At 38.7% G+C, this 113,180-nt stretch overlaps 1 protein-coding gene across 4 annotated transcripts; it reads right to left on the bottom strand.

Moving 5' to 3' along the window:
- Positions 1-15,319: 15,319 nt before the first annotated feature.
- Positions 15,320-109,211, bottom strand: MUSK (muscle associated receptor tyrosine kinase). 4 transcript variants are annotated; one of them, XM_070795269.1, is made up of 15 exons: positions 109,001-109,211; positions 95,842-95,968; positions 91,270-91,421; positions 85,963-86,090; positions 84,441-84,582; positions 54,230-54,354; positions 47,825-47,984; positions 37,700-37,706; positions 30,734-30,997; positions 25,464-25,639; positions 24,766-24,789; positions 20,087-20,288; positions 19,402-19,593; positions 17,897-18,045; positions 15,320-16,633 (listed from the first exon to the last, which is right to left on the bottom strand). In XM_070795269.1, the coding sequence occupies exons 1-15, from the start codon at positions 109,077-109,079 to the stop codon at positions 15,951-15,953; spliced, it is 2,610 nt and encodes an 869-aa protein (XP_070651370.1). In that variant the 5' UTR covers positions 109,080-109,211; the 3' UTR covers positions 15,320-15,950. The 4 variants fall into 4 exon arrangements, with proteins under 4 accessions (XP_070651370.1, XP_070651372.1, XP_070651371.1 ...); XM_070795271.1 differs by lacking the exons at positions 24,766-24,789; positions 30,734-30,997 and adding an exon at positions 64,339-64,368; XM_070795270.1 differs by lacking the exons at positions 24,766-24,789; positions 30,734-30,997.
- Positions 109,212-113,180: the final 3,969 nt, after the last annotated feature.

The raw sequence follows: 113,180 nt of genomic DNA, 5'->3' as shown, positions 1-113,180 counted from the left end.
TTAAAACTTAGAAATTATAGTTTCTTAGGCATTTCCTGGTCTTTTTTTTAGCATCTTAGACATTGAACTTACCTGTGGATCTTTGCTTACTCAACGTCACCCCTCTGCAGACCTTTCTTCTTCAGTTATTTTATCCCCCTTGCCTGTCATTGCTGAGAGTGTGGGGGATAGACTGAAAGCACAGTGATTCTTACTTCAGGTTGCCGTAAGCAGTGACCTGAGCAGAGTAGTGTGGACAGTGATCCTGAGATCTTTCTTCTCTCCTGAGAAAGGTGACTTCAATGAGTGAAGACACTCCACAGACTGTCTTTAGTCAGTCAGTTCAGTTGCTCAGTCGTGTCCAGCTCTTTGCGACTCATGGACAAAAGCACGCCAGGCCTCCCTGTCCATCACCAACTCCTGGAGCTTGCTCAAACTCATGTCCATTGAGTCAGTGATACCATCCAACCATCTCATCCTCTGTTGTCCCTTCTCCTGCCTTCAATCTTTCCCAGCATCAGGGCCTTTCCAATGAGTCAGTTCTTCACATCAGGTGGCCAAAGTATTGGAGTTTCAGCTTCAATATCAGTCCTTCCAATGAATATTAAGGACTGATTTCCTTTAGAATGGACTAGTTGGGTCTCCTTGCAGTCCAAGGGACTCTCAAGAGTCTTCTCCAACCCCACAGTTCAAAAGCATCAATTCTTCAGCTCTCAGCTTTCATTATGGTCCAACTCTCACATCCATACATGGCTACTGGAAAAACCATAGCTTTGACTAAATGAACCTTTGTCAGCAAAGTTATGTCTCTGCTTTTTAATATGCTAAGTTTGTCATAGCTTTTCTTCCTTAAAGCTAGACTTCCTTTTTAGTCTTTAAGCTAGACTTCTTTAAGATCCTTAAATATTGGATTGGCCCAAAAGTTCATTCATTTTTTCCATAAGATGTTATGGAAAAACCTGAATGAACTTTTGGGCAAACCCAGTATAATACATACCACTAATTTAAAAAACCAAAATAGAAAAAGCAGAGTTGGCTCTAAATCATATGTCTGGTTCATCCTTGAGTAAAAAAGCATCAAATGAAATAATAACCAGCATCATACAAACCACTTTGGCGCTAACACGGCTAAAAAAGAAATGCAGAAAGCAGCGTCATGCCTACACTTCTAATTTTAATCGCAGCTCCAAATAGTTAAGAGCACACCCAGAAAATACCAGTGTGTGTCTCAGTCTGGAGTGCTCTGTGGTTAGATCTCTCTGACATAACTTTAGGTAGTGCAGGTGACTCCTCTTAAGGGCACCGCTCGAAACGTGGAATATACTTTCCAGAGCCTGTGGTTTGAAAGGGGAGGAGTGGCAGCTACTTGCATAATTACAGGGATGAGGATGAAGTTTGTAAGAAGAAGTACCTCTTTCGGATCTCTTAGAAGTTTTAATTAAGAAGGACCCCATAAGGAAGACATGTGAAGGTTGAGAAGTCATCATTATTTCTCTCTACTTTAATTTTGTTTTATATTCAGATAACATAATCTTTTAGAAGGCAAGGCAAACATCTAGACACACATACATCTTTGTAAGAAATGCACTGGCAAAGACTTTAAAAATGTAAAAATTTGTCAACTTTATTATTTTTAAATTATTTTTTATTGACGTATAGTTGACTTACAATGTTGTGTTAGTTTCAGGTGTACAGCCAAGTGATCCAGTTACACACGCACATCTATTCTTTTTCAGATCGTTGTCCCTTATATGTTATTACAAAATATTAGGTATAGATCCCTGTGCTCTACAGTAGGTCCTTGTGGTTATCTGTTTTACATGTGTATATGTTAACCTCAGGAGAAAGCAATGGCACCCCACTCCAGTAGTCTTGCCTGGAAAATCCCATGGATGGAGCCTGGTAGGCTGCAGTCCATGGGGTTACTAAGAATCGGGCACGACTGAGCAACTTCACTTTCACTTTTCACTTTCATGCATTGGAGAAGGAAACGGCAACCCACTCCAGTGTTCTTGCCTGGAGAATCCCAGGGACGGGGGTGCCTGGTGGGCTGCCGTCTCTGGGGTCACACAGAGTCAGACACGACTGAAGCGACTTAGCAGCAGCAGCAACATGTTAACCTCAAACTACTAGTTTATCCTTCCCTACCTTTCGCCTTCAGTAACCGTAAGTTTGTTTTGTGTCTGTGTGTCTATTTCTGTTTTGTAAATAAGTTCATATATATCATTCTTTTTAGATGCCACATAAAAGTGATATCATATATTTGTCTTTCTCTGATGTACTTCACTTGATATCATAAGCTCTAGGTCCATCTGTGTTGGTGCAAATGGCATTCATTCTTTTTTTTTTTTTTATGGCTGAATGGCAAAGACTTCATTAAAAAGCAGACCCTCTTAGCCTATGAGTCTTTCCTGCTGATGTAGATTCCAACCACATCTCAGTGCTGTGATGACTCACGTGACTGAAAGTCACTGAGTGAGTGGCACCATTGTTTCTATGCCGATCAGGACCCAAGTAAAAGTTTATGTGTGCATATATCTTGATATCTGTGCCACTTAAACTTGGTGTCTGTGCTATTTAAACAGATCTAAAACAAGTAAAAGAGTGATGACCTGAAATACATTTGCTGTGAAGATTTGAATCTACAAGAAAGGGCAAATTGTCCCCGCAATAAGGAAGATTTTGCTTAAAGTGGTGAAATGAGCACAGCATCAAGTTCTCCCCTCCCCAGTTCTCCTAGTGTGACAAATAGACCATGTTTTAAAAAAAATGCAAACATGCACATCAGCACTGCAAATCAGGATTGAGAAACAGCTCACTGCAAAAAAAAGAAAAACTGGTTAAATTTCTGAAGCTGCAGTAGAAATGGGAGAGGGTATTGGCAGATATTGAAATGCTTCCTTGAGAAAAAGTACCAAGTCGGCTGCAGTGCCTGGACACGAAGTGTGCTCTCATTTAGGAGAGGCTCTGAGACTCCTTGATATGAGAGGCAACACCAAGCTGTGAAGCACTTTTCACCTTTGATCGTAGATCACGCACAGAAACAGGCCAGAGAGCCAGGCTCTGGGGGTGGGGGGGTCGGGTGTGGTGAATTTGAAGCTCTCATCTATAATAGTTTGTTAGAGGTATGAGTATGAAATTGGGGAGAGGAGTTTGAGCTAACGCTAAAAAATTTGGCTCATAGGTGATATTTATAGCCATGAATGAGATGACTGGATGTGATCATTAAGGGAAACAATACATAAAAGAGAGATCCACCCCAGGGAGAGAACTATGTATGGCATGGCCCAGTCTTAAGAGGCTGACAGAAGGAGGGAACACAGAATCAATGAAGAAGATTGAGAAGGAGTGAGCAGGTAATTCCTAAACTGCAACTCTTCCAGAGAGGCTTCTTGATCAAAATGGCAGGCTGACTGAATTCCCTCTTTTCCTTTCCTTTCACTGATGTGACAATAAATGCGTGTGCATGAGAATAAATCTGTAAATATGCCCAAACCAATCTACATCCCATCATGTTGACAAATATGTGGACAGCAGAGGGTATCTAATGTTCTTATTCATGAATAACACAGGAAACCATCAACTACAGCCTGCAGCACACAGGAGCCAGCTGTTAGGGAAGATGGGGAGTGACCTCACATGAATAAAGACTCCAGGCTCCAAGTCAGCAGATGCAGTGAGCAGGGATGGGCTCTGGGTTGTCAATCAGAGTGATCACCTCGAGGCTTGGATATAGAATAGGTGGACAGAGAGGCTTCTCCACCAGCTGGAGCTGCAAGAAATTGCTCTCTGAATAGACTGGAAAATTTGCCTGGGAAGGGCACTTGTGTGTTGAATCTAGGTACAGAAGTAGAAAACGAGGAAATCTTAGACTCTCATAGGGGATGAAAATGTGAAGGAATAATAGTCCTCTCCAGAAGTGAAATACACTTAAGTACTGTACCCTCAGAGTAGAGTTTTTTGTTTTTTTTTTAATCACTTTGGGGATTGTGGAAGTTCTAACTCAGCTTGTCTATGCCCTCCTCATGAGCCACGTTCGCAGAGCCCACGGGGAGCCATCCTGTTAAAAAGAGGCCATGCTGTGTAAACATTCCAATGAAATTGCAGAGGAACTACCCTCCTGCCACCAATATGAGTCCAAACCATCTTCATTTGCAATGGTGTATGTTAAATTAACCATCACCATACTTTCATAGAAAATAAAAACGTGAGAAGGAGGGAGAAGAAAGAGGATGACAAAAATAATTTAAAGAACAGAAGAGAACATAAAATATTGTGATATTTTAAATTATATTTCATCCATGACATAGAAGAGATAAAGTGTTAATGGATATTAAAATATTTTATTAAAATAAAATAATTACCACTATTTGTGTGGCAATGCTTAAGTATTACATCATCACACTGTTGTAGGTATTTTGTTTTGTTTTTTTCCCATGCTTAGAATCAACCTACAGTCAATACTCAAATCTTTATTCATTGCAGAAAAAAGTACAAACATTAAAGATCCTGACAGCATAGAAATAGCTGGACAGCCTAGAAACACATGCTAGAACATGAAGGAGAGGGAAGAAGTGGTAGAAGGAAGTGTGGAAGCTTTAATTGCATCTTCCATAGTCCAGAGTCAATGGGTAAGCTTTGTTTAAGTGTATTTTTTAAATATTTATTTTATTGACGTATAGTTGATTTACAACATGTTAATTTCTGCTATAAAGCAAAGTGATTCAATTATACATATACACAGTCTCTTTCATATTTTTACGGTTTATCACAGGATATTCAATATCGGCTCCCTGTGCTATCCTGTAGGACCTTGTGGTTTACCCAGTCTCTATAGCGCAGTTTGCATCTGCTAATTCCAAACTCCCAGTCCAACCTCCTTACCCCCTTTCTGGCAACCATAAGTCTCTTCTCTATCTCTATGAATCTATTTCTGTTTTGTAGATATGTGCATTTGTGTCACATTTAAGATTTCACATAGAAGTGATATAGGGTATTTTTCTCTGACTTACTTCACTTAGTATGATAATCTCTAGGTGTATCCATGTTGCTACCATGGCATTATTTTATTTCCATTTTATATAAATATATATACACATACACACACATATATATAAAGAAGCTATAGTATGTATGTATACACACACACACACCATATCTTCTCTCTCCATGTGTCTGTTGATGGACATTTAGGTTGTTTCCATGTCTTGCTTTTGCAAATAGTGCAACAGTAAACATAGGCATGCATGTGTCTTCACATTATAGTTTTCTCCAGATACATGCTCAGGAGTAGGATTGCAGAATCATACAGCAACTCTATTCTTAGTTTTTAAAGGAGCCTCCATATTTTTCCCATAGTGGTTGCACCAATGTACATTCCCATCAACAATGTGAGAGGGTTCCTTTTCTCCACATTCTCCCAAACATTTGCTAACTGTAGACTTTTGAATGATTGCCATTCTGACGGATGTGAGGTGGCGCTTCATTGTACTTCTGATTTGCATTTCTCTGATAATTAGCGATGTCGGACATCTTTTCATGTGCCTGTTGGCCATCTGTATGTCTTCTTTGGCAAAATATCTATTTAGGTGTTTTGCCCATTTTTTTGATTTTCCTTTTTATTGAGTTGTGTGAGCTGTGTGCATAGTTTAGAAATTAGCCATTGTCAGTTATATAATTTGCAAATATTTTCTCCCAGTCAGTAAGTTGTCACTTTGTTTTGTTTATGGTTTCCTTTGCTGTACAAAAGCTTGTAAGTTCAATTAGGTCCTATTTGTTTATTGTTGATTTCATGTCTACTGTCTTGGGGAACTGATGTTTAAGTGTATTTTTTAAAGTTATAATGATAAATAATTAAAATAAAAGCTAACTAATAATTCAGAAAATTGAGAGATGTCTCAGTAAAAGTGCTCTAACCTGCTCATTTTTCGTGAAGGGAGGTATTACATACCTTTTTTAACTGATGAATTCAGAAAGAGATTTAAGCATATTTGTTAGAACTGCTGTGGTCATTGTCAGTAGAACCGAAACTAGAAGGGGGTAAACTACAAGTAAGTAGTTTTTACTTAAGCTGGAACTAGAGATTTGGAAGAGGTGACTTTTTTATTTGTATATTTCTTCAGCTCAGTTCAGTTCAGTCGCTCAGTCGTGTCCGACTATTTGCAACCCCATGAATCGTAACACACCAGGCCTCCCTGTCCATCACTAACTCCCAGAGTTCACTCAGACTCACGCCCATTGAGTCTGTGATGCCATCCAGCCATCTCATCCTCTGTTGTCCCCTTCTCCTCCCAGCATCAGAGTCTTATCCAATGAGTCAACTCTTTGCATGAGGTGGCCAAAGTACTGGAGTTTCAGCTTTAGCATCATTCCTTCCAAAGAAATCCCAGGGCTGATCTCCTTCAGAATGGACTGGTTGGATCTCCTTGCAGTCCAAGGGACTCTCAAGAGTCTTGTCCAGCACCACAGTTCAAAAGCATCAATTCTTCGGCACTCACCTTTCTTCACAGTCCAACTCTCACAGCCATACATGACCACTGGAAAAACCATAGCCTTGACTAGACGGACCTTTGTTGGCAAAGTAATGTCTCTGCTTTTGAATACGCTATCTAGGTTGGTCATAACTTTCCTTCCAAGGAGTAAGTGTCTTTTAATTTCATGGCTGCAGTCACCATCTGCAGTGATTTTGGAGCCCAGAAAAATAAAGTCTGACACTGTTTCCACTGTTTCCCCATCTATTTGCCATGAAGTGATGGGACCAGATGCCATGATCTTCATTTTCTGAATGTTGAGCTTTAAGCCAACTTTTTCACTCTCCTCTTTCACTTTCATCAAGAGGCTTTTGAGTTCCTCTTCACTTTCTGCCATAAGAGTGGTGTCATCTGCATATCTGAGGTTATTGATATTTCTCCCGGCAATCTTGATTCCAGCTTGGGCTTCTTCCAGCCCAGCATTTCTCATGATGTACTCTGCATATAAGTTAAATAAGCAGGGTGACAGTATACAGCCTTGATGTACTCCTTTTCCTATTTGGAACCAGTCTATTGTTCCATGTCCAGTTCTAACTATTGCTTCCTGACCTGCATACAGGTTTCTCAAGAGGCAGGTCAGGTGGTCTGGTATTCCCATCTCTTTCAGAATTTTCCACAGTTTATTGTGATCCACACAGTCAAAGGCTTTGGAATAGTCAATAAAGCAGAAATAGATGCTTTTCTGGAACTCTCTTGCTTTTTCCATGATCCAGCGGATGTTGGCAATTTGATCTCTGGTTCCTCTGCCTTTTCTAAAACAAGCTTGAACATCTGGAAGTTCAAAAGACCCTGTGTATGTATTGCTTTTATTAATAAGACTGAAGCGACTTAGTAGTAGTAGTAGTAATACTTATTTTTAATAAACTTACAAAGATCTAGAAGAAGAAACTCCTAAGTTTTGGAAACTATCATAATCAATGAAACTAAGCCATGATGTGTGGGCCACCCAAGACGGATGGGTCATGGTGGACAGTTCTCATAGAATGGCGTCCACTGGAGAAGGGAATGGAAAACCACTTCAGTATTCTTGCCTTGAGAACCCCATGAACAGTATGAAAAGGCAGAAAGATAGGACACTGAAAGATGAACTCCCCAGGTCAGTAGGTGTCCAATTTGCTACTGGAGATCAGTGGAGAAAAAACTCCAGAAAGAATGAAGGGATGGAGCCAAAGCAAAACAACACTCAGCTGTGGATGTGACTGGTGATAGAAGCAAGGTCCAATGCTGTAAAGAGCAATATTGCATAGGAACCTGGAATGTTAGGTTCATAAATCAAGGCAAATTGGAAGTGGTCAAACAGGTCAAACCATGGCAAGAGTGAACGTTGACATTCTAGGAATCAGCAAACTAAGATGGACTGGAATGGGTGAATTTAACTCAGCAGACCATTATATCTACTACTGTGGACAGTAATCCCTTAGAAGAAATGGACTAGAGTACAAAAAGAGTCTCAAAAACGACAGAATTATCTGTTCATTTACAAGGCAAACCATTCAATATCATGGTAATCCAGTCTATGCCCCAAACAGTGATGGTGAAGAAGCTGAAGTTGAATGGTTCTATGAAGATCTACAAGACCTTTTGGAACTAACACCAAAAAAAAGATGTCCTTTTCATTATAGGGGACTGGAATGCAAAAGTAGGAAGTCAAGAAACACCTGGGGAAACAGGCAAATTTGGCCTTGGAGTACAGAATGAAAGAGGGTAAAGGCTAATAGAGTTTTGCCAAGAGAACACACTGGTCATAGCAAACACCCTCTTCCAACAACACAAGAGAAGACTCTACACATGGACATCACCAGATGGCCAACATCAAAATCAGATTGATTATATTCTTTGCAGCCAAAGATGGAGAAGCTCTATACAGTCAGTAAAAACAAGACCAGGAGCTGACTGTGGCTAAGATCATGCATTCCTTATTGCCAAATACAGACTTAAATAGAAGAAAGTGGGGAAAACCACTAGACCATTCAGGTATAACCTAAATCAAATCCCTTCTGATTATACAGTGGAAGTGAGAAATAGATTAAAGGGACTAGATCTGATAGACAGAGTGCCTGATGAACTATGGACTGAGGTTCATGACATTGTACAGGAGACAGGGATCAAGACCATCCCCAAGAAAAAGAAATGCAAAAAAGCAAAATGGCTGTTGGAGGAGGCCTTACAAATAGCTGTAAAAGAAGAGAAGCAAAAAGCAAAGGAGAAAAGGAAAGATATACCCATTTGAACGCAGAGTTCCAAAGAATAGCAAGGAGAGATAAGAAAGTCTTCCTCAATGATCAGTGCAAAGACATAGAGGAAAATAATAGCATGGGAAAGACTAGAGACTAGAGATACTAAGAGAATATTTCAGGAAAAGATGGGCTCAATAAAGGACAGAAATGGTAGGGACCTAATAGAAGCAGAAGATATTAAGAAGAGGTGGCAAGAATACACAGAAGAACTGTACAAAAAAGATCTTCATGACCCAGATAATCATGATGGTGTGATCACTCACCTAGAGCCAGACATCCTGGAATGTAAAGTCAAGTGGGCCTTAGAAAGCATCACTGCAAACAAAGCTAGTGGAGGTGATGGAATTCAAGTTGAGCTATTTCAAATCCTGAAAGATGATGCTGTGAAAGTGCTGCACTCAATATGCCAGCAAATTTGGAAAACTCAGCAGTGGCCACAGGACTGGAAAAGGTCAGTCCTGACCTTTGGATTCATTCCAATCGCAAAGAAAGGCAATGCCAAAGAATGCTCAAACTACCACACAATTTCACTCATCTCACACGCTAGTAAAGTAATGCTCAAAATTCTCCAAGCCAGGCTTCAGCAATATGTGAACTGTGAACTTCCAGATGTTCAAGCTGGTTTTAGAAAAGGCAGAGGAACCAGAGAATAAATTGCCAACATCTGCTGGATCATGGAAAAAGCAAAAGAGTTCCAGAAAAACATCTATTTCTGCTTTATTTACTATGCCAAAGCTTTTGACTATGTGGATCACAATAAACTGTGGAAAATTCTGAAAGAGATGGGAATACCAGACCACCTGACCTGCCTCTTGAGAAATCTGTATACAGATCAGGAAGCAACAGTTAGACCTGGACATGGAAAAACAGATTGGTTCCAAATAGGAAAAGGAGTACATCAAGGCTGTATATTGTCACCCTGCTTATTTAACTTATATGCAGTTAAATACATATAACTTAAATACACATAACTTATACACATCATGAGAAATGCTGGACTGGATGAAGCACAAGCTGGAATCAAGATTACTGGGAGAAATATCAATACCCTCAGATACACAGATGACACCACTCTTATGGCTGAAAGTGAAGAAGAACTAAAGAGCCTCTTGATGAAAGTGAAAAAGGAGAGTGAAAAAGTTGGCTTAAAGCTAAACATTCAGAAAACTAAGATCATGGCATCCGGTCCCATCACTTCATGGCAAATAGATGGGGAAACATGGAAACAGTGACAGACTTTATTTTTTTGGGCTCCAAAATCACTGCAGATGGTGACTGCAGCCATGAAATTAAAAGATGCTTGCTCCTTGGAAGAAAAGTTATGACCAACCTAGACAGGATATTAAAAAGCAGAGACATTACTTTGCCAACAAAGGTCTGTCTATTCAAAGCTATGGTTTTTCCAGTAGTCATGAATGGATGTGAGAGTTGGACTATAAACAAAGCTGAGTGCTGAAGAATGGATGCTTTTGACCTGAGTTGTTGGAGAAGACTCTTGAGAGTCCCTTGGACTGCAAGGAGATCCAACCAGTCCATGCTAAAGGAGATCAGTCATGGGTATTCATTGGAAGGTCTGATGTTGAAGCTGAAACTCCAATACTTTGGCCACCTGATGTGAAGAGCTGACTCATTTGAAAAGACCCTGATGCTAGGAAAGATTAAGGGCAGGAGGAGATGGGGATGACAGAGGATGAGATGGTTGTACGGCATCACCGACTCAGTGGACATGGGTTTGGATTAACTCCAGGAGTTGGTGTGGACAGGGAGGCCTGGCGTGCTGTGGTTCACGGAGTCACAAATAGTCAGGCACGACGAGTGACTGAACTGAACTAAGCTCTAACAGAGAAAAAAATGATAAACTTTTAATTCCATGAATTTATAAATATTGATGCAAGTAAATGTTAATAAATCAGATTTGGTAGTAAATCAAAAGACTGATATGACACCCAAAGAGAGTTTATTCCCAGAACATAACAATATTTCAACATTAGAAAATCAATTCTTACATTTCTACATAGTAACAGATTAAGGAAAAAGCCACAGTCATTTCAATAGACTGAAAATTCAACATTCCTTCCTGATTAATAAAATCTTTTACTATCTTAAAAGACAAATAGAAGTGTCCATTTTTAACATGATAAAAGTGGTTGAAACATGTATGACAAAATTTAATTCCTTAATATATACAATGTTTTTATAAAGTAGCAAGCAAGAAATCTACCCAATAGAAAAATAACAGTAGGAGGCAAATCACAGAGTAAATCAACTATCCTCCAAACACTGAAAAAATGTTCAATCTTATCTTATTTAAAGAAATGTAAGCATAAGCTACAAAAAAAAAAAAAAAGAACACCTTCAATTATTATACTGGAAATTATTAAAATGCTCACGCTCAGTATTGTTGAAATTGAAAGAAAAAGACTCTTATCTAGCTGGAAGATTGTATACTGATAATTCAAGAAGGTAGTTGGTCAGTGTACTAAAAGCTTTGAAAGTATATCCTTTGATCTAGAAATTCTATTTGTAGGAGTTATATATAAAGAAATCACTTGAGCTGGATGCTCACAAAATTTAACTATAGGATTATAAAAATACTGTATTTTATAATGAAAAACAGAAACAAACCAAATGTCCAACCTTGGAATAATAGTTAAGTAAGTTGTAACTTCATATAACAGAATATTATTTCATCATCAGAAGTTACACATGAACATCATGTTACCCATGAATATTTGTTGATGTTGAAGATGTTTGATACACTCTGATAAAAACAAAGCTTTAACCAATAGAACAGACTGATCTTGTTTTCATTTAAAATGGTTATCTGTCTGTCTATATCTCTCTCGTCTACTCATCTACCTTCTTACCTACATGGAAAAGACTGGAACTATATTTATCATGAGTTAATGTTAGTTACTACTAGCGGTGTTTTTTCATTTTCTTTATTTGTATATTATTGATTTTTTTTCAAAAAAATAAACAAATATGCTTTTTCAATAATAAAGCAAATGCTATCTTAAAATAAAAGTTATATACATATTTTTCTGTTTTGTGCAAAGTATAACAAAGGTTTACTATTTATTAAATAAAATGACTTACAAATCAATCAGAAAATGAACTACGCCATAGAAAAATGACTTATAGATGATTCCCAAAATAAGAACTATAAAATGACCTAGATACAAGGAAAGTGCAATCTCATTAGTAATTTAAAAATAAAAATGAGATCATCTTTATTTATAATCAAGTAGACAAAAGCCTTCTAAAAAACAGAATTAATTCTCTGTGTATGACAGCATATGTTTAGGGCTATGACATCCCCTGTACAATGCAGAGATGGGAACAGTGTTTCTAGAGGATATGACAACACATAACAAAAGCCTTAATTTTGTGCATGCCATTTGGCTTGGATATTCTCTTTCTCAGAATTTCTATAAGGAAATAATTATGGCATGTCCAAATGAGGATGACCAATGCAGTATTGTTCGTAATAGTTGAAAATTGGAAAAAACTGAAATGTTTTCAGTTCAAAAACCCAAATGTTTTAAAAATAGGAAAATAGCTAAATTATGGTACATCCAAAGAAAGGAATATTATTCGGAAATTAAATTGTACTCTTAGAAATACACTGAATGACATAGAACAGGTTTATAATATCCTGCAGACTGGAAGGAGGGCCCCTTTCCTGCTCAATTGTGATACCAGCAAATGCATTCTTTTGGCACTATGCACAGTCCCTGGAACTCGTCACATTTAATATTCTGCCACTTAATATCACTTGTGGGTGCTTTACTGATGCCGGTCCTGTCCGTTGGTGACAACAGCCCTGTAAATGTCTCTCCTGATCTCTCTTTTTTTTAATTTATACACTGATTTTAAAATGGAAAAAGAAATCTGTATTTACAAAAGAAAACAACACTGGTAAATACTGGGCCCTTGTCCCTGAGATACAGAACCTTGGGACGAGCACCAAGGAAATAAGACAGTGATCTTGACATAGCGTAAAAATGCATTTAGAGCTCACGAAATATACACATTCCATCAGCTGGATTTTTTTTTATAAAAGCAACAATGCTAAAATATACATTTTGTTATTCAGGGAAAAGAATGGGGTTGGAAATCGGTAGTAGAAGGGATATACTGTATGCTTTGAAACCAGATGCAAATTATAAATCACCTCCACAGAGCCATCGAGTTTCAGTTGTTTCCTCTGGAATCATTAGAAGCACTTTGGTATGGTGACTGAGAATTCAGCCTCTTGTCACAACCTAGGCTCTGCTGCTCTGTGTGCTTAGCCCAGTTACACAACCTCTCTGTGCCCGTGTCCTCACCTAAAAAAGGGCATAATGATGCTACAACATCACAGGGATGTTGTGTTTTAAGTTAATACATTTACTTTAATTGAAATAAATACATATATTTAGAGGCCTTAGAATATATGTGGTAAGTATTCAAGAAAAGCTAGCTGATAGTATTACTACAATTATTGTCATGAGGTTTCTAGTTGCTAATTTAGTTTTCAGTTTCTTTAAATATTTAATAAAATTGGATGGGTTCTATTATAGTTCCTTGCTTGTCCACTTATTCATTCACTATATTTACTGATATATCTATGATTATTTTTGCTTTGAGATCTTGAACACTAGCACATAAAGGGCACACAGACAGAGAATCTGTGAGGCTGCAGAAGGCATGAGGAAGAGACAGCAAAGTAAGGGCAGTTACCCTGCAGTGGGGAGGGAAGCAAAGCAAGCTCCAAGTGGCAGACAACGGAACAAGCTGGTGGAAACCTGGCTCCGAAGGGCAACATGATCTCGGCTGCACCAGCCCCATGGCAGGTCCTCCAAGTAACTCTCACTACCCTGACTCTGCTTTCCTTTTGTTTTAAATTTATTTTCATTTATTTCATGTGGCTGTGCCATGTCTCAGCTGCAGCAAGTGGGACTTTTCGTTGTGGCATGTGGGATCTACTTTCCTGACCAAGGATGGAACCTGGGGCCTCTGCACTGGGAGCTCAGAGTCTTAGCCACTGGACCATCAGGGAAGTCCCCCTGCTTTTCAATAGAGTAGCTTTTCTGATTGGCCTGACTTCATGGCTTTTCTTTTATAATAAAACTCTGTCAGCTGAGGAAAAAGATGTCTTTGAAGTTTTCAGAGCCTACATGACACACATGTGTCATGCCATGGATGTCTACAGGAAAGTTCCAGACTTGATGGTGGTCCACCTCAAGTTTTCTGCTTTGCTGGCCTCTTGGCCTTCTGTCTTAGACTCATATTGCAACCTCATTCCTCATCTAGCTCTTTGGATGACTGTCTCAAAGCACGATTTGAATCTAAGGCACGTCTCAAGGTCTCAGTCCTAACTCCCGGCTTCCTTATTTGTAAATCAGAATTGTGAGTCAGTTTGTATTGTCATAGCCCATGGAATCTTATCTGGACTGAAATGGGAGAAAGACGAGAGAAGAGATAGCAATAGAGTTTGAACAGTGGGTAGTCGCTTCAAAGGGGAGGTGGTGTGTGCAGGAGGGCTTTAGAAAGTAAAACTGATAAGAGTTTTCATTGGTGAAAGAGAGGGAAAACTGTGTTTTTGTCTCGGTGGCCTGCAGTGACTATGAACAAGGCATTGCAGGTTTTCTAGCAAAGATGACAAAGTTGTTTGCAGGTGCAATTGGAGATATCAGGTAGAGCCCTCCAGAGGACAGCTGGAAAATCTACTTTCAAGAATTCAGACCATTTCTCCACTGTCCTTACTACCAATCAGGTTGAATGAAAGTAAACTGGCCACAGAGTAGACTGCTATTTTCTCTTTCCCATTTCTTTGCTTTTCAGGAGACTCTGTGTTATATAATATCAGGAAGAAACTCATATCCATGTTGGCCTCACATAAAGATATATTTTCTGGACTCCACTGGGAAATCTTGTGCACCAAGAATCTGAGTTTCAGAGGGTTTTGTTTTGTCTTGCTTTTTTCTTTTTAAGAATCATAAGATGTAACAAGACAAGTGAACAGTCATGCAGAAAGTTGGTGAATAGCCCTATATTAATCCTGCTACCTATCAAATTGGTTTCTAGAAGGGAAAAAAATGTCAGAATGAGCAAAATCAGTTTGAAATAACTCAGTCACATGAGCATCTTGTGAATTCCCATGTTATAAACTGTGGAATAGTCTGTGGCAATAAAATTAATGAATGACAACTTTGAAATGGGTAATTTCAAAAGGAGGTACAGAAGAAAATAGTAATAGTAATATACTTTGCAAAAGGTATATATGTAACAGTCCATAATGTTACTTAGAAAGTTATTATTTCTGCCAAGGTGTTTGTTGTATAGGTGAAATAAAAGGAAAAAATAGCCAAATACCAAAAAGGAACCAAGTCCTAAATAAAGAAAGATGAGACAAAGAAAAAGGTACCAATAAAATTTTCAAAAAGAAAAGGTAAATAGACACAAAGACATTTTCAGAAAAAAAAAAACCGTAAGAATAAAGCAAGCAGATTAAATTCATGACACGTGTACACAAAGGAAAACTTCTAAAGAAACAAAGAAAAAGAGAACTAAAATTCACAATAAAAATATAATCTTGCTGATTATCACTTTATTCCTTGGAAACTCTCTATCAATAAAGTAAACCACAACTCTGTCGAATACAAACAAATATAAAAGTGTGCATTAAACTCAAGAAAGAAATTGAATAAAAAACCAACACCCATCTTTGGGTGAGGAGACAATGAATGGTTTTTCCTTCTTTGGAGTTTTCTATGCTTGAGCTAAATTTCTTACAGGAAAATACACTACTTTCCTAATGGACAGGAATGAACTCTATTAAAAATGAAGCTCTCAACCACAGTTCATATTAATTTTTAATACAGCAGAGCCTTATTCTGCTGCCAGCTAATTCAGGAACTGAACAGGATGGCATTCTTTCCGGTACAATATGTAATACAAACTTTCCCTGTGAGGAAGAGTAGTTACCTCCGGTTATTTGACACGTTTTCTCGCCTGCCTTTCCCTTCACCCAATTTCCACCCACTCCAGGAGTTCTGCCCAGTCTTTTTTTTTTTTTTTTCTGAGAAACAAGCAGCATGGTACCCATGTCTGCTACTATTCTTTGCTATCTGGGTCTCCTGGGGGCTCGGGCATTGCACTCCTCTGGCTCCCAGAGTCTGAGAAGATGCTGGCGATTTCTCTCCGCCCATCTTGGACCTCAGACACCCCCACTGCCCTCTGCCCGCTCACACATGCGTTCCAGGATTCGGTGGATGCTGCTGAAACTGGGTCTATCTGCAGGCACCTTGCTCCAACACAGACGCATGAGATTGTACAGTTCCAGGGGGCAGTTCTCGGGGCAGGAGAGGATGTTGCCATCCCGCACGTAGTAGATGACCTCCTCGTGGGCCATCCCGTAGTAGGGCTGCAGGCCGTAGGAGAAGATCTCCCAAAGGACCACCCCGTAGGCCCACACGTCAGACTCCGTGGTGTAGCGGTTGTAGAAGATGGACTCGGGGGGCATCCAGCGGATGGGGATGGCGTCGTTTTCATTGGCTTTGTAGTAGTCCGCCGAGTAGATGTTTCTAGAGAGGCCGAAGTCGGCGATTTTCACCACCATGTTCTCACCCACCAGGCAGTTCCTAGTGGCCAAATCGCGGTGGACGAACTTGCGCTCGGAGAGGTAGGCCATGCCCGCGGCCACCTGCCTGGCGATGCACAGCTGCTCCGCGCAGGAGAGGGGCGGGGGGCCGGGGCTGGAGGCCTGTGAGCCGGGGGGCAGGTCGCTGGGACTGAGGCCGCGTCCGGGGTGCGGGGCCATGCTGCGGAGGAACTCATTGAGGTCCCCGTAGGCCATGTATTCAAAGAGCAAGCACATGGGCTTCCCCACCGCACACACTCCTGCAACCAAAATAGGCCCCTTGTTAGAGGTTGCGTTTCTAAAGTACACATTGGAAAACATTGTCCAAAAGCAAATGACCAGATCAGAAGAAGTGGGGCCTTGGTTTTCTATTGACAGCATCATAGTTGAATCCTGACCCCCTTTCTTTGTGTAAACATCTACTTCTCTTTTAAGATTCAGTTGATTTATCCGTCCTCTGAGGGGGCCTCTGTTCCTGACCTTTCCTGGATCAGATTTTCCTTCCATTATTCTTTATCCTTAGTCCTGCGTCCTACCTACCAGCCTGTTATAATTATCCATTCAGCTGAGGTTTTTTTCCCCCAACATTTTATCCCTTTAAAAATAGAGATTATGTCTTAAGTCTTCTTTCAATTCCACACACCTACCACTTTTCTGGCGAGCAAGTACTCCATAAATATTAAGCAAATGAATTTATGAATAGATGTTTGCTTTGAGTATGTAATACAGTTGCTCTGTTTTTCTGCTTCCTTTCTGAAGAAGGATGATAAGGAAACTATTTTGTGAAATTTGAAAAATGGGAAAAAAACAGTCAAAGATCTTAGATGAAATATTCAGGTTACTGCAGTTAAACATTTAGGGAAATTTACAAACGTTTATTTTCCAGAAAGAAAAAAATGTTAATATAAATAGAACCTTAGATTTAATACCAAAAAGTTCAGTTCAGTTCAGTTGCTCAGTTGTGTCCGACTCTTTGTGTACCATAAAGGCATTTGTTAATTCTAAAATCTTTCTGTATTTAAGAGGGAAACTGGACAACTTGAAATATTAGGTCAGATGATCACAATTTCACACCAGCATACAAATAGATTATTAACTCCATTATTTTTTCAGGCAAAAATTAGAAGTCTCTGTTCAAAAAGGAAAGGAAATGAAAATGCTGTTATCTTGGCTTGTTTCTTTTGGTATTAGCTTTTAATTCTAGGGACTTTAGCAATTGGTATATTTATATGAACTATATAAAATAAATGAACAATTAAAATATAAAATTGGTAACAGACAGTTAATGAAGTGACAAAACATTTATCTGAGAAAATTTTTAAAACTCCAATTTTTTGAACTTAAGTGATTTAAGGAACTATTCCACTCCCTGGTACAGAAAATATTCTATGGGGAGGAACAGAGACATCTCTCTGATCAAGGAATGAAAGAAAAAACAGAAGTGAAGTTTAAAGGAGAAAAAGCTTGCAAGTCTCTCTTTTCTGATGCATACATTTCTCCACTTGTCCCTAAGAGTTTCATACCTAAGAGTTTCACAATATTAGGATTATCAAATTCTGCCATGAGGGCTGCCTCCCTCTGAAAGTCTGCTTGCATATCTGCTGAGGCTTCTTCTTTGAGCATCTTCACGGCCACCATTGTGAAAGGTTCATAGGGAAGTAAGCCTGGAGCCCTGAGAGATACATTTAATGAGCAAGAAATCAAAGATCAGAAGTATTACACATAGTCACATGATAACTACCCATGTTTGTCCACATCCCCCCACTCATGCAGGCTTTCCCAAAGCCACCGAACCAAAGAAAGATGGTCACACTTAAAACTTCTTGACTCCAATTAAAAATCACTAGTGTTATTTTCAAAACAGATTAAGGTTGAAGATGCGTTATTTATAAATAACAGGAAATCAGAAGTGCCTAGATGATCATTACCATTGTAATCCCTTTATCGCTGGCTAGAATCTAAATTCCTAGAAGGCAGGAACCATGACTTTTTCATCTTTATATTTACAGGCCTACAAGTGCGCCTTTCAGTTTTATGCCTTCATGCTAAGTAGCTTCATTCGTGTCAACTCTTTGTGACCCAGTGGACTGTAGCCCTCTAGGCTCCTCTGTCCATGGGGTTCTTAGGCAAGAATACTGGAGTGGGTTGCCATGCCCTCCTCCAGGGGATCTTCCTGACCCAAGGATTGAACCTGTGTCTCTTTCGTCTCCTGCACTGGCAGGCAGGCTCTTTATCACTACTGCCACCTGGGGAGCCCTTCATTTTTTTTTTTTTTTGGTTCCCAATAAATATTTGTGTGAGATTTTCATTAATCATGTAACCTCCATACTAGGGCCACTATATGTAGAGGTAATGTTGTGTCCTGCCCAAGAGCAACAGGCCAAAGTGACAGTCGGTGATTAAAACCAAGTCTACATTCTGTGGCCAAGCTATGTGTCTCTGGAGCTACGTGAAGAGAAGTTATTTTATTGCAGCTCATACAAAGACATTAATTGGGCTAGCATTGGCCCTAATACATACTCCTTTCTTGAGCACGTTATCTGCCATTTCTACATTATTTTTTTCCTTTTCTGTCTTGCCATTCTGTGAACATCTATTTAGTATCTACACATATCAGGCTCTGAGTTCTTAAACTGAAACATTAGTTCAAAGAAAATTTTAAGTGAAGACTATAGCAATTGAAAATGGAAGAGATTTTAGAAATAATACTAAAAGCAATGCAAGAAATTGTTTTAAAATGTCTGACAAGATTCTCTTCTGAAAAATATTCAATTTTGCAAATTGCTTATCATGAGAACACTTTATAAAGATTGTCTCCATAAATACAGCCCTATTTTCCAGCAAAGAGGGAAAATTATCAAGACTCAAACTACAGTACCCAAAACAATAAGGTGAGTTATGTGAAGATTTAGCTAATTTGATAATAAATATTATACATAATTACACAGATATCAAGTTTACGGCCTGGTAGCTGTTCAGACACAAGGTGTTTTAGTGGGTAGATTTTTTTTGAAGTGGGCAACTTTACCTTGCTTGAAAGACCCTTCCAAATGCTCCCTCTCCAATATCTCTCACATATTCAATGTTATTCCTGGGATACTCCAGACTGAGCAACTTGGGATTCAAAAGGAGTGGCATCCTCTGGTACATGGGGTTGGGGTGAAGTCTGTCTAGCAAGAGCTCAGAAGGAAGAGTGGTGAGGGTTACTGCTGCCGATTCTCTGCAGGTAAGACAGGTAAGATCAATAATGAGCTGAGGACCAGGTGAGAGCTTTGTACTCAGCTTCAACAGAGACATAGGAGTTTAGGAGGAAACAAAACAAATTATGCCAAGTTTATGAAAGATCCTTCTGTTTTAGAGCAACAAAGGATTTTAGATTGGCGTCTAAAGACACTTTTTTTCTTTTTCTTCAGGAATTTTGTCACCATCCAGTCTGGTAGTGGCAGTGGGGCTGAAGGAGCTAATGGGGAGCAGAAACAACCATATTCTTCCAAATTGTGGTTTTGATTCTATCTTCTGCAAGAAACTAACCTTAGGACAAGGGATCCTATGCAAAAAGTCATTGACATTTTTAAAGATCGTGATGGGGGTGCTTAACTTTAAAACAAGGCAATGGGTGTCATAAAGAGACTATATATATGCTTCCTCCCATCTCCAGTGAAATAAATAAAAATTTTAAAGTGTTAAGTGATGAACTTAAACTAGAGTCTCACCTTTTCTTATTTTTCCATTGTTTTCGTCTTCGGCAGCAATAAAGAGTAGTTATGGTAAGAAGCACAAATACAGCAAAGCTGGACATGATAGAGATGATTACGGTCATAGAGTACGCAGGCGAGACAGAGAAGGAGGGCGAGGAGGAGGAAGGCGCATTTGGAATGTCCACACTTGGCTTTGAGGACGTCATTGGCGGGAATGCTGTAAGTCAACAACAGTGTTTTCATTCATCCTTAAACATTTAAGAAGCAACTTTTGTATTTAAGCAATCAGTAAACTAAACTTAAGACCATGTGTTTATGTATCAGGTTCTCCCTGGGTTTATATCTATAAAGTGCAATTGTAAGAATCCAGTGAGGTCCAGTTGTAAGTAAATCCAGCTTATGTGTGTTAGCCACTCAGTCATGGCCAACTCTTTGTGACCCTACAGACTGTAGCCCACCTGACTCCTCTGTCCTTGGGATTCTCCAGGCGAGAATACTGGAGTGGGTTGCCATTACCTTCTCCAAGGGATCTCCCCAGCCTAGGGATCGAACCCGGATCTCCTGCATTGCAGGCAGAGTTTTTACTGTCTGAGTTATCCAGCTTATAGACTCAAAGAATTTTAAAGATAAGACACAGAGAAAGAACACGTTTTTCCCAAGACAAATGCAGATCCTGAGCTAGTGTTCTTTACAGGCATCATATTGTTTATGACCTGACAACAATCATGGAAATTGTTATTAAACAAAATATTTTTATGAAATTAGTCAGGATTGTCTGAAGCTGAGCTTTTATATATATGTATTATTGCTTTACAAAAATGAATGGAAGAATGTGGAAAATGGAAATAGTAGGACACAATGAGAAAGCTGATTCATCTAACAAACTCATTTCAAACTCCTTTTAAAAAGCTCAGTGCAATATACAAATAAGGTAAAATCTGCATTACTGCTGGAAACCAAAAATATGTGTGTTAGTCACTCAGTCGTGTCCAGCTCTTTGCGACCCCATGGACTGTACCCCACACCCCCAGGCTCCTCTGTCCATGGAATTCTCCAGGCAAGAATACTGGAGTGGGTCGCCATTCCTCTTCTCCAGTGAATCTTCCCACCTAGGGATTGAACCTGGGTCTCCTCAGAATTGCAGGCAAATTCTTTACCGTCTGAGCCACTGGGAAAAGCCCTGATCTCATACTAAATCTCACTAAATCTCTTTTCCATCTGAGCCACCAGGGAAACCAAAAGATGTCATACTAAATCTCTCTGTTCATGGGGTGCAAAGTCCATTGTATATCTATTAAAATCACACTGTCAATTATATTTTAAATCCGTTTATTTGATTAAGTAAAGAAAACACGGATAGAAAATATTTTAATGATCAACAAGAATGTCTTAATACTAAAGAATGAACTTTGTACCCTAAAAAGAGAGATAAACTTTATTTTTAAATATTTGTGGGATACCAATAGACATAATCTTTTTTGTCAGGTCATAATTACTAAGATTATGTATCCAAGTAAATTTCAAAAGAAGAAATTATGCAGATCTATTCTTTGATCAAAATGCAATTAATAGTAGATTAAATAAAATCCAATAGGACATTAAAAAAAAGAAAGAAATTGATAACCTTTCAATCAAAGAGTAGAAATTAGCCATAGTTACAGATTACAAAATAACTTCCTAACAGTGTTTATGAGATTTGGCCAGAGATGTGCTCAGTGATAAACTCATAGCATTATCTCCTTCCATTAAATTAAAAGAATGAAAGTGAATGAGCTGAACATCTAATTCAAGACATTGGAAAACAAACAAAATCGACAGAAAACAAAGAAAAACAGGTGATAAAGTAACAGCCGTGTACAAGCAGAAATTAATAAGTTAGAATACACATAACAGAAATGATAGACTTAAAAATAGGTCAATAGTCTTATAAATATTTATCAAGTAGTCTAATCAGTGGCATTTTAATTTTAAAAGAAAAAGAAAGGCACAAACATACAAAATTAGGAATGATAAAGTCATTTTAACAATAGATTCAAAGGTCAATAAATATGAAGTAATATATAACTGTGGAGTTACATTTTAAAAATCTTGAGGGAAATGATAGAAACATACTAATTACCAAATTGAAGAATTAAAAATCTGAAAATAGTCATAATCAGGAAATTTAAGTTATTATAGTATTATGATTACATTCTTTCAGTCTTAGAAGAGATACAGTTTTATAATATGTTCCAGTAAGAGAAAAATCTTTCAGGTTGTTTCAGGAAGTTGTAATACTAATATCACAACCTGACAATGTTAGCACAGAAGAAAAGTGCAGACATAGATTATAGAACATAGATTTAAAAGATCCTAAATGAAATATTAACAATTAACTGCAATATAGTAAAAACACACACACATATACAATGATTTCATAGAGGAGCTATATTAATATAACACATCACAAAGTCAAAGGAAAACTTTCATTGCTGTCAGTGCTTGAAGCCATTTGAAATAGGATACTTGTAAAAGCAGAGATTATAAGGGGTGCCCATGTATGACTTTTTAGTCTAGTTGTGGACACAGTGATTTTTCCCTGAGCACCAACAGCTAAGTAAGTGGGTTTTAAAGCTTATGGAGACGGAGTTTGGTCACCCCTGTGGCTCCAGCAGGTACCTGGAACTAGAAGAAACTCAGCACAGCAATAAATGCAATAAATAAAATATGTGTGCAGGACCAATGACAGCATTTCTCATCAAGCGTCACAGCAGTGATGGGCATTACAGACTTGCCAGGTTCCTCTGTGATGGTTTGAAAGCTGCTCGGACTTTCTTTGGACTGAGACATTCAAAGATTTAAAAAATCAATCCAAGATGAGTGGGAGTGAAGTGTGAGTGAAAGTCGCTCAGTCATGTCCAACTTTTTGCAACCCCATGGATTATACAGTCCATGGAATTCTCCAGGCCAAAATACTGGAGTGGGTAGCCTCCAGGGGATCTTCCCAACCCAGGGATCAAACCCAGGTCTCCCACATTGCAGGCAGATTCTTTACCAGCTGAGCCACCAGATGAGTGGGAAGGGGGATTTAAATCAGAGAGCTAACCTTCCTGCTAATAAAAAAACAGGACCAATCATTAAAAGAGAGAGGGGACTATTATTGTATCTGCATTTCACCAGAGCCATTCATACCATATTTAACATGTGAAGGAATGTAATGAAATTTATGGAATTGGCAATGTAACCTTATTAGTATATATAAGGGTAATTTTTAATCGATACTATCAGAAAATGGAATTAATTGCATAGTAAGAGAATAAGCCACGATGATTTAGTAAGATTTTTTTCAAGATGAAAAATTGGCACAGGTTCAACAAGAATTTTATGCATTTAATTGTTTATGGGTTTAATTGTTTCTTCTTTCAGGAGAGTTTTACTTTCTCAGTTCTTGTTTTTTGTTTCTGATCGACTTGCCCTCATCTTCCCTAGAGCAATATCAATTATCTCTTTGGGTCCACATTATCAATTTCAGTCTCCAGTTTCTTTCCTTTTAATCTTTTTCTTCTCTCATCAGTTTTATCTCTTTATCCGTTGCCTTTGAACATCAGAGGAGTCTTATTCACTCATTCATCCACATATTAATGGACTTATTAAATGAATATTGATTATTAAGTGTCAAGGACACTGTGGTGGACATGACAACTCTCTATGTTAAAGTACTTAGCTGGGAAGCAATTAGAAAACAAATAATTACAATAAAATATGAAGAGTGTTACAAGAGTGGTGAGAACAAGGATGCTTGTGAGAATCCAAGGGTAGCCCGAGTCCAGGTTTCGGCATTCTGGCTAGGTTTTCTAGAGTAACTTTTAAGTTAAATATTAAGAGTGAGTAGGTGTAACTGGTCGAAGGTATATGTGTGGGTGCGGCCATGGGGAAGGGGGTAGGGGGAGTCAGGAGAGATAGTATTTCACAAAAAAGGAATAACATGTGCCAGAGCCTGAATCAAGCAGTGCCCCTGCTTTTCTAAAACGGTACCTACAAGTTTCATTGTTGAGTTGGGGAAGGTCTGTAGATAAGACTGCAGAATTCTTTCCTAGAGATTTTGAGATGACCCCTTTAAAACTGTTTGATTTGACCCAGTAAACTATATACCAAAAACCAGCTGTTTTAAAAAAACACCTGTCTTCCAAAAGAAGGACCAGTTGTCACAAAGAAAGAGCATGAATTGGCTCAATGAAGAGAGACTGTACTTTAAGAGAAACTATACTTCTGTCCTAGACATCATAAAATATGGATGTAAATAGACGTGCACGAATCCAGTTACATACACATAAGGTTTCAAGGGCACAAAACACTTTTTTCCTCTATAAAGAATTAGGTGATATAAAAATCATGAATGTGAAATCAAAAGATGATAATTTAAATTGGCTTATTTTATGGCCATAGAAGGGACAATGCTGCTCAATAACTTTGGGATGGAAATAGGATTTATATCATTCACTAAATATCGTGCTCTCCATGGCCTAATTAGGAGCTGTAAACTGGGATCTCCAATGATCTGCCTTCATATTCTACCCTGGATGAGTATAGTGAAAAGCCTTTAAGAGAGAGAGACTGTACTTTGTCCTAGACATCATGAAATATGGGTGTAAATACGCATGCATGAATCCAGTTACATACACATAAGGTTCAAGGGCACAAACAAAAATACTTACTTGTTAAGTTTTCTTTTTTATAATCTGAAGGGGAAAGGATAAAAATTTGTTTTAGGAACATCCAGATAGCTCCTATGTTCTGTGAGAGAGTGCTAAGAAATACAAGTTCCCTTTCAGCTTTTTAATATACAACGGGAAAACATTTTTTGCATTCAAATGTGAAAGGATTGCGTCTTTGGAATGAATCCAGCTGTTAGGGCTAACCACATAGTTCCTTACAAATGAAGTTCATTAAAGCAACATGCAGCCATTCAGCTTTGTTTCGTGAGATCAGCATTTTCAAACATGTGGCTTATTTTTGCATGCTGAAAAATCTGCTTCCTTGGCTAAGAAAGAGGACTTTATTTCTTTATTCCACTTCTCTGACAAAATATGAGATGTTTCTTAGCCATTGCTCTGCATATTCCAAAAAATGTTATAAGCTGTCATCAGATCTGCTTATGAAGTAAGGTAAGATCTTCAACAGCTCTGAAAAGTACTCTTTAATTTCTTTTAGAACAAATGGAATAAATCCTTATGCTGCTAACTGGTGCAATTAGGATAGCAGTAGGATTCTATTATTAGGTATGGAAGGAAGGCAGAACTCAAAAAAAAAATTAGAAATGCCTAGAAATGATAGGAGATTTAAATTCACACCTCAGTTTTCTCAAAATAGTGCATTTCTCTGAATCTCCAAGGTCTCAAGAGAACTCTGTTACCTAAGTATGGCAGTCTGGTACAGGCCATGGGGTCCCAGTGCATGCTGGGGAGTTTGTTGCAGTCTGGCATGGAGAACAGAAGCATCCCGGATCTGTAGAGTTCCCTGTGGGTCTTTTCTTCCACCACCAGCCATTCTTTTGCACAGAAGAGCTCCTTTACTGCCAAGCAGTATTCTCTAAAATGATTTAAGGAGAACAAAATTTAATGAATCACTGCACCCTTAAGCCAAATTGGAGCCTAAATCCTATATTTTCAAAGCATCATTGTAGTATACTGTCTGTTCTTGCAAAAGTGTCCATGTATAGATCCTTTTGTAAAAAACGTGAGACTTAATGAAATATATAGTATATTATCCTGTGAGATGAAATACTATCTTGTTTTTAAAACATCACTAATGCTACTGGAGGAAAGAACTTTGAGGTTCAAAAGGTAAAAAGATTAGAAATCCCCGGTATGTTTTTTCTCAACTTCATATTAAAATCACTACAAAGGTTCAGAAACAAGTTATACAGAACTTTAAAAGCACACACATTAAAGTCAGGGATCATTGTCAAGCAGTCTCCAGCCTGAGAGGTTTTTCTATAATCTCAGGGCTGATGGGCAGCGCTTGAGGAACACAGTCAGTGTCTCTGTGTGCTTTGTTCTTTGAAACAGAGTAACATCACCTTCCTGGATGGTTATAGAAGAGCTTGGGGGTCCATACCCTGCCCTGCCCTTGGAGAAGCTGAGTCCTGTGCCATAGCTGTGTGTGCTTTGATCTGAGAGAGCTAGAGTAACGTCCATGTGAAAATGAAGCTGTAACTGTCATCTCTGTGTTGTACTGTGAGTGGAGACTCTGCAGAAGGAAATGACTACCCATTCCAGTATTCTCGCCTGGAGAATTCCATGGATGGAGGAGCCTGGTGGGCTCCAGTCCATGGGATCTCAAAGAGTTAGACACGACTAAGAGACTAACACACACACACGAGTGAAGAGGCTGAAGAAAGACGAGGTAGACTAGTTGGATTCTATAGAATTTTGTGGCTTAATATTTGTTCAAGTTTATCTTATAGAAAATAAGATAGACTACACAGGAGAAACCAGGTTAGTTCCAAATTAAGATATTTGGGATGCATAATAAGAGGATATTAAAGATGAATGAAATTAAGGATAATAGCAGTGTTATTCATTCAATATTTGAAGTGTAGAGTAGGAAAGTGTGTGTCCATACATGTGTATGTGCACCTACATATACATATGTATTTTTTAACACTCAGGCCTACATTCCCACTTTTCCAGGCAACCACTTGCCAATATGGACCAAATGAACATGTGTGAAGTGACTGTGCTGTGCATACAGATGTGATGGGATACAATGAGGGTCATGAGTATAACAATGAGATGTAGATTCTTAACATGTCTGCAAGAGAAGGGGAAGCAATGGGGCTTTCAGCCTTCTGCGAAGCTGAAGAACTGTAGAAACCTTGCTTGGCTTGCTTCTAACTATGCTTGGTTCCATCCTTGAGTCGCATAAGCACATCTTTTTGTATTCAGATGTTACAATTAAACTGTGTAAAAGCAACATGGGACATATGAGAAAACTAGCCCCACATTATGTGGAGAAAGCAAATACCTGGGCAAGTTGTTTTTTATTATAAGTTAAAAAACACTAGAGAATTAAAAAATGGTTTTTTGTTTTCATTGACATGAAGCCTTTCACTGAAGCATGGCCTTTACAGAAGAGTTTTTCACAAGGGAAAAAATCAAAAGGAAAAGGAAAGTAGACTGAAAACTCGGTTAAGTTAAACATGACAGTGACTGAAGAAAATAAAGACTACAGAAAAGTGAAAACAACTTCGTTTCACTGAAACGTGAAATCTCCATTGAAAAAGAAATGACTTGGCAAGATATTGAACAAATGATAGAGGAAAACTTTAGAAGTTCTAACTGAATGCAGAAAGAAAGAATGAAAGATAAAAATGGTGGGTAAGGCGACGAGGAGAGCGAGAATCAAGCAAGAAATTCAAAGTACAAATTAACAATGTATCCCAACAAGAAACTAGAGCACATAAAAAAGATAGAAAAATGTTCAGAGATACACTATAAGAAAACATTCTTAATAAAAAGGATATAAATCTGATGAGGAAAATATATTAGCCATTATTTTTATATTACTTATAGGGAAGAAATCTACTCCCAGGTGAATTTTACAAGTATTTTGAATCTCAAGAATTAAAGAAATAATCTTACTACTATCTGGCAAGAGAAAAATATTCCCCACAAAGGAACAAAATTCAGGATTGCCTTATATGGTCTTCATTACAGCACAGCCCCCACAACTGGTCCGTATGCAAGAATTTTAAGGAAAACTGAAGGTAGCACAAGACTTAAGTACCAGTCAAACACACATATATGTAAGGTTATAAAAAATAACTTTTTACATGTAATGTGTAAAACCTCTATTCTAGCTGAACAAGAGGTGAATCAAAGTTGAGAACTTAACAACAACAGGATTTTTCTATGGAACAAATGACTGAGATCAGGGATAAATAACACAGAGAACTCTTCCAGGTACTTGCTGTGTATGTGACTATACAATTATGTAAAAGCTAAGAATATTCTCAGAATGCAAATACAACATAATTGACTAACACTAGCCTGGTTTATAATTCCACAAAGTGTTTCAAAAAGCAAGTATGGAGGGTTCAGTACAGTTACCCTAACTAATTAGAACTACCTGTAGCGCTCTGTTTTCAAGTTTACTTTTGGCACTTCCTAAATATGACTGAGCGACTTCACTTTCACTTTTCACTTCCATGCATTGGAGAAGGAAATGGCAACCCACTCCAGTGCTCTCGCCTGGAGAATCCCAGGGACGGGGGAGCCTGGTGGGCTGCTGTCTATGGGGTCGCACAGAGTCGGACACGACTGAAGTGATTTAGCAGCAGCAAATATAACTTTTGGCACTTCTGGGGCACTTTTCCCCTTTCCTATGACACTTAATACCTTCTAAGGTAATATATAAATTGTCTATTTATCATGTATCCTTGCTCATTGCCTTCTGCTGCTTCAATATACACCCCATGGACAAATGCCCTTGAATAGTGCTTAGAGCCCAGTAGGAGCTCAATAAATGTTTACTGAATAAATGAAATTCCTTATCATCCATTGAAAGCGGCACAAGTTATTGTTTATGATTAGAAAACCAGGATGAATAGTATATGTTTTAAAGTCTTACAAATAAGTAGCAGTAAAATATAACGTGGTTGGAGACTTCTGAACCATCTTGAAATATCAAGGCAAATAGAAACTATTATAAAAGATATAATACAAATGCAAGGAGACAAAATGAGAATATCTGAAGAGCAAACTTACTAGTTATTTACAATGAGCCCAATTTTAATCCTAATGTTATTGGTACAAAAAGTGGAAGTTGCCAGGACTGCAGGAAATTTTTCTTAGGAAAAAACAGTTATTGTGGAAGGGTTTACTGCATTGAATCAGACAGGCAAAACTTGTTTAACAGCAGAAAGGATCGAACAACTTAATTACTCATGACACTAATACCTATATAATCTATATGAATTTTGTACCTTAAAAGCAGAGACCAAGTCTCTTGAAATGTCTAATTTTTAAACAATTATTAATTATATTTTAGAGAAAAAACAATAAAATGTGAAAATTTCTAGACTTATTTTTTTGATCCCAATATTAATAAATTGTTTATAGGATTAAAAAATTGAAACAATTTCCAGATTAAAAATACTTGTTTAAATAGCAACTGGAATTAGGAAAAAACATTTAATGGCTTACAGATTTAAGAGATAATTACGCTATTCTAATAAATTTGACATCTCAATGACAGAGATTTTTTTTTTCTGAAAAAGAACAAATTTTTTTTTCTAAAAAAAATGTAAATTATATTCAACCCTGAGAAAGGACATCTGTGGCCTAAGCATGAAAACTGGTCTAGGGTGTAAATGTTGAAAAGTTACTCAATAAATTTATTTTGCTCTAGCATATGAAAGACACTTCAATTTAATTCTGGTTGTTCCCTAAGAGATATCTAGATGTCATATCTGATGAAAACATACTCTTAACTGAAGAAATAACAAATTATATTAGTCTTAAAATGTCTCCAAACCTTCAAAATCCACAGTAAGTTGAAGAATGGAGCATTGTGTTTTAATAACCTCTCCATGGTCCTTGTGTGCTAAATAGAGCACTTAAAACTATTCAGTATTTAAATAGTTCCTGGTTTTATTGAAACAGATGGAAATGGTCTATGTTGATAGTCTTCCTGTTTCCTTGAAAAGTAAAAAGCATCTGTCCAGTTTCTAATATATGCCATGGATGCAGTTTATCTTTTAATCTTGTCAACTCTATCTTGCGAATGAGGAAACTGAATTTAGCCCAGATCATATACATCTAGAAAATAGTACAAACAGGATTTGAACTTTGTTCTAATTAGCTCAAAATTCATGTCGATTCCTATCTTTGCTATATAAAATGTAAATAGAGGCAAAGATAGTTCTATTGAACTTGGATTTATAAATTTCAATGCTTAAAGAGTATGGGGGATTTAAAGAAATATTTATAACTACTTCCACCCCTCCCATGAGACAAAAGTGTCAGTACTTAAATTAGAATATTGGGTGGAATGTATCTTGATATTCTGAAAAGCTCACGAAGATCTCATGTTTATTGGCAAATAATGTTGAAACTCTTTATAGTCTTTATTTTCTCTATCTTGGTTTACTAATGAAACCCGTATTAGTTTGGGATTTTGTTTTTTACTTCCTAGAAAGTAGGGATATCTGTGAATATGAAAATGATGTAAACAATAACAAATATCATAGAATATTATACCTTTATGACATTTTCTAGCTCAATGTTAAAGCATTAGTTGCTCAGTCATGTCCGACTCTTTGTCACCCCATGGACTGTAGCCCTCCAGGCTCCTATATCCATGGAATTCTCCAGGCAAGAATACTGGAGTGGGTTGCCATTCCCTTCTCCAGAGGATCTTCCTGACCCAGGGATCAAACCCAGGTCTCCTGCATTGCAGGTGGATTCTTTACCATCTGAGCCACCAGGGAAGTCCCATGTATAATGTTGTATCAGCCATCAGAGATTTACAGGGTAAGAATTTTGTCCAATTAATTACCTTGTAGTCTGGACAAAAGCTAGCTTTTGCCTTTACTCCTGTACATGACAACTTCCTCTTTTGAAAATTTTCCCTGTTTGCAGACAAACAGAATTTCCCCATTTATTTATTTGTTAATTTTACCTGCAAATGGGCATAGGAGTAGGTACCACCCCAGGATTGCATTCTTGGAAGATGTGGTTACACAGCAAAGCTTCAGCAGCTGGCCGGCAGAATGGGCTCACTGCTTTCAGTTCATTCCAGGCAGCATGAACCAGTAGTTCTTGGGCCTCCTCAGGGTCTGCGTAGGAGTTGTTGAAGAAAACAAGAGCGTCTTTTGCCAGGACAGCATTGCACACCTCCCCTCTGTACTGGCCGCAGTAGCCTTTGTTATCTTTCTGTGGCTTGCTGAAAGAAGCAGTGAACAACATTCCGGATCACATGCTGTTTCTGAGCATTCAATCTGCCTTTTTGTTTATTTTCCATTTCCACATCTGCATCACAGAAATAGAAGATTGTCCTGGCAAATTGGTTGAAATGTTCCATCTGAATATTGTCATTTCCAGCAGCAATTATATTACCTCTAGCTACTCCAGAGGTTATGATGAAGATCCAAATTGATACCCATGTGGAAAGCTTTGGAAACTCTCAAGGCCAGAACGTGTGGGAGTATTTTTTATTATTTCCATCATAAATAAAATTTGACTCCACATTTCTTACAAATAAGCTGACGTAGCAACAAATACATCTACAAAACACATTCATCTTGATGATTAATAAGTGGTTGAGTGTAGTAATTGGTCCGATCCAAAAACTTGCAGCTTTATGAACGTGAGAAGTGAAAAGTGAAATTCACTCAGTTGTGTCTGACTCTTTGTGGGCCCATGGACTGTACCCTGCCACGCTCCTCTGTCCATGGGATTCTCCAGGCAAGAACACTGGAGCAGGTTGCCATTCCCTTCTCCAGGGGATCTTCCCAACCCAGGGTTTGAACCCAGATCTGCATTGCAGGCAGACTCTTTACCAACTGAGCCTCTAGGGAAGCGAAGCGATAGTTGCTCAGTCATATCCAACTCTTTGTGACCCCATGGATTCTAGTCCTCCAGGCTCCTCTGTCCGTTGAATTCTCCCATAGTTTATTTAAATGTTATGATAGGTAAGCATTTTAATTTTGTGGCACACATCTTCAATACTCAGATCCTACCACCCACACATCTTCCCAACATTCCATTAAAGAATAAGAAGAAAGGCACACAGGGAGGAGAAAGCATTGGACTCTCAGATGAGAGTCTCTAGGACTCTCAGAGGAGCTAAGTAGCATCTTCAATTTTGCTATTTTCTCACCACAAGTCTTAGGGAAAGTCATCTGGTCGCTTAAGATGCCATATTCTGTAAAGTGATGTAAATAATTATCCTGAACCCAGGTTATTGTGTATTCATGGGTAGTAAAAGTACTGGCATAAAAATAAGATTAAAAACTTATCTGTTATAATTATTGAAGAGGACAGTAAGGAAAATGAAAATACTGCTGGTGCTCTCTGCACATATCCACTGTTCCTTTAATGCAGGGCTGAGAATTATAGCTCCTCAATGGCACCCCACTCCAGCACTTTTGCCTGGGAAAATCCCATGGACGGAGGAGCCTGGTGGGCTGCAGTCCATGGGATCGCTAGAGTCGGACATGCTGAGTGACTTCACTTTCCCTTTTCACTTTCATGCATTGGAGAAGGAAATGGCAACCCATTCCAGTGTTCTTGCCTGGAGAATCCCAGGGACGGCAGAGCCTGGTGGACTGCCGTCTATGGGGTCACACAGAGTGGGACACGACTGAAGCGACGCAGCAGCAGCATACTCACTTGACAAATATTTATTGAGCACTTGTTATGTGCAGGCACTGTAATGGTCTCAATATATCTTTATGCCTTCCATCAGATATATTGTTAACAGTGATGGCAAATTCAAATTGCTTTCTCATTTAGATTTGTACATCTGTTGGAATTTAGCATTTCATTATCTTTATATAAAGGATTTCAAGAAAAGAGAATTAAACAACTGGAATTTGTTTAATTGAAGTGTTTTAACTGCTAAAAGATCTCATCTGAATTTGAAAAATTGATTAGAAATTATCATTGACTTGTATTTGAGGCAAATCTATTAAATGAGATACAACTCATTTAGGTAAAGCAATGAACTTCCATGAAATATTATATTTTAAAATAATGTTTTCTAATATAGAATCATTTTCTAATTCATATTAGCATTTTACTAATTAGTTAACATGACTTTTATTGTATTACTTGTAGTTTATTGGGGGTTTTAAAAATGAAGGTTTTGAATAAGGGAACACAAAACTCCCAAGAAAACCTGGGCCCTATAAGGTTGAGAAAACACCAGAAATAGCTCATTACTCAACTTCTGAGGAAACCCAAGGTAGGATAACACTAAGAAAGTTCGAGAGAAGCAAGGATACTGTGCTTTAAGAAACTGAGTAATAATACCTAATAACTGGAAGTAACTCAAACTGTTTTACAAAATGGTCATACATATTGATAATCCTTCCTTAAAAAGAGAGGAAGGGTGACTATTTTCACTTAGAAAAAAATGTATCATGTAAAAGTTAAATATTTATTTCTCCTGGTCTGAGTTGAGAATTAATCATCTATGTTTCATTGTCATATGATAACTATTCAATAACACTTCTTTATTTTTCCACTAATATTTTAAATAAAAAGTTCATGATTTTGTTCTTTAATTACATAAGCAAAAACCATTAAAAAAAAAAAACATTGGAAACTAAGAAAAATTACACAAAGGAAAAGTTATAAAAGTAGCCTTAGAGATAAGGGTTGTTAATAATGAATTAACCAATTATTTTCTCTGATTTCTGCTGCTTTTCTTTTAAAAAGCCCTAGAAAAATCTTTAGAACAACCTCAGTGTGAATTAATAGTACTGAGTCCTCATTGATTTTTGAGCACTAGCTACATAATGCAAAAGGAAAAAAAAGCAGAATAGGCTTTTAATAGAAGGGAGAAGATCTTGGTTTTAATTTTGGTTTGTTTTCATACCAGCTTGATGATAACTAGCCTGTGAAAACCGTTTGCATCCTGGGAAAACCATACAAAGTGTATGGTTCTTGCTAATTTTCTATGTCTTGCTGATGTTTGGGAGCATTAAAGACAGCTTTTGTAGATTATCGTTGCTTTATTAGCCCACAAGGCAAGGGATATTTAGCATCAAATATATATATGTGTGTGTGTGTGTATGTATGTATACTATGTAGTATATCTCCCTTATTTTGGCAACTTATAAACCTCAAATTTTATGTGATGATCAAATTTCAGAGGCCAGATATGGAAGCCAATTGGGCCATTTTTTCCCCCTCAACCTCCTAACCTTATCACTTAAAAATTTCTTTTAAGGAGCTCGCAGCAAAACCTAGGGAAAAAGATGAATGCAAAAAATTTCCACTGGTGCCTTCTGCCTTTTGCAAGTGATGAGTCCCCTTTCTGTCCAACTGAAGTCATGTTTCTCCACATGTAGCTCTTGAGACTGCAGATGGAGTGACAGCAGAGGCAGCTGGTCCTGTTGCCCATTCAGCAATGGGACAGAGGTTGCAGGGATCTGTTCACAGAGTGCTGGTCATTTCGGAATAATCTGCCAAACTTCCTCCAAAAATTCTAGTTAATATGCCACTTGCAGTCAGTCCCTCTCTTGCCTCCTGATAAACTAAACCTGACTGACTTCTTTTTCTGTATAGTTTCTTTTTTGGAGTCAACAACTGATGTTTGATCCCAGCCTTGCTAGTTTCTCTTGTAACAGACAAGTCTCCTTGACCAAATGAAATATTTGAAGGGTTCTTACTGCATTTTCGCTTTTATTTTCTCTCTGCTTTAGCACGTATGACTCCCTTTCAGTAGAATACAGTTGACCCTTGAGCAATACAGGTTTGAATTACTTGGATCCACTTTTACGCAGTTCTTTTCAATAAATACTACAGTCCTATACCATCCCATGCATGGCTAGTTGAATCCAAGGATGCAAAATGTGGATATGGAGGAGCCCCATAGACATAGCGTGGACTGTAAGATACTGATTGGTGCCGCTAACCACTGAATTGTTCAAGGATCCACTGTTTTAAAATGTGATGCTCCAGATTCTATGAGAGAGACATCTACTCCCTTTCAACACATAATACATTGTCCAGTGGCACATTCAGATGACCAGCCATGCCATGGTTGGTGGGGACAACCCCACTACCTCAGTGGAAATGCCACACCTTCTTTTCCTGCCCTCCCATGTGGGAACTGTACCTCTCCTTCAATGGTGACACACCTTTGTTATACAGCAACTGCCCAGCCTCTCATTGTACTTATACCACGGTCAAGGCTCTACATCACTCTCAGTCTCCAAAGCAAACTGGAATTGTTCTATCCTTTCATGTCTAATGTCTTTGTGTATGATTGTGTGGCTCGGAGATAAAGAATCTGCCTGCAACGCAGGAGCTGCAGGAGACGCAAGTTGGGTCCCTGGGTCAGGAAGTTCCCTTGGAAGAGGGTATGACAACCCACTCCAGTATTCTTGCCTGGAGAACACCATGGATAGAGGAGCCTGGCATGCTACAGTCCATAGTGTCATGAAGAGTTGGACACTTAGCACACACGCACGCACATTCTCTAAGATGGGGGTCAGCAAATAGAACCCACAGGTCAAATTTGGCGCTCTGCCTCTCCTTATATCACCTGTGAGTTAAAAATGGGATGGTTGAAGAAATCAAAAGGAGTGAAAATTATATGAAATTCAAATCTCAGTATCCAGAAGTTAAGTTTTATTGGAACACAGCCCAGTTCATCCATTTCCAGATTGTCTATGGTTGCTTTTGTGCTGCCATAGCACAGCTGAGTAGTTGCAACAGTGACTATATGGGCCACAAATTCCTGTACTTACTGTCTTGTCCTTTACAGAAAACCAAAGGTCTTTGTGTTACCACAAGTGAAAAATGGTATGGGAATTTCTTTAGTTAGCATTTAGTTGACTGTAATCAGTTAATAATTTTCATTTGCATTTAGTTCTATACGAATGATTTCTGTCCTTGAGCCCTTAGGGTTTGTGCATGCTTCCATTATTACGAGGTTCTGTAATTCGTGTAGGGGTATGTGTGTGTGAGTGTGCGCGCGCACACGTGCTTAATCGCTCAGTCATGTCAACTCTTTGCAACCCTTTGATTGTAGCCCCACCTGGGTCTTCTGTCCATGTGGTTTTCTGGGCAAGAGTACTGGAGTGGGTTGCCATTTCCTTCCCCAAAGGATCTTGCAGACCCAGCGTGTGTATGTATATGTCCCCTAGTAAAATGTCAATTCCTTGAGTGCAGGGAATACATAAACTTTCTTTTGTTCCTCCACTTTCCAGTATAGCGCCAGAATTAGAGTTAGTGTTGTTTTTTAGCAGCGTAATTGTATGTATTTATATTTGGCTGCACCGGGTCTTAGTGGTGGCATGCGGGATCTCCATGGCATCGTGTGCAGTCTTTCATTGCAGTGCATGAAACTCTAGTTGTGTCACATGGGTTCCAGAGCACGTGGGCTCAGTGGTTGCAGCATGTGGGTTTAATTGCTCTGTGGCACGTAGGATCTTAGTTTTCCATCCAGAAATCAAACCTGCGTCCCCTGCATTGCAAGGTGGATTTTTAACCACTGGACCACCAGGGAAGTTTCCTAGAGTGAGTAGCTTAAAGATGCATAGAGAAGACGTGTGCTAAAGGGATGAATGAATGAAAGATGACATCTCTTCTATGGGTGACCTGCATTTCAATTTACCTTTTTCCATGTATATGCCACATATCTCTTCAGTAAATATTCAGCTTCTCTATTGTATCCTTCAGGTCAGTATGCTGTCTCTTAGAACTGTGATAGCCACCTAATTCTCAAATACCTGATAATTTTATTTATCAGGTAAACAAATGCATCAAAGCTATATGAATTGGGAAAAAGATTGGGAACACACTACATTTTCTTAGGCTATGAATTATTATTTATGCTATGAATGATTTCATTCCATGGAATTACAATCAATGGCTTGAGTTGTAGGTCCTGTTTAGTTGCTATGTTGAATGGGTTAGCACTATAGTTATGAATCTGTGTTTTTGACTCTGACTGTCTGAGCTCAGATTGAGGTTCTGTAGTTAGCTGTGTGGTCTGGACAGCTCTTTGTGCCTCAGGTTCCTCAGATAAAGGAGGAGGGATGATAGTTCTTGTCCCATAAAGTTGCTGAAATAGTAATATGAGAAAAGTGGTGCTTAAAATGTCTGCAGAACTTGACTATTATTGTTATTTTAATTAACCATTTTGATGGGGGCTTCCAGGTGGCACAATGGTAAAGAATCCAGCTGCCAATGCAGGAGACTCAAGAGACACAGGTTCTATCCCTGGACTGGGAAGATCCACTGAAGTAGGAGATGGACACTTGCTCCAGTATTCTTTCCTGAAAAATTCCAGGCACAGAGGAGCCTTGTGGGCTACCGTCCACAGAGTAGAGTACAATCCAGAGTAGGACATCGCTGAGCAACTGAGTGCACACAACCATTCTGAATCTTGATTTCGTCATTTGTAAAATTAGGTTAAAATAGTTACCACACATCATAGAATTTTTATGAAAGTCAATTTATGCAAATAAAACATTGTAAATTTCAGAATGTTATAAGGTGTTACTTTCTTATCTGCAGGATAAAGATTTGAGGGAGAGTTCTGGAGTCAATGCTGTTTCTCTTTTCCAAGCCTAGCATTTACTTGATGTATGAGTCACTTATAGTCTCCAATTCGAAGTAACTCTCTTAATCTCTTTTCCATACAGTAGGGATAATAATAGTACCTATTTTATCGGGATGTCTCAAGGATACATTTTTTAAATGTATGTAAAACTCTTAGCATAGTGCCTGATACATAGTAGGTACTCAATAGATACTAGCTATCTTCATCATCATCTTTTTGTGAAAGTATTTAAAGGATTGGAAATTAGAGAGTTTCTGAAAGATTACAGTGCTCAACAAATAATAGATAATAAATGGCATGTCAAACAAAGCAAAACAAAACCTTGGTGTAATAGCAATACCTTACCTCCATTCTAGTAGCAGGAAAGGGAGTTTCCACAGGAAATCAAAGTAAAGGAGAAAAGAAACAAGGTTAGTGCATTTTCATCTCAAGGCTTCTAAGAGATAATTTTGATACCTCTAAGTTTCTGAAAAGTTCTCTGCATCTTCCAGGAGGCCAGATCCTACATTAACAGGCATATTTGGAGAAGGAAAGTAAGAAAATATTAAATGTCTGTAGGAACTGGATTCTTTTTAAGATGAGTCATCCATGGCATCATTAGCCTAGGCAGGATCATAGTCCGATTTTCCCTCTGTTAGCCACCCAGGGACTTTTCAACCAGAAAGCAAGGAGTGGAGGGCTGAACAGGAAAAGGAAAGAGGGGATGGATGGGGGAGCTGTTATTTTCACAGACCCACTGGCCTCACGTGGTCATACAGGGTCTCACACTCAGAAGGGCTCCATGCTTAGTGTAGTGTTCTGCTGTGATCATCTTGAAACACTTAATAATTTTCTAACAAGGGGCCCCACATTTTCTGGATAGAACAGATGGAAGAAACATAAGGAAATTCTTAGAGAGAAAATGGTATGTAATTCAGAAGGGGTAAAGACAGAATCTAATAGCAGCTGGACAAGGAAACCTGTTGAAACATGAAAAGACCAAGGTTCTGTATATGAAAAAGCCCTCAATTTAAGAAGAGAGGATTCTATACCATGGAGATGAACCAACACCAGAGAGAATCCAGCCATAGAACTTGGGAAGAGATATTAAACTTAGACGGGCTTCTATTTCAATGGCAAGTAAGAGGACAAAAAAAAAATCAAAGTTGTTTAAAGGTGCTCAGTCTTTTTAAGAATATTAAGAGAATCAAAGGATGATTCACTAGACTTCGTGTGTTTTATACAGAAATTTCTCCAGTCACATTTTCTTTGGGGGGGGGGGTGGAAAGGGAAGGGCTTCGAGAACCTTGCAATTATAAACAAGTGCTTTTATCTCAAAACTAGCTATTTTTAAAATTCTAAAAATTTCCAACAGTCATCAATATTTGTAGTATCTTTTCAATTATCTGGAAAAGCCAATAAAACTTTGGCTCTCTTTTCAAACATACAGCCAATCTAATATGAAAAAGCTGCATGATTATAAAAAGAATGCTTACCTTGTGGTACTAGCTGTGGGACAGCTGGTAGCAATTTAGTGCAGCTACTGGCTTATTCATTTATTCTTTTCTCTTTTATTAAGAACAAAAGCAAACACCTTTAATCAGTTGGAAACCAGATGAAACCACCATGAAATGCTGAGGGATGGGGTCTGTTTTGTTGATAAGGACACTCTCTGCCTATGGTGGGTGAAGCACTGGATGGGAGAGGGAGTTGTGTGCTCCTGCTGCATTACCCCAGGCCTCACAATTGTGGAGAACATTGCAAGGGACCCAATAGTGTGACTATGAGACATGACAGAGAATGTGAAACATGATGGTGTATTCAATTAGCTATGGTTATTATGAAACAGAGTCCAAAGTTTTATTTTCTCTGTAATAATGTGAAACATCAGCTCAAAATATAGAAAATAAAAATATGAAATGACTGGATAAAGATGTCATATATATATATATATATATATATATATATAATGGAATAATACTCAGCCATAAAAAAGACTGAAATGCTGCAACATGGATGAACCTAGAGATTATCATACTAACTGAATTAAGTCAGATAAAGACAAATATCATATGGTACTTATATGTGGAATCTAAACTCTGATACAAATGAACTTATTTACAGAACAGAAATAGAATCTTTTGCACATGGTTATCTGGTTTCCCCAATACCATTTATGGAAAAGGGATTGTATATTCTTGGCTTTTTTGTCATAAATTAATCCACAAATATATGTGTCAACTCACATATATGTGTAAGTTTATTTCTGGGATCTTGATTCATTTCCATTTGTCTATGTTTTTATATCAGTTCTATTAAAAAGCAGAGACATTACTTTGCCAACAAAGGTCTGTCTAGTCAAGGCTATGGCTTTTCCAGTAGTTGTGTATGGATGTGAGAGTTGGACTGTGAAGAAAGCTGAGCACCTAAGAATTGATGATTTTGAACTGTGGTGTTGGAGAAGACTCTTCAGAGTCCCTTGAACTGCAAGGAGATCCTACCAGTCCATCCTAAAGGAAATCAGTCCTGGGTGTTCTTTGGAAGGAATGATGCTAAAGCTGAAACTCCAGTACTTTGGCCACCTCATGCGAAGAGTTGACTCATTGGAAAAGACTCTGATGCTGGGAGGGATTGGGGGCAGGAGGAGAAGGGGACGACAGAGGATGAGATGGCTGGATGGCATCACTGACTCGATAGACGTGAGTCTCAGTGAACTCGGGAGTTGGTGATGGACAGGGAGGCCTGGTGTGCTGCGATTCATGGGGTCGCAAAGAGTCAGACACGACTGAGCGACTGATCTGATCTGATGTATAAGACTGTGTCATCTGCAAACAGAGACAATTTTACTTCTTCCCTTCCAATTTGGATGCCTTTTATTTCTTTTAATTGCCTGATTGCTTGGGCTAGGACTTCCAGTATGATGTTGAATACAAATGGTGAGAATGGGCACTCTTGTCATGTTCCTGATCTTAGAGGAAAAGTGTGTAATGTTTTGCTATTGAGTACGATATTGGCTGTGGGTTTGTTATATATGGCCTTTACTGGGTTGGAGCGCATTCCTTATATCCAATTTGCTGAGAGTTTTTATTTTTAATGTATGTTGAATTTTGTTAAATGCTTTTTCTGCATCTACTGAGAGGATCATATTTTTATCCTTAAAAATATGGATATATGTACATATATTATATATGTACATACATACATATATAATGGAATAATACTCAGCCATAAAGAAGACTGAAATAGTGCCTTTTTGCAGCAACATGGATGAACCTAGAGATTATCATACTAACTGAATTAAGTCAGATAAAGACAAATATTAACTGATTTGTGTATGTTGAACCATTCTTGCATCCCAGAGATAAATCCCACTTGATCATGAAGCATGATTCTGTTAATGTGCTGTTGAATTTGGTTTGCTAGGATTTTATTGAGAATTTTTGCAACTATATCCATCAGGGATATTGGTCTTCAGTTTTCTTGTATTGCCCTTATCTGGCATTGGTATCAGGGTAATAAAGACTGCTGGTAATGCTTCTTTAAATGTTTGATAGAATTAATACCTGAGTCTATTTTGATGGCCTTTGGCTCTTCCAGGACTGTGCTCATTACAGGGATCATGGGCTGTCTTGCTGGTCTCTGTCACAGGGCTGAGGGTTCTGAGGACAAAGCTCAGGCATCTTGCCAATAACATGGCATCCTGGTGAGTTTAAATGGCAACTTGAGCCTCTTGAGGTTGTGACTGAAGGGGAAATGAAACTTCCTGGTTCATAGGGAGAGGATCCAAAAGTTTTTCTGGCTCCTTTTGATGACTAGGAGCAAATGTAAATGAGTCAGAAAAAGTATATCAGGTTTCTCCAATAATACATATGAATCTGGGCGTATGCATGGAAGAGTTTTGGGACAATGAAGGATGATCTTTATTTTTGTTGTTGCTGTCTTTCAAACACTAGAAGTATCATTAGACATAATCCTGAGCCCTAGAACAGATTTTTCCATTTCCATTTTTCCTGCTGGGATAAGTAAATAAACAGATGGAGTAAAAGCTTCAAAGTGAAACACAGCGAATGTGACAAAAAGTACCGTTGACTGCAAAACACCAGGGGAGGATGGGGGTGGCTGAAATGGGAGAAAGGAGAGTTTGAGGTAAGGAAGCATTGCCAGACTATAAAGGGGAAGCATCAGGCTCTGGACCTCTGAGGCTAATGGAGAAAACAAAGAAAGAAAGTGAAGTCACTCAGTTGTGTCCTGACTCTTTGTGACCCCATGGACTGTAGCCTACTAGGGTCCTCTGTCCATGGGATTTTCCAGGCAAGAATACTAGGTGGGTTGCCATTTCCTTCTCCAAGGGATCTTCCTGACCCAGGGATTGAACCCAGGTCTCCCTCATTGCAGGCAGTGCTTTACCGTCTGAGCCACCAGGGAAGCCCTAATGAGGCTAATGGAGAGAGATGCCAAAAACAGAAATGGAGAAAGCAGATGTCATGACTAAGCTCTGAGAGATCTGGGAAGCATAAGACCATGCTTTGATGTGATTCTGAATTAATGTGGTTCTGTGCATCCCTTTTATACCAGAGTGGCCTCACTTTCCTGGAATATTGGTTCCCTATTTCCTGAAATAGGGAGCACCCTAGAGTTGAGATGTAGTTTCCTCAATAATGACAAGGGGACACTTATGAGGCATCTAGCAACTTTGACTGGAAAGAACAGGTTCAGTTCAGTTCAGTTGCTCAGTCCTGTCCAACTCTTTGCAACCCCATAGATGGACTGTAGCACGCCAGGCCTCGCTGTCCATCACCAACTCCTGGAGTTTACCAAACTCATGTCCATTGAGTCAATGATGCCATCCAACCATCTCATCCTCTGTCATCCCCTTATTCTCCTGCCCTCAATCTTTCCCAGCATCAGGGTCCTTTCAAATGAGTCAGCTCTTCACATCAGGTGGCCAAAGTGTTGGAGTTTCAGCTTCAACATCAGTCCTTCCAATGAACATTCAAGACTGATCTCCTTTAGGATGGACTAGTTGGATCTCCTTGCAGTCCAAGGGACTCTCAAGAGTCTTCTCCAACACCACAGTTCAAAAGCATCAATTCTTTGGCCATCAGCTTCCTTTGTAGTCCAACTCTCACCTCCATACATGACAAGTGGAAAAGCCATAGTCTTGACTAGATGGACCTTTGTTGGCAAAGTAATGTCTCTGCTTTTTATATGCTGTCTAGGTTGGTCATAACTTTTCTTCCAAGGAGCAAGCGTCTTTTAATTTCATGGCTACAGTCACCATCTGCAGTGATCTTGGAGCCCAGAAAAATAAAGTCAGCCACTGTTTCCACTCTTTCCCCATCTATTTGCCATGAGTGATGAGACTGGATGCCATGATCTTAGTTTTCTGAATGTTGAGCTTTAAGCCAACTTTTCACTCTTCTCTTTCACTTTCATCAAGAGGCTCTTTAGTTCTTCTTTACTTTCTGCCATAAGGGTGGTGTCATCTGCATATCTGAGGTTATTTATATTTCTCCCAGCAATCTTGATTCCAGCCTGTGCTTCATCCAGTCCAGCGTTTCTCATGATGTACTTTGCCTATAAGTTAAATTAGCATGGTGACAATATACATCCTTGACATACTCCTTTTTCTATTTGGAACCAGTCTGTTGTTCCATGTCCAGTTCTAACTGTTGCTTCCTGACCTGCATACAGATTTCTCAAGAGGCAGGTCAGGTGGCCTGTTATTCCCATCTCTTTCCACACAGCCAAAGGCTTTGGCATAGTCAATAAAGCAGAAATAAATGGTTTTCTGGAATTCTCTTGCTTTTTCAGTGATCCAGCAGATGTTGGCAATTTAATCTCTGGTTCCCCTGTCTTTTCTAAAACCAGCTCGAACATCTGGAATTTCATGGTTCATGTATTGTTGAAGCCTGGCTTGGAGAATTTTGAGCATTACTTTACTAGCATGTGAGATGAGTGCAATTGTGTGGTAGTTTGAGCATTCTTTGGCATTGCCTTTCTTTGGGATTGGAAATGAAAACTGACCTTTTCCAGTCCTGCAGCCACTGCTGAGTTTTCCAAATTTGCGGCATATTGAGTGCAGCACTTTCACAGCATCATCTTTCAGGATTTGAAATAGCTCAATTGGAATTCCACCACCTCCACTAGCTTTGTTCATAGTGATGCTTCCTAAGGCCCACTTGACTTCACATTCCAGGATGTCTGGTTCTAGGTGAGTGATCACACCATCGTGATTATCTGGGTTGTGAAGATCTTTTTTTGTACAGTTCTTCTGTGTATTCTTGCCGCTTCTTCTTAATATCTTCTACTTCTGTTAGGTCCATACCATTTCTGTCCTTTATTGAGCCCATCTCTGCATGAAATGTTCCCTTGGTATCTCTAATTTTTATTTTTTATCTATATCTATTATATATATTATCTATATAATATATATATTATATAATATATATATTATCTATATCTAATATATATATATTATCTATCTATTATCTATATCTATATCTATTATAATTTATAATAATTAAATTATCTCTAATTTAATTTTATCTCTAGTCTTTCCCATTCTATTGTTTTCCTCTATTTCTTTGCATTGATCACTGAGGAAGGCTGTCTTATCTCTCCTCGCTAATCTTTGGAATTCTGCATTCAAATGGGTATATCTTTCCTTTTCTCCTTTATTTTTTTTGCTTCTTTTCTTTTCACAGATATTTGTAAAGCCTCCTCAGACAACCATTTTGCTTTTTTGCATTTCTTTTACTTGGGAATGGTCTTGATCCCTGCCTCCTGTACAGTGTCACGAACCTCTGTCTGTAGTTCATCAGGCACTCTGTCTATCAGATCTAGACCCTTAAATCTATTTCTCACTTCCACTGTATAATTGTAAGGGATTTGATTTAGGTCATACCTGAGTGGTCTAGTGGTTTTCCCTACTTTCTTCAATTTAAGTCTGAATTTGGCAATAAGGAGTTCTTGATCTGAGCCATAGTCAGCTCCCGGTCTTGTTTTTGCTGACTGTATAGAGCTTCTCCATCTTTGGCTGCAAATAATATAATGAATCTGATTTCAGTGTTGACCATGTGGTGATGTCCATGTGAACAGGTTAAGGAGAGAAATAAAAGTGGCAGGTGTCTCATGGGGTTCAGATGTCTTGTTACATTGCACTCATGAGATACCCTTTTTAAATGTGCATGAGGAAATTTTAGGAAAAGTAGAGAAGCTTGAAGTCTCATAGTAAGTGTGATGCAACAGGAAAAATAGATCGGGGATGAACGAATGGGTCTTGTGGCTTTTTATGAATTAGCTACCTAAGGGAGTGTTATTCAAAAACGGTACCTCATACTTTCCAAACCCATTGACTAAAGTCAAATCATTGCTGGTTTCATTCTACATGAAATTACAGAAAGGTGAAGATAGGTGAATTAAGGTACACATTTTATAGGTTCCTTTCTCTGGACCAAAATCCTAGAAGACAGGATATTGATAAATTACACAAAGATAAAGCAGGAGTTTTTCCTATTTCTTATTTGGGACTCTAGAAGCAGAGAATCTTATAAGGGCCCTTTAACCTGATACGTGATCAGCCACATTAATGCAAAAATGGTAGTATGACACAGTTGGGTAGACAGCAGGACTGAGTTAGTGGTCTAAATCTTCTTTGGTTTTTTATAACATGAAAGTGATTCAGAAGTTGCTACAGGCCCCAAGAGGGATAAGGAAGAAGCTGACTTGGAGTTTAGCATGTATGGCATTGCAGAGAGAGCCAAGGGCAAAGGTTGCATAATAGACTCTAGAGAGGAATTGATGAAGGATTTGACTGAGATGTAGAGGATTGTACTGCTACAGGAAGAGCCTCAATGGGGCTGAGCCAGACAGGGAGGTCCTCTGGGTTCCAACCAAGCCAAGAGATGAGCTCACTAGTTCTCCAGCTGTAGACTTTACCAAAGACTAGGGTGGTCCAGAGGACACCAGTGCATAAATCCAAGACTCCTTCTCTCTTTCCATGTAAGGAAGAGAGAGAAGGAGGAAAGAGAGGAAGAGACATGGCAGGGACTTGATCTTTGAATGCCTGAATAATGACCAGAAATGAAAGTTTCTTCATATTAGCAACACTTGTTTTCTCCTCTAACCAGGGGATATGTAGTTTAAGCTAGATTAGATCAGTTTATTTTCTTGGATTTGAGTATTCATATGTAATTATTTCTCCTTCTCTCTGCACATACATATGTTATCAACATATAGTTATATAAATATATGTTTACTGAACACTGGCTCCTGATCAGTTAACAAATCAAACATAAGATAGTGAGACTAGAATCATTCCAAGTAATTTAAAGGCATCAAAAATGTAATCATTTAATTATCTCTTGAACCTTCTCATGTTCTGTTGTTTTATCTGTTATTGTTTGTCCTAGACATTTTTCTTAAAATCTCAGACACATCTAAACTCCTTGTACCACATTCAGACACTGTCAGACCTTATCTTTTCTCTCCTTACCTGCCGTCTACCTAATAGGTTTCATGCATCTCTCCTCTTCTCTGTTTACCAATTGTTGCTGTTGCCAGAATTTCATAACTTTTCCAGACTCGAATAACCTAACTGCATGCCATGCCCCTTCATCTTTTGACACCTGACATCTGTTGATTTGATAAATAATATATCTGACCATATTCACTTGTCTCCTCTAAAAAAATTAAATAACTTCTCATTGATTAAAGAGTACAGTCAGCCTGCTCAGGCTCTTCATAATCCAGCTAGGTCTCACGTTTCAAACCTCTCTTCCTCTCCTCCACCTCATCTCAGTCTCCATCATGACTTGCTATTTTCTGGACTCACTTTGACCTTGTCATCTCTAACTCAAATGGTACCTCTTTTCGAAGGATTCCCTTAAACTCTCTTTTTTCCTGCTGTTGTACTTTGTGCTTCTGCATAGAACATAGTCTATGCCATGATGTCTGTGACTGATAGGCTTCCTTTTTAGATTGAGAGTCCCTGGAAGACTTGGACTCCATTGTTGATGATCCCATTCATGAATTAAGTTTGCATCCTTTACCTAATGCAATGGACTGAACCTAGTGTACTTCATAAATGCACGTAAGAGTGCTTCATAGACAACAAATGGTATATGGAGAGTAATCAGTTTATTATTTGTTAAAGTGAGTTGAATTTACTTTTAAGCATCTCACCCTTCTCTGGGAATATGACTTCCCATCAGTGGAAATTCTTGAATAATTGATGTAATATCTCAAGATACGGATATATTCTTGGAGGAGAAAGCAGAAGGAATCTGGTTTTGAAATCTCTTTCCTTCGTGGGCATGCCTCAGAGGGCCAGCCTTGCCCAGTGCTCCCTATGTATTTCTCTGTGTCCTTATTCACCTCATGCTAAAAATCACAAGCATTACTAGAAATTTCCTCATCAGGAAGATCAAAGAAGTGGCACTGTAATAAGAAATATCAGGCTCTGGGGAACTGGCTCTGGATACCGGTTCTACCAGCGCTTACCTTACATGTGAGGCCAAGCATCTCTCTGCTGACCCTTGGACGGTAGGCATGCTATGAATATTATCATGCCTGGCATTTCCTGATACAGGGATTATTTCCATCTCTAGGAATTCCACAGATGTTCTCAGAAGCCTTTGGGACATGTAAGTCTTAAAAATAAACCTTTATAACTCAACACAAATATCCTAGAAATCCATGTGTCAGCCCTTTTCCTTGAAAATATCTGTGGATCCTGTTATCACTTGTGTGAAACAAGAAGGGGAAAGGCCATAAAGTAGATAATATATTTATAAGTAAAAATGCCCTAAAATATAGCCAATTAGAAATTGGCACAAGCATGTTAAATGTCTGCCAGCTTACTCTTTGAGAGCCTTGGAAAGCTTGATTAACCCCCAGAAAGAAAGAGGAGGAAGAGAAAAAAGAGGATGGGAAGGAAAGAAAAAGAAAGGGAGGGAGGGAAGAAGGAAGGAAGGAGGGAAGGAAAGAAGTAGGGAGAGAGGGTGAGAGGGAAGAATAAGAAAGGGAAGAAAAGAACATGAAAGAGAAGGATATTGAAAGAAATGAACTCCTGGAAGCTGTTTCATATCACTTAGGCAGGCATTTAAGAATTTAATTTTTGAAGCAATGAATTTCCCCAGATCAATTATTTTGGTCAACCTTTGAGTATACCTATGGAGGAAAAAATATCCCAAATGGGCCTGGAGTAAGAGATTAAAAAAAAAAAAAAAAAAAAGACGTTCCCTAGTGAAGGATGTTGTGGCGTAGTACCGACTCTCTTGTCTCCTCAGTCAGTCGGTTCAGTCGCTCAGTCATGTCCAACTCTTTGTGACCCCACGGACTGCAGCACTCTAGGCTTCCCTGTCCATCACCAACTCCCAGAGCTTGCTCAGACTCATGTCCATCGAGTCAGAGATGCCATCAAACCCTCTCATCCTGTCGTCTCCTTCTCCGCTCCTGAAACAGTGCAATTGCGAACAGCCATCCTACCTGCTATACTGATGGTGGCTGCAGCCTTCGCGGTACTGAATTTCTCTCCGTGCTTGTTAGTAGCTATGCATGTGTAGAGTCCTGGCTTGGTGATAAACAGCTGCAGTCTTGAGTCAATTACTCGGTCTTTCACACTCTCTTGAATAGACCCAGAAGAAACCTGGTGGAGTCAGGGGGAAAAAGAAGATAGCATTAGGTCAAGAATTTCTAATATGCTGTATAAAGTAGACTGGAAAGAAAAAGGATTAGGATCAAAAGGCATGTGGCAGATTGCAAAAATTGCCAACAACCTTTGTCTCCCAACGCCCACGACCTTACAACATGACTTTGTTGCTCTTCCTTTCTGAGGTGGCTTCTTTCCTCATGCTTTGAGTCTTGATTGGCTTGTGACATGTTTTCAAAAGACACAGAGACTTGCAACATTCTTGCACACTGTGGCTTGCTTTCTTATTTCTCTTAGAACCTGTGACCTCCTGTGAATAAGCCAGAGCAGGCCTGATAGAGGATGAGGCACTTATGGCCCAGTTATCCTCACTGATCCACCTGGCAGCCAATAATAACCCCCAGATATATGAGTAAGGCCATTCTAAACCCACTAGCTCCTAGTCAACCTGCCAATCACAGGAGCTAGATCAGAAAGATCAGGCAATCCTAGCCCAAATCGGCAAAACCACCCAGTCGAGCCACAGACTTGTGAGCATTAATAAATGGTTCTTGTTTTAAGTGATCAGGCTTTGGGACGTCTGTGATGTGACCGTAGATAACTAACACAAGCTAGAAAAGATATCCTGTGTGTATCCTCCAAGATACGTCTCTATGTCTTAAAGTTAGAGACAGTCAATTACGAGAGGTAATAGAGTTTTGGACTCATTTTCATAATTCTTTCCCAGTTTCCCCCTAAATGTGCAACAAATAGTGGATGGTTAACAAGGAAAAAAACGGTTGTGAAGTCAGTCCTGTTTCTGCATCATGAACCATATCAGAAAATCAAATATCCTTGAAGAGCCAGGCTACCAATGCCATATTAGCACATAATTGACAGGTAATGTACCTAAGTGCTCTTTAGTCATCAGCATGCCAACTCTGAGAAAGACAGCTCCCAGTGCATTCTTTTGGGTTGCAGAGTTCCAATTTACATGCTAGTTTGTCTGACCCCCAAAGTCTGTGCTTTTAATCTTTATGTTTTACTGCCTTACCTAGTCCTAAAACTGAAAAGTCATTAGAAAAGAACAGTAACAACAAAACCTCAAATCAACCATGAACAAAATAAAGGTCTGACTTAAATGTCATTGTTAAGGTGGTGACATTTATTAAACTGGTGATTCTTTCTTCACTGTTTTCTTAAGCACTGTACCATTAAAAAAAATTTTTTTTTTCATTATCATTGCTTATCTGAGGGGGAAATTGCTAGTTTGAGAGAAGTGTGAATAGACTGACAATCAAGAAATCAGCTAATGGTTTACCTTGAGCAGGAGTAGGAGTGGGTACTTTGGTGGCCTTGAAAAAGATCTTTCTGTCTAGTAGTAAAGAATGAAACTAGGAGTAAGAAACTTGGAGCCAAGATATTTTACTGTTTCACCTGAGGGAGGATTCACATTTAGATCGGCAAGGGGGAGGGAAGCCCCGAGGTGAGACCAACTTCCCATGCTTCTGCTGCCAGGTAGCTGGGTGGCCCCAGAAGCAAGCACTCTCTGTCGCAATTAGGCAGTGAAAGTTTGTCCAATTAGCTCCTGTCTTTTTATTCTTTATCTATACTATGAGTCTCCATTATTTTAGAAACACTGGTTTATGTGAGCATCAGTTTACCTTAACTGGGGAAACTTCCCAGCTCAGATCAAGTATTGTGGCATTTCCCCCAGATAAGCAGCCTGGACTCTATAAGAAATTGACAAGGCAGAGAGAAAAATATCTTTGAGAGACACACATGCAGCTGGGAATTCAAACCGAATGCATCATTATATTTATCAGAGGTGCAAGTTCCTATGGATTTGAGTGTCCAAGTTAGATAGATGGAAAGGGCTGAACAAGTTGAAATAGAATTTGAAAAGATGATTGGAGTATAGTTGACTTACAACATTGTGTTAGTTTCAGGTGTACAGGAAAGTGATTCTGTTATACATATTCATAGGTCCATTTTTTCCAGATTCTTTCCATAAAGGTTATTACACGATATTGAGTAGAGTTTCCTGTGCTCTATAGTAGATCTTTGTTAGTGAAATAAAATTTTGGACTCTCCCCAGGTTTTAATACTAAGCAACAATGAGAAAAAAAGCTGAAGAGCTCAAACCTCTGCCAGTTAGTATGTTTTATGCTCTGAGGATATTTTGTTTATAAGTATAATCCCTTCGCAGTTTATACATGTGAAATCTGTAGAACAGTTACCTTCCTCCTTTGCAACTTTGTTTCTTCTTTTAAGAAGTAGATCTGTACTGCCGATGCCTAGGAGACAACTCAGAAATGAGTACTCCCCTAAATGCTGGCTAAACCTGCACTATTTTCATGTTCACACCTAAGAAAGTCACTCCTCAAGGTCACCGAAAACATTCTTGGGAGGAAAGCGAAATGAGTTTTAAGCCGCCTGACCCCCGTCCTCCTGGACACCATCCAGGTGCTGACATAGTCCAGCGGGTAGACCATCAAGTTCCAAGGCTCACTGCCTGATGATGATGTGGTTCCTAAGTACTTTTCCTCCTGTTTCCAGAGGCCTGGCTTGATTCCATTTGTGACTCATGCACAGCAGGCCTTGTTAGTCATCATTTGAATTTGTTTTTCTTTCTTCATGGAGCAATCTGACCAACAGTTTAGTATTTTTGATGACCTAAAATTCAGAACACCCCTTTGCCCTGCATTTTGGTCATTTGGCCTTTCAGATTTAAAAGCTCAAAAGGATAAGTTCAGATTATGCCTGGGAGCTTTAAGCAAGGTGTGCTGAGGCAAAGTGGAGGACTTCATTGAGATGACTTTATCTGTTTTTACAATAAATATATGTTTTTTCTCCAAGTCACCCAGCCATACTGACCTGAAAGCTCTGGATAAACAGTTCTCTGTTGTGTGTGTAGGGGTGAGACTGTGACCTCAGATTAGGCCATCGAACAGGAACTCTAAAGAGGCATATTAGTTCACACCTGATAAAATGTATGTAAAAGCCTTCTGAAGGAGACAACATAGGTGGAATACTTTTTATATATCATTAATAATGCTGTTTGGAGAAAATTTACCCCCAGTTATGGATCCTATAACTTTATCATAATTTGACCTCTGAATGGTATTCTGGCTTCTATGACCTTGTCATGCAGCAAATAGTCCCAGTTGGCTAGGACTATCTCAGGGAACTTCAGGATGTGGCCTAATATGGCCCATGTCTGCTGCTGCTGCTAAGTCGCTTCAGTCGTGTCCGACTCTGTGCGACCCCATAGACGGCAGCCCACCAGGCTCCCCCGTCTCTGGGATTCTCCAGGCAAGAACACTGGAGTGGGTTGCCATTTCCTTCTCCAGTGCATGAAAGTGAAAAGTGAAAGTGAAGTAGCTCAGTCATGTCCAACTCTTGGCGACCCCATGGACTGCAGCCTACCAAGCTCCTCCGTCCATGGGATTTTCTAGGCAAGAGTACTGGAGTGGGGTGCCATTGCCTTCTCCATGGCCCATGTCTAGGGAGTTGTAATAATGTCTGTTTATGCATCATAGAAAAAGGAACAGGTTGACTGAGAAAATTTCCCATTCTGTTTCTAATCAACATAGCCATGAATATTGACCTCTTTCAATCTGGCTGCTGAGACATCCCACATAATATATTCCACTTGATATATGTAATTATCTTGGGTTTACATAGTAAGAGAAGATGTTTCCATGGCTCATGTCCTTTAAACCAAAAAAACTGCCTCTTAAAAATATGTATAAAATATAAGTGAGCTTCCCTTTAAGGAAATTCAAAAACCACAATCTTCAACACAGATTTGGCTGTTCATTTTGAAAACTCTTCTAATAAATTAAAATGATTGAACTTTTAACATGTTTTAGGAGTTATAAATATATCTTTCGGACAAAGCAAGAGAGATGTGCAAATTTTTTATTTGAATGCCAAAATAATAGAGTTGGATTTAACTTTAAGTAAATCTGGTTATCAAAATATGAGGATATTTTCTTTTAGAAAAGTAATCTCTTCTGTAGCCATACCAAAGTATTATTTCCAATGCTGTAAAACAAAAGGGATATTACTGCTCACTCTGAGTTCATCTAAGACTACAAATTTTCATGAAAAATGAATGATATCGCCATAGGAAGAAAGCAAAAGAATTTTTTATCGCTTTGGGGCAGTTTCCTTGCCTTTCTCTCGTTCTTTGGCTGTAAGCATTCAGGGTTTTCGTTTACTGGCATGTTCACGTATGGGGATGAAGGTGCACTCACATCTTTTAAAGTACTTATGGTACTTTGTGTATTAGTGAAGTTAGTTCACTGCCTTATAGGTAGTTAAAGGACACAGTTCAAATCCTGTCTTATTCTGTGCCAAATTGCTCCCTGCTCTGCATTTGTCTTAATCCTGCCCACCCAAAATGATCCCAGGTCTGTGGACTCTTCCCTGTTCTCAATAGACTTCTCTGGTTGGCTACTTGTCTGACATTAAATGCCTAAAATTGCCTCCATTTCCTGTGATTTGCATCAGCACAGGGCAGGCATCTCAGTTTCTAGTTGGACTCAGAGAGTAGTACCAAGAACAAAACTTGGCTGTAAGAGCAAACCCTCTCTGACCATGAGAACTGCAGATGTCCTTTTGCTTTCTTTCTGGAAGAAAGTCAATGTTCGTTTATTTTATTCCTGTTTTAGAATCTCCAGCAAAGAATCTATTTTGCTTTCTGATTTTTTGTGAATCACAAATTGAAAGATGAAGTTGGAGTCTCAGTAAGACCAAAACTAACTCAAACCATCTGGCTTTTAAAAATTACTCCTCAACTCCAACAGAGAATAATCATATATCTTCCAGTTCTAAACTCATACAAGCCTTTTAAAGAGTGAGACAAATTAGTAAAGTCGTGTCAGTTCCCAAGTTTTCTTAGGGCATCTCTTTATGCTACTTTGAAAGGCTTAAGACAGCTCCTACAGCTTCATGGAAAAGCCACAAAATGTACTGTCAATTAAGATTTGAGTTGTAAATGATACCTGAAGTTTAATTAGAGAGCTAAAGAAGAACAAGATTACAAGTTACTTTAACAAGTTTAAGCCAGTCAAAGATTAGTAGTAGCCCTTGGTCCCTAGCAGAAACAAACAAAAATTCTCTGGAGAAAAGAACCTTTATCTAGACCTCAAATTAACCTCTGACATTTTTTTTTCCTCAAAACAATGAACAGGTAGTCAAAGATAACTAGGCACACAAGGAAACAAAACACAATGAAAGAAAGTCAGCAGTAAAACAGACAACAGAAGCAGACCTACAGAGGCATTCCATTCCACCCAAATAAAGTCAAATGTATCCATGACCTAAGTAAGCCTGTAGGATCTACAATCCTTATACACACCCCTTACCTCTTTCCTCTAGCCACACTGACCTACTTGCTGTTCCTCTGACATACCAGGTGTACCCTTATCTCAGAGATTTTGCCTGGTTGTAATCCCCCTGTTGTACATAGCCTCCTCCTTCAGCTCTTTGCTTAAATATCTTCATCTTAATAAGGCTTCTCTGACCACTTTATTGAAAACAGAATCTTCCTCCTGAGGTTGTACTTTCTCACTTTCCTGCTTTATTTTTCTCCATGGCATTGGACACTATTCACACAGAGTATAGATTCTACTGTCTGCTTATTTTATTGTTTGTTTTTTTTCCCCATGTTAGTGTAAGAAACTTGAGGATAGGAAACTTTACTTGTTCTGGGTGAGCCTGTATGTACAATGTCTAGAATAATGCCTGATGCCCAGGAGATGCTCAATATTTGTAGAATGAATAAATGAATGCTTTTATGTAAAGTGCTTAGAACAGGGCCTAGTCATAGCAATCACATACTATATATTAGCTACTATTACCAGTATTAGAAATGAAAATAAAATGTTGCACTAACAGACATGTATTCTAATTCTGGATTGCTTTTCATCAAATTAGGCTCCAGTAGTGAATTAATCCTTCAGCTGATGATTTTTGTGCAGGAAGGAATTATTACCACTTCCCTTTTACACAAAAGTGTAAAGAATAAATTTGGTTTTATACTATTCCCTATGATATAAGGAAAGAAGGAAACTTATGGAGTTCAGTTTCTAGACAGTGACTTCTAGAATGAAAATATTGGAAGATTTTGAAAAATAGAGAGGCAGGTGAGACCAATGACAGAGATCATGGTAACTCTACAAATATGTGCTCTGCCCTCAAATTCAGCACCAGTGGGTTTTCCCCAGACAAGTCCCCATACAGATGGCACTCACAGAATTTCCATTTTCAATCCAGGTGATGGTAGGGACAGGGATGCCTGTGGCTGTACAGCGCAGGGTCACAAAGGAGCCAAAGGTGACATTGTGGGATTCAGGAGCCCGCAGGATTCTGGCGAAAACTGTTAGGAAAAGAGGAGTGGTGAGCGACTCTCCCACTGAGAATGGTCAAGCTGGGGTAGTCTTGAAGAAATGCAAATCAGATCATAGTCTCCTGTGAAGGATCCTCCACATTCCTTCTATCTTAAGGATAATACCAAATGCTGTGCCCTGGCTTCTCAGCCATTTATGCTGTGACCCTGTGCTTCTCACGACTCCAGGATACACCAACTTAGATGCTGCCCATGCCATCCCTCAGCCTAGAACATGCATCCCATACATCTTGTGGTAGTTTTCTTGTATCATCTAAGTCTCCATTTAAGTGATACTTTCAGAGAAAGGCCCTCCTGGACTGCCCAATGTAAAGTCTAACCTTTCTCCCATTCACTTTTTCATCATCCTATTTCATTGTCTTTATAAACCTTACCATGATCTGAAGTTATTTATTTTTATCTATTGTCTGTCTCCCTGCAGTAGATTGTGAGTCGTCAGCAACCAAAAACCTTGCCTGTTTTGTTCAGTATCTAGGAGAGTGCCTACCAAAGTAATAATATTTAGTTGAATTAATGCTTCACGTCTTCAACTGTATCATGGTAGAACAACAGACAAAATCTGTTCAACTTTTACGAGAGTGAGATGAGCATGCAGGGTCAAAAAGAAGAGGAATATTTTAGACAAAGATGGACAGGATAATGAGTAATTTTATTCTTTTCTAAGGCTGAATGCCCACTTGCTAGATAAGAGGAAGTTCTTTGGATGTGAAAAGAAATTTTACCTTTGATTAAAGAGTGGAAATGAGGTTCAGAATGTACAATAAATTGAAGGATACTTAGAATCACAGAATCACTAATCTTGAGAGAGACTTCAGAAATCAGCTAACTTCTGCTCTTATTAAATAAATGTAGAAATAAAATCCCAGTTAATTTGTTTCCCCAAAGTAATAAAACTAATGGGTGAGAAACCTGAACTCAAGTCTTCTGACTTCAAATCCAGTGTTCTCTAGATCATTATGTAATCTTTTTAATTACTCATTGATTGCAAATGTAAGTTTTTTTTGCTCTGGCCTTTTGTTTTCTAATACTTAAGTACAAAACATAATATTAGATTGTGAAATTCCCATTAATACAATGCTCTGATGCTTAGTTCTTCTAAAATTGTAAAAAATTTGTGGATTTTGGATTCTAAAGGAAGGTACAGAAGAGGCAGTATATACTAAACAGAAGATGTACAGGACAAAGAAAGATCAAATTCAACTGCGTTAAAGGTTGGTCTGATTTTTTAATAGCTCTTTAAAAGGATTGCATAATTCAAAGAGATACAGGAGGACATAATTTGACAATTGGATGCTTTTTGCAGGTTCTAATTTCAGATTTGCCTGCTCAGATTAACTCGCTTTCCTATCTTTTGATATGGAGGACTCTAAGAGATGAAATCTGAAAGAACATGCTAGAAATACAAACATTGAACCCAAAAAGCCACGAGAGAGAGAAAGCAAGGAAGGTGCCAACGTCAATGCAGAGGTGCCAACTTCAGTTAAAAAATAAAAGAGTGGATTTAATGTTTAACCTTGAGCCCCAGGTGAAAACGAAATTGAACCTGATTTTAAGTACAGGATTCTAATCACCAATATGCAAAAGAATAGAGGGTTGAGGAACATGTTAGACAACATTATGAGAGGACTTCCCTGGTGGTTCAGGGGTTAGGACTCAGTATTCCCAATACAGGGGGCACAGATTCCATCCACAGGGGGCACAGATTCCATCCCTGGTTGAGAAGATCCTGCAAATCGCATGCCATGTAACACAGCCATAAATAAATAAAGTAAATAGAAAGAGTATTTAGTTCTCTTAAAAAAGCCATTATGAAGATACAATTCAATCATATCACAGATACGGACAGTTGAACAGGGCAAGATATTTTGTTTCCCCGCAAAACAAATAACACTGGAGAGGAAAAAAAAGAAAATGAGGGGACTATTATAGATTGAGAAAGATTTAAGAGGCATAGCCCCGAGTGTACTGTGTGGATTCTTGTTTGGATTCTTATTCAACAGATCAGATACAAAAAGACATTTTAGAGACAACCAGATAAAAATTGCACAATCCCGGTAGTAAATGGTATTAAGAAACGAGTGCAAATGGGGGATGGATGGTAATGTGACTGTGTTAAAAGTCCTTAAAGTACATGTGCACTGATTGAATTTATGTCTGAGATTTGCTTTAAAATAAACTAGCAGCCATAAAATGGTACTTGATTAGATAAAATGGTAGACTATTGTTCACTGTTGCTGTTGGATAATGGTACTGTGAGAGTTTACTATATTACTGTGTCTACTTATTTACAAGATGAAAAAAAATTTAATGTTAAAATTTTTTTAAAGCTGCAGTGGAGCCTACCCACAGCTCCAGAGAAACATGTCAGGGGACACATACTTCTTCTGCCATTGAAATAGTGTAAGTTATTAGAAAACCTAAAACCTGAAGAAGGGTAGCATTCGGAGGAGAAACACTGGACACAAATCTCAGTCCTGAGAGTTCAGAAGTAACCGCAACAGTTTTTACTGTTTAACTGGAGGATAATTGCTTTACAGTGTTGTGGTGCTCTCTGCCACACATCAACACAAATCAGTTATAATTATATATATATATATATATATATCCCCTCCCTCCTGGGGCTTCCCAAGTGGCTCAGTGGTAAAAAATCCACTTGCCAATGCAGGAGCCACAGTGAATTCAATCCCTGAATCAGGAAGATTTCCCGGAGGAGGACATGGCAACCCACTCCAGTGTTCTTGGCTGGAAAAGTCCATGGACAGAAGAGCTTCAGATCAGTTCAGTTCAGTTGCTCACTCGTATCTGACTCTTTGCGACCCCATGAATTGCAGCACGCCAGGCCTCCCTGTCCATCACCAACTCCCGGAGTTTACCCAAACTCACATGCATCGAGTCAGTGCTGCCATCCAGCCATCTCATCCTCTGTCGTCCCCTTTTCCTCCTGCCCCTAACCCCTCCCAGCATCAGAGTCTTTTCCAATGAATCAACCCTTCACATGAGGTGGCCAAAGTATTGGAGTTTCAGCTTCAGCATCAGTCCTTCCAATGAACACCCAGGACTGATCTCCTTTAGGATGGACTGGTTGGATCTCTTTGCAATCAAAGGGACTCTCAAGAGTCTTCTCCAACACCACAGTTCAAAAGCATCAATTCTTCAGCGCTCAGCTTTCTTCACAGTCCAACTCTCACATCCATACATGACCAGAGGAAAAACCATAGCCTTGACTAGAAGGACCTTTGTTGGCAAAGTAATGTCTCTGCTTTTTAATATGCTATCTAGGCTGGTCATAACTTTCCTTCCAAGGAGTAAGTGTCTTTTAATTTCATGGCTGCACTCACCATCTTCAGTGATTTTGGAGCCCAGAAAAATAAAGTCTGATACTATTTCCACTGTTTCCCATCTATTTCCCATGAAGTGATGGGACCAGATGCCATGAACTTCGTTTTCTGAATGTTGAGCTTTAAGCCATCTTTTTCACTCTCCTCTTTCACTTTCATCAAGAGGCTTTTTAGTTCTTCTTCACTTTCTGCCATAAAGGTGGCGTCATCTGCATATCTGAGGTTATTTATATTTCTCCCGGCAATCTTGATTCCAACTTGTGTTTCATTCAGCCCAGCATTTCTCATGATGTACTCTGCATATAAGTTAAATAAGCAGGGTGACAATATACAGCCTTGACGTACTCCTTTTCCTATTTGGAACCAGTCTGTTGTTCCATGTCCAGTTCTAACTGTTGCTTCCTGACCTGCATATAGGTTTCTCAAGAGGCAGGTCAGAGGAGCTTGGCAGACTATAATCCATGGGGTCGCAAAGAGTCAGACAAGACTGAGGACTGAGCACGCACATGGTGCCCGCCCTCTTGAGTCTTCCTGCCCCACTGTACCACCCCTCTCAGTTGTCACAGGGCTGGGCTTCCTGTGTTATGCAGCGGCTTTCTGCTAGCCGTCTGTTTTACATGTGATCGCATATATACGTCAGTGCTACTTTCTCAATCTGTCTTAGCCTCCCCTTCCCCTGCTGTATCCACTAGTCCATTCTCTGTATCTGAGTCTCCATTTCTTTTCTATAAATACGTTCATCAGTACTATTTTTCTAGATTCCATATATATGACTTAATACATGATATTTATTTTTCTCTTTCTAACTTACTTCACTCTGTATAACGGTCTTGTTTCATCCACCTCACTACAACTGACTCAAATGTGTTTCTTTTTATGGCTGAGTAATATTCTATTGAGTGTGTGTGTGTGTGTGTGTGTATGTATGTATATGTACAACTTCTTTATTCATCTGTTGATGGGCACCTAGCTTGCTTCCATGCCCTGGCTATTGTAAATAGTGCTGCAGTGAACGATGGCACCCACTCCAGTACTCTTGCCTGGAAAATCCCATGGATGGAGGAGCCTGGTAGGCTGCAGTCCATGGGGTCGCTAAGAGTTGGACCTGACTGAGCGACTTCACTTTCGCTTTTCACTTTCATGCACTGGAGAAGGAAATGGCAACCCACTCCAGTGTTCTTGCCCGGAGAATCCCAGGGATGGGGGAGCCTGGTGGGCTGCCGTCTATAGGGTCGCACAGAGTCGGACACGACTGAAGTGACTTAGCAGCAGCAGCATTTGCAGTGAACACTAGGGTACTTATATCTTTTTGAATTGTGGTTTTCTTAGGGTATATGCCCAGTAACCACAACATTTTTAGATCAGAGCTCTGTGGCAGATGATTAAAAGTTAAAACAAAATGTAGGCTTGAAATTTTTTTTTTACAGGCAGTATTTACAACCTGAAAAATTCCATAGCAAGAAGAATAGCAGTCATCATGGTGATCAGTAGGGTCAGTTTCAAGAGTGAGTCACCTGTATACTCTCCCAGGGCCCCATGCTTAGAGGGCCCCATGCTTGGTTTATTTTTCTTCTGCCTGTGTCTTTAGAAATTATAAGTGATTTTTGAATGAGAGGCCCTGTATTGTTGTTTGCAACCAGTCCACAAATTATGGAGCCAGTTCTGAAAGCCTGGTAGTCAGGGCTAAAAATGCTTGCTTAAAATAGGGAGTGAAGGCTGCACTTGTGCTGGAATTCAAGAAAAACAAGGCTTTAAGGTGAAATGGGAAATTAAAAATTGCAAATATGCTTTATCAGTTTATAGGAAGTGTCAATCAAGACTAGGTGACATAGGCTATACCTACTGCTGCTGCTGCTACTGCTGCAAAGTCGCCTCAGTCGTGTCTGACTCTGTGCGACCCCATAGACGGCAGCCCACCAGGCTCCCCCATCCCTGGGATTCTCCAGGCAAGAACACTGGAGTGGGTTGCCATTCCCTTCTCCAACGCATGAAAGTGAAAAGTGAAAGTGAAGTCGCTCGGTCGTGTCCGACTCTTCGCGAGCCCATGGACTGCAGCCCACCAGGCTCCTCCGTCCATGGGATTTTCCAGGCAAGAGTACTGGAGTGGGAAGTCTAAATATCTCAAGAGGACAAGCCAGCTGGGAGGCAGTGTACACTGCCTTCAGAGGGACAGAAGTAGTGCTCCATCTGACCACCTGGTTGAGATTTCTCCCAACTTGGTCCTAATTCACAGGTTGTGGCCCCCTGACAACTAATACAGAGTGACGGGCATCTGAACGAGAGTCCACCCAGGGATTCTCTTCCTTTCTCCTGTTTTCACAAAGATAATGGAAACTTAGATTGCACAAAATAATTGAGTCAACATTTATCATTTGGCTAAAATAGCTCCTGTAGAGCTTAGGGCTATACTTGTGTGTCCAGAATTTTGTGAGTGTGAGACTCCTGTGATGATCATTTTATAGGTCCCATTGTCTCTGAAAATCTGGAAAGAAAAAAGGTAGGATCCTTGAGAGATTAAGAGGAGGATTATTTCAGTTCCACGAATGCTGGAAAAGTGTGGACAGCAGCTGCTAAAGATGACACTAGTCAGTGTACCCTTGAACCTGAGTAAGAAGCTTCTGGCTGAAGATGAGAAGCGTAAGAAACTGCAAAAGTATGAAATTTAGATTTTTTTCTGCTTTAATTTTCAAAGGCAATCATTTTCATCTGGGACTTTAAGTTCTTCCTGGAAGTTTAGTAATAAGGGAAGGTTTATTTATTTATTTGTTTTGTAATTTATGGCTTTTGCTTTTGTTTTTGGCTGGCATTGCATTATTTGGAATATCATTCAGGCTCATTGCAAAACCTCTGATGACCTATATTGCACAACACAGCTAAGAATTATGTGAGATGGTAAATGAAACAGTCCATTATCATTCTAGAGGTCAACATAGCCTTGGAGTTCATTTAATTAATGTGCTTCCCTGCCCTGTATCAGAAACTTCCGGTCCAGTGAGGCACAGGAGGGTACGGAAAAGACCACTGCTGGCACGGCAAGTGGCTTCATGAATGTAGGGTTGTGTTGACAAGCTGTTGGTCTCCTTCTCCATGGAGACAGATATACCCTTGGTTGACCATGGGTTTCATTGTTGATCCTTATGGGATAAGAGGAAGGGAAAAGGCCAGGAAGTAAAGGGAAGCTGGTCTCTCCTGTACTCCCATCTTCTTGCCAAAAGATAAAATAGAGTGAAGGTGAAGTCGCTCAGTCATGTCCAGCTCTTTGAGACCCCATGGACTGTAGCCTACAAGGCTCCTCCATCCATGGGATTTTCCAGGCAAAAGTACTGGAGTGGGTTGTCATTTCCTTCTCCAAGGCATCTTCCCAACCCTGGGATCCAACCTGGGTCTCCCACATTTCAGAGAGACGCTTTACCATCTGAGCTACCAAGGAAGCCCATGAAAGTTGTTCAATCATGTCCGACTCTTTGAGACCCCATGGACTGTACAGTCCATGGAATTCTCCAGGCCAGAATACTGGAGTGGGTAGCCTTTCTCTTCTCCAGGGGATCTTCCCAACCCAGGGGTCGAACCAGGGTCTCCTGCATTGCAGGTGGATTCTTTACCAACTGAGCTATCAGGGAAGCCCATATAAAATAGAAACTTGCCTCTTTTTTCAGTATTGAAGGATAGCTTTCACCTTTCTTCCGAGTTTACCTCTCTCAAAGAAGATGGCAAACAGCTTTTGGGTTTTGACCTAACCGTCTTCTCATAATCTTTCCTTGACCCGTCCCCCTCACACCACATCATAATTTGTTTTGTTTTATTTTGTTTTTAAGTTTTTTTTTTGCCTTTTTTTTTTTTTAGTTTTTAAACAATATTTATTTATTTTTAATTGATTGATGATTGGTTTACAATATTGGTTTGATTTCTGTCATACATCAACATGAACTAACCATAGGTGTACATATATCCCCTCCCTCTTGAATCTCCCTCCCACCTCCTGCCCATTTCCCATCCCTCTAGGTTATTAGAGAGCCCCAGTTTGAGTTCCCTGAGACATAGAACAAATTCCCCTTAGCATCCCTTTACATATGTTAATGTATATGCATCCATGCTGCTTTCTCCATTTATCTCACCCTCTCCCTCTCCTCCCCCACCCTTGTCCAAAAGTCGGTTCTCTATGTCTGCATCTCAATTGCATAATTTGTGTTTTGGCTGTCTCTTCTCATGGAATGTAAGCATCAGAAGGGTGGAGCTTGCTTTATTCATTAACACAAGCTGATTGATAGATAATTGATTGATTGATTCATTGATCAATCGATCCTGAACCCGGTGTGGTACCTGGTGAGCACTCAATAGGTATTTGTTGAATGAATGAATAAATGAGTGATTCCTCTGATTAGTGATATTGGGAAAAGGGACTTGTCTACGTGATGAATATCTCAGTCCTCTTTGGGCCATCTTTCTTCCAGCTATCCAGTGAACAAGAAGGGTATGGGGTTAATGTCCCATAGGTAAGTTCCCCAGGTCGGGTTTCTCCATCCTACAACTCCAGGTGAAATGCGGAGGCTGTGGGGAGGAATCGGAAGTTACATGAATCTAATTTTTGGATGAAAGGAGAGAAAGCTTTCTTTTTCAAACTAGCTTTATCAGCAATAAAGCTGATATTTTTATACCCATCAGTATTTGTTACCAGTTCCAAGCATAAAAGGTAATGGGACGGGGAAAGAAATTTCACCACATTTATCAAACATAAAAAACAAAAAGCCAGTTGCCATTAAAAATAAGTGTCAAACTGCTCCATGGATAACAATACACCTGTAATAATAAACTTAAACATAGTTCAATAATAAACTCCAATTGCTTCAGCAGTAGCCACAAACTGAAAATTCATTTTAAGTCATCCATTTTAAAAGTAATGTGATAGGTTTCATACCAAATAAATGCCCCCTGAATATCCCTATTTCACCTTTTCTTTGCATGAAAGACAATGTAAAAGTGCCTTGTTACATAAACAAGCTGTTTAGTAGAAAGGGCGTGGGATTACTTGGTCATCTGGAAAATGTTGATAATAATTTTGATATGGATTTTTTTAAAAAAATTATTCAACTCTTCTTTCTATAGATAGTCTTATTGTCATTCTCCAATTCACTGTGAGCTCTTTCCCATTTGCTTTCCTGTGGGCAAGCACATTACTATTCATTTGCAACATGTAAAACAGACATGGGCAATCTATTTATCCTTGGGTTTTCTTTCATGGTGTCTAGTCCTGAGTTTTGGGCTTTAATTTCTCTGGGATAAGTTTACTTTAATAACTTCAGGTTGAGAATCCTGTATTCAGAATGGGACTTAAGCAGCCAGTGATTCCAAGTCCTTTATAACATAACCATATTGTATTCTCATTTCCTTTATCTCTCTGTCTCTTTTTTTTCTCCCTCCCGCTGTCTTGTCCTCCCTTCCTCTACCCTGCTCCCTCTTCTTGTTCCATTTTTCAAAATACTTTCAGATATATAATAAATTTTGTCGTTGGTTGTCATTTTAAGGGGTAATCTGAATTTGTAATAAGGAGATGGAACATTATTCACTCTGAAATTTCATTGGTGGTGTAATGGAAAGCCTAACAGGCAGGGGGCCCAAATTAAATCTTGAAATTAACAAGCAGTTTGACTTGAAATGAATTGCCTCTCTTTTCTTGGAAAGGGAGTAGGACCAGAAGAATATTTAAGTCCCTTGTAAATTGTATTTCTCAGCAATTACTTCAAAGGATGTAATGAGCTTGCATGGATTTGCATGTTTTTTTTTTTCTCATTCTTTTCTTTCTTTCTTATTTTCTAGCCTCTTTTAAAGAGATCTTTTGTTACTTGATTCAAACCAGCACTGAGAAGAGTAAATTGAAAACAAACAAAAACTGAAACTAGAAATAAACAAAAAAACCCTCAGAATCATACAGATGCAGGTGAAATGATTTTATCTAGATTTAGTTATAAGCAGCATGATGTTTAAATAGGAAAACATCTCAGATACTTTATTTGAAATACTTAGATAAGGAGGGGCTGTTTCCAAGAATACCAGCCTAGGGTTTATTCCTAAAGCCAAACTGTATTATATGAGCACTTGCGAATTTCATCCAAAATATACAAAAGTTAGAACAGTTTGATTGATTTGGTTTGGTTTGGAGCAGTTATGTAATACTTGTCCACTTGAAGTAATAACAATAAAAATCTAAGCTGGCACCTTGACATTTTTATAAGTCTCCAAAGACTGTAACACCCTCACCTCCTGTCCCCACACCCCCAAGGCTTTTGGTCAGAGGAACTTTCTGTTCTAGTCTGTGTGACATTTATATTCTCATGCTGATTTATGTCATTTCATTTTGTTTGCATTTTCAGAGTCTAGGATACAGAGTTTATTTCTGTTCATTCAAGCTTTTCTTAATACACGTAAATCCTCAATAACTATATTATATATAAAGCAGCCCATCTAATAACACTGTTAAATGCTGAATTAATAGTCCCCATACATTGTTTGTTATTTCCTTATAAAATCATGGCACTCAGAGTTGTTGGTAAGATCAGAACTAAACAGTTGAATAGAACCATGCGTTTACAAAAGAAGCAGTGCAGAAAGAAAAAAATACCTTTAGTCTCTTGCTCTGGTTCACTCTCTTCTATTAATAGGAACAAGACAAACGAACACACAAACAAAAACAACACATCATGAAAAGGAAAATCTTTGAGCACAGAAATGTTACTGTACAAGATGAATTAGGACCTGCTTGTTTCTTATTTTAATAAGAAACAAATGCAATCAAGGGAAACCACTGACCTTTTAAAAGCAAACTATCAAATGACATGAACTTTCAAACTATTGCTTTTCGGCAGGCAGTACCACACAGAAAATGAACTACAGCATACCCAACAACATAGCCCATTCATGCATTTTCATTTCATCGTTGACAATTACCCTTTCTTTCAAGGCAACAAACTGCCTACTATTCTGATAATAGTGGTAGTGATTGTGTTTCTCCTTGTTAGTATGGCTTCTCCTCTTATGAGGCCCTGCTGTGAAGGCAGTGATGTTGAATCTGGGATCTCAGCTATCATTTCTATGGCAATAGACTCCTGTTGTGGTAAACAGAGGATTAGGGGGTTTCTGCAGAACAGAGCCTACAACCAAGAGAGATTCTGTCCTCTGTATTGATTCCCAGAGGCTGCCCAGAGAGCAGAGAGGAGCTCATCGTTATCTTTCAGGGAAAAATAACAGTAAAGCAAGCTACAAAGAAAAATATAAAAATGTATAAATTGGATATATGGAAATGAGAATTTTTCAATTTTTAAAAATCCTAGAAAAGAGACAACCACTAAATTAATTGTTCCAAAATGTTTAATACAACCAAATCAGAGATAGATCCCACATGAAGTTTTATCTTTCTATCATGAAGATGTATTTTGTGTCAATTTATACCTTTTTTTTTTTTTGATTGATGTGTAGTTAGAATAGACCTTTCTTTGATTTAGTGATAAGCCAAGTGCAATATTTGTTTATAGTATAAAATAACGATGCTCTTGTTAATCTACTTTTAGAAATAAGAATACATTGGTATGGTTCCTTACAGATTATGGGTATTTTCACACACATTGTACATTATCTCATTTAACTCTAGCCGTTTCCCTGTGATGATACATATCTGATATTATTCAGCCCATTTTTCAGACAAGGAATCTGAAACTCACAGATTTGCTGCAGATGCAGAGCCAGAAATGCCTCTCCAGCTTTCAGACACAAAGTTTTCTGTTCTACCTAGCATCACAGTGAGAAAGCCTCATTTTTATATTTAATGCCCAATACTCTTAAATTTAGGTGAACTTACAACTTCCCAGTTAGATTTTACTCTATCTGTCGAGTCCATAACACATTCTTATTTTATTTTATTTTTTTTAAATATCAAGGTCATATTGGATAAAAATGAGATTTTTCCATACTAAAAACTGGTCCATCTGGACACTAGAAAATTGCAGAGTCCCTGCTTGGAACAAAGACCTTAATCAGAGGAAATAAGTGAAGGTCCATAGTTGGACCAGATTGGGCCTGAAAAATTATACCTGAATGTCTTTGGGCTGAGCATGTCTTTCTAGTTCCTTAGCACAATTGTGCTTATTTCTAAGCTTGCGGGGGGTGGGGGTGGTGGGGGGAACAACTGTTTTTTTGGAATCAGCAAAATAACTATGGGTGCCTGAGATGGGCAGGGGACTTAGATGGGAACGTTACGTATCTGTGTTATTTGACTGCTATATCTCCAAAATTTTGCTCCACTAAAGTTGAAGGGCCTTAATAGTTTTGAGAACCTTATTTACTCATCTCTTACACTACTCTTTTTAGGGTAAAGTGCAGTGCAGGTAAACCCTCAGCCTCCTTGTAATTTTACACCAATGGTCTTTTACTGGACTGGACTCTATTTTGAAGTAGACCCTGAGGGCAATGCTGATTTTTCCTTTGCTGCTTTTTACTTTGTTGTTGTTATTGTTATTATTACTCATTTTGCTTGATTTGTTTGGAATTGGAAGCAGTCTTAAACGAATGCACCCATTTCCCCCACTGCAGATGTATAGAACCAATTTAGGGGATCAAAGAAGCTCTAAGATCTGTCATTTTCCTAAAAGGAAGTCTGGAAGTCCCACCAGAAATTAAACTTCGATATATCGACTCTAAAAATTTCTTTTTACACACAAATTCAAATATGTATCTCATGTGTTGTTGCTCTGGTCATGTCCGACTCTTTTGTGATCCCATGGACTGTAGCCTGCCAGGCTCCTCTGTCCATGGGATTTCCAAGGCAAGAATATTGGAGTGAGTTGCCATTTCCTTTTCCAGGGGTTCTTCCCAACCCAGTGATTGAATCTGCGTCCCCTGCACTGTGGGCAGATTCTTTATGTATATAAATATACACATATTTATATACACTATGTATTAATATATACACATACGTACACACACTCACACACATGCATGAACAGTTGAGGTTACTTTAAATTAGAGAAATTGCACACTATTCAAGTTTGCGTACACTCACCCAGTGTACGAGATTATTTGTTATTTCGAGGTCAAACTGTAGTCCTGGTTCTACTGTGTATCCTGCTTGCCTACCCTACCGCCATCCCTCTTGACTTGTGAACCGACTGTTTTACCTCTTATCAATTTTACATATATTCTGTCTCATGGTCTTTATTTCTATTTAATTGATAAATTCTCTTTTAATCACTTTATGTGTAACGCACCAGTCTTGTCTTCCAACGTGATTTGTAGTCTTCGTGGGGTGGAGGAGGGAGCAACAGAGCGTACTTTACTTTTGTTGTGTCATTTTTTTCCCCTAAAGCCCAGCACAGCCTCTTGTAGAAATACTTGGGAAAAAGAGTTGGATAGTGATTCATTTTCCTTCTCTACTTTCTTGGGATTGTTCTGTAGGACATTTAGAATGGAGAGTCTGAGATTTCTCATATGGAGTAGTCTGAGATATAATCAACATCCAAGTTACACAGTATATCCATCATTTTCTTGAATAGTTTGATTTATGGAGAACTTGGTTTCATTGTATCAACCCATTTTAAACAGCTGTGTTTAAAAAACAGGTACATATATATATCCTGAATCAAACCAAAATCAGTCTCCTTATAATTACTACCCACAAGACCCAGTTCCTACTTCTACCTACTGGACAGAAATGAAAATAAAATCCATCAAATGTTTTCATTTTCCCAACATGCTAACCCCAGTTTACTCATTCTGACTTCTCACTTTTGAACTGCTTAGCTTTCCTTCTTTTCTTCCTTTATCCTCTTATCTGTGGTACCTGAAACTAAAACTAACACACCTAGAGTCTCACAAATTCAGTGAGTAGTAAGACTCTTTCTAAATACTCTACCTCTATGAATATAAATTTGCACGAGTTTTTATTTGCATTTCATATCATGATGCAGTTAGGTCATTGATTCCACTAAAAGTCATGAATATCCAATACTCACTTTTATATTTGCTCTTATTAAAGTCTATCTCCTCAGTTTTGAATGTATATCTGTGTGAATATGACTTGATTCTAAAGAGGTCAATTAAGTTTTTCCTACTCAGTTTACTGTATTAGTTGATGGAGAGGAAAGCTGGGTGGGGGGTGGGCAGGCGGGGAATGTATTGTTATATGGGAGGAGGGAAAGCCATCAAAGTTCTCTAGTGGAAATAAAAGGAATATATTTAGTAAATTAATACAGGTCATGTAGATCTTACAGAAAGAAAGATATGAAACCAGAAGAGAAAACAGACACACGTGTGAGATGATTTCCATCCTTCTAACTGCAAGAATGAGGAAAGTCAAGAAATAACAGGAATTTGGCCACTCAGACTTGAAGTCTCAATGGAGGCTGAAATAGTACATTATTTGCTTTTTGTAGCATGACATTTATAATTTTCTTCTTGGGCAATATCCTAAGAAAATCTCTGACCATCTGGTACTGTAAGAATACCATTCTAGGACTTTTTGTAAGAACATAATCAGAAATTGGGAAATCAAAATAATATTTCCTTTCAGTTGTGTACTGTACCCCTTATAGGAAACCAGGCAGGCAGCTCTGAGTTTGGGTCCTCACTCTACTGCTTACTAGCTGTTCGATCTGTGCTACTCTGGACTTCAGTGTCTTCCTGCAGAAAATGCAGAACCTGTCAACCCCCAACTTGTAGGATTATGGAGAAGATTAAGTAAAATGATCTGTACAAAGAAGTTAATATAGCAACTGACACATAGCTAGAAAGTATTGAAGGCTGACTTTGAAGCCATCTCCTCTTGCTCTTCCTCCCTCCCTTCTTCCCTCCCTCCTTCCCTTCCTTCCTTCCTGTTTCTGTCTCTATGGTGTCTTCCTGACTGACGACAGCTGTTCTTCCAACTGACTTCAAAGGTAGAAGGCTATTTTATCTTATTTTAAATTTCAGTCTTCCTTAGCAGGCAGCATCCCATATATTGTAGGTGTTAAAAGCATGAGCTTAAATCCTTTCCTCAATTGTCTGAGAAGAATCACTCTCAGAAAGAGAAATTCATTCTTTAGATCCTATTTTAAAACATAGATGCTAATCAATATTAGACTATTTGAATCTATTCTTAAATAGGTTAGATGTCTCATCTAGCATTGTGTTTTCAGAATTACGGAGTCAGAGATGCCTGTTAGTAGACAACCACCACAGAGAACAAGAAAGATCATTTTAACTTTTAATTTTTTTACTTAAAGAAAAGTGGCTCAAGGGTGGTTGAAAAGTAATCATAGTGAGACTCTGGGGTACTTTGTTTCTGAACAGATTCTTCTTTTGTCTTCCAATCATTAAAAGAAAGCTTGACAATAGTAATGATAAACCTAAGTACCTGATTTTCCTTTCCTGACTTCTTGATGGCTACAGCAAAGAAACTTGATCCTGGTGTGCTGCCACTGTTTACATGTCTGTCCCCTTTGAAGCTGAGCAATGCATAAAGAGGTTTATCCACTGTGGCTCCATCTCTGAAGGAATTGGAGCACAAGCTCCTTTAAAAAAACATCCACAGTACCCTCACAAACAGTGACTCCCACCTCATAATCAGGCTGGCCTGCCTCTGTGACATTCCTATTCTCTAAAGTGGCTTGGGTCGGGAACATTTCTGTGGCCTTTGAGATAATAACATTTTCTTAGCTTGTAAATATGGATGGTGAATAATGACTGTGAGTAAGACGTGTTTACCAAGGAAATCAGGCAAGAGCCACACGAAGTCAACTTGTTTTGATTTCAGTCCTAGATGTAACGAGAGCAGCTATTAAGAATATTTTTGTTAAAAAGGTCCTGAAAAATATATTACAAGTTTAACTGTAAGCCAAGAAAAAAGTTGAATTTCGGCTCCGATTCCCTTTTTTCATTCTTAAAATAATTATTTTCTGGTTTTAATGGGAGGAGATGCTAAACTGCTTAATGATGAGGACAGAAGCCTTTTTTAGTTTACCCTTTCCAAACGTTTTTATGTGGGAATAAATTTAGATTTACAGAAGAGTTGTCAAGGAAGGGAAAGAAAGTCCCCAGGTACTCTTCACGCAGTTTCCTCCACTGTTAACATCTCACATAGTGTGTGCATACTCAGTCGTGTCTGACTGTTCGCGATCCCATGGACTGTAGCCCACCAGGCTCTTCTGTCCATGAAATTTTCCAGGCAAGAATTCTGGAGTGGAGTGCCATTTCCTACTCTAGAGGATCTTCCCAACCCAGGGAGCGAACCCAAATCTCTTGCATCTCCTGCATTGGCAGGCAGGTTCTTTGCCACTGGTGCCACCTGGGAAGCCCCATTAACATCTTACATAACCACAGTGTATGTATCAAAATCTTAGCTTACTTTTAAATAACATATGGACCTAATCTTATGAAAAGGAAGATACCTGAGCTCTGACAGCAGGCAAAGAAGCTGAAGTTTAATAAGAACCAGAATTTTCAAAACGTTTATTTATTTATTAGCTAGCCAGAAATTTTAAATGGGAAAAGAAACAGTAGTTATAACTTTAATCTTAAGTGACACCATAATATCCTGGTTGTCTCAAGTGGCTCAGTTTGGGAAAATTTTGGTAGGCTTTGAAATGGAATTCTAGATACCCCAATAGGACCATAGAACCTCCAAACTGTAGGTTCCCACACCAATGAGATGGTGGATATAGACTCATTTTAAAATTATGTCCAACAAAAGATGACAGAGAGTATCAACTCAAATAGCTTGTGAGTCAAACTGTAGCTCGTTCTGGTTTTCATAGCACCTCTGGTAGGTACTAACCAAACTCTCTAGACCATCTTCGACTTCCTAGTTAGGAGTCGGTGTCAGCCTGTGCTTGCATGATAAATCTGCGTCTTTCCCTCTCTCACTGATGTGTGGTCTGTAGCGTGAGCTGCTGTTCATCAGTCAAAGCCCTACTGGACCTCATTTCTCAAAGCTTTCCCTCACCTCTCACGCTCTCCGCTGTCCTACGTGTATATCTTGCCCAAACTTCTATTGTCGCAAATATATTGAACTCTAATTATTGTAATTCTTTGCTTGCATGCCTATCTTTCTCACTAAATGTGGACACTTTTCAATAAATGAACCATGTCTTATTTATCTCTGTATCCTTGGGCTGTGTGTTTAGTCGCTCAGTTGTGTCTGACTCTTTGTGACCCCATGGACTGCAGCCTGCCATGCTCCTCTGTCCATGAGGATTCTCCAGGCAAGAATACTGGAGTGGGTTGCCCTGCCATCCTCCACCAGAGGATCTTCCCAACCCAAGGATCGAACCCAGGTCTCCTGCTTTGCAGGCAGATTCTTTACAAGCTGAGCTACCAGGGAAGCCCAAGAATACTGGAGTGGGTGGCCTATCCTTTCTCCAGGGTATCTTGCCAACCCAGGAATCGAACTGGGGTCTCCTGCATTGCAGGCAGATTCTTTACCAGCTGAGCTACCAGGGAATCCCCTGTATCCTTGGATTTCCCTCTTTTTGTGGAATATAGTAAGCACTCAACAAATGAATAAATTTGAAGCTATCCTAATATTTATCATGCAAATTCTGAATAAGCTTACTCTGTCCTTGAATTGTTAAGCTTTCATCTGGAATAAAGACATTCCAGGTAGAAATTCTTAAAGCAATGTTTCTTGAAGTGTGGTTCATAGACTACCTATGTGAGGATCATCTGGGAGGTTGTTAAAAGGCCTTAACAGAGACCCATCAGGTCTGAGTCTCTGGGAAATGCAACCTAGAGCTGTGCCTTTTAAGAAAATCTGTGGTTCCTTCTCATGTGCACTGATGCTTGAAAACCACTACCTTCAAGGGTTCCATCAGTCCATCAACTTAGTTATTTCCATCTCTTTCCATAGAGGGTTTTGAAGTGAGCGTAATCAATGATGTGACAGTAAATTAAATAACAACACGTTCATCTCAAGAAAAGGAGACCTCTTGTTGGTTTAGTGGAACAAATATTATGACCAAGCTTCAAATTTGATTCTGAAAAACATGCAAGGTAGGGCAAAAAATAAAGTATACAGTTCTCACTACAGGAAGGAGAGCAAAAGGCCAGTTTCTCAAGAGAGACCATTTATTTTCTCCCCAGGCAGAAAAAAAATTTAAAGCAGTTTCTCACTTAAGATGTTTTTCAGAGCAGTGAGTGATGGAATGATCAATATTTTCAAGAAGGTTTTTGGCAAACAGCGATTTCTGTAGTGAGCAAAATATGATGTAAGCTTGGGATATTGCACCAAGCCTGTGGATGACTTTCATGTGGTTACACTATCTGGGTAGGGGACATGCTGATTCTATATAGCCTCTTTCCAGTTTGCTGGTAAAGGCATATCTTCATACAGCACCTCAGATAAGCATCCTAATGTCACTTGTCACAATAGGGCTAAACCAAAGTTATTAATCTCTAACAAGTATCAAGAATGCAGGGACAAAGCATTGCTGATTGAGAGGAGATTTATATTCTTTGGAAGCAAGAGAAGCAGTTGGTAATGTTGACATTCTATTTCTGAAACTTGAGAAGACTAACCAGCAATATTCTCTGGATAGAAGTCGTCCAGCTTCATAACAATGTAAACAGCAGACAACAATACCAATAGCAGTCAGTATTTATCAAAGAGCTGGTAGACACATACAGCATCTACATGGTATCCCAGCTCCTTTTAAGAACCCTATGCTGCAAGTCATATTGCACCCATTTCACAAAGAGGAAATAGACTCAAAGAGGTGACATAAATTACCCAACCTCACATAACTAGTAAGTGGCAGAGTCAGAACTAACACTCTGGTCTATCTGATGCTAAAGCATGTCAATGCTCCAGAATTCTCATCTGTGTAACATAAACATAGAGAAGGAAAAGACTCAAGAATGGGGTTATGAAAGATGTCCTGGTTTAGGGGGTAAGCCATCCTTGTTCTTGGCTAACTTGGGCAAAGTAATCATTTTTCTGGTCTCAAGTTTCATTAACTGAAAATTAGGGGATTGAGCTGTAACTTCTAGGGCCCCTTTCAGGTTTTACAGTGTTTGGTTACTCTTCTAATAAAACCAAAGTTAATAAAACATCAACTCTATTTTAAATAAAAATTTAGTTTTTGCAATTGAACTTCATTGCTTCTACCTCAAAGATGAAGATGGCATGTGAAATAAAGAGCTGTAAATGTCTTCCCAAGTGCTTCAGTCATTGCTTTTGTTGTACTAAAGTTTCATTAGTCCTAGAACTACATTGATGACCATTATGTGAGTGATTACTCTGTGCCAAGCACTCTTGTAAGAGCTTTAAATGTAGTATTTGGGTTTATCCTTTTGCAACTTATGGGGTAGGACATAGTGTTCACCTTATTTTGTGGGTAGGGTACCTGAGGCACTATGAAAGGAAGTAACCTACCTGAAGTTACACAAGTGGTAAATGCTGGAGCCAGGATATGAACTTAGCACCTGCTCTAGACTCTGGAGTCCAGACAGTTTCTACAATCTAGAGCCCATGTTATTAGCCAGTATACTAAGTTCCTTAACTTTTCAATTTCATTTCAAACAATATACTGTCTACATTATATCAGTTCTATTATCTTAAACAGCTGAAGATAAATCTTTGAAGCACATTTTTTCTTCAGAGCAATTGAAGAGAATCTAACTGTTCTTTACCTGGAAGAAACACAAGCTGGAATCAAGGTTGCCGGGAGAAATATCAATAACCTCAGATATGCAGATGACACCACCCTTATGGCAGAAAGTGAAGAGGAACTAAAAAGCCTCTTGATGAAAGTGAGGGAGGAGAGTGGAAAAGTTGGCTTAAAGCTCAACATTCAGAAAATGAAGATCATGGCATCTGGTCCCATCACTTCATGGCAAATAGATGGGGAAACAGTGGAAACAGTGTCAGACTTTATTCTTTTGGGCTCCAAAATCACTGCAGATGGTGATTGCAGCCATGAAATTAAAAGACACTTACTCCTTGGAAGGAAAGTTATGACCAACCTAGATAGCATATTGAAAAGCAGAGATATTACTTTGCCATCAAAGGTCCGTCTAGTCAAGGCTATGGTTTTTCCTGTGGTCATGTATGGATGTGAGAGTTGGACTATGAAGAAGGCTGAGCACCGAAGAATTGATGCTTTTGAACTGTGGTGTTGGAGAAGACTCTTGAGAGTCCCTTGGACTGCAAGGAGATCCAACCAGTCCATTCTGAAGGAGATCAGCCCTAGGATTTCTTTTGAGGGAATGATGCTGAAGCTGAAACTCCAGTACTTTGGCCACCTAATGCGAAGAGTTGACTCACTGGAAAAGACTCTGATGCTGGGAGGGATTGGGGGCAGGAGGAGAAGGGGACAACAGAGGATGAGATGGCTGGATGGCATCACTGACTCGATGGACCTGAGTCTGGGTGAACTCCGGGAGTTGGTGATGGACAGGGAGGCCTGGCGTGCTGCGATTCATGGGGTTGCAAAGAGTCGGACACGACTGAGCAACTGAACTGAACTGGCTGATTATATGTTCAGTGCATAATCATACAACTTTTTTATCCTTAGAGAACATTACTGACAACTCTTCAAATAAAGGACCACGTTACCATTGTTTTCTTGAAAGCACTACAGAACTTTTCAGATGAGAATGCAGCATAATCTCCCCTAAAGTGGAAATTAATGAGTCAAACCCTTTTCTGAGAGCATGCACCCTATTAATCATGCAAATTTAATTTTCCCTATGATAGCCCCCAGGAATTTCAAAGGTTTATGCCTCTATCTTTTCTTTGGTTTTTAAATGCACAGTGTAATCATGACAGCAAATCAAACCCGTTAGTGGCATCAAAAAGATAGAACTGATGCCAGGAGCAGGGTCACTGCAAATTCTATTAAAACTGCAATCACTGAGAGCACAGCACACACTGGGGGTTTAAATACCTCTCTCTGTGGCATTTGTCATATTAAGAGCTGCAGCATAAACAAAGGAAAAAGGCAATCAGATGTGTGTAAACATTACATGTTCACTTCCACTTTTCTAGATGCAGTAAGAAAATCTGATCTCTGGCAAAGAAGATGGACAGAAGTCTAACATTTCTGAAAACAGTCCTGATCTTTTAGATCTCTTGACATTTGCCTCGGGGTCATCCTGTATAGATATGTATTTGTTTGGTCTTTTAGAATTCTACTTATTTTATATACTGTGTATGTCTGTAAAAAATCAACAACAGAAGCTTCCCACAGAGCAAGTTATTCCTAAGGATATACGGTGAAGCTTTTCAGACTGCAGAGAAAGGGACAGACAGAAGCAATAAGGCACCCTGACCAGTGTTGAGAACTCTTGCATGGGAGCCAATTAAATTTGCCAGGTGGCTCACCTTTCCTTCTTACTCCCCAAAATGCCTCTCCCAGGTGTGGAGACATGGGTCTATTTTTGAGGCCTCCTGCAAACAAGGAGTTGTTTAAACATTAGAGGAGCCTACAATAACCCTCGACCTAGACGGGTTCTGTTCTCTTCTAGATCTGCTTCTAGGGCTCTTATCTGCAGCTTTGTACTGGTGCCGAGTTCCCTCTTCCCGCTGGTGGTCACTGACTGAGAACCCTTGGTTTTAGCCTCTCTTCTGCCCAATCTTTTCCTTAATGGCTTAAAGCTCCAAGGGAAAACGAGGTAGTAATAGCAAATGCCATCACCAGGGAGCCCAATCCATTCCAATATCCCATCTATTTTAACTGGGATTTCAAGTCTTCTACACTTAGCCAGTTTCTACACACAAAGCTTGATTTGTCTGAATGTTATATTCACAGAATGCATAAGATCAGTGCTCATCTCCAAATAAGTAAATCATTTCATAATAAATTGAAGGATATAAGGGAAGTCTAAGGGATATATGTAAGACTGTGAGGGAAATATAAGAAAATTAGCTATTTTAATTTTTTAAATAGATCTTTCCTAATGATTAAAAAAATCTCAAAACAATAATCATTCTGTCTATAAAAAGACTAATTATATTATCATCTTAAACATATTTAATTTCTGCGATGTTTATGAAACATATGTTTTAAAGGAAGCATATCCTTTAAGGTCAAAATCAGGAAGTAAAATAAGACTCTGGTACTTCAGAGGTCATTCATAGCCTCCCTTGATGGCAGCCTCTCCTTGATAACTCCAGCTCTATCACTCAAATCATCATACCTCAAGGTGGTATCGCTCTGCCACTGAGTACTCAGGAGTACTGAGTGCTCTGGAGTACTCGGGCATACTGAGTACTTGGGAGTACTCAGGGGAAAACTGTTGTAGTTAAAGACACATAGGAGAAATGATATGAATCATTCTTTGGATGCTCACATGCCTAAGATAGAACATGAAGTAGATTGGAAAGAGAGACAAGACTGTCTCTTGACTTAGAAGGTAATTCTTTCTACAGGGCCCTGAGAAGTTACTTTGTCCATTTTCAATCAAACAAAACTAATGCAGTAAGAATCTTTGTTCAGAGGTGGCAAGTGGGGGTGAGGCTACATGGAATTATGCTGGTGAAAAAGATATTTTTACCTCTGTGAGGAACTAATTAAAAGAAGTGATCTCAATAGAAGCAATATTTGAAATTAAATATAAGGAAGTCTTTCTGGGAAATATGATTGATTTATCTTTGTTCTATAATTGTATATTCATTCTCATATTTGGAGACAGCTAAGGAACCTTCTTAGCTAAAGGGCAGAAGCCACAAATGAGGTAGGATTGCCTTTAAGCTGGGTAAGACAAATCCCAATTCCTGATATATTGAAATGCATGATAAAGAAACAAGAAATTAGCCAATGCTTGTAAGAAACCAATGGCTGGGAATTCACTCCAAATATGGTAAAATATTTTAAAATGAGCACTTAGCAAATGGAACTTTCTATGAAACATGATATGTTTCATATTTCTCTGGCCCTCATCTATCCTGCCACGAGGTCTGTCCTAAAGCCCGTTGTCACAGAGGTACCTGAGAGATGGGTTAACGTTTCCAGGGGAAGAGCCTCCATGGTCATGAGGTTGACATCTCTTTTCTGCCTTCCAGATGAATATGGGATCTGGGAAACCAAAGACTTTCCTACCAAGGGCAAGTCAACATACCTATATAGTTCTCACCCAGGAGTACTTCACTTTTCTATGGAAACTTACCTTTATTTTACCTATGAATCAATAACACCTAACCAAGTGTAGAAGATGTTCATTGAGAAATCAGAACCCAAATGGGATCCTCCAAGCCACTATAGAATCATAAATTTTAGGTTTCTGCTCATAAGTAAGAAAGGTTTCTGCTCATAAGTAAGAAAGAAGAGTCAAACGAGAAGAGAATTCACTGCAGCTGCCGCTCTCTGAAACTTTCCACTTCCATCTGATTGGTTCCCTTACTTTCTCAACTTGCTGTCTTTATGGATTAATTCCTTCCCTAAGGAAATGGCAATTTCCATGTTCTGTTTATTATGACCCCACCCTGAACATTCTTTGGTTCAATACCCCAGTGTAGTGAATATCTAATCAATATAGGAATCAATTGCCTTTGACAAAACTTTTTCCATCCCTGAATTTGTTCTAAAGCAGAATGGAGCAACAGAACTACAAAAATAGTATATCAAACCAATGAACAGAAAGGTTGATGTCACTTGATTAAAATAGTATATTTGGAAGAAGTAATTTTTTTCCAAAGCATAAATACAAGCTTTCATTCTCTGTAGTTATAAAGGTCTCTGTATAAAAGTTCAGAAAGTCTAAAGCTATAGAAAGAGCATGATGGAAAGTAACCACCCCTCATGGAATTCTGTATGCAGAGATGATGACAGCTAACAATCTGCTACTTCCACTCCAGTGTGTGAAAGTGAAAGTCGCTCAGTCGTGTCTGACTCTTTGCAACCCCAGGGACTATACAGTCCATGGAGTTCTTCAGGTCAGAATACTGGAGGGAGTAGCCGTTCCCTTCTCCAGGGAATCTTCCCAACCCCGGGATCGAACTCAGGTTTCCCACATTGCAGGCAGATTCTTTACCAGCTGAGCCACCAGGGAAGCCCAATGTATAATATATACCATACTGTTCTTTGACTTACTTTTTTTATTTATGAGCACATTAATAGTTCTAATGGGTTAATATTTCTAAAGAAATAAGATAGTGCCTTGTATATGGTTTCAAAGAGTCAGATATGATTGAGCAACTTTTATTTTCTTTTTCACTGTACATGGTAAGCACTATATAAGTATTAATTGTTATAAAGACAGCCGATAATTATATCATGCTTTCTGTGTGCCGGTAATAATTCATGTAGTCGCTACAACAATGTAAGAGGTAGCTGCTATTTTTACCCCTGTTTTAGAGATGAGGAAACTGAAATTCAGAGATAGGAAACATACCCAAATTACATATATGGTGGATAGTTATAGAAGTTACTACTTATAGATTGATCTCATCCTTTTTAATGGTCCACATGAACTTTATCACATAATGTCAGCCTCTTATTGATGCAAATTTAAATTATATTTAAAAATTTGCTATTATAAACAATTTTGTGATAATCTTACTTTGGGTAATATACCATTATCCATCCACTGAATTTTAACTTTAGTCTTTATATTTTTCACTTGTTAAAATTATATTTAATTCTTTATCAGACTTGCCTTTCTTCTTCCTAATGTATTTTTCTTTTTTGTTGTTCCTCCTTTTGTGTGTTTCGTTTTAACATATTCATTTGAGAGTATTTATTATATTGTGTTGTTAATTGGATTTCCTGGGGCTTAAATCTCTTTACATATTGTTTTAGCTACCTCTCACTCAAGGCAAGTTTTTTCCTGTGGATGTGATAATTTTGCATTGTGAATGCATCCTCAGTATGGCTTAATCTAAACCCTAACCGGTGTAAAGTGTTTTGTTTTTCAGCTTTTTTGTTGTTAAATTTTTGACCTGAGACTAATTTTTTCCTTTAAATTATAGTTTATTTACAATATTGTATTAGTTTAAGGTGTACAGCAAAGTGATTCAGTTATTTTTTTCCAGATTATATTCCATTATAGGTTAAAGATATTGAATGTAATTCCCCTATGCAATACAGTGAATCCCGTTGCTTATCTATTTTATGTAGTTTGTTAATCCCATACTCCTAATTTGTCCCTCCTTCCCTCTTTCTCCCCCTTTTTTTAACAATAAATTTGTTTTCTGTGTCAGTGAATCTGTTTCTGTTTGTATGTAGATTCATTTGTATTATATTTTAGATTTCACATATAGTGCTTATCTTTCTCTGTCTGACTTAACCTCACTAAGTATAATATTCTCTAGATCCATGTTCGGAGAAGGCAATGGCACCCCACTCCAGTACTCTTGCCTGGAAAATCCCATGGATGGAAGAGCCTGGTGGGCTGCAGTCCATGGGGTCGCTAAGAGTCGGACACGACTGAGCGACTTCACTTTCACTTCTCACTTTCACGCATTGGAGAAGGAAATGGCAACCCACTCCGGTGTTCTTGCCTGGAGAGTCCCAGGGACGGGGGAGCCTGGTGGGCTACCGTCTATGGGGTCACACAGAGTCGGACACAACTGAAGCGACTTAGCAGCAGCAGCAGATCCATGTTACTGCAAATGACAATTATTTCATTCTTTTTTATAGTCAGGTAATATTCCAGTATATATATACCACATTTTCTTAAGCCAGTTATTTGTTTATGGGCACTTGGGTTGCTTCCATGTCTTGGTTATTGTAAAAGTGCTGCTATGAATGTTGGGGTGCATCTTTTCACATTGGAGTTTTCATTTTTTCTGGATACATGCCCTGGAGTGGGATTGCTGAATCATATAATAGTTCTATTTTTAGTTTTTTTAAGGAAACTCCATACTCTTTCTCCATAGTAGCTGCACCAATTTACATTTCCCTCAACAGCATAGTAGGGTTCACTTTTCTCCACACCTACTCTAGACTTAATTATTTGTAGACGTTCTGATAATAGACATTCTGACCAATGTGAGGTGGTACCTCATTGTGGTTTTGATTTCTATTTCTGTATTAATTAGCAGTGTTGAGCATCTTTTCATGTGCCTGTTGGCCATCTCTATGTTTTCTTTGGAAGACCTAGGACTAGTTTTTATGTTAATTTCTCTAGCTGGGGATTTCTAAACTGGCTGTGCTGGCAACATGAATTCAAAATCAAGTATAATTGAGATATAGTCCTGAGTGTTGGATATTCATTCATAAGAAAACTTCTTTTTTCTTCTTATGGAGAGATAGACAAGCCTCTGTATTGCCTTTCTTTGCTGATGGGTAGAGTTTTGCTGGCCGACATTTTAACTTCTGTGGTTCTCAGCTTTATACAAGGGTATCAATGCCACTTCACAGGGGCCAGAGACTTTGACTTCTGTCCCTTTAAGAATCTTAAAAGCCGACCTTACACATTAAAGAAATGGGCACCTGTCTCATTACATGGAGGACGAGGTCCAACCGCCCTGTGATCTTACTGCTCTGGTTTTCAAATTTCTATTCATTCCTGACTTCAGAAAATTTACATTGTTTCCTTATGAGTTATACAACTAAGCTGGCATTTCTGAATGTTTGTAGTAGGAAGATTTTCATGTTATCTTGTCTATCATGTTGCTGGAACTCTGTGTTTGATCCCAGGTCTGTGTATTTAGTACATAAAGATTCCGCGAGTCATCATTTCAAGCATTCTCTCACAGTATTCTCAACTTTCTTGCCCCCTTTTCCTTCCTGGCAAAGCTCCAATGCTTATATTTTGCCTTTGGATTTGGCTTTCTACTTTTTCTGACTTATACCTATACTGCTATGCAACCCTGCAGGAAAAACCTAGAATGAAGCAAATTGCTGCCAGTTCGTATTCCTAGTCCTGTTCTCTGCTGAAACCTGCATGTTGCCCAGCAAGCTTAGTTTTCCTGTGACTCATCTCCCCCATTACCCACAGCTATTTAAAAACCTCCTCATCCCTCTGCCCCCCTTTATAGGAGTATTTTCAGAAGATAATCTTACTTCCTACTTCCTACAGGAAACAGAACCCATCAGAACAGAGCTTTATCAAATTCCATCCACCTAATTTGTGAACTCATTTATACCAGAATATACCCCTTTTCTCCTCTCTCCCTATTACAAGGAAGAAAGTTTCTTTTTCCTGTCTAAGCACAATAATCATGTAATTTACCATTGAAGCCAGGACATTTTTGAAAGTAAAAGAAGGACTCTATTAATAATTATTCTAGGATGACAGGTGTAACCCAGAACAGGGTAAAACTGGGTCATGTGATCACCCCCATAAAAAGTGTGTTGCCGAATTCTTTTACCTTCTCCAGCACCACAGCCCCTTGAAAATTCAGCCCCTTTCCTGTATATTCAGATTTTTCTTCTCTCTGGGTTCCTTCTCATTAATATTTTAACATTGCCAATTTTTTAAAAAACATTTCAATCTTTTTTAAAAGAGAAATTATGCAAAACCACACTACCTGTGTGCCAATGAGGCCTCCAACTACTGCTCACTTTTTGGACTCATCTCTTTTCTCTGCCAAATTTATTGGGAAAAAATAAATCTACGTCTACGATCGCTCTTCTTCAACTCCCATTCTCCTTTATTCACAGAATTTTGGCTTCTTGCTCCATCCCCATTCTGATCCTAATCTTGACAATGTCACACATGATTCTCCTGTTATTTAACGGAACAGACTGTACTTGGCATTACTCCATTACTTAGGTGACTCTATCTGTGCAGCCTTGAGTGAGTTAGTTACCCTGTGTGTTCCTCGGTTTCCTAAAATGGTACAATGATAGGCCCTTCCTCAATGACTATTAGCGAAAATTAAATAAAATAATCCCTGTAAAGCATTTAGTGTTTTAAAATGTTAGACATCGCATTGTCCATCCTTTTAGAAAGATATCCATGTTTGGTCATGGTTAAGCTGTATTGTTCCATCAGTAATTTTGCATGTCACTCTTTGAACCTTTTAAGGCAAGGCAGAAAGGTAGAATCCTTTTTAATAAGATAGGATAGCAAAGAGCCTGTTTTGTTTTGATTTATTTGACTGCGCTTGGTCTTAGTTGCTGCATGTGCGATCTAGTTCCCTGACCAGGGATCAAACCCAGGCCCTTGCATGGGGAGCACAGAGTCTTAACTTCTGAACCACCAGAGAAGTCCCTAAAATATCTTTACATTGCCATTCCAGTGACCCAGCAGCCTGAGGATGGGAATCTAGAGAGGGAACTTCACTTCCATGTCCAAGGGTATTTCTTTCACCATTATTATGGCTGCTAAGGTTTAGTGAACACACTGTACCAAATCTGTATAAACTGGCAAGGTTAACCTCGTTAGATGCTCATGATAGCAGACAAACCCTATCTTTTCCTGGCATACCTCTTTGCCATAAATGTAGCCCAACATCAAATAGCTCTTACAGGGCTCTTGTTCTGATTTGCTTCAACTGATTTGCAGCGTTACTGACACAATATGTAACAAATGATCATCTGTCCTGAGTGACCCTGCTTCATCTTCAGCTCTCATGGTTGTTGAGACAGCAGGCATTTGCAGGCATATTGGGATTCTTCCAGTGACTTCTTAGTTGCCTTTTTACCTGCTCCGAGTTGTTGGTTTAATTGACCCTTCTTTTAAATAGGTCGTGTCTGTGTTATGTCTTGGACATGCCTCAACTATTTCTTTAAGTGGAAGCCAACCTCACAGAAAATGGCAACCCACTCCAGTACTCTTGCCTGGAAAGTCCCATAGACAGAGGAGCATGGTAGGCTACACGCAGTCCATGGGGTTGCAAAGAGTCGGACACAACTGAGCGACTTCACTCACTCACTCAACCTCACAGAGCTTCAAGAGCCCAAACAGATTTGCTGCAATATTTATGTTCTAATAGTAATAATTTTAGCTGATGCTATTTACTAAATGCATAGTATATACCAGCAGTTGTGCTAAGCATGACACATGTTTCCATGTATATTGACTACTTTAATAGGGACTAGAATAAAGTAGAAATAGATGTGTGTGCTAAAACGAGCTTATTACATCCTGGTAAAGTACCTTTAAATGATATTATGAGCTTTCAGTACTAGCAACTTGAATAAAATGTCTTGCATAAATTAATTGTTAACACAATGAACAGGACTATTTAAATGTTAGGAGGGAGAGCGTTCAGTTTTACTGACAGGCGTGATACAAAACTAAAGGGCAAGGTAAGACTAAGCTGTGTAACTGAACTCCAGCTAATGAAATTGGTGGTAATTTTCTCTAGGCTGAAACTAAAGCAAATTGTTCCATTACCTTTGAAGACAGTAACCTAAACAATCAATGTTTTATGTCATGAATCAGAGGGCTCATATTTCATGCCTTGAAGAGAAAAATCTTCGTGATATTGTTTATAAATGGCTAACATTTGTTCTGTGTCCCTCCACACATAGTCCAAGGAGACACTGAATCCAAGCAGACATTCACTGTGTCTGAAAGTGTGACCAAATGTGTTTGTACGTTTGTTTAATTTTCACTCAGAGAGTTACATCAGGTGGTGGTTTCATTCTGAGCTTTAAATAGCATTGATCATTAAAAGATATTAAATTCTAGCAGCTGTGCTAAAAATATATCCTTTTTATGTCTGACAACCACAATTTCCTCCAAGTGTATTCCTTTCCATGAACAGTTAATAGAAATAAGATCGTTAAAGCTGTGAGAATATCTAGCTAGGCAATGAAGATAATCTTATAGGAGCTAATAGAAAACTGTGATTGAGAAGGAAGAAATGTAGGAAGGGGTCAATTTTGGCTTAAAAGAAAGGTGACATCAAGGTAAGCTAGGGGAAACCGAAACCTTTCCCAATTGAAATATAATTTGTGTCAATGTGTGATAATCACTTTATTGGTCAGATAACAGTAAAGCAGAAAAGGAAGTGATAATTCTTATAGTCAACATTTGTTGAATGTTTATAAAGGGCCAGACACTGTGCTAAGTACTACCAGTGACTTATCTCACTGAAAACACAATAAACCCCACTTTGCAGATAAGAAAATTGAGAACCAGAGAGGTTAATTCTAAGGCTTAAAACAGGAAAAGGTGGAAAAAGTTTTGCACTCCGTTTCCTCACCTAGCATGTGGAAAGTTTCTCTTTTTAAGCAAAATTGATATAATTTCAGGTCAAGAGGGAGCTGATGACCAAATGGATAGAATCCCTAGCTCAATCTGGATTCTGATTTCTCAGTGAAGGTCTTTCACAACCAGCTGTTGAATTAATTGACTTCAAGGAACATTTTAAAAAGTGTAAAATATCTTGACAGTATAACTCATAGAAGTAGGGCCATTCGGAGTTATACATTGTGAGTCAGTATTTTATTTTTCTTAACCTTTCTGACAGAATACAGTCTGGAAGGAAGTTACATTTTTCTTTTGATACATTTTTAAGACACATCTTTTATGCTGAGAAAGATGAGTATCTTCAAATTGGTAAACAAGGGAGAGCTGTCCAAGCCAGGAAGATATTCTAAAACGGTATCCTGTTGTTTTAGTACTATAGTCTGTTTCAGCCAATTGACGGACTATAGATGGAATATGACCTATTAAACAAAGGAACTTTTTCCCCCTCCTTTCAATTTTTGAGTGTTGAGTTGATGGCCTAATATCTGGCCTAATAATTGAGGGCCCTAAACTCCATACTGCCTGTCTGTTTTGCAAGATGAAGTACAGCCTTCACAGTAGAGCGTGAGGCCTTCTGCTAACACCGTCATGAGAAGAAACACAGCTCCTTACCCTCCACTTCCAGCTTCACCAGTTTGGAATATGCTGTCCCAAGACTGTTTTTTGCCACACATCGATAATGTCCTGCGTCTTCCTTTTGTACATTATGAATCCTTAAGCTCCCAGATTCAAGAACCGCAGTCCGGGAATTTTCCTGCCAGAGATGGGTACATGAATTTTGCATGAACATGAGTCTGTCAAGGATACATTTGCTATATTTCATCAGGTCATCATTTTCACTCATCAGAAATATTATTTTAACATTTATTTGACATTTATTATGGATAGCATACAATAATAAATGAGATAGTATAAGATTCCCTTATAAAAATAAATTTTAATAACAATATCATAAGATACAGTTATTTTTATTTTCTTTCAATACATGAGGACCCCAAGGCTTATTGGATGTCCTAAATCAACAAGCCTTATTTTAGAATTTGATATCTAAAAATATCACACCTAAATTTGTTTGATTAAAAGCAATGCTCTTAACAAGCGTACTTACTGCCTATGTGGGATCCTTTTAAAAGTTGGAAAACTACAGAAAATACAAAGACTGGCCTTTATAATTAAAATATTACATCTATATTCTCTTTGGGGATCTAAATTCAGTAGTATATATAGAACCACTCCTTCTTTTAGTGTAGAAAACATAACAAAAGGAAAGCCAGAAAATTATATAGATTATCATAAAAATGAAAATTATTTGTTTTATTTTAAATAAAACAAAGCTAATTGATATTATGTTGTATTTCAATGAATTGATAGAGATCAACACCTATGTATCCCCCCATGGAATACTCTGAGTATAGTTATATGAAAAACATATTGTCTGTGACCTCACTGAGTTCATAGTAGATTATGCAAGGATGGAAAGAGACAATGATGATGCAGAATAGTAATTTATCAATAAATGTAGGTATAACATACAAAAGCAGTACAAAATAAGGATGTGAATAATGTATTTCAAGTTTGACTACTGTATATGATTGAGGTCATTGTCAAGGTCATCAGTCTTGAGTCTGGATGCTCTAACTTTACTCCAGAATATTCTCCTTCCTCTTCTTCCAAATCTCATTTCTTTCTCTCTCCTTCTAGAAGCTATTTATCAGGTTTAAAACTTGAAGCTTAGTTCCTTTTTTTAAAAAAAAAAAATCTCTTGAGTCTCTAAGATTCAATGTTAAAAAAAATAAATGATTCAAATACCAACCAACTGACCAACAAACAAAGAAGACTCTAGTTTAGCTTTGCTCTGCCTCTTTTATCATCCTTAACACTGCTGGTCCCTGTCTCTTTTCTCTCCTACTCAGCCCCAACTGGAATGCCTTATAATTTGCATATATATAGTTTTGGTTACAATATTGTACATGGAAAATATTTAGATTTGGTTAAAATATTTAGGTTTGGTTAAAATGTTGTACATGGAAAATATTTTATACTAGAAGTTTGTAAGTGTGTGACTGAATTTGCAAAGGATTGTTGCATTTGCAAATATGTTGTGTATACATGTTTTAACATAATCATCACTTACCCTGAGGGCACTGTCCCCCTTGATCCATGACACTGATGGTTTGGGATTGCCCATTGTAGTACATGGTAGAACTGCCTTTAATCCTTCTATTATTTTTACATTTATGGGAGGACGAGTTATTTTAGGTTCTAAAGGAAAATAAAGGAAAAAATTAAAAAGGCGATTTGGATTTACTAAACTTGGAATTTATAACTTTATGCTTAATTCTTAATATCTATTAAAAATATTCTTAGATGTATTATAATACAGAACTCACCAAGTGCTGAGCCATGTTTTTAGTGGATGTCAAGCAGAAATAATTTTTTTTAATTTAGATTACCTCTATTTTATCTTATTTGGAAAAAAATCAATTTGTAAACATATTAGGAGTATGAAATTATCATAGTGGTCTGCACTTTTTAAAATAGTTAATACAAAGTTAATTAAAATAAGCTGTTTCTATAACAACTCACATTAATTCATGGCAATAGACATGAAAACATATGAAAATAAAGGTTTGATATGTTTACATTTGTATACAATTCTGATTTATGACCTACTGCCCCTTTAGTTTCCATCTTAATATGACCATTAAATTTGATGATTAAAAATTAGATACATTTGTCCTCTAGAAAATAAATCAGATATTACTATGTTTATAATCAGAGAAATTCTGTAATACAATTCAGAGTAACTCTACTCTGCAAAGCAACCTTGTATATACTGTGAAACACTCCTAAATTAATTTTTTCAGAAGAAATAGTTTATGTCAGTTAATTTTTAGTCCCCAATACTGAGCTTTCAGAGGAAGAAGTTATTAAATCTAATGTATAGAAGAATTGACAAGTTCAGGATGCCAGTTATTTTACTATGTGAAACATTCATAAAATAGTGAAAACTAAATTTATTTCCTTAGGGATTTTATGTTACAGATAACAAAGAGAGAACTATCAAATAGAGTCTGTCTAGCAGGACAGACTCCTGAGAAATGGATGCATTTTACTCTTTCAAGTCATGTGCCATAATCACTGTGTTGCTTTGACATAGAAGAGTGGAAATAAGGAATTTTTTCCTCTTCTACTTCAACTGTGTCTGTGTGTTTGTGTGTGTGTTGAGTATTGAGGGGCCATGGTTTGGTTGGATTTTTAATCTAGTTATTTATTGCAATTTACAGGTGGTATGATCCTGTACTCTGGCAAAAATACAAGACAAGTTGCAGATGACACCACCCTTATGGCAGAAAGTGAAGAGGAACTAAAAAGACTCTTGATGAAAGTGAAAGTGGAGAGTGAAAAAGTTGGCTTAAAGCTCAACATTCAGAAAACGAAGATCATGGCATCTGGTCCCATCACTTCATGGGAAATAGATGGGGAAACAGTGTCAGACTTTATTTTTTTGGGCTCCAAAATCACTGCAGATGGTGACTGCAGCCATGAAATTAAAAGACACTTACTCCTTGGAAGGAAAGTTATGACCAACCTAGATAGCACATTGAAAAGCAGAGACATTATTTTGCCAACAAAGGTTTGTCTAGTCAAGGCTGTGGTTTTTCCAGTGGTCATGTATGGATGTGAGAGTTGGACTGTGAAGAAGGCTGAGTGCCGAAGAATTGATGGTTTTGAACTGTGGTGTTGGAGAAGACTCTTGAGAGTCCCTTGGACTGCAAGGAGATCCAACCAGTCCATCCTGAAGGAGATCAGCCCTGGGATTTCTTTGGAAGGAATGATGCTGAAGCTGAAACTCCAGTACTTTGGCCACCTCATGCGAAGAGTTGACTCACTGGAAAAGACTCTGATGCTGGGAGAGATTGGGGGCAGGAGGAGAAGGGAACGACAGAGGATAAGATGGCTGGATGGCATCACTGACTCAATGGACGTGAGTCTGGGTGAACTCCGGGAGTTGGTGATGGACAGGGAGGCCTGGTGTGCTGTGATTCATGGGGTCTCAAAGAGTCGGACACGACTGAGCAACTGAACTGAACTGAACTGAAGAAAATATCATCTTTGTCACTTTGCCTGCTATGTAAAGCATACAATGCTCCTTCTTATCAATGACAATGAATATGTACATTTAGATAATGACTAGGCACCTTGATTGTGGGTAGAGTTGTCATATAGCTACTGATCAAAGCTTAGCTTGGGAGTTGATATGCCTGTGGTATAATCAAAGACAGTATTATTTATTCCTTTCATTGGGTTCCCTGAACTGATCCCTATGGCAGACCTGAGTCACAGATAATGTCTTAGGCAGAAAACCTTTGTTTAAAGCAAATAACTACTATCTTCCTCAGTGAAAAAGTTATCTTTGCCATCTGTTGATGAGAGGTCAGGAGAGCCTTTTTGAGAATTGATGATGAAGTAAACTAGAAGTGAATTGAGTACTGATGTGGAGTGATGGATTCCCCAGTCTAAGGGAGCATGATTCAGGTGGAGCCCTGAGCATTGACTAATCAGAACTGGTTATCTGTTGAAGTTGGATGCTGGAGGTGTCCTGCTATGCCAAAATTGAGCCTTTAGTTGTTGGCCCATAAAGAATCTAGGGGCAGGAGCCCCTAAAGAGGTCCTAGGTAGTAGGAGTAGCAATGGGGTAGGGACCCTGAGGGTCTCAGGAAACAGCTTTTAGCAAGCAGTGCAGAAGCATTCCAAAATGACAACTGGGATGGCCACACCAGCGTGTACCCACACTAGGCGAGCCTTCCAAAGAGAAAGTGGAGAAAGAAGAGGAGAGAAGAAGAAAAGCGGGTTTAGGATGGAACCCAAATCAAGAACATTTAGTGCCAAAATGAGTATGAACAATATGCAGAGGAAAAGTAGTACCACAAAGCAGTGAAGTCCTTAAACATGCTCTTTCTGGGGAATCACACTTTCATTCATCAGCAAAATAGACCCTTCTTCCTTACTTGGTGTTCTTACTGCCCCACATGCTGAGAGAAAGCCTATTTGTGGGTACATCCTGACCTACTTACTCTCAGAATCTCCAGATCAGCTTTTCCCATGATGTCCTCACTACTTACCTATTACAGTTAATCTCGGACATCATTTCTAGGTGTGATGAACATAAAAGATTAACAGACCTCTGAGAAAGACCATGAACATGAAGGAAAAGAACCAAAATAAAATCAAAACTTAGCTTGAAGAAAACAGAAGCAAAGCAGGGGGAAAAAATGGTTTTAAAAAATGTATAAATAGTATCCTTAGATAAGTGAATACTGCACCATGCAACACATAGAGTTGGCTATGAAAAACAGAGCAATCAGGGAAGAAAGAACACCTGGAAATTAAAAATATGGGGTTTTAGGTCAAAGTATTTAAAGATAACATCAGAATAGCAGCATGGTTATATTGAAGAAGGAAAAGTCAAGCAAATCTCCTAGAACATAGAATATCAAGATAGAAAATATGAGGATAAACTTGGAGTTATAAAAAAATGAAAAAAGAAACCTGATACTGGTTGATTAAAAGTTTAAGAATGAGATCAAATGAAGAGGAAGAAAATAGACAAAAAGTTTAGCTCATTTGGGGAAAAAAAATGGTTTTTAGAGCAAAATGGCTCACCTAAGACTAAGTAGAAATGACAAAGGAAAACACAAGCCTGTTGTATTCTTGTCAGTTTGAAACATTAAGAATTCAAGAAATAGAAAAATCCAAAAAAATTTAGGATAAACATCAGATTTATGTGTAAACAAATAAGAGAAAGATTTCTTATCTTCAACCTAAAATGTCATGTGGCAATGAATAATTGTCTATTAAAACCTAAAGGAAAAGCCTTTTAAAACTCCCATTTGTACTGAGACAAATTATTTACTCAAGATTGGGGGCAAAATAATGACTTTCAGCCATGCAAACATTCATAAAATACATCTCATGTGTTCACACTGAAAAGAAGCAGCAAGTGACTTCCTCCAGCAAAACAATAATAACAAAACTGAAAGATAAAAGATGAAAGAAATAGTGATGAAAATCAACAACAAAACTTCACACTAAAGGTCACAGGCGGAACTGGATTCCGCCATCTTTTGTATGGTGCTAATATGCATATTTCTGTGATTTTTCACATCAATAATGTGATGTCAGAGAGGAGAAAATAAAGGTTATGTCATTATAAGACTGAGAGTTGACAAGCAGCAGGTGTTGGGGCACAAGGGTTCATGAGATTTGAGGATGCTATTAAGGTCCGCATGATGATGCCACACCAGGTAGGAGAGAGAACGAAGTGAAGAGAGAACTGAATGAAGTGTCCATTGGGGGGTCAATGAAACAGAGAGCAGAGAGGAGTTAAGAGCAGGAGCATGACCATGATGGTGATGGTTTGGAGTGGGAAGAAGGGCAAGAGGGAGCTGGACTCTGTTTTTAGCTGAGAAAGAGACTGATAACGTTTGTCCCTTCTGTTTGGAGACAAGTCATGAGTGTGAGAAACCACTTCCCTCATCAGACAGAGCTGGAAACAGAAATATCCACGTTCAGGATGTGACCTAATGGGGTTTAATATTTGAAATACAGTCTATTTCTTGGGGTACCAAGATCATAGATTGGATAGACTGAAAAAGAGTTAAGGTTAACATCACAGGACTTGCGAAGATCAAGGGACTATAGGATGAAGTGAATAGTGGTTCTGTTTCATGGCTGTTAAAATCCCTTAGGATAATGGAAGGAGTAGGAGTGGATAGAAAGATGATAAATCTGGAATCAAAATCTTTGAGAAATATGGGAGAGGACCTCAAAGTGAGTAGATGATGAATAGAGTTAGAGAGATTGGTCAAAATGGTATAAGCCTTCATGAAAGGAAAGGTTATGCACAGGAATACAAAATATAATGGCTTAAAAGCAGCAATGAACCCTCAGTACCTGCTAGTCTCGTTGACTTGAAGTGGGTAAGAAATAAACAGCCTCCGTTTAAACAGAAAAGTCATTCAAGTTTAAAAAGTCACTCAAGAAAATAAAGTTTGAAATAAGGCAAAAGGGTAGAATAAGTGTCTGCAAAGAAGTTAGACATTAAAGGGGTGTCTGGCTGTAATGAAACAGCTTTAAATTAAAGGTACAGGGTAAAGATTTTAAAGAGGAGTTCCTGGTGAAAGATTTCATGGTGGTGCAAATAAAGAGTCATAAAAAAGGCTAGAAAATGGGAGAAGGCAGAAAACGATGAGGCTTGCCTGTAGGGTGGTGGGTGATGGCAGGAATAAAAGGTGTGGAACTGTCTCAAGGCTGTGATTTGAACTTGAACTTGTCTGGCTGCCCAGCCTCCAGATATGCAAGAGGCTCTGTTTACTCTCTGCTTCAAAGTGTACCAAGTCAGCTTAGAAATCAATGGATGATTCTCTTTCCCACTCACTCATCTTCACTTGTAGAGCTCCACAGCTCTCGGCAGCTCCTCCCACACCATTGTTGGCAATGCAGCAGTAAATGCCATCGTCACTGTCTTCCACGCTCAGGATGGTGAGGAGCTGACCATTCTCCCGAATGCTGTACCGGGTATCAAAGAGCCTGTGGGTCACAGACGATTATGGCAGGTTAGGGCCCCATCTGTGATTTTTTTTTACTATGATTATATGATCCAGCAGATGATTTACCAGTGGATGAAGCAGATTAAAGGGAAGAGGAAACTTGAGTAAGTTCTGAATAAAAGAATAAGCTTATTTAGGAGTAGAAAGCTAACATTTTCTAATCTTTCCTAGACTGCAGTAATCAAAGCAATGCTGAGTCCTTCAAAAATAATTTCGAAAGGTGATGTCTATTGATAGGACCCACCCAACATAAAATTTACTTTATTTAGGAAAGTATATCATTACCCAAGATATGAGTCCTCTCCCATATTTACTGGGAATAGCAGCTAGATAATGAACACACAAACACGCACAAACATGTGACTTGCAGAAAGGGATTAACAGATACAAACTACTATATATACAATTGATAAACAACAAGGACCTGTTGAATAGCACAAGGAAATATATTCAATATATTATAATAATCTATCATGGAAAAGAATCTGAAAAAGAGTATACAACCAGACCCACATGCACACACACTGCATCACTTTGCTACACACCTCAAACTAACACAACACTGTAAACCAACTATGTGTGTGCTGCGCTCAGTCGCTCAGTCACGTCCAACTCTTTGTGACCCCCTGGACAATAGCCCACCAGGCTCCTCTCTCCATGGAATTTTCCAGGCAAGAATTCTGGAGCAGGTTGCCATTTCCTGCTCCGGGGGATCTTCCTGACCCAGGGATTGAACCTGCATCTCTTGTGTCTCCTGCACTGGCAGCAAGATTCTTTACCACTGTGCCACCTGGTAAGTCCCAAATCAACTACACTTCAATTAAAAAAATAGAAAAAAAGGGAAGGGTTAAATATACATATATATATATATTGAATTAACTAACAGTTGACTAAGTATTTGTTCATTTATTAATCAAATGTTTGCGAGTGCCTGATAAGTGCCAGGCGCAATTCTAGTTCTGTGGGATACCTAGGGAGCAAAAGAGGCTCAAACCGTAAAAATTATGTTTTACATATATTATCTCACTAAATGGCATACAGCCTGATCATTAAGAAGGGAATTAGGACAATGGAAAGAAATACGAGGGGAAATGTCAACCTAAAAGTGAGTTTTATGACCAAATAAAAATGCTTTATGCAACAAGTATATATTAAGCAGAGTAACCCCCCCTCAAAGATCCATGTCTTAATCCCCAGAACCTGTGAATATGTTAACCTTACACAGCAAAAGGGATTTTGCAGATGTCAAGAATCTTAAAATGAGTATCATGAATTATCCAGATGGGCCCTATGTAATCATGCATACTTGCATGCTATGTCGCTTCAGTCATGTCTGACTCTTTGCAACCTGTCGACCAGGACTGCAGCCTGCCAGGCTTCTCTGTCCGTGGGATTCTCCAGGCAGGAAAACTGGACTGGGTGGCCATGCCCTCTTCCAGGGGAATCTTCCTGACCCAGAGATCAAACCCACATCTCTTACGTCTCCTGCATTGGCAGGCAGATTCTTAAGCACTCGTGCCACCTAATAGTGAGGGTCCTTAAAAGATGGGAGAGGGAAGCAGGAGGATCAGAGAATGAGATGCAATGAGACTGGAGTTATACAGTTGCTGGCTTTCAAAATGGAGCAAAGGGCCAAGAAATGCAGGCAAGAAATCAGATTTTCCTCTAGTGCCTCCAGAAAGAATGCAGTCCTGTCAACACCTTGATTTTAGCCCAAAGAGACCGATTTCAGACTTCTAAACTCCAAAACTGTGAGATAATAAATTTGTGTTGTATCAAACCACTAATTTTATGGTAATTTGTTACAGTAGAAATGGAAAAAAATAATACAACCTGAAAACAAAAAATGTAAAGTCAATGGGTTCTTGATTTCGAATTTGATGGATGGCCCCCATCACACACTGATCTTAAAGAGGAAAAAGAGATATAGTAATTTTTGGTCTATGTGACTAAGGATGATATAATCACTGGGTAGTTCATTAAATCACTTTAAATAACTGGGGATAGCCATGATACTGACTCTCATGTACATTTTGCTTTGCTTTTGTTTTTTGCTATGTTTAAGTTTGCATAGAAAATGTGAATATTGAAATATTTTGCAGATGTGCTTGTGGACTAAGAGTCCAACCACTCTGTGAAATAGAAACTTTCAAGATTTATAATCTGTTGTATCATTGCTGCTTAAAGTATATAAATTGCTTGTAGATTTGAGGGACGTAAGTATTTATAATTTTCAAAATATAAATTATTTTCCTCTTTCTTATTGAAGTATAGTTGATTTACAACATTATATTAGTTTCAGGTGTACATAGCCTAGTGATTCAGTATGTTTACAGATTATACTCCATTAAAAGTTATTACAAGATAATGGCTATAGTTCCCATTACAAGATAATGGCTATAGTAACCAGGAATATCCAGGTATATCCTGTTGCTCATTTATTTTCTACATAGCAGTCCCAAGTGGTGCTAGTGTGAAGAAGCTGCCTGCCAATGCAGGAGCTGAAAGAGGTGCAGGTTGGATCCCTAGGTCAGGAAGATCCCCTAGAGAAGAAAATGGCAAACCACTGCAGTAATCTTGCTTGGAGAATCTCATGGACAGAGGAGGCTGGTGGGCTGCAGTCCGTGGAGTTGCAAAGAGCTGGACATGACTGAAGCGACAGTACACACACACACACACACACACACACGTATCTCTTAATCCCACACCCCTAACTTGCACGCCCCTTCCCCTTCCCTCTCCTCTTTGGTAGCCATTAGTTGGTTTTCTATGTGAGTCTCTTTCTGTTTTGCACATACATTCATTTGTATTACTTTTTAGGTTCCATCTGTGGCTGGTAGCATAGTCTTTGCGGTTCTCTGACTTATTTCATTAAGGATAATATTCTCTTAAACCCATACACCCTGGTGCAAATGACAGAATTTCATCCTTTTTTATGGCTGAGTAAGATTCCATTGTAAATACATACCACATCTTCTTTACCTATTCATCTGTTATGGACACTTGGGTTTCTTCCATATCTTGGCTATTGGAAATAGTACTGCTATGAATTTGGGGTGCATGTACTTTTTCAAATTAGTGTTTTCATTTTTTTCTGGATATATACCCTGGAGTAGAATTACGAGGTCATTCAGTACGTATATTATTAGCTTTTTGAGACGCCTCCATACTGTTTTCCAGAGAGGCCACACCGACTTGCATTCTCATCAATGGAGTGTAAGGGTTTCATTTTCTCCATATCCTCTCCAACATTTGTTATTTGTAGACTTTTTGATGATAGTCGACCCAACTGGTATGAGGTGGTATATTGTTGTTTCTCTAATAACTAGTTCTGTTGAGCATCTTTTTTTGTTGGCTGTCTGTCTGTCTTTGTGAAGGATGTGTAGTCAGCTCTTTTGCCCATTTTTTTAGTGGGTTTTTTGTTTTTATTTTTGGATATTGAGTCGTAGGAGCAGTTTATGTATTTTGGATATTAACTCCTTATTGGTTATATAATTTGCAAATATTTTCTCCCATTCTGTAGGTTGTCTTTTTATTTTATTAAATTGATTTAATAAAATGTATTTCAAGCATCTTAATTTGGTTTATAAGCCTTCCTATTCCAGGATTTCTGAGATAGCTTGCCTGATAGAGTACTTGAAGGCTTCCATAGCCCAGGGTAATTTCCCACATTACAGCACATATAATAGGAGGAAATACAAATTTTCAGTTAGAGTTTAGTGAAAACAAATACATAATTTTTCCCCATCCAAGTTCATGGACCCCAGCCTATGGAGCAGTTAAACAATCTAGCCCTAACTTAAGGTATGTGGCCTTCTAGAAAGCTTGTGGTTCCCTTTGTTACAGATATTTTGGAGTATTTTTGGTGAGATAGCTATTGTAATGAGGAAAGGATAGCATAACCTTTATATGCCAAGTAGAAATTTTACTGTTTGAGAGGTTACCTCACTATATACATCAGGAGTCCTTTCTGACTTTCGAAAGAAAAAGTAATGGTTACCTAGAGGTCAGATTCCTAGACAACATGCCTGACTTGATTGGGATATTGAAAGTTCGGGAAATGAGGCTGGTCGCTATTAACTCCCCAGAATGTCCTGGAACATGTACCCCCAGAATTAGGATACCATGGTGTTTTCTAATTACTGTGAAATTTCCTCTAGGACCTAACCTGGAACTAGGAAACAGCCCTGACTCTGCCATATCAGTTAAATCACTTTACATTGGACAATTCCCTTAACCTCACTGAAGTTCAGATTTTACATTTATGACATGTGCGAGTTACATTTAACTATTCTAGAAGGTGAACTTTAGTACTGCCAAGAGCTGTGATTGCTTTTACGACAAAGATAAATCCCAAGGCAGCCTTGGTCATTCTTGGTGAAAAAAGGCAGAATACTTACTTAATGAGAATTTTATTTCTGGTCCAGGAAATTTCAGGCTGGGGGTAGGATTCCACCGCACACATGAAAGTAGCAACTTCTTCAACTAAGGCATCCACTGTTTCAAGAGGAGTGGTGATGACAGGGGCTGAAAGGAGAGGAGAAGTGAAAGGCGAGCATTCTGCAGTACTGTTTCCTAACCCTTCTGTAAGCAGTCAGGCTTCCCTTATGGCTCAGCTGGTGAAGAATCCGCCTGCAATGCAGGAGACCTGGGTTCAATCCCTGGGTTGGGAAGATCCCCTGGAGAAGAGAATGGCTACCCACTCCAGTATTCTAACCTGGAGAATTCCACGCTCTATATAGTCCACGGGATCACAAAGAGTCGGACACGACTGAGTGAATTTCACTTTCACTATAAGCAGTCAGAGGCCACAACGGACCTGAATAAGAACGATGTTGCCCCACAGCAAAAATCTGCCAAAAGGGAGGAAGGATTTTATACAGAGGATTTTGTTGCTTCTTTCAAACTAAGCATTTGAGAATCAAAAGAGGAGGCGCTCAGGAGAGTTGGGCTTAGAATTTATTATATGTGAGTGGAGGCAGAGCCTGGTTTTGTGAAGCCCAAAGTTAATATAATTTAGATATCCTTTTAAGGAAAAAATATATAAAATTATGGATACAAAATATTGCCTCCCTGACATCAATCAGCTGGAAGGAAAGTGTCACTGATGGAAAGTTAGTATGAAAAAAGGAAGCCATCTTAACAATTCCTGTTTAAAAATAATATTTTCCAAATTTCAATAAAACACGTTGATGTATATTATTCATATTGTATTTTATTCAATAAAATACAATATGAACACTTTACTAGAGACCATTGGAGGTCTTCAAAGGGGGCCCCTGCAAATGAGAGGCTTTGAAGCTAAAGCTTCACTGGATTTATAGAGGATCCACATAGCTACAAACAAATCGATTAGGAAAAGACTCAATAATATAAAGGCAAATAATCCAAAATAACCCAAACAAAAAAAATGAGCAAAGAAGCTGAATCAACCTGTCTCCAAAGAATATATACAGATGGACAACAAGCACATAAAAAGGTACTCAACATTATTAGCCTTTAAGGAAATGCAAATCAAAACCACTCTAAGATACTACTTTACATACTGTAGAATGGTTATAAATCAAAAAATACGTAACAATAAATGTTGGCAAGGATGTGGAAAAATTAGAACCTGTGTGCACTGTTGGTGGGAAAGTAAATTGGCACAGCCACTTGTGTAAAGCAGGATGGTGCTTCCTCAAATAATTAAGCAGAGAATTAATATGTGTGTTAGTCACTCAGTTGTGTTTGACTCTTTGTGACCCCATGGACTGTAGCCCACCAGGCTCCTCTGTCCATGGAATGAATATATGATCCAGAAATTTCACTTCTGGGTATATATATGCCCAAAATAATTGAAAGCAGTAACTCAAATAGATGGGGCTTCCCAGGTGGCACTAGTGGTAAAGAATGTAGGAGATGTAAAAGATGAGGGTTCAATCCCTGGGTCAGGAAGATCCCCTGGAGGAGGAAATAACAACCCGCTCTAGTATTCTTGCCTGGAGAACACCATGGACAGAGGAACCTGGCAGACTGCAGTTCTTTTCGGGTCACACAGAGCTGGACACGACTGAAGTGACTCAGCATGCGTGCACTCAAATAGATACTTGTACACTGATGCTCAGGTGGCGCTAGTGGTAAAGAATCTGCCTGCCAATGCAGGAGACGTAAGAGACGCAGGTTGGTCCCTGGGGCGGGAAGATCCCCTGGAGGCGGGCATGGCAACCCACTCCAGTGTCCATGACTGGAGAATCCCATGAACAGAGGAGCCTGGCAGGCTACAGTCCATAGGGTTACAAAGAGTCAGACATGACTGAAGTGACTTAGCATACACGCAGAGGGTGAAAACTCCATGAAATAAGAGCAAACTGGCACACGGGCCATAGAAAATGCATCCATAGTGGCTGGATCAATTTACATTCTCACCAACAGTGCAAGAGGGTTCCCTTTTCTCCACATCCTCTCCAGCATTTATTGTTTGATTTTTTTTTTGACAGTGGCTGTTCTGACTCGTGTGAGGTGGTACATCATTGTAGGGGAAAAAAATGCATTCTGTTTCTAAATGAAACTTATCTTTTCAGTAAACTCAGAGGCTGAGGGTCCCATTTAACCCATATCTCTTCTATGAGTGTAAATTTTTTCACGAGGTCCAGTTCAAGTATCATCTGCTCCCAATCTCCCTGACTTGCTAGACAGAACCAAATACCCTTTTCTTTACCCTTGGGTCATCCTATTCATGTCACTCTCATAGCAGTTGCCACACATATGCTCTTAGAATGATTTGTTTATGTTTCTGTCCCATGCTAAGTTATAAAAACCTTGACCTTTGGGTCAGGAACCATGTCTCAGACCTCTCTCTATCCAGAGGGCTAGCACATTGACTAATGTATTGTTTAAATAAACCAAACTCTATTTCTGAGACCTTTATAAAAGGCATAAATTTTCTTTAAAGATTGAGAAGAAAATGGCTGAAAGAAGAGGGCAGAATTTTTAGGTGAGATGACATCTTTTATATTTTATATCTAGGCATTGAGGCCCACCCTCTCCTCCAACTTTGCACTAAAATAACCATTAAAATATACAGAATGCAGTACAAAGAAATAAATAATGAAAAGTATTAATAATTAAGAGACATAAAGATGGACAAAAATTAATAAACTTCTAATAGAAGTCCAGAAAAATAAAATAGAAGAAATAGCATAGAAGTAATATGTAAAGGGGTAAATTGCTGAGTATTTTTCAAACTTGAAAAATAAAGCAGAATATTCAGGTTGAAAGTTTCCACCAAGCATCAAGCCAGATAAAGAAAATTAATTCATTCTTAGATACACTATATTAAAACTGTAGGAAATTAAAATATTAAACCTTACTAGAAAGAAAAGATCAAGTACTTTAAGAAGAATGCCAGTTAGGCTCACTTGGTATTATTTGGCAACAACTGATACCAAAAGGCATTGGAGTAATAGTTTTAAAAGGTTGAAAAAAAGTAATAACTGCTAGCCTGGAATTCTATAGCCAGCTTAGATAATCATTTTTAAAATGAAGACAAAATAAACATGCAGACAAATGTTTACCACTGAGACCTTCTCTGAAACAGTTACCAAAAGTATATAATCTCTGTAAAAAATAACTTGTACCCAAAAGAAAGGGGCCAGGCACAAGAAACTATAGTAAGCATTTGTTGTTGTTCAATCATTAAGTTATGTCTGACTCTTTTGCGACCCTGTAATCTGTAATCTGCCATGCTCCTCTGTCCATGGGATTTTCCAGGCAAGAATACTGGAGCAGGTTGCCATTTCCTTCTTCAGGGGTCTTCCTGACCCAGGGATCGAACCTGCATCTCCTGGATTGGCAGGAGGATTATTTACAACTGAGCCACTATTGTAAGCATGCTGCTGCTGCTGGGGCTAAGTCACTTCAGTTGTGTCCGACTGCAACCCCATAGACGGCAGCCCACCAGGCTCCCCAGTCCCTGGGATTCTCCAGGCAAGAACACTGGAGTGGGTTGCCATTTCCTTCTCCAATGCATGAAAGTGAAAAGTGAAAGTGAAGTTGCTCAGTCGTGTCCGACTCTTATCGACCCCATGGACTGCAGCCCACCAGGCTCCTCCATCCATGGGATTTTCCAGGCAAGAGTACTGGAGTGGGGAGCCATTGCCTTCTCCACATAGTAAGCATAGATGGTGGTAAAATATAACTGCAATTTTAGATATTGTGGAATATATAGTTTTAAAGCTCAATAATTTTTATGTTTAAAAAAAGTGGAACTAGAATTCTAGATAAACAATTATAAGATGAAAATAGAGGGAAGTAGTTCAGCAGATTATTAAAACACTATAAGTTCTTTTCTATAAGCAGGAAGATGACAAATACTGAATACAAACATGGGGAGATAATATAAAGTTAGAGGCATACTGTTAAAATTTCCCTAATTCTTACCACCAAAATAATAGATTAAAAATCAAAATTTCCAAAGCAGCAGGAGAACAAAAGGAACTAAAACTGTATCAATTAAAAAAAAAAATAAAGAAGCAGAAAAGGATAAACGAGCCGAGAACAGGTATGGTTAACAGAAGATACAAATTAATTTGTAATAAACATGCCCAAATACATCCAAAATCACAGTAAACACCCATGGTATGAACTGATCTGGAGAAAGACAGATACATGATTAAAAAACACAAAAGACATATCTAATTATTTTAAAACAAATGTTGCAATAAAGAGAATGGAAAATATATACAAAGTAAACACTACTCAAAGTGATAAAGCAATAGAGTAATAGTACTAATATAAGATGAACTTCAATATAAAGTGATAGGTAAGCATTTGAAGAGTGAAGAAAGACTTCTTAATGATAAAAGAAACAATCCATCAACAAGATAACAACCGTGACATTTAATTATTTAAAAATATAGATTCAGGACTTCTGGTAGTCCAGTGGTTAAAGAATCTGCCTTGCAATGCAGGGGATGCAGGTTCAATCCCTGGTCCAGGAACTAAGATCCCACATGGTGCTGGGCAACTGAAGCCCATGCACACCACAATTGCACTGAGCCTGCAACACCACAGCTAGAGAGTCCATGGGCTGCAAGGAAAACATCTCAAGTGCCACAGCTAAGACCCAACACAGCCAAATTAAATAAGTAAATAAGTAATTTAATAAATATAGACTCAAACAACTCAAATTAGTATTACCAGGAGATATTATAATGAAGTAATAGGCTCCAATGGAGAAGGCAATGGCACCCCACTCCAGTACTCTTGCCTGGAAAATCCTATGGACGGGGGAGCCTGGTAGGCTGCAGTCCATGGAGTCGCTAAGAGTCGGACATGACTGATCGACTTCACTTTCACTTTTCACTTTCATGCATTGGAGAAGGAAATGGCAACCCACTCCAGTGTTCTTGCCTGGAGAATCCCACGGACGGGGGAGCCTAGTGGGCTGCCGTCTATGGGGTCGCACAGAGTCAGACACGACTGAAGTGACTTAGCAGCAATAGGCTCCAAAAATTTAAAAGAAAATTATACATGCATACACACATAGGAGAGAATGGAAAAATTGATAAATTCCAAGATGTTATTATCATTTATCTCCTAGTTGTGAGCATTATGTATAATTTTTTATCATTGTCTTGCTATATCTTACAGCAAAATATTATAAGACATATTATATAATATTAAAATATATAAAATTAATATATATTATTGGGCTTCCCTGGTGGCTTAATAATAAAAACCCAACTGCCAATGCAGGAGATGCAGGCTCAAATCCCTGGGTCGGGAAGATACCCTGGAGAAGGAAATGGCAACGCACTCCAGTACTGGATATTCTCTTGCCTGGGAAATTCCATAAACAGAGGAGGCTGGCAGGCCAAAGTCCTCGGGGGTCACAAAGAGTTGTACGTGACTGAGCATGGACATGAATATGTATTATCTTCATAATAAAAATTATAGGACATAATCAGAATGCCACAGAAATGTTAATTTTCAAATCCATTGGAAGCAAATTTGAAATTGATAAAAGTTTTAGAAAGTCAACCTCTTGGAAAAGGTAGATTTTTCTAAACAACTGATGAGCAAAATAAGTGATCAATTGCATAGTCACATACGTAGTGATTAAAAACATCATATGATAATAAGGTTATAGGTAATGATGGGCCTGAAGGATAATGGATAATATTGAATGCTTCCATTGTTTAAAAAGAAAGACAGACTACTGAGGAATTGCATCCCTGGTGGCTCAGTGGTAAAGAACCCGCCTGCCAGTACAGGAGATGTGGGTTTGATCTCTAGGTGAGGAAGATCCCCTGGAGAAGGAAATAGCAACCCACTCCAGTATTCTTGCCTGGGAAATCCCACAGACAGAAGAGCCTGGCAGATTACCATCTATGGGGTTGCAAAAGAGTCAGATGTGACTTAGTGACTAAATAACAACAACAAAACTGAGGAATTAGACAGTGAGAAGCTCTAGCCCAGGGATTGAATCCAAATCCCTGCTCCATCGCTTCCCATCTCCACTGAGACACTTAACTAGTTGCCTTGGCCTCTTTAGCTGTAGACAGAGATAACAATAAAACCATTGCATAAGCTTGACATCAAGAGCCTCTTGATGAAAGTGAGAGTCAAAAAGTTGGCTTAAAACTCAGCATTCAGAAAACTAAGATCATGGCATACAGCCCCATCACTTCATGGCAAAATAGGTGGGGAAACAATGGAAACAGTGACAGACTTTATTTTCTTGGGCTCCAAAATCACTGCAGATGGTGACTGCAGCTGTGAAATTAAAAGACGCTTGCTCCTTGGAAGAAAAACTATGACAAACCTAAACAGCATGTTAAAAAGCAGAGACATTACTTTTCCAACAAAGGTTCGTCTAGTCAAGGCTATGGTTTTTCCAGCAGTCATGTATGGATGTGAGAGTTGGACTATATAGAAAGCTGAGCACTGAAGAACTGATGCTTTTGAAGTGTGGTGTTGGAGAAGACTCTTGAGAGTCCCTTGGACTGCAAGGAGATCAAACCAATCAATCCTTTAGGAAATCAACCCTGAATATTCATTGGAAGGACTGATGCTGAAGCTGAAACTCCAATACTTTGGCCACCTGATTTCAAAGGACTCATTTGAAAAGACCCTGATGCTGGGAAAGATTGGAGGTTGGAGGAGAAGGGATCGACAGAGGATAAGATGGTTGGATGGCATCACTGACTCAATAGACATGAATTTGAGCAAGCTCTAGGAGTTGATGATGGACAGGGAAGCCTAGTGTGCTGCAGTCCATGGGGTCGCAAAGAGTCGGACATGACTGAGCAACTGAACTGACTAAAACTTGATATGATGATTACATACAATAAATAAATGTACATAATGCATTTAACATTGTTCTTGGCTCATAGGGAGTAGTCTATGTTATTTTATTCCATAATTTAGAGACCAAAACCTCAACTCTTGAGTTATTCTCCTGGTTTCTGTGGCTCAGCAGGTAGAGAATCCACCTACAATGCAGGAGACACAAGAGATGCAGGTTTGATCCCTCCATCAGGAATATCCCCTGGCGGAGGAAATGCTAACCCACTCCAGTACTCTTGCCTGAAAAATCCCATGGACAGAGAAGTCTGATGGGCTACAGTCCAAAGGGTGGCAAAGAGTCAGACATAACTGAGCAACTAAGCATCCCCCCAAAAAAATCTCAAAATGGAAAGATATATAGATGAATTTCACTGTACAAAACAGAATAATTGTAGTCCTAACTGTACAAAAGTGGAAAAAGAGACTCACAGCTTTGTCTTCTGTGGTCTGCTGGAACTGGCGTATACTGGCTTGCAAGTGTCAAGTGTTAATTTTTCAGAAATTTAACAAGGCAATTGAATAGAGCCATCATTTAAAACTAAATTATATAAATTTATGTTTAAAATAACTGTTAAACACGAAGAAGTAATACTCAACATTTATCACTTCCTGATTATTTTACTACATTTTGTATTATCCGTGTTATTGGGGTTATTTACATCTGATATCTGTAGACATTACATACACAGCTGTGCTACTGTACATCTCCCAACTCAGTCTTTGCTGGTACCTTGAAGTTGGCATTTGCACTTGTGGCATTTGTGATTGAAGCATTTGCACTACAGCAGTCAACAAATGCAACATATCAGGGCCTTTTTTTTTCCTCAGAGAGGCACGAACCCAGGAGCATATTCTACATTATCAATATCTTCAAGTCCTACCATTTACAATGTCTGTATAAATAGCATCCTGTTTATATAACAGTTCCTGGTAGGCAGCAGAATTGCATAAACAATCATTATATCAATTTTTTAGGGTATTCATATGTTAATAGTCCTGAAAGTATGGGTGACTTTCTCTCTTAGACTTTTGCATATCTTGTGTTTTCAGTTATCATTCTTAATGCCAAGTATAATTTTTACTAAAACCCCCAAACTTGATTGATTAGTTTCTTCTCATTCAATATGCAGATCCAGAAGTGACAGAGGAAGCAGATATACTATTGATATTATTTTTCCAGGGAGGTGGCAGAAATTCTGTTGAGGTCAGTTAAAATCAAAGAAATAAATCTTGGAATCTCTTGACAAGCTTAAACATAGAGAAATACATGAGTTATCACTGAGAACAGCTTCCCTTAGTTTTCAGTGGCATGATGATTTTATGTGAGGTTTGATTCTGTTTTTAATAAGGTTAACATCTAAAATTGATTAAGAACCTACCATCAGCCACAAGTCACACTTTGCATTCATAATCTTATTTATTTATCACAATAAGCATAAAGGCAGATACTATTATTACTCTCATTTGCAATTGAGGAATGAAGCCTATGCAAGGTTCAGTAACTTATCTAAACAAAATAAGAGCAGGAAGTGATAGAACTGAATTTCATGGGTAAGGTTGATTTAAAATTCTTATCTTTTAACTCTAAGCTATACCATGTCTTCAGTGTAGTACTAGTTACTCACAGACAAGGGAAAAAATAAGACTGACATTAATATCAATTTCTATAAGCAAAATATTGTTGGTTAAGCCCACCTTGCCCACACTCCAAAATTATCCAAACAAATCGCTTTTAAATTTTTACTGACACAACCACATAGTTGTATTTAATGATATTTATAGAATCAGCAGACTGTCTCTGCTTTCTTTCTACTGTCCAGCTTTCATCTCAGCCAGGGCCTATTTCAACTGGGACGCTATTTCTCCCCTCTTTCCAAGGACCACATGAACAAGAAATACATAAAAATGAACCCAGTGCTCTTCTGTACCCACGGAGTAGCTGAACTTGAATACTGGCTGCTGGATGAGTTGTAATGTTATCCTTTTATGGACTGTAACACACGGTCGTTGCCATACCACCTTCAGACTGACCATTCGCGGATTGACATAACCAAATAACTGAGTAAACAGTCAGGTGTATTTGCTCCTTTCTGTTCTAGTAAAATTAGGGCTCAGACTTGGAACATATTCGTGCTTTTCTAGCATCATGAATACAGTATTGTTTTTTCAGTATGAGAAAACACATGAGTATTAGAAAATTTTCAAATCCCCCACAGAAAGAGGATATTCAGTATTGCTCATCATTTGTCATATCTTAGAAAAGACACATACTTCTGGTGATGTAATCAAATATGTTATTTTTTTATTATGAAGTCTCTGGAACTTATATAAGGTTCATTGATAATCTCAGTAGTTACTGTGCTGTGTTGAGTCACTTATTAATGGCATATCATTAATTCTTTGTCACAGAACATACTCTTGGTCTTTGCCTTCAGAAATGACAGTGAGGACAGGAAGGTAGGAATTCTGGGTCAGTCTGTTAGAATTTCTGAAATGACCTCTCCTAGGGGCATCCCTTCGGTATTAAGGCATGATTTCATAAGGACTCATCCAAAATGTGCCTGTTCCCCAGGAGGGGTCATTTCACCAGTGGTTAACAGTCCTCAGCATAGTGTATAACATAACACTGGTAGGTGCTTCATCTTAGGAGAAAACTGAGGCTCACAGTGAAGGCCTCTTTTCCTGAAAGACACACAAAGAGGCATTGGGGACTAGAAAAAGGAAGTTGATCTTAACATTGTTTTCAAGGCCTGAAGTATCCTCCTTTCACTTTCTTCATTTTTTGGCTAAGACTGCATGCTTTGTTGCCATATCCTCTCAGCTCCCTTACCCTCTAGTCCTTCAGCTGCACTGACCCTGGAAAGTACCAGTCTTGAACTAATCCAACCAGCTGTCCTCACTGCTCCTATGTTCACAAAGTTATTGTTGAATAAAGTAATACAATGGTGAAGATCAGGACCACTTATGGGGGTGCAGTCCCCACCCCCGGCATGGACATGTGGTCCTTCTACATTCTCTGGTCCACTTCTCTCATCTCTCTGAATGGGATCACTTCCTTTAGGTTCTCTACTCATCCCTCAGTAACGTCAATTCCCCCAATAACGTCATGTCCTATTTCACCGAGAAATTGCCTACTTCACCACTGGATTTGTGGTAAAAATCTTGCCATTTCTGCACTTTGTCTGTTCTTTAAAGTCAATAATATTTAAAGCAACTGTTGTTTCTCCAAATATGGGATGAGTTACTCTTTCAGTGTATGTCAATATAAAACATTCATCCAGTATTCAGTGTCCCGGATTTCATGACAGCTGTGCCTGTTCTGACTTAGTCATATGTCAAATCTGTGAATCCTATCCCTGTATACATATGATTTAGAAGAAATTTTTACTAACATATATCTAAAGATAAATCACTTAAGACTCAAGAACTTCTAGGTATGATAGTAATGAGATAATTTTAAGAGTGGAGTTTGGACAGGAGTTCTTTGTGCATAGAACAGATTCAAAGCTGTTTCATGAATTCCCATACTCCTACAGAAAATCCCACTCTACACTTAGTACTCCCTGATAAAGTGTTAAATATTTTTGAAAAATGTGGTTAAGGCGAATGTTCAATGAAAGTTGGCTATTTTCATACATGACTGTTTATAAAATCCTCCTCCTTGTGGTTTGATACTGAGCTCATGATTGAAAGTATCACCAAATAAAATGATTCAGAAAGACAGTGAAATTTCCCTTTGTTTTTGAACATTAGGAATCTCAATTAAACTATTGAGAGTAATAATGATAAGCTATTCTACAAAGTTGGTTATTAATTTTATTGGAGAAATCATATGCTGATGATCAGATAAGAATCCACGGAATGCTCTTGCACTATTTTAACTGTGTCATTTACTTTATGATATATTATGCTGCAGATGTCTTGATTCATTCACAATAAGGGACTTAGGAAAAAGGGGTACCACCTAAAAAACCTCTTCCCATTATTGCCTTCTGCCAAGAATAGAGAAAACAACTAGAGATATTTTGTGTAGCATAATTTCATTACTGTTGATAGTACTGAAATAATCACATATTAATGTGTTTTTTGTACCAACATATTCCATGCACTTCAACATGTAAAATGTTAAGGATTGTATTTTCATGATAGTGTTTATTCTCAGAGCTGGTAGGTGTACTTAATAAATGTTTGCTCTTCAGGCCTGGTGTTTTGGCTAAGGCTGATGTTAAACCCATATTAATTTAGTTTTTTCAATAATACTCAAATACTCTGTTTGAGTAGGATAGGCAAAAATATTGCTTTAATTTTTTGAGTTTACAATCTCATTAAAGCAGTAAATAAACTATAAACAAATAAACAAAGTTAGGGTAACAGTCTGGCTATTTTATTTAGAGCTCAGGATTTTGGCTTTGTTATGTTTACGCCACTATATTTTGTGACGTTTTCAAAATAGAAACAGTGTGCTTTACCTATAAAGTTTGGAAACTACAAATTATTTCTTTCTAGATAGAAATTAGGAGGTTGGGTTTGGTTTTTCTCATGCATGGGATTCTAATTTGAATTAGAAAATCAATTGTCGTGTTCCTTGTAAGACTGAATGCCAGTACATTTTAGCATCTAACCATGTCATTTTTATGTAACTTTATGGTTTAGAATAGCACAAATAAATTTACAACAATCCGTAAGTCCAAACATCCAGGTGCTGCCCTTCCGGACATCCGTTGTATGATCAGGAAGTATTAAAATAATCTGAAGCCAATGTTAAGTCTTTCTGGCTATTATTAGCTATTTGAAAAGATATAGATTCTCTTTTATCTGCAGGTACCTTAAAGTATTAGTTGACAAAAGTTTAAATGCATTGAACAATACCCTTTTGTGCAGATAAAATAGAAAAAGAAAGCAATGAAACAACATAAATCTATGAAATCAGACTGTTGGTGAAGAAAGCTCTATCTTCTTAGTATGTGAATTTTAACCTTGTGGTTCCAGAAATTCTAGTGAACCACAAAATCTACACTATGTTTTCCATCTAACATACAATATGACTACCTTCGCTTATCTACACAATACAAACATTCAGTTCTTTGGTAAAGTAATATGAAGGGAAAAGAATTCATCTGAATGTGTCATAAATTAACAGAACTCTTTTTACTCTGCTGTAATGTGTTTAATTCCCTGGTGGCTCAATGGTAAAGAATCTGCCTACCAATGCAAGAGACGGGGGTTCAGTCCCTGGGTTGGGAAGATTCCCTGGAGAAGGAAATGGCAACCCACTCCAGTATTTTTGCCTGGAGAAGCCCATGGACAGAGGAGCCTGACTGGTTCACAAAAGAGTTGGACATGCCTGAGCTACTAAACAACGGTCCATTTAATCAGAATCTTTTTAATGTTATTCCATTTGCTTTCTCATGTCTTTGTAAAAAGACTTCAGTGAAGCGCTCAGTCACTTTGCAAATCACCTATTTTCCTGTCTTTCTTCCTGATTTGAAATACACTAGTCTCAGTTTCATAATATGCTGGCCAGAAACTGTGGACATTCTTGCTACTGCAACAGGTGTTTGTCAGTTTCTTAAGTTGCTTTCCTTTCCCCTGAGGTGGTGTTATTTCCGGTACATTCCAAAGCCTCTGAAAAAAAAACCTTTCCCATTCTCTTGCCAAACCAAATCATGACTCCAGCCTCCTATGGAGAACCCATTGTTCTTCAGACTTTTATAGGCAACTTGTGTGCGTCTTTCTCTAATTTTTATTTGGGCAGAACTCAAATATTGATTAAGAGTTTTGCAAAGCTGAAACTGAAAATGGAAGTGATTTTTGTTCAGAAGCAAACACTCTGGATGTCTGGGAGTGGGATTGATACATTCCTGGCAAACCTGATGTAAAAAGGTTTTCATCATCCCTTTAGACCACCCTGAAGTTTGACATAAACATAAACAAACTGACCTCAATAACTTGCAGTCTACCTGTTAATGTTTCCCTTACGAGTGAGGACTCTGTATGCACTGAATGGCTAAACTTTTTATTGTAGAGCTTAAGCAAGGGACGGATAGCAGTAGAATGGAGACCATCCATCAATTGCTTATTTATATAGCTTTCTCTCTCTCCATATACTACACCCCCACTTCACCAAGTAAAACCCAAGCCTGCCCTCATGAATCAGTCATGATCGGAACACACGCATGCACTTTAGAACTGTCACAGGCAACAGGAGACAAGAGCGCTGAAACCAACCTTTTGGAAGTTTCTCAGTCCCGCTGAAGGCAACCAAAGTAAGAATATGTACCAGTGGAATGTTGACGAACTCTCTCATGATTAATCCAGGCTCAGGCAGCAGAAAGTTCTTTCTGGACAACGCAAGGAAAATGCCTCCACCGTTTACATTTTAAAGCATAGTTTGTTCCAAAAGGGTCGTCTGCTAATGACTGTTTGTGTCAGCAGCTCCTCTGGCTCTAAGTATAATCAGGAATTCTCAGACTTGGCTGTAATGATAGACACGGCCAGCTGGTGAGTATCCCCTTAGGCCAGTAATGCAAGAGTAGGGCTGGAGGAACAAGGGAAAGAAAATCCCTCTAGAATCCCTTTTAAGACAGAAGCAGAAGGACAATACCAGATGCCTTTTGTAACCATCATTGTACTCCCTGAGGTATAGTTTTCCTGATCTTCTGAGTCAGCTCATCATCTCTCCTGCACTCATCTCAGAACTCTGGATGTATCTGAGCATGATTCCTCCCCAGCTTTCACTCCCCCACCTGCATCCATCCCATAATTAATTCCTACAGATTGTACCAACTTGATATGCCTTGATTTCCTCCTCTCCTTTGATTCTCACTAGTCTCAGCCTACCCCAGCCTCCCTTTCAGACATTCATCTTCTTGGAATGATGGTAACCTCCTATCTGTTCTCTCTGCCTCTGTTTTACTGTCCTCTCGGGCCACCCTGGTGACTAAGACGGTTAAGAGTCCTCCTGCAATGCAGGAGACCCGGGTTTGATCTCTGGGTCGGGAAGATCCCCTGGAGAAGGGAATGGCTACCCACTCCAGTACTCTTGCCTGGAGAATTCCATAGACAGAGGAGCCTGGTGGGCTATCGTCCATAGGGTCATAAAGAGTCGGACACAACTGAGTGACTAGCACTTTCACTAATCTCTTTTTAGATCACCTGTCCTACTCAAAAGTCTTTAGTGGCTCTTCATCACATTAAAAAATCCAAATCTCTCTAATATGACAAAAGAAGGTTTGATGGACCCTGCCTATCTGTTTAGCCTCTGTTACAATCTCTGTCTCTTTTAATATGTAGAAACCTACTGATGGTTCACTGAATACAGCTTTCAAGCCTCCATGAATTGTTCCTACTGTTCCCTCCTCTTGGAGTGCTTTCTCCTCCTCTCCACCTGGTTCCCACCTATCTCAACTTGATCACCATCTCCTGGGAGCTATTCCAGACTAAAACTCCCACATCTTCCCAAAGTTGCCTTAGGTCTGCCTCCTCTGGGCTTCTCTGTTCTATTGCACATTTCTCTATCGTTGCACTTATTGCATGGCTTTAAGAGTTCTTTCTGCTTGTGTTGCTGTCTCCCTTATTCTTTGGTCTCATGAGTCCACTGAGTCAGCAGTCATGAGCTGTCAGTTGCAGCAAATTCTTCCAAAGCATTCTCCTAGGCAAATGGCCTTTTCCCACTGAACAGTATGTCCTAGAGACTTTTACATGGTTAATATATAGCACTATATCATTGCTTCTGTTGGCTATGTAGATTTCTAAACCATGGATGTATAATGGTATATTTAACCACACCTCAGGCTCAGACAGTAAAGAATCTGCCTGCGATGGGGGAGACCTGGGTTCAGTCCCTGGATTGGGAAGATCCCCTGGAGAAGGGAATGGCTACCCACTCCAGTATTCTTGCCTGGAGAATTCCATGGAAATAGGAGTCTAGCCCATGGCATCACAGAGTCGGACACAACTGAGCGACTTTCACTTTCAGCAATGTATAAGAGAATCCGTTTCCCCACAATCTCATCAACACTTACCGTTGAATTTTTACATTTAAGTAGAATAAAAAGAGTATGGCGTTGTTGCAGTTTACTTGTGTTCCACTCTTACTGTTGGTAATGAGAATTTTTCATGTATTTGTTATTCATTTTCCTCTTCTGTGACTTTTGTCTATTTTCCTCTTAAATCATTTTTTTCTTATTAATTTATAGGAGTTTTAAAAAATACCCTGAATGAAATAATTTATATCATTGATCCGTTGTATATTTTGCAAATATTTTCTGTGTAGAATAGCTCTACTACTAGACATAGTGATTGCTTCAGAAATGGGCTTACGCCTCAAGCTGGCTTATAGCTGAAGGTCTCCTGTTATTTTACTGGACGTAATACAAAATAAGCTCCTTCTTTTTAGATCACCACCTGTCAGGACTGGGTAAACCAAGGCTGTTGGAGGTTTCCTGCTTCATTAATAGGAAATAATATGCAAAGTCAGATGTATCCACTGATTTTCCTTGTTTTGGGAGTTAATAACTTCCTTTATTCTTTTTTTTTTTTGGCTTGGCTAGTATGAATTTGATTCCTTAAATTGTGACTGAAATTATCCTGATGCAATTTTTAATAGAAGAGATATAAATTTGATGTGGTTTCTGTCCTGAGAATATCCTGTGAATGCCATGTATCTCATGGGAAACTTTGACATTAGCTGAATGAGCACTTTTTTACTTTAATGTGAAATTCAAGAATCAGCAGGATGAAAAGACTTCAGCCTTTTCCACAAGTAGCACTAGGGAGAGCATGGATTTCTGGAGATTTGGATGACTGTAGATTTGTGAGCTTAAACTCTGGATCACCACCAGCCATTAAGAAAGGGAAGTCCAAGGTGAGCAACTTAAGGGACCTCTTTCTTCAAACGTCTAGGAGGAGGACTTGGGAATGAGCACTCTTCATTCTCTTTCCCTTTTCCCTAAAATACAGAACCAGCATTGATGGTGCTCATTCTGACCCAGTAGGAATGGCATTCCTAGACCAGCGTGACCCTCCTTCAGATTCCACCGTGACCTGAGCCTGAAGGTGACAGCAATACCATGTGAAGGTAGGGGGAGACCAAACTCTGATGAGGGAAAGCCAGCATGTGTGGACGAGGGCTGGTTTACGGTGAATCACTCTATTTCTGTTTTGTACAGAAATGCACTTGCTTCATTTTTGCAGATCTCACCTATAAACAATATCATATCATATTTGTCTTTGGCTTACTTCATTTAGTAGGATCATTTCTAGCCTATCCATGTTGCTGAAAATGGCATTATTTCATTCTTTTGATGGCTGAGTAATATTCCGTGATACCACATCTAAAAAATTATACAAATGAACTTACATACACAATAGAAATATACCCACAGACATAGAAAGCAAATTTATGGCTACCAAAGAGGAAGTGGGGGAAGGATAAATCAGGAGTTTGGGATTGACATATGGAAATTATTATATGTAGACTGGATAAACAACAAGGACTTACTGTATACCACAGGGAGTTACACTCAATATTTTGTAATAACCTATTCGGTAAAAGAATCTTAAAAAAATAATGTGTGTGTGTGTATCAAACTGAATCACTTTTCTGTATACCTAACCTAACACAACATTGTGAATCAACTATACTTCACTTAAAAAATTAGAAAAAAGAAAACAATAAGTAAAATTAATCTGTTAGTTAATCTGTTTGCTAAGAGAATCCCGTGAAGAGTGTGGCTTAGGGCTGAACACTGCATCAGACCCCAACATGTTGTAGCTGGAGGCTGTCAGCTAATTATGGTCCTTGCAGCAATTTCTTGGACCCTGGATACAAAATGGGCTTCCATCCTACAATACAGGCACACCTATTCCTTATAAAGTAGGCTCATTCAGCCACAGAGAATGGAAATGGGGTGGCAGTCAATTATTTGACTTCTTTTTGGAGCATGTGGAGAGACTATGGGGCTGATGGTGAGTCTTCCCCTTCATAAAATGCACTCAGCCACCAAGTAAATTTGCCTTGCCACCTCTGCTATCTCTGCTTCTTCATCTCAAGGCCTGGCTGAGACTCCAAGTAGCACCATGCTGAGCCATATCTTGAACTTGACACTGGAATTCAACCATGCAGCAGCTGATGAGACTGGCCTCATTCCTGCTAGAATCAACACATCACCAAGTTAGTGCTCCTGGTCTGCACCCTGCTCTCACACCTCTGGTGACATTGGCAAGGAGCCCTTCTAAGGATCTCAGAGGGCAATGGCCTAGTCTTCTGCCTCACGGGTCAACAGTGGGTCGGAAATGCCATGTGGATTGCCCTTTCTAGAAAACTCCTGGGAAGTCAGAGTTCTATGTTCACAAATGAATGTGATGTCTTATTAAATATCAGGATGGCAGTTAGAAGTACATCAAT

This window comes from Bos indicus, chromosome 8 (assembly GCF_029378745.1).
Source record: "Bos indicus isolate NIAB-ARS_2022 breed Sahiwal x Tharparkar chromosome 8, NIAB-ARS_B.indTharparkar_mat_pri_1.0, whole genome shotgun sequence".
Classification (NCBI taxonomy): Eukaryota; Metazoa; Chordata; class Mammalia; order Artiodactyla; family Bovidae; genus Bos; species Bos indicus.
This window is presented reverse-complemented; position numbering and strand designations above follow the sequence as displayed.

Coding starts and splice junctions, on each gene's coding strand:
- MUSK (XM_070795269.1), bottom strand. CDS start 109,079: ATGAGAGAGTTCGTCAACATTCCACTGGTACATATTCTTACTTTGGTT. Junction 91,422..95,841: donor AGAAATAAAATTCTCATTAA/GTAAGTATTCTG, acceptor TGTGACCCACAG/GCTCTTTGATACCCGGTACA. Junction 54,355..84,440: donor GGTGAAGCTGGAAGTGGAGG/GTAAGGAGCTGT, acceptor TTTTCCTAACAG/TTTTCGCCAGAATCCTGCGG.